Source organism: Brassica napus, chromosome C5, assembly GCF_020379485.1.
Source record: "Brassica napus cultivar Da-Ae chromosome C5, Da-Ae, whole genome shotgun sequence".
Taxonomy (NCBI): Eukaryota; Viridiplantae; Streptophyta; class Magnoliopsida; order Brassicales; family Brassicaceae; genus Brassica; species Brassica napus.
Window position 1 is genome coordinate 49,403,863 of NC_063448.1, and position 140,814 is coordinate 49,544,676.

The window sequence follows — 140,814 nt, forward strand, 5'->3', positions numbered from 1 at the left end:
TATTTCCTGGAAACAAATTATGATTGAAATCCAAAATGCAAAGAGTACCAAACCTACAGTAATATGCACTGTATGTTTGATAATCTGAAATGAAAAGAGTCGCAAATCTGCTATATACCAATAATACCATTTTATCATTTAATTTGTACCAATTATCAATTTATAGTAGCATGGTTTTTCATTATTGATAACGTAGCTATTAGCTAGCTAAAAATAAGGCTCGAGGTTTATATATACACAGCAAACTTAGCAAGTGGTGTCCAGATAAAATATAAAACCGGATATCTCTTGTGATTTGTTTTCTGCGTAGTTGTTCACTCTTCTGAATTGTCGATTGAGTAGTTTGCGGCGCTTTATTTGGCTCTTCGTCGATCGACCACAACAAATAGCTAGTGTTGGGAATAATTGTTGTTATGGACATTGTAGTCTTCTTTTTTTTGTTGGTAACGACATTGTAGACTATGTTGCTCTTTAACTAATGGAATGACGAATATTAAATATAGATGTAAATAAGTGATAAGAAATTTTAAGTAACTTTTTTTGTTTGCAGAAACAGAACGAAACACAAAACATAAAAACCATGCAGTTTTCCTGAAAAGCGAGAAGGATATGAATTGATGGAAGTTAAGTTAACAAACATAGCATTGTTTATTGTAAAACTTAAATTAAAACTCATGCAGTTTTCCTGAAAAGGGAGAAGGATATGAATTGATGGAAGTTAATTAACAAACATAGTATTGTTTATTGTAAATCTTAAATTTTACAAATTATTTTCGGTCAAATTTGTTTTTAAAAATTATTGTCAAATCATCAATAAAGCATCAAATGATTCGCATCAAATGGCATATGAGAGCAAACCACGTGGCAAATGGTAGTTATGACCAACCATCGAACCAAAACTACCAAATGATAGCTAAGTATGTTTTTCTTTTAAAAAGAATAGCTCAAGTATGTTGATTTGTCTGTGCTTTCTATTTGAAAGATTATTAATAATATACAGCACTCTTTTAGCAATCTGTTGTTTTATTCGGTGAATTTGACAAATGACCAAATTTAAAAAAAAAATTAATTGCAGAGTATTGATTTTGACATAATTAAGTCCATAACAATTATGTCAAGTTTTATTCGGTACTATTATTTTTTTTTGTTCAAGTTGCCAGTAATAGAGAGAGAAAATTAATAACATCAACAATTTGACACTCCACAATTAATTATCACACGTAATACAACCAATACCATACTTTTGTTTAACACATATAAATATGCATCTGATTTTTCTACCTTATCACTAAAATATAATAGGATTCAAAATTCACTCACATCTAGTACATACTAAATTTTACTCCAAACTTCAACTCATAAATACTAAACCTTAAACTTTAAACATCACCATTCCATCTAAATACTAAACCCTAAACTCTAATTACTGAACCATAAACCCAAATATATACCTTAAACCTAATTATCAAAATCTGAAAATAGTATATAATATTATGTAATATTAAACTAAATCCAAACCTAGTTTTTGAATAGTATATGACTCTAATCCAACACACAGCTCCTAAACTCAGATCTAACTTTTGAATACTAAATCCAAAAATGCTATCACTAAACCCAAACCTAAACTCCTACCTTCCAAATACTAAACCTTAAATCCTAATCACTAAACCCTAAACCCAAGTATAGACTCTAAACCTAAATAGAATGGAACAAAATACATAGTATAGTACAAATTGGTGAGCAAAATAGAACACTCTTTATTAATCGTTAAATGTAACATACATAATACGGTCACTAAACCCAAACCTCAACCTCCACATTCCAAATACTAAACCTTAAATATTAATCACTAAACCCTAAACCCAAGTATAAACTATAAATCCAAATAGTATAGAACAAAATACATAGTATAGTACATATAGTTGTAAACTAGAAATTGATAAATAATGAATTTATCCAACAATTGATGGTATAATAATACAACAACCATAGCATACTATTTAGTTTGGTACTTGCGAATGGTACAAAAATATAAGAATCGTACTAGACTATAATTTTCTTTCACTACATATAGTATAGTCGGCGAGTTCATCTTCTTCACATCTTCCTCTTTTTGCAGACATGGTGATACACGCATTCACTAGTCTAGAGTAATTATTCTTCACCATACCATATCAATATAGCATACTATAACAATTTAAATAACAACGAAAAAAATCAGGATCAACAACATTAAAGAAACTAAAAAAAAAAATCGTGACGTCACCTCGTCGTTCTCTACGGTGCCATTTTCTCCTCCAAACTCAATTCCACGAGCCCATAATCCATGCTCTTTCTTCGTCTTGAGATGAAGTGGTTTGTGTTCGTATGTATGAAAAAGAAACATAGATTGGAGGAGAAGAGGAAGAAAAAGAGAAAGAGATGTGACTAATGATAACCACAATTTATTAAATCATTTATTTAATATTTTTTTTAATAAATAATTCTCAGCAGGTTACACATGTTGAATTGAAGGGTAATATAAGTACATTGCATGGAATCAGAAGCGGATACGTGGAAGCAGAAGCGTTTGGAAACGTAGAAGCGAATTTTTAAAAATATTTAGGAAGCGGATACGTTTTGGAAGCGTTTATATATATATAAAATTTATTTATAGTTTTTAAAATCATGTAAAATATTAATATTGAATAACTTAATAAAAAGATGAATTTATTATGTTCAAGATCAAATATTTATTATGTTCAAGAGCAAATATATAAATTTTTATCTTCATGTTTATATTCACAAACTCCATCAATGATATTCATAATTAATTAACTATGTTTTTTATTAAACTAAGTTTTCAGTACGTACCTAATATTCTAAAAATTTAAATGTGTGACCTCTTATGTTCTTTAAACTATATTAACAAGCTTTCTAAGAAACTATATTTGCAAGCATAATTCTTTATTATTAAGATCTTTCAAATTAAAGCCTTTTTAAAAAAAAAAGATCTTCCAAACTAAAAATAGACTATTAGTTTTTTTTTTTTTTTTTTTTTTTTTTTTTGAACATTTTTGTAAAAAAAAATAGACTATTAGTGACTCAAAGTTATTTAATAAATAATATTGTGCATAACATTAAATATATTTTATCTAATGTTTTGTTTATATAATTTTACAATATTAGTTCTAGTTCTAATACTGTGTGAGAAATAAAACCAAATTGAACCTAGATGACTAAAAGAAATTGGTTAAGCCTCAAAAATTAAAACCAAAAGAACAAATACGTGGACACGTAAGCTTCTTCATTGTGGATGTTGTTGTTTTATAAACCATCGGCCATTAAAAATACAGATCATGTTTCCGATTAACATGTTGCCGCTTCCAAATCAGAAACGTACGTTTCCTCCACGTTTCCAATCATCGTTTTTTGAGAACCGCATTTCCGTTGCGATTCCAAGCGCTTCCCACCGCTTCCGGTTCGGAGTCGGGAATCAGAGCCTGAGTGGCGATTCCATGCAACACATAATATAACATTATTACTTAAAATACATATACTGTAGGTGAAAGTTAGGGGTTTTACTTATCTAATGAATTATAATTTGTTTTAAAGTTATACAGCCTAATTCCCCTAGTTTTTTTTTTTTTGAGAAAGAGCTTTATCAATCTGTTTTTTTTTTGGGTAAATGTTAAATCAATCTGTTGTTTATTGAGAATGGGCTTTGTCAGTCGGTTGTTTTTTGAGCTTTTACATGTGTTGCTATATCGGGAAGTCAAAACAGTTCCATGATTCATGAAAGGAATATATAATATACTTTCATGTTTCAGAAAGATGTATGTTTTAGGTTTTTCACACTTATTAAGAAAACATATCAAATTTGCTGTGAAACTTAGGAGAATAGTTTATTATTCTTATTAATCTTAAACATAAGTGACTCTTTATATATATAGGAAATTACAAGAGAGATAAACCGTCATAGAATAATGGAAAGACTAGAAAAGAAAATATAAATATGGAAAGAGTACAAATCATAAAACAAGAGATAAAAGGAAAACCAACCGACTATAGGAAAAGGTAAAAGCTGGCCGACTCTCTCTCTCTCTCTAACGGATGGGCCGGTTATGGACGGGCCGGTTATGGATATCCACAATATGGTTTATAACACTCCCCCTTGGATGTCATAAACATACAGAGATTGTAATACGCTTTGGATGTTGTCTCATTAAAACCTTACCAGGAAAACCCAATGGGACAAAACCATGGTGAAGGAAAAAGAGTACAACACGTATTACTCCCCCTGTTCTGTACCTCACTGAAGGTCTTTCAGTCTACACATCCCAATCTGATGCGTGAGCTTCCTGAACGTTGATGTTGGAAGCGAGTTGGTGAATAGATCAGCTGAGTTGTCACTTGAACGCACTTGTACCACTTGGACCGCACTGGCTTTCTGCAACTCGTGCGTGAAAAAGAACTTAGGCAGGATGTGTTTCGTCCTGTCTCCTTTGATGTAGCCGTCCTTAAGCAGAGCTATGCATGCGGCATTGTCCTCGTACATGATGGTCGGTGCGTCTTTCCCTTCGGACATCCCACAATCAACTCGAATGTGTTGGGTCATGGACCGCAACCAGACACACTCGCGGCTGGCCTCATGAATGGCCAATATCTTCGAATGGTTGGATGATGTGGCCGCGATCATTTGCTTCATGGAACGCCATGATATGGCTGTACCACCGTGTGTAAAGACATAGCATGTCTGTGATCGAGCATTGTGTGGATCCGAGAGATAACCTGCATCAGCAAAGCCAACTAATCATTCTTTGTGTTGGTTAGTATAAAATAAATCCAAGTCTTTCGTTCCTTGTAGGTAACGAAGAATATGTTTAATCCCGTTCCAATGCCTTTGGGTCGGACAAGAGCTAAAACTAGACAGTACGTTCACAGAAAAACATATATCTGGCCGAGTGTGGCTGGCCAGATACATTAAAACTCCTATGGCACTGAGATATGGCACTTCGGGACCAAGGACTTCTTCATCGTCCTTCTTAGGGCCGAATGGATCTGTGTCCAGACCAAGAGACCTCACGACCATGGGGCTAGACAATGGGTGAGACTCGGCCATATTAAAACGTTTGAGTACTTTTTCTGTATATGCCATTTGATGCACAAGGATTCCATCTCTAATGTACTCAAGCTGTAATCCGAAACAAAACTTTGTTTTTCCTAAATCTTTCATCTCAAATTCTTTCTTAAGATATTAAACTGTTTGGGAGATTTCTCCAGAGGTTCATAGGATATTCAGGTCATCAACATACACTGCTATGATCACAAAGCCTTTGTCGAATTTCTTTATGAATATACATGGGCTGATCAGATCATTCTTATAGCCTTCTTTCACTAGGTACTCACTTAGTCTATTGTACCACATTCGACTTGATTGTTTCAATCCATAAAGTGATTTGTTCAACTTTATACAATGTTGTTCTCGAGAACTCGTTTTGTTTTTCAATTCAATACCCTGTGGTAACTTCATGTATATCTCATTATCCAGTGGACCATATAAGTATGCAGTTACTACATCCATTAACCGCGAGTCTAATTTCTCTCTTATAGCCAGACTTATTAGGAATCTAAAAGTAGTAGCATCCTCCACAGGGGAGTATATCTCCTTATAGTTTATTCCTGGTCTCTGTGAGAATCCTTGTGCAACAAGCCGTGCTTTATATCTCACGATTTCACCATGTTCGTTTCTTTTCCTCACAAAGACCCATTTGTATCCAACTGGTTTGATATCATAAGGTGTCTGGATTATTGGACCAAAGACATCTCTTTTCTTATAAGAATTTAACTCCACGTTTATAGCTTCTTTCCATTTAATCCAATCTGATCGTTGAGTGCACTCTAAGATAGACGTGGGTTCATGATCCTCGTTTATATCCATGATTTCAAGTGCTACCTTGTATGCAAATATATCATCAATGTCGGCATTCTTTCTGTTCCATTGTATCCCAGACAAGACATAATTGATTGAGATCTCATTATTATCAGGACCTTCAGTACCTTGAAGCTTGGCGTCCCAAGCATCATTATTAGGTACATCAGGGCCGGCCGCGTCTAGGGCCTTAGGTTCGGCCGTGGCTATGTCTCGGGTTTTAGGTTCGGCCGCGGTCATGTCTAGGGTTTCGACCTCGGATTCAGCACCTTTCTTTGTTTTCCGAGGGTTCTTATCTTTGGAACCTATTGGTCTACCACGTTTCAAACGTGTCCTAGACTCTGTAGTAACTTGATTGTGTCCTTCTTGAACATCAATACGAATTGGTGCATTAGGAGCTGGTATATATGACTTTGTTACTCTCTTCGGGCCAGCAAAGGAATCTGGCAATTGATTAGCTAGATTTTGTAAATGTATTATCTTTTGGACTTCTAAATCACATTCTTGAGTCCGAGGATCTTGCCAAGATAAGGATGTTTGATTCCATGTAATTTCTTTTACCAGATTATTATTGTCTCCCCCTAATGTCGGATGGTCGGATTCATCAAAGTGACAATCCGCATACCTGGCCTTAAATAAATCACCCGTAGTTGGCTCAAGGTACTTAATTATTGTGGGAGAATCATATCCAACATATATCCACATCCTCCTTTGAGGACCCATCTTAGTTCTCTGTAGTGGTGCAATTGGTACATAGACGGCACATCCAAATTTCCTAAGATGGGATATGTCTGGCTCGTGACCCGTGAGCAATTGTGATGGGGAATATCTACATTCACTGGATGGCTTGATGCGAATCAGTTCGGCCGCATGTAGAACCGTATGTCCCCAAGCTGAGACCGGGAGTTTTGATCTCATAAGTAACGGTCTAGCAATTAGCTGTATGCGTTTGATAAATGATTCGGCCAAGCCGTTCTGTGTATGTACATGTGCCACAGAGTGTTCTACATTTACCCCCATGGACATACAATAATCATTAAACGCTTGGGACGTGAATTCACCAGCATTATCAAGACGTATAGTCTTTATAGGAAAGTCTGGAAAGTGAGCTCTTAAACGAATTATCTGAGCAAGTAACCTCGCAAACGCCAAGTTGCGGGTTGATAATAGACATACATGCGACCATCTTGTGGACGCATCAATGAGGACCATAAAATATCTGAACGTCCCACAAGGTGGGTGTATTGGTCCACAAATGTCTCCTTGTATTCTTTCCATAAAGTTTATTGTTTCCTTAGTCACTTTAACTGGTGATGGCCTAACAATGAGTTTCCCTTGTGAACATGCTACACACGTGAGATTCTTAGGGATAAATCTTCTTTCTTTCAATGTGTGCCCATTTGTATTCAATATTAATTTTCGAATCATGTTCGAACCGGGATGGCCAAGCCGGTCGTGCCAAAGAGTGAAATTTTCGGTGAACACTTTGTTTACCATGGCATTAGCCTTTATCATACTGACCTTGGCATAGTAAAGGCCAGTAGAGAGTGCATGTATAGTCTCTAAGACTTTCTTATGGCCTTGGGCGATTTCAATGATCTAAAGGAACTCTTTGTTTCCTTCGCCCTTAGTCTCAATATGGAAGTCATTCATTCGGATATCTTTAAAAATCAATAGGCTTCTCTTTGAGCTGGGTGTATATAATGCATCAGATATCTCTAGATGCGTACCCTTAGGCAACAAGATGTTAGCCTGGCCGTAGCCTTCTATTAGGCCGGCTATACCTGCTATGGTACTTATGTTGGCGTTCTTAAGTGTTAGGTTAATGAAGTATCTTTTGTCTCTTAAAATCGTGTGGCTTGACCCACTGTCCACCACGAATATATCCATGTTATCTTTAATTCTTCAAAACAAGATTATAGAATGATACTTTAGAGACTTCATATCAAAATCATTCATTCATTAAGTTTTAATAAAAACAAGTTCAAAGAATTAACAAAAACATAGAAAGCACAAAAACAAAGAACACAAAAGTTTTAGATGGCCGAAATCAACTTGATTCTTTTAGACAATCTGAAGTTTCATAATCCATAAGATCATCTCGTTCATGATTAAAATCATTTTCACCATCTTGATAGATCATGTGGGCTTCAGGATTCTTCCCTTTCAAACTTTCTTGGTAGAAGTCAACAAGATGTTTGGGAGTCCTACACGTCTTAGCCCAATGGTTACCCATTCCACACCTATGGCACACAGATTTGGTCGAGTTTTGTGATTTAAAAGAGGTGCCATGGTCTCGGCCATGACCACAGCCAAACGAGTTTCCTTGGCCACAGCCATAAGAGTTATAGTGGCCACGACCACGACCAAAAGAGTTTCGGCCACGACGACGTCCTTGCCATCTTGTGTTGGCCATTTCTCTGGACGTGGTTAGACACTTTCTTTGCCTCTGCGACCGCATGTGCTTCAGGTAATGAGGTTGATCCAGGAGGTCTCAATTCACTATTTCCCATCAACAATTCATTGTTTTGCTCAGCGAGCAATAGACAAGAGATCAGATTAGCATAAGTCGTGAAGCCTTTTTCACGGTAATGTTGTTGTAACAACACATTGCTTGTGTGGAAGGTGGAAAAGGTTTTCTCTAGCATATCCTTATCCGTTATATCCTCACCACACAGTTTCAATTTAGAAACTATCTTAAATAGCGCTGAGTTATACTCATCCACGGACTTATAGTCCTGGATTCTGAGATTTCTCTAATCATACATAGCCTTTGGTAATATCACCGTGCTTTGGTGATCATGTCTTGCTTTCAATTCTGTCCAAATGTCTAAAGGTTCTCAATAGTCAAATACTGATCTTTGAGACTCTCAGTTAGATGATGGCGAATAATCAAGATAGCTCGGTATCTATCTTTTTCACGAGCATTATTGTCCTCGGTGATATATTCACCGAGTCCCTTTGATTTCAGGATGATCTTAGCATCCAATGCCCATTGTAAGTAATTATATCCCGAGAGATTTAGGGTAGCAAAATCCAAGTTGTTGATTTTCGACATCTGAAATTATATATTTCATTCTTTATATCTTTAAAATTTATAATGTTCATGCGATTATACTTAGATGATGTAAGCAAGAAAATCGGATATGTAATGTTCAAACAAGCCTCACGGCCAAACAAGATATGTTCAAGCTTAGCATTCGGTTTCTATATGTTATATTATGCAATCAATTTATATGGTAATGATGCAAACAATCCATTCAGTTATACATGTATGGTGCAATCCTAGCAAACGGTTTCTAAGTGTTCAAACGAATGCAAACATGTAACCGCAATCAAACAATCAAGCAAGCATCATGGTGTTCATTACTATCAACCTATCGAATCATATTCAATCAATCAATGTGATTAGGGTTTTAATATAAACATGTTGGTCGAATATTAATCAAGTCGAGAACGTATGAAAACAAGCAACCTATCATGCGATTTCTATCTCAAGAGCATTCAATCGGTTTTATCAATCATCCTAGCATACCGATTCTATGTGATAATATTCAATACGGTTTTAATTAAGCAATCAATCAAGCATATGGTTTCAATTTCAAACATTCAATCAGTTTTATCAGCTAATCAATCAATCGATTTCAAGTTAGGGTTTTCTTGATTTCATGCATGATATGCAATATGCATATATGCGGCTAGGTTTTAAGGTATTAGGGTATCATTAGGTTTTGATTTAATCATTAGGGTTTTGATCTATTACCATAAGGTTTCGATTAAGGTTTTGTTTTTAACATTGTTTCGGTTTGAAACATGTAAAACACGATTAAGGTTTGTCGATTAGATCATTAGGGTTTAAGGTCTTATGGTTTCGATCTTGTTCATTATGGTTTCGACTATTACTCTTTAGGGTTTTGATTCGATACCTTAACCTCCGATTGGGTTGAATGGACCACGAACAAGAGAAAGCCGCGAACTGAACGTTGCTGAGATCGTCGGTCGCGAGCTGGAACGGATCGTCTATCGCGAGCTGGAACGGGTCGCGAACCGTATCGGGATTGTCTATCGGCTGAGCTGAGATCGTCGATCAAATTGGAACAGGCTGAGATCGGGTTGCGTTCAAGCTGAGACCGGGAACGCCTTGAATATGAGATGAAGGTTCACAATCGGGTTTGGGGTTCGCGATCGGGATGGAGGTTCACGCCGGGATGAGTTTAGGGTTTTTTGAGTCGGGACCTTTAGCTTAGGGTTTTAGAGAATCGTGTTGATAACGTGTTGTGAAACTTAGGAGAATAGTTTCTTATTCTTATTAATCTTAAACATAAGGGGCCCTTTATATATATAGGGAATTACAAGTAGGAATGTCAAACAGGTTGATCCGTCTCATCCCATCCCGTACCGCAGCAGGCTCGTTTTTGAGCGGGTCACGGCGGGCCAGGCCCGTGCGGGCTGCGGTCCTTAAAATGGCTGACCATACCCGTACCGCAAAACATGTGGGCCTTTGCGGATCGGTCCGCGGGACATAGAATTACAAACGGACATATGGCTCCTGAAGGCTTCAAGATATGATTCAAGACGCTTTATCAGTTTCATCACGAGTGATTTTAGTCGATGATTGAACTGGTAAAGGCAATACACTTGTTAGTTGAAGATTTTAGTTGGATCAAAACACTAGTTTATTTACTTTTGTTAGACTCCAAACATTTCAAAAATAAACAATACTTTAGTTGCTGAATCCAAATATTATAACTCATAAGTTCATAACAAATGCTTTAGTTTTCTGAATCCAAAATTAAATAAAACCAACACCAAATCAAAGATGCTAATCCCAAAAATAAATAAAAAGAAAACACCAATCACACTTCTTATTCTTCATCTTTATCACCAACAAGCGACAAAAAGATAGAAATTTATCTTCTTCACCATCAACTTCATCTTCTGCAAATAAGAATAATAGAAATCAGTTAAAGATATATTGAAACCTAAAACTCCAAAATGTATGATAATGTGAACAAATACATATAGGCAAAACGATGAAGAATCCATGGCGGGAACTAGATCTTCTTCTTCGGTAGAGAGTGAGTTTTCAAACTTCTTATGATGACTCGAAGAAGCTCCACAAGTGCAGATCGAAGGCGCTTGGGAGACCGGAAGCATCAACGACCCTGAAACCACCATCACCGGAGCTACATAACGTCGAATCGCCTTCTCTCTCTCTCTCTCTCTCTCAATGTTTTAGGCGAAAGCAGAAATGGGGACTTAGGGTTTCGGGTCTTTAAAATCCCGCAGGTTAAGCCCATCCTGCTTTCGACCCCTCCCGTGAGGCCCGCAAAAATTGCGGGCTTACCAAAATAGAGGCCCAATCCAGCCCCGCAGCAAGCCTTTTCGGGCCAGGCCCGCGGTCCAGGTCCTTGATTGCCATCCCTAATTACAAGAGAGATAAACCGTCATAGAATAATGGAAAGACTAGAAAAGAAAATTCAAATATGGAAATAGTGCAAATCATAAACCAAGAGATAAAAGGAAAACCAGCCGACTATAGGAAAAGGTAAAAGCCGGCCGACTCTCTCTCTAGCCGACTCTATCTCTCTCTAACGGATGGGCCGGTTATGGACGGGCCGGTTATGGACATCCACAATATGGTTTATAACAAAATTGTAGTTACCAATGCATTATTTTCCGTTATCAACTATTTCCCACAACTCTAACTCAATAAACTCTTTTTAAACACTATTATGTTTTTTAAAGTTTACAATTTACAATTAATTTATATATTAAAAATGTAGAACATATATATTTTTGAAACAATTTTTTTTTCTAAATATGAATATTTTTGAAACGGAGGGAGTACATTTTTTTTTATTATCCGGAGGTTCTGGGCTAATGACCGTAATTCCCCAGACTCTGGATCCGGCCAAGACTGATACCGTTTTGGCGTAAAGCATCCCTTCCACGGTGAATCGAACCCAGGAGCTCAACATCACAAACGTATGCGTTTAAATCAACTGGGATGTCATATCCGTGGTTAATATATAATATACATTCACATCATTGAAGGGTTATATATGCACAATATTCACATATATGTCCTTTGTACGTATAACTTTGTAAATTGTTGAACTACGCATGGTTTATATAATAAACACATACATGTCTATTAACACTTGGTCATTTTCTAAAGTTGGACCCCCTCTCAAATGGAAACTCCAACAAGTATGTGGGCCATGCAAAACCGAATTAATTATCTAAATGTTTACTACTGCTGCAGTTCTCGTCGATCAAACTAAGAACTAAAACCATAATTATCGGTCTCTTAGTGAGTTTTTAAAGTACATATCTGAATTAATTAAATGAAAACAAAATAAAGGAGGAGATTACCGATCCTTATTTTGAGATTTTCGAAACCGTTTTTAAAAGTGGTTTGCAAACACATGTCGTTTTCAAAGCCTCTTCTTTTTTTTTTTCTTTCTTTTTTCTCATTTGTCTCTTCTTCTCGTTTTCTCTGTCTCCAAAAGACGATCGCGACGACGACTCTCTTCACGGTGTGTTCCCGCGGCTTCTGTCGTCTGCTCCGTCGGAAGACCGATCGAAACCGCCACGGACGACCACAGTTTCGGTCGTCACGGGGTCTCTCTCGTTTTCTCCGTCAGAAGACAGATCCAAACCCACCATGGACGACGATTTTGTCGGTCCTCACGGCGTCTCCTCCGGATTGGAGATTCTCTCAGGTTTCTGGTGATCGCTGCGGTGGTGAAGAAGTTCATGAAGGTAAGCCCCATCCATCGTCGATTCTTATTCCATGCATATCTGATTATGTATGATTTGGGCGCGTAGAGCGATTAGGTATCTTGGACTATAGGCGATTACGGTTTTTAGGTTTGTGGTCATTGTAAAGCTTTGGTTTTTCATCAAAATTTGGTAGGCTTCTTGGTGGGTTTGTCTGATCGTTTAGTTAAAAAGTTACATGTTTAGTGGGTTTTGTCTGTTCGTTTTATTACGATCAGAGTCGAGTCGAGTAAGATTCATTACAGTTTCTATTGATGGCTAAGAGCTTACGTTGTAACATCACTTGTCGAAATGCGAGATGAGATTGTTATGTTTTAATTGATATTTTGCTTCTAAGTAAAGACCAGTGTTGACTGTGTTGTTAATTATGGCAGGGACCGAAGCTCCTCCTCCTGTGTTTTCGAGAAGAGTTTGGAGATAGGAAGATCACAGTCTTTCAGCTCTCGCCTGAAGCTCCTGATCCTGTCGGTGAAGCAACTACTACTTCCGACTGGCGGTGAGGTAACTTCCCACAAAACTTCTTGTAATTTGTTTTTCTTAATTGCACAAACTGGATAGTAGTTAGGTTAATAAATGTGTGTAAGAGTTAGGTTGTTGTTAGTATGAATGCTTTCGATGAATGATTGTGATGAATGGTTGGATAAAATGCGTGTTTGATTGTAACTCTAGGACTTGTGGTAGTAATAAATATGTTTAGGTACTTGTCTACTCAACTCAACTCAAATTAAGTGAGAGTAAATACTATTACAAAACCCGTATCTAACTAGATATTCTTCTTCTCTTCTCTATTAATCCTCCTGCATTCTCTCTTTCTTTAAATCTTCATACACAATCTTCTTCTTCCCTTTGATATGTCCTTCAATCTGTCCTCCAATTTAGTTAATCTTCTAACTAGATATTCTTCTTCTCTTCTCTATTCTCTGACATTTTAGGATATGGATTCCACAAATCCATATAGTATGTCAGCAAATTTTGTTGACCTCTTGAACAGTCAACAAGAGAGTGTCGTTCCTGAACCCTGTCCCTATGCGAGTTTTCAACATGTCGGATCATCACATCTCCCTGAAACGGCAAGTTTCTGTGAAGACTCAACTACAGAGCGTAGAGAAAGGAAGAAGTGGACAGTCATAGACGATCTTGTGCTCATTAGCGCCTGGTTAAACACCAGCAAGGACCCGGTGGTGGGCAATGAGCAGAAAGCATGTGCGTTTTGGAGCCGCATTGCGGCTTACTTCGCAGCCAGTCCAAAGGTGGAAAGAGGTGCAAAGCGAGAGGCTATTCAGTGTAAGCAACGATGGCAGAAGATGAACGATCTAGTATGTAAGTTTTGTGGATCCTATGCGGCTGCAACTAGATAGAAAACAAGTGGTCAGAATGAGGTTGGCACTGTGAAACTAGCACACGAGATCTTCTACAACGATCACAAGATCAAATTTAACCTCCACTATGCTTGGGAGGAGCTGAGGAATGACCAAAAATGGTGTGAAGTTGCTAGTAGGAAGATTGATGGAACCAGCAAGAAGAGAAAGTTTGATGATGAAGCTCAATCAGAGAGCTCTCAAGCAACGTCCGCCCTCGGTGATCAACCCACCAAACGCCCTCCTGGTGTTAAGGCGGCGAAAGCAGCCTCTGATAAGAGAAGCATCGCAGTTGACCAGGCTGCCTCTGAGTTTCAGACCATGTGGACAATTAAAGAGAAAGACATGGCTGAGAAAGAGAGGCTTAAGAAGATGGGGTTTCTTGAGAGTCTCATATGCAAGAAAGAGCCACTTTCTGAATACGAGGAAGAGCTAAAGAAGAAGCTAATTAGTGAGATGTTGGGTAATTAGTGTATGTAACAAATTTGTATGTCGCATGCTAAATCTTCGGTTGTCAAGTTATGTTTCTAGTAGCAAAATCATGTTAAGTGTTTTATGTGTTTCTGTTTCAATGTTATGTGTGTTTCTGTTTTTATGTGACATATGATAAGTTCAATGTGATATGTTTATGCTGAATATGATATGTGTTTCACGGTTTTAGCTCATATGTGACATGTTCAATAATTGTGTGTGCTGTGTTTCTGTTTCTGTGTGCAGAGATATGAAGAGAGTGTCACGAGAGTGGAAGAGAGTGTCACGAGATGTCTGTAAGTGGACACAAGATGCCACGTTCAGTCACAAGAGCATGCACAAGAAGTCACATGTTCTGTTACTTTCGGTGGAAGAGAAGTTTGTTTGTTTGTGTCACGTTCAGTCACAGGAGTTTGTTTTTTTGTGTCACGAGTTGTGTGTATGTGGGCTTCTCAGAGTCGCGAGTTTGTCTCATTATGTAAATAATGAGTTTGATGTTTCTAGTTTGTTGTTTTCCTATAGTCACGAGTGTAATATGATATGTCTTTTGTTATATAAACGGTTCATTCACCAAGCATTTGAATCACAAATTCTTCTTCTCTTCCTCTCACCAACTACCAAAGAATCAATCGTTGCTTTCTCCTTCTCTCCAAAAGTTTCATTCTCTCCACTACAAGAAATATGTACATTGTTAGCGCGAGAAATATGCTATATTAGATGTTTGATAGCGAATTCATAAATGCTATGTATACGACAGCCATCATAGATACCCCATCTATGATAACGTTTGTTGAACGCTACAAAATGTGAAGATATGATAGTAATACTTGAATGATATTATTAACTTAACTATAACGCTTGATTTGTGCTATGATGTATTATAATGACATCGATATAATTCTATAATTAATTAAAATTAAATATTAATTTGATTATTTAATTAAAATTAATTAATTACAAATTAAATAATTAGAAATTAAATAAAAAATTAAATATAATTAGAATGAAAATTTATTTATTAATTAAAATCAGTTTACAAATAAAATCAGTTTTACAAAACTAAATCAAAAAGTAAAAAAAAAAAAAAAAACCAGAACAAATTAAACCAAACACTAAGTAAACACACATTAAACCGAAACCTAATTAACCAATCCTAAACCTAATCCGCCGCCTTCCTCAAGCACCACCGCATCTGCTACGTCTTGCTTCCGCGTCTTCGTGCTTGGCCCCCTCGTGCTTCATGCCTCAAGCTCAAAACACCGTTCTCTGAACCGCATCTACCTCTGCCTCCGTGTCTGGTTCGTCAGTACCACCATCTCCGCCGCCTCGTCTTCTTCCTCTGTCATCTCTGCGCCACCTCCGCTGCATCTTCTTCTTCCTTCTTCATGACATCGTCTCCTTCACGCCTTCATCTTCGCCACCGAACCAGAGGACGAGGCTTCACGGAGAAGGCGGCCGGAGGAGTAGCACAGAGGAAGCTTCACGGAGTAGGCATCAGGGAGGAGAAGGAGCCATCCCGATAGGAGGAGAGGAGGAGCGTATAGGAGTGATGTGTATTTTGATCTCATGTGTATTTGCAGATTGAAGTGGACAAGAAAGACTTTGTGGTGGTGAATTCTGGATGGAAAAGAGAGAAGAATATAAGAGTTGGCCAACTAGAAAAGAGAAAGAAATCACAAATGTTAGTGATTAGTTTTAGAATATAAAATTTATGTTTTGGAGTTTATAATTAATTAAATTTAGTGTTATGATGTAAGGTTTGGAGTATGTGGTTTGGGATTTAGATGAAATTTGAGAATAAAATTTGAAAATTAGCTAGATTTGTAATTTATGTGTTAAGTTTGGTGTTTAATTTGGAAATATTATTTTTCCTGAGTAGATTTATAATTTATGGCACATTACATATATATTTTGGGTTTGAAGAATAGGGTTTGGAATTTAGATAATTTAGGGGTTATAAATGTTAAAATAAAGTATTAAATATAAATGTTAAGACTTAGTTATAAAGTTAAAGTTATAAAATTAAAGAATTTTAGAAATTACAAATTAGGTTTAGATATAAGAAGAGTTTATGAATTGGTATTTAGTTTAAGTTTAGAGTTTTAGTGTTTGAAATATAATGTTTGAAAATGGTTTTTCTTAGCGTTAGAAAAATTAGAAAAATGCTATTATATGCTTTTGATATCATTACTGAAGCCGGTAAATAATGTTTTTGACGCTTAAGTATAATTTCCCGCTAAGTATTGGTGGGTTCAATAACTTTATCTTCTGCTCACTTAATTTTTATAAGAACATTAGTTAAGTGCTATTTTAGGTTTTACTCTATCATAGTGTTTATCTAATGCTATAATAGAGTATATAAATTTCAAACTCATCTACGATAGCAGTTCAGTAAAACGTGTTATAACAATGTGCTATCAATGTGAACTTTTTTTGTAGTGCTCCGAACTTTCTTTCTCTCCAAGATTCATTCTCTTCATTATATTTTTGTTTCGGTCTCTCCTCGAAACTTAAATATTACTCAGTCTCTCCTCAAAACTTAAATAATTTCAATAACTTTCCATATCTTGATCACAAATATGGCTTCTTCATCTCATAACACTTTTGAGGGAGAGGGACTTGATGATGAAATGTTTGATCAATATTTCGATCAATATTTCGAACAAACGTTTGAAAATTTATCCATTGGTTGTGATCGAGAAGTCGAAAGAAAAAAAAGAAAAAAATGACTTCATATCGAACGGAATCGTGAAGAAGGCGACGTACGTTTATGGAATGATTATTTTAGTGAAACTCCGACATATCCTGAAAATCTCTTCCGACGACGATTTAGAATGAACAAGTGATTGTTCATGCGTATTGTTCATCGACTCTCCAATGAAGTTGAATACTTTCGACAAAAGAAAGATGCTCTCGAAAGGCTTAGTCTCTCTGCACTTCAAAAGTGTACAGCCGCCATTCATATCTTGGCCTATGGTTCTGCGGCTGATGCTGTTTACGAATACCTCCGCCTCGGTGAAACTACCACTCGGGCATGTGTGGAACATTTCGTAGAAGGAGTATGTAGAAATCCGTTAAAAAAAAGAGAATGGTCGAGTATCTTTATGGTGGTCGAGTCGCGGGAAATAAGGATCGATCGAGAAGTTTTAAAGTACGAGGCGGGCGAAGAAGTGATCGTGGGTGAACTATGAGTCGAATAAGTTGCTCGACCATAGTTAGAAGATGTCTTAGATTGATCAGACGGACGTTTTGGAAGCACAACATTTTTGGAAGCACGACGTTTCAGAAGCTCGACGTTTTTGAAGACCGACGTTTCTTCATCACGAAGTTTTCTCGGAAAATCTTCGTATCAGTAAAATATTATTCTGGAGACATAATATGTTGGGAGCAGGACGGGAATTAAGCAGGACGGGAAGCAAGCACGACGGGATCAAAGCACGACGGGAAAACCCGAAGTTGGGCGAAAACCCTAATTTAGGTATTATGGAATTCTTCGAAGAAGCCGGAGGCTCGGGAAATATTTTTACAAGATATCAGAATTCATCTGGAGTCTATTACAAATATTTAGAGCATCAGAACGGGAGCGGAAAAATATTCGGGATTGATCGCGAGTCAGAAATTTGCCGGAAGGGTCAAAAATCGCGTAAACCGACCAAGAAGCTCGAGGTGTCTCTACGTATATGGCCAGGACGTGATAACTACCATCTAAGCAGCTGAGTGTCTACAGAAGCTCAAGGTGTCGCCGTGTATGGAAGCAGTACATGCAGCCTGACATGTAGAAGCACGAGGTGGATCGACCAAGCACGAGGTGTCTCCGCGCATGCAACCGAAGCATGCTGATCGACATGTGTGTACTGGTGTGGCTTCTTGCATGCACTTCAGGCATGCATCCTGACATGTGGGAGGAGTGGTGGCGTCCTGCATGTGTCCTGGACATGCAGCCTGACATGTGGAGCACGAGGTGCCGCCGCGCATGCGTCCGGAGCCATGCGAAACGACACACGGGCTGCCACCAACTTGAAGCTGATTGGATGGTGTCTCCTATAAATACCCCAAGACCCCATGTCATTTCTTCACATCCAGACCTGTCCAAACCAAGTTAAAAACGTGAGAGATAAGTAGAAAAAGAAAGCAAGTGATTCCGAGCTATTTCGATAGTTTTAGAGAGTTTTCGAGATCAGTTCTCTACTGATTTCGAGTTAGCGCCTAGCGAAGGTTCTGTCCAACTGAAGATCAATCAAGGGAAGATCAGTTCAGATGGGAAGTCAACGTGGCTAGAGAGAGAGAGAGAGATAAAGAGAGAGAAAGAAAGTGGTCGATTCTGAAGACCGATACTCCACCGAGAAGGCCAGTTCCGTACAATCGTCGATTCTTTACGATTGTGATGCGGAAGCTCTGTCCAGATCAATCCGTCCAAGGAAGTCAGTTTCTTTGATGATCAAGTGGAGATGCTGTCCGGAGCTAGTTCAGTTCTACGGGTTCAGATCAGTCGAAGTTCTGCTCGATACTCCGTCGGGAAGTCCGAAGAACTGTCCAGAAGCTAGAGGAGGTTCTGTCCGAGTCCAGATCAGCCTGTCCAGGCCTGTCAGTTTCTTCATGGTGAAGCCGAGGTTCTGTCCAAGTCAAGTCCAGTCAAGGCGTCCCTTGGGTTTTGGCCAAGTTTTCTCCGATCAACCAGCTGCTTCTCGCCTAGAACACTGTGAGTTGGTTTTGTGTGAATTCCATTTGGAATTTAGGGTAGATCGAGTAGCATATAGATTGGAATGATCACTATATTGAATGGTAGAGTCCTTAGGGTTCTTTTATTTATGGAACTGGACTCAGTTTAGCAAGGGTTAAGCTGAGATGAATGGAATTAAGACTGAGTTGATAACCTGACTAGGACTAGGGCTAGGATGCATCATGTTTTCTATTCATGCGTGTTGATATGGTTGAGTGCAGGTTCCCGTTATCTTTAAAGATAGTGTCGTAGCAGGAGGCCGAACTATCTGGGTAACGGTTTGATTGAGTAGATTGATTGAGTAGATTTAATTAAATGCTTGCTCGTTTAATTAATCTTGTTGATTGAGGTTAGTCATCTCTTGGTAAGGGAGTGACTAACTGGTTGAGTTGTTGTATGATATTGTTGTTAGTGTTGTAGTGTTAGAGTGTGATGCCATATAGCTTGTGTGTACCCCACCTTGCTAGGCATGTTTAGGGGTTGATTAGTGTTTCCTCGACCTCGTACCCAGCGGGTTCAAGGAAACCCCTTATTCGCTGGATCGAGAGCACTCAGAGAGACGGAGTCATGGCCTATGGCTGAGTGGTTGCACGACGAGGTAATAACCGGCAGTGATCCGAAGGACTGTGGGCTGTCTCACGGTGACCCGAACGTACTGTGGGCCGCGATCATCGTGTAACAACTGGTAGTGGCCCGACTGTACTGGGGCTGTCACGCGGTGACCCGACTGTACTGTGGGCCGCGTTCGGTTGAAAGTTCCTTCTCCTAGTCTTTGTGATAGGGAGATAGGATATTGCCGAGGAGGAGGAGGAGGAACACGAAGTCACCAGGGCCCAGGTTAGAGTGTTGTGTTAGTGTGTCGTACATGGTTATGGAACCCTCGAGTTAGTGTAGCATCGATATACGGTGTTACGAGATAGATCAAGTCGTAGTTACTCATAGTATCTTATTATTATGGTTGTGTTTGGTTGTTGACTGATTTGTTTGCAGGTTTTGACATTAAGTCCTAAGTCTGGTTTAGGTACCGGACTAGGCTTGGTGTGTATTTGGTTAGTGTAGGCCTGACGTTGGCATGTATGTGTTCGAGGGATTGCTTGTGAAGGGTGGTGGATATTAAAGCTATGCGGTATCATTGGTTGGCCGATCATGTTCTTGTTTGATTGTTGGTCGACCGGCTCATGATACTTGTATAGTCTAAGTGTCTAACACTACATGAGTATTGAACTCAGACGTATATATGGTTAACTAGGGATTGGTTGTTGACTTGTTTAAATGCAGGTTCCCCTTACTTGAAGCTAGATCATGGTAGGAGGCCAAGTCTAACTTAGTAACGGTTTGCTTAGCCTTAGCTTTTATTGCATGCTAGGGCTAGATTGATTGTTATTTTGGGTTGTCTGGGTTAGAGTCTAAGTTGTGGGTAGAGGCCGCCAGCCCACTGAGTAATACTAGATTACTCATCCAACTCCGTTGTCCTTTTTGCAGGTCGCTTTAGGTAATGATGATTGGATAGCATGGTGCAGGACGTTAGGACCGCCGGTATAGATTTTCATGCCTTTTGTAAACGGTATTGTGAATTGTGTTATGTTGACTCGATTTGGTATTAGGCCGGGCCCAGTCTTGAATTATTCAATGTATGAATATTTCTTAAATCAATAAAAGTAATTGTTTTATATGCGCTTCATGAGTACTCTGATATTTGACTAGTCCGGTCTAACACAACGTTAGGTCGTGGTACGGGTTGAAAAGCCTTTGGCCTCGATCTAATGGAAAATGCTAACTCTAGGTACAGGTTGCAAAGCCTTGTGCCTTGACGCAGCGGGACGTGTTAGTGGACGAACGAGGTCGTGGAGTAAATTTTGTGACTCTGGCCGGATCGTCCCTAACCCGTCACGTAGCGCTTCCGGACCATGGTGTTGGGTTGGACGGTAAGTCATGTTCTTGTTTGATTGTTGGCTGGCCGGTTGGCCTTTCATCTCCAACTCTTGGTGTGGGTCGTCCGTCGGTCATGTTCTTGTTTGATTGTTGGCCGGTGGGTTGACCTATGCCTAGGACGGTTCGGGGGTGTTACAGAGTAATAAATTTATTCGGCGATGAGTACCTAAGAAGACCAACACCGGCTGATCTTCAACGTCTACTTTATATTGCTGAGCAATGTGGATTTCCCGGGATGATAGGAAGCATCGATTGTATGCATTGGGAGTGGAATAATTGTCCCACCACTTGGAAAGGGCAATATTCACGTGGTTCGGGAAAACCCACAATCGTTTTAGAGGCGGTCGCTTCGTATGATCTTTGGATATGACATGCGTTTTTTGGACCTCCGGGTACCTTAAATGATATCAATGTTCTTGATCGCTCACCTTTTTTTGATGACATTATAAAAGGTCAAGCTCTGCAAGTTACTTACTCTGTCAATGAAAGGGAGTATCATTTGGCTTACTATCTCACCGATGGTATTTATCCGAAATGAACTACTTTTATCCAATATTCCAATACCACAATGTTCGAAAGCGACTTTATTTGCTCAACATCAAGAAGCTGTCCGAAAAGATGTCGAGCGTGCTTTTGGAGTCTTGCAAGCTCGTTTTGCCATTGTTAAAAATCCAGCACTTTTTTGGGATAAAGCCAAAATTGGGAGGATTATGAGAGCATGTATCATACTCCATAATATGATAGTAGAAGACGAACGAGATGGATACACTCATTTTGATGTTTCAGAGTTCCAACCGGGAGAAGACACCGGAACTTCACATGTCAATCTCACGTATTCTACAGATATACCTTCAAATATCGCCAATATGATGGGTGTTCGAACTAGAATTCGTGATAGACAAATGCATCAACAGCTCAAAGCTGATTTGGTTGAACATTTGTGGAGTAAATTTGGACGTGATGAAGGCAACAACTGAGTTTGGAATGTTTCTTTCAAAATATTCTCGATTATTGTACTAGTCTTTATTTTTATTTTTTTTTAAATCTATGTTTTAAATGTTATCTTTTAATATGTTTTTTTAATAAATAAATTTTATCTTTAAAAAAATTATTATTTTTTTAGAACCCCTAATTAAGAAACTCCCATTAGACCGCTCAAAAAGATAGTTTCTTAACTATAATCCTTAACCCCACTTAAGTACAGTTAAAATATTAAATAATCATTAAAAAAATCCCTTTAAGGATCATCAGATAGATTAGAAATTAGCCTTAAAATAGAATAAATGGAAAGAGATAATTGCTTGATATTGTCTTGGGCACGTGTTCACACATTGTACGTCGGGCATAAGATCGTTGTTGTGGATAAAAGAAAAATGTCTACTGCAACAAACAGAAAATAAAATTTCAAATTAATTATTTTCCTTTTCAAATGAAAAGTTTGGGAAGAGTGACGAACAAGATGATGTATACCACCACTATAATCGTGCCTCATATATTCTATAAAAGATAAATGCCAATAATGCACGCCACATTACTTATACTTACAAAACTTTATCATACATGTATCCACACACTATCCTAATTCCTAACTAACTAGAAACTACCGTGTATTAGTGGCATGGGTCCAAAAATATAGATTCAGATTTTACTTGGATATCATCAACCTTCACTATATATAAACTAATCGATTCATTTGATTATTTAATGCTACATTTATTTATAGATTCTTGAGTGTAAAGCTCCCCATAAAGAAACCAACAGCATCAAAACATCTGGGGGATTTTTTGTTGTGTGGAGGTCGACCTTTCAGCGTTAAGATAGGCCAATCATGTTTTTCCTTGATCGTTGTTGTGGATAAAAGAAAAATGCCTACTGCAACAAACAGAATAAGCATTAGATATATGTTTACAGTTATATATTATTAACTAGTTTTCATCTTTTACAATATACAATAAAAATCTGTCTGCATGCAAGCTGCAATGAACGGCTTAAGATGATATGAAAACTTCGCACATGATTGAAAGCCACCAAATGGATAACGGGACCAATTTTGTTTCTTTGTTTCTCCAAATTTCTTGGATTTAACGAACTGAAATCATTCAATCATCATCGTCATATTCCGGGAAATCGGCTAATTTATACGTCAATAGGGGCTAACGGTCCCGATCAGTACATAAACATAGTACATAAACATGTTACCTGTGCGAAAACATACATCAACTAGTATAAAATTCAATTTTCCATACATGAACTTACAAAATTGGGTTTTAACATACACTGACTTAATTTCCGTTAGTCAAACGTTACGGAATAAGAGTTTTCATTAACCGGTAACATGAAATTGGCCAATTCCTACATCAACAGGGGTCAACGGTCCCGATCAATACATAAACACTTTACATGTGTGAAAACATACATCAACTAATACAAAATTTAAATTCAATACATGAACTTTTGAAATTTGGTGTAACATACATTGACCTAATTTACACTAGTCCGACATTACCGAAGATAAATTGTATGTCACGTGTTGATTAAGTGAGGTTTTTATTGTATTATATGGTAAATAAACCGTATTACGTGATAATTGATCGAGAAAAATAAATCATTTAGGCCAAATGATTTTGTTCTAACTAAACTGTATTACGTGGTAATTGACTGAGAAAAAATAAATCATTTAAACCAAACGATTTTGTTTTCGTGTAACTCATTAGTTAGTTTTTTTTCTTTAACTTTTTGTTCTTCGACTTTTTTGGCAAAAAACTTAATACATAAAAAAAAAACAAAATCGAATAGAAAAAAAACGAGAATGTCTAGCTTATCCAATCATAATTCCTCTTTTGTTCGATAAGTTAGATATTCCCGTTTCCTTATGTTCGAATTTTTTCTCTGTTGTCTTCTCTGTGTTAGGTTTTTTGCCGAAAAAGACGAAAAACAAAAAGTTAAAGAGAATCTAACTAATGATTTACACGAGAACGAAATCGTTTGGCCTAAATGATTTATTTTTCTTAGTCAATTATTATGTAATACGGTTTAACTAGCACATAATTTAATAAAAATCTCACTTAATCAACATGTGACAGACAATTTATCTTCGGTAATATTTGACTAGTGGAAATTATGTCCATGTATGTTAAAACCAGATTTCAAAAGTTTATATATTGAATTTAAATTTTGTATTAGTTGACGTATGTTTTCCCACATGTAAATTGTTTATGTATTGATCGAGAACATTGACCCATGTTGATGTAGGAATTGGCCAATTTCATGTTACCGGTTAACGAAAACTCTTATTCCGTAACGTTTGACTAACGGAAATCATGTCAACGTATGTTAAAACCCAATTTTGTAAGTTCATGTATGGAAAATTGAATTTTATACTAGTTGAGGTATGTTTTCGCACAGGTAACGTGTTTATGTACTGATCGGGATCGTTAGCCTCCGTTGACGCATGAATCTGCTGGTTTCCCATCATATTCCCATAAGAGATAAAGAAAAGTCACAATCAGCCACGCGCAAAAACCTCTGGACGTATTAGAGGTTTAGAGGGTCGAGAAGGACACAACCACGTGACCGTCAACGTAACCACAGACCCAGTCTCATAGGGCATTAACTGATTAAAAAGCAGAACATAGCATTCTCTCCACATCTCTTTAATGACATGAAAACAATGCTTCTTATATGCCGCCAAAATCAGTCCGCCGCCATATTGGAACTACAAGAGTTCTAATCAGGGATTAGTGACACAAATAATTATCTGTTAATCAAACAACAATGCTACCAAAATCAATATACTGCCTAGTGACCTTTGACCAAATAGCGTAACACAGAGGGCATGCTGAACAACACAGATAAGCTCAAAGCCAGTTAGGAACTCCGGCATGGAGAAGCATCATTGTCCGGAAAGAAGACGTTACATATCCAGCAATAAAAGCAATACAGCCAAAGACTAAGAATAGAATCTGCATTATAAATCACGAAGAACGCGTTTGTTGTTTCTATGTTCCTCTCTATAAAACGCGCAGTCCGTGCTATACCATAATAAACACCTTGTCGTGATATAAGGCCCATTTCTGTCCAGGTTCGGCCCATTTTACGATAACGGCCTATATTGTAATAAGTTGTAGAAGGCTTTAGTGATATAAGGCCCATATATGGCCCATGAGAGACTTAGAATAGTATGATTATTTTCTTATTACAAACTTGGAATATATGGCCCATATATGGCCCATATACGGCCCATTCCGAACTCACCGGGGAGACTTGAGAGAGAACAAAACGAGGAGGGAGCGACGGTGATCTGAGATCAAAGCCGAAGGGAAGATTTTCGAGGATGATCGGACGGCGTGCTGGAACGATTCGGGTCGGCATGAGGAGGGACGACTCCATCCTGACTCGGTTCGTCGACTCAGTGTTTTCTCTATTCCGATTAGCTGAGTTTGAGATCCTGTTTGTGCTATTCTTCGTTATAGCCTACGTCATCTTCAAAGATCTGGTAAATTTCACCTAACGATCGGTAGCAAATTGCTTTTATTCATCTCGCGTTTTTTTTTTCTCAATTTGATTGGAGTTTTTTTTGTTAATTTTTTGCAGACGGCGAGGCCGGAGTACAATCGGATTCTTGTTGAGAAGCCCCGCGGATATGACATATGGCCGTTCTAGCTGAAAAAAATAAATAAAGAATTTGTATTGAATGGTTAGTACAACTCGTACATGGTTTGTGTAGAACGCATTTGCTTGTACACGGCAATGAACTGCTTAGCTTTCTTCAATTGCTCAATGTGATTCTCCTTTCATAGTTCTAATGTATCCGTCAAGTTCGTTTGGGTTTTGAGTGATATAGCCGTCACGCTTGGCTTATTGGCATGCCCAGTTTAGCGTATTTGTTTCATATGAGGTGATGATATATAATCTCATGGTTTGGTAGTTTTATAATGTGTGTTTTAGTTTTATATGATCTAATAGATACTTGTCGATGTTGTTTACGCAAGAAGAAAAGAATGTAAGTAGAAGAAGCAAAATAATATTACAAGAATCACTAGGCATAGTTTGCGATTCGACATAGGGAGAAACAAGTCTTTAGATAGGGTAGCAAAGTAGACCCAATCAGAATATGAGAAAGTGTAGCCATCACATTACATGTTCGCTGGTTGTTTTGGTCTCTCTATAACCTGGCCGAAGGGTGTGGAGGGCGTGGAGTGTCCCATTCGGTGGTGATGTGGTTACGGGTGATTTCCTTGAGAGACCTGCAGCCACTTAGTGCCATTGTCAGCTCGAACTCATCACGTAGCATCTGAAGCACCTTTCTGACTCCAGCCTCTCCTTCAGCAGCAAGTGAGAATACCACTGGTCTTCCAATCTGTGATTAAGAGGGCATAAAGATAGTGTATTACTATCAACAGGTTCAAGCAGCTTTCTGGTAGATTAAAGATGCAATGCTTACAAATATCCCCGAGGCTCCAAGAGCAAGTGCCTTGAAAACATCAGTGCCACGGCGAACACCACCATCTAAGAAGACAGGGATTCGTCCTTGTGTCGCTTTGACAACCTGTACACAGACAACAAAGCTGAAGTTGTTGCTGTACATGAGCACACCAATTTGATATTTATAGGCGAGAATGATGTACCTCTTCAAGGGCTGAGATTGTTGCTGGGACATAGTCAAGCTGGCGAGCTCCATGGTTTGACACTATTATCCCTGCTGCCCCAGCTTGAACCGCTATCCTTGCTGTACGGAGGATAACAATAGTTGACTTAGGTATTTTTACTACACTTAAGTGAAGAAGACACAGTTGTTTGCCAGATGGTAAACTCACCATCCTCTCCGGTGATAACACCCTTGACAAGAATCGGCATTTTGGTGATTGTCTGGAGCCACTGGACATCCTGTTTGTGTAAATGAAAGTTAAGAGTTGTCCTAAATCAAGTGTCTGTTCGATCTACTCTGTTTGGTGTTTTTATTGTATTCACTTACCTTCCAGCTCAAGGTACGGTCAATTTGACCAGCAACATATGAAGCTAAGCCAGAGTCATTGGCCTGCAGGTTGAAACATAACAAAAGAATCTTTAACACAACAGGAGAAGCATATTCAGACTATAATGATTGGTATCTGATGGATGCTTACCTCGTCCATCTTTCCAAGGTCGAGACCTTCAAAGTTCTTCAATGTCAGGTTTGGAGGCAAAGTGAATCTGTAAAAGAAGACCACACAACACTTTATGCTTTCTAGCTCTGTATCTGCATATTAAAATCCAATCAACTATGATCACATTTTAACTGACTTGGCGTTACCTGTTCTTGATGTCAGACTCTCTGCGACCTAGCCTTGGGGTGTCTACTGTGAGAGCAATGGCTTTGAACCCTGCCCTCTCGGCTCTTCTCACCAGCTGCTCAACGACATTCCTGTTCTTGTATACCTACTCAGAACAATCATAACGTGTCAAAAAATCAAGTGTGGCCAGGTCTTAAGACAAGTAACTGAGATTACTTACATAGAGCTGGAAAAAACGAATCCCTGGCCCTGTGGAAGCAACTTCCTCGACACTTGAAGTAGCCCATGAAGATAGTGTCTGAAAGCATCATGAAACAAAAACTCAAACCAGAGACATGAGTATGCATGTTTTTTGAATTAAGAAGCTCCAAACACCGATAAGTTTAGATAAAATGTTGACATAATAACATACCATGATGGTTCCAGCAGCAGAGGCAGCTCTAGCCGTAGCATATTCTCCTGTTTTATTTTCCATCATACTCGTTAGAGCAAAGCCTTAGTCTCTAGTGAAGCTAACACTAATTTCCACTCTACGTTATTTTTTTCTACAGAATGTTTTACCTTCAGGGTGAGCCATCTTCTGCATGGCAGTAGGAGCAACCATGATGGGCATGGAGATCTTGAAACCCAAGATGGTTGTTGTCATATCAATCTTGCTCACATCAATCAGAATCCGAGGTCGAAAGCTGTTTAAACATCCAAAAGTACGTATATCAAATTCACATCTCTTGTGTAACCAATAACATGAAGTGTTACTCTTGCCGTAAGAAAAAGAAAAACTCACAGGATTCTTGCGAAAGCGTTTCTGTTCTCTTGAAGAGTCCATTGGTCTTCTGCACCAGAGGCATAGTAGTCGTATACCATCTTAGGCAACTTCTCCTTTGCAATCGCTTCATACTCGGTTACGTTTGTGATCTCCATTTTCAGATGCTAATCTGTCAAAAGAGCAAAAAAAAAAGGCTTGAGTTAGTTTATCTGTTGTAATATTCAGACAAAGTCTTATCCAAACAAGTCCATGAACGCTGTTTGGTATTAAAAACAGAATCTCTCACTCACTTCTAACGGGAACTAAGCTCTCCGGAGAGAATGAAGATTGTGTGTAGCAAAGAAACCTTATATAATTTTATATATGTCAACGACTCAACGTTTATATGTTGATTATGTTGTGATGGGTTAACTTAGCTTGTGGATTCTGTAAACAGATGAAAAATTGTTAGAAACTGATATGGATGAGATTCTAAAGGTGTAGAATGGATAATGAGATACGGACAAATATCAGATGGAATGTGTGTGTGTCTAATTCATTAACCAACTTTGTGTGCTCCTTAGATTTTCTTTCCTATTATCGTTCCTAATAATTTGTAAGCCATTTGTTTTTATTTATCTTTCAAGGACATAATAAATCCAAAATTTGATGAAAGTAAAAAAGCATGCAGAGGAAGAACTTGATTCACGAGCCTAAGAGCATGATTATCCGGGATCTTTAGTGGGTTTCTTAGTGCGTGGGCCTCCACAAAATCCTTAAGGATCGGTTACAAAAACTACTAATTAAGAACCGATCTTAGTGAGTTTCTTACACTGTTCGCGGGCCCCACTGACTCGTGGCGGCCCGCGATTGGTTTGCTTTTAATTTTTTTTTTTTTTTTTTTAAAAAACTAAGAAACCTATTGGATCATTGGATTTCTTAGGGATAATCATGGTCTAATAATGATATAAAACAATAGGCCTAGTTATAATATTCAAGCCCAAAACTTGTCACACCTCTCTGACCCTCTTTACTATTGATTGAGCAGAGGCTTTCTGAGAGGTAAGTTTGGGACCTATGTTTACATTGCATTCTTCTCTATCTATATGACCCTTTGTAATGATCAAACTCTTCAAAATAAGGTTTATCTCAGAACTTAATTATATCTATGTTGTTGTTGCATTGTATTGTTTTGTGCTCTTTTGATTTGTGAACCGATCTCTAGTAATTGTCTCTATTGTATAAGGAACGAGAATGTGACTGAAGGTAGAAGTAGCCAAATATCATTACAGAGAATCTTCTGGCCATTGTTTTGTGATTTTGACACAGCCAGAAACAAGTTTTTCTTTGAGATAAACAGCAGAGTAGAAGCCAAAGTGACCAATCAGAAGAATATCACACTGGGTTTAGCCATATTACATAGCTCTGTGTTGTTGTTGTTTTGGGTTTTGGTTTCTATAACTTAGGCAAATGGCGTGGAGTGTCCCACTCGGTGACAATGTGGTTCCGAGTGATCTCACTGAGAGACCTGCACCCACTTAGTGCCATGGTTAGCTCGAACTCATCACGTAGCATCTGAAGCACTTTTCTGACTCCAGCTTCTCCTTCAGCAGCAAGTGAGAACAACACTGGTCTTCCAATCTGTGATTTGAGCATACAGATAATGTGTCAATGGTTTCAAGCAGATTTGTGGTAAATAGGTCAATATGATGCTTACAAATATCCCGGAAGCTCCAAGTGCAAGTGCCTTGAATTGAAGACATCAGTGCCACGTCGAACACCACCGTCTAAGAAGACAGGAACTCGTCCTTGTGTCGCTTTAACAACCTGAACACATGATGTACATTGATGAAATGTTTTAGTACATAAAACACTTATTGACAACACAAGTTGATGTTTGTAGAATGATGTACCTCTTCAAGGGCTGAGATTGTTGCTGGAACATAGTCAAGCTGGCGTCCTCCATGGTTTGATACAATGATCCCTGCTGCTCCAGCTTGAATCGCTATCCTTGCTGCACGGATGATAATAACAGTTGACCTAGTTAGGTATTTTTACTAAATTTTAGTGAAGAAGTCATTTGTCTTGTCTGATTGTAGCTTACCATCTTCTCCTGTGAGAACACCCTTGACAAGAATCGGCATTTTGGTGATTGTCTGGAGCCATTGGACGTCCTGTTTGTGTACATGAAAGTTAGTGGAATATGAATCAAGTTTCTGTTTCCATCTACTCTGCTTAGCTAATCTCTCAATATTTGTTGTACTCTCTTACCTTCCAGCTCAAGGTACGGTCTATTTGACCATCAACATATGAAGCCAAGCCAGAGTCATTGGCCTTCATGTGGAAACATAACAAGTTTAAGAACATAATAGATAGACTGGATACTATTTGATAGATGCTCACCTCGCCCATCTTTCCAAGGTCAAGACCTTCGAAGTTTTTCAATGCAAGGTTTGGAGGCAACGTGAACCTGCATTAGAAGACCACATGTCGTTACTCAGCTACATGTTTGCTTGCGTGTTCAAATCTAATCAACTATGATCACATTTTAACTGACTTGGCTTTTACCTGTTCTTAATATCAGACTCTCTGCGACCTAACCTTGGGGCGTCTGCAGTGAGAACAATGGCTTTGAACCCTGCCCTCTCAGCTCTTCTCACCAGCTGCTCAACCACTTTCCTGTTCTTGTATACCTACTCGGAACAATCATAATGTGTCAACCAACAAGCGTGACCACCTTTGTAATAACAAGTGACATAAATTGCTTACTTGTAACTGGAAAAACCGGATCTGGAAAAACCGGATCCCTGGTCCTGTGGAAGCAACTTCTTCAACGCTCGAAGTAGTCCATGAAGATAGTGTCTGAAACCATCATGGAAGAAAAGAACACAAACCAGAGGCACGGTTATGCATAGATGGTGGATTAAGAAACTTCAAAGACCAAAAACGTTAATAGTCTTGCTTTGTTTGAAACCATTCGTGATAACATAGTAACATACCATGATGGTACCAGCAGCAGATGCAGCTTTAGCCGTAGCATATTCCCCTGCATTAGTTTTTATTAAAACAAGCCTCAGTCTTTACCTCCAGTTAATACAATAAAGCAAGTTTTCACTCTCTACATAACTTGGTTTCTACAAATGTTTCAGAAATAGGTAGGGCTACAAATGTTTCAGAAATAGGTAGGGCTGGTCATTTTACCCAGTACCCGAACCCATATCCAAACCCGACCCAACAAACTCAAACCAAAATCTGAACCGGAGTAGCAACATACTCAGACGGATATTGAGTTAGGAGAGATTGGATACCTGAACCGAATGGATATCCGAAGATAAATATATGTATACTTAATCCTATATTCCTAGTTTGCCTCTCTCATTTTATTCAAAGTGTTTATATTGATACTACACATAGCTCGAGATAAAATAATATACATATAATTGCGGGAAAAAATAATTGTTACTCGTTTAAAATACATGTCAAGCTTCTTGTTTCATGCATTAACAAAAACTGAATCCAAAATCTCAAAACAACAACAAGATTAGTATCGTTCTATTTTCAAAATTTTGTCTTCAGACCTATTAATTGTCTAACCTGTGAAAAGTTAGAAATTCAATTAAGTTAATCGTAAAAATTTAAGTACAAGGAACTTGAACAATGAATAATTTGATTTTTTCAAAATCTAAATATGCAAACCCGATCCGAAATAACCAAATCTGAACTAAAAACATCCGAATCCGATCCGATATGTAAAAATATACAAACGGATTCTAGACTCCAATATCGAAAACCCAAAATACCCGATCCAAACGGGTATCCAAACTCCAGTGCCTAGAAATAGGGCAGACCTTCTGGGTGAGCCATCTTTTGCATGGCGGTAGGAGCAACCATGATAGGCATGGAGATCTTGAAACCCAAGATGGTTGTTGTCATATCAATCTTGCTCACATCAATCAGAATCCGAGGCCGAAAGCTGTTTAAACATCCCAAAGGTATATATACATATCAAATCACATCTCTTGTGAAAACTATAGAAAAAGTATATTGTCTTAAAGACAGAAGAAAACTAACAGGATCCTTGCAAAAGCGTTTCTGTTCTCTTGAAGAGTCCATTCGTCCTATGCACCAGAAGCATAGTAGTCGTATACCATCTTAGGCAGCTTCTCCTTCGCGATCGCTTCATACTCAGTAACGTTCGTGATCTCCATTTTTAGATGTTAATCTGTCAAAAGAGTAAAAAAAAACAGGGCGGATTTAGTTATAGCTGCGGCACCAAACTCCAGAATTTTCAAACACAAGTGTCTCTATGTTTGGACTTAGACACATAGCAATCTCACACACCTTGATGGGAATGGAGGTCTCGGGAGAGATGAAGTGTTACTGAAATAAAAGCTTATGTTATATATTTAGTGAGATCATGTTAAATATTTGTCATGTACTAATTGGGTAACAGTGTAAAAATATGGATGAGAAGCTGGAGGTGAAGAATGGATTAGATGGGATTTGTAGTGTTTAATCCAAAAGATCAAATGGGTCGTGTCTAATCCAAAAGCAACTTGTGTGTGTTTAGAGCATGATTATTTATTGGAGGTTCTTAGAATAGAGTTCTTAGAATAGAGTTCTTAGAATGAGTTCTTATATTTCGTTAAAAACTTCCACCCCAAGAATCTTTCAATAATCATGCTCTGAGCCTTTTCTTTCATGTTATCGTTCATGGTGAAAAAAATTATTTCCATAAACCAAATTGCTTTTTTCTAAATGACATAAAAATCATGAAACCTCTATACAAATACGGGGAAGAACATCAATGGGCCTTATAATAAGAGCATAAAACTATTGGGCTTACGAAAAGCCCATAACACGTGATCCGTCGATAAGTGGGACCCACTTCTTCGCACCGTCGTTCCTCTATATAGACGGTGTTGTTTGAGAAGACGGAAAAGTGAAATGCTTTCAGTGAAGGAAGGAGAAGAGAGAAGACGAAAAAGGTAAAAGAAAGCAACCGAGTTGAAACACAGAGGCGACAACTCTTTCTTTTCCCGTGATCGAATCGAAAGATCATTTAGTAATCGATTACAATGGCGGATCGGAGCAGAGGATTCATGAGAGATGAATTCGTGACCTACGCTTACATTCTTCTCTACATCGCTCTTTCTAGCGGTCAAATCTTCTTCAACAAGGTTTAACCTTAAACCTCACTACCTCTCTTTCCATGGATCTGTGTTCTCCACATCGTATTGTATTCGATTTTGTGAAGGATTGAGTTGCCGGCACTATTTACTTACTGCTTGTCCACCATTGTCTCTAATTTTAGCAACTAATGATTCACATGAAAAGGTTTGCTTCAGTGAATAACATTCTTGTATCTGACTTGCTCTTCCTGTGCAGTGGGTTTTGTCATCTAAGGAAATAAACTTTCCTTATCCGCTTGGGTTGACTTTACTCCATATGATCTTCTCCTCTGTCTTGTGCTTTCTTCTTACCAAAGTTCTCAAGGTAATGCATCTTCCTTTATTGGTTCATGAGTAAGTAAGAATGCATAAAGTTCTAACTTTTTGGTCTCTGTTTGTTTATTTCTCCATGAAGATCGTGAAGGTTGAGGAAGGGATGACATTAGAAATGTAAGGAAGAAAGCGAATTTGATTTTCAAATGTAGTACTCGGTCTTTGGTTTAGTTAATGAACAACTCGCTTTTATGTACTCAGATATGTTACATCAGTTATTCCAATAGGTGCCATGTTTGCGATGACCCTCTGGTTAGGAAACACTGCCTACCTCTACATCTCAGTTGCCTTTGCCCAGATGTTGAAGGCTATAAGTAAGTGCATTTTGTCTACTTACACCTTAGTAGTGAGCTGGATTGTTGGATACCAATACATTCTTGAATCATATACTTGCAGTGCCTGTTGCTGTGTTTATCCTTGGAGTAGCTGCTGGGCTTGAAATGATGAGCTGCAGGATGCTTTTGATTATGTCTATCATAAGTTTCGGCGTTTTAGTAGCCTCGTACGGGGAGTTAAACATCAACTGGATCGGAGTTGTTTACCAAATGGGTGGCGTCGTTGGAGAAGCACTGAGGCTGATCTTCATGGAGATTCTTGTCAAGAGGAAAGGCATCAAGCTAAACCCAATCTCCCTTATGTACTATGTGAGCCCCTGCAGGTAAGTGAAACCCATCTTCTTCAGTCCTCTCATTATGTAAAAGCCTATGGTGTACTTTATCTTTATGTGCCTCCTCCTTTTTGCAGTGCTGTTTGCTTGTTTGTGCCGTGGATCTTTCTAGAGAAGTCGAAGATGGATGGGAATGGCCCGTGGAACTTCCATTTCGTAGTGTTGACGCTTAACTCCCTCTGTACGTTTGCTCTCAACTTGTCGGTTTTCTTGGTGATCTCTCATACGAGCGCTCTCACTATCCGAGTCGCGGGCGTTGTCAAGGATTGGGTGGTTGTTTTGGTCTCAGCTCTTCTCTTTGCCGACACAAAACTCACTGTCATCAATCTTTTTGGTTACGCCATTGGTAAGTCAAAAAGCTCCTTACATAACCAATTGGCTTTAGAATCAACGAGTTCCTTATATTATTACTTTGTGGTTCTTACACGCAGCCATTGCCGGTGTAGCAGCTTATAACAACCATAAGCTGAAGAAGGAAGCATCTCGAGTTACCTCCGAAACTCCAGGAGATGGTGAGTCGATACCGTTGGTGTCACTGCCCAATACAGAGAGAGGATGATGTAGTTCCTCTCAGTCTTGAGGTAATCTTTTATTGTTTTTAATGAAATGTACCTTCCGAATTATATAAACAACTCATACAAACAATCTGAAAGGAAAAAGAAATCAATCAATCAATCTGTCCAGTTCTCATGATTTTTACTCAAAACAATGTAATTTGTATGTAGTTGATGATATATGAAAGCCGAACGAATATTTATCACACACATAAAAGTCAGTAAAAAGTATATTTTGTCTGATTTTTTTCCTCGAGTAAAATTTTAATAATTTATTTCATAGTTCAGCTAAAAAATCCACTCGCCACAAGTCGTAAGATTATGCTTTGACCTCCTTATTCGCTTTAAATGGGCCTAAAAGCCCAGTAACAGGATTTCCTTTTTTTAGTCGAATTTCCCTTTCCGTTAATCTACCTGGAATTTATATTTAAAAATGAAAAGAGGAAAGCTGGATAGAGATTTATCGGGTTGCTGGGTGGGTCTCTTCCTCGGCAGTTACCACCATCGAATCGATCTCTTCTTCTTCCTCCCGAATCAATAAATCTCCCAGAAATCTCGAGCGCGAGGAGCCCCAATCGTCCGAATCATATAGAAATAGAAACCGGAGAAGCCTTTATCGCGGAGGCAGGAGCGGCGGCGATAGATGCGATCGCAGCTAGCGATTCAGCCATGAGCGGTTGCGTCGGTCCTTTTCTCCGGCGGAGAAGAACCGATTTAGATGGGATATAAGCTGCAGATGAGCTGGATGCCGAGTCTACTCAGTCAGAAGCGACGTAACGGTCCGCCTCTAGGGTTACGGAACCTCGGCAACACGTGCTACCTCAATAGCGTTCTCCAATGTCTCACCTACACTCCTCCTCTCGCCAATTTTTGCCTCAATCACAAACACTCCTCTCACTGTAAGTCTCTCCTTCTCCAAGAAATTAGGTTAACGAGTTAGTTCTATTGCTTTAAGAGGTTTCAATTTGATAGGTGATTCATTTGTTGATGGCGAGAGGAAACGAGATTGTCCTTTCTGCATAGTTGAGAAACGAATAGCGAGGTCTCTCAGCGTCGATCACGCCATCGATGCGCCTAACAAGATCTCGAGCTGTCTCAAGATTTTCGCCGACCATTTTAAGTTTGGGCGTCAAGAGGACGCTCATGAGTTCTTGCGGTATGTGATCGATGCGTGCCACAATACGTCTCTTCGTCTGAAGAAGCTGAGGACGAAGGGGGGCGGCGGCGCTGAGTCTGTTAACGGGAGTAGTAGTACTGAGGTGAAGGAGATTTTCGGTGGTGCTATGCAGAGCCAGGTGAAGTGTTTGCCTTGCGGCGCGGAGTCTAATAAAGCGGATGAGATTATGGATATCAGTCTTGAGATTTCGAATAGTAGCTCGGTGAAGGAGTCGTTGCAGAAGTTCTTTCAGCCTGAGATTTTGGATGGGAACAATAAGTACAAATGCGAGAGGTAAATGATTTGTCTTTCTCTCTGAGTGTTTCATTTTTTTTTAACTTATTAACATAAATGTTTTATTTGTTTAGTTGTAAGAAATTGGTGACGGCGAGGAAGCAAATGTCAGTACTCCAAGCACCTAATATACTTGTCATCCAATTGAAAGTAAGTAGTTTTTGTTTGCAAAGTTTGGGTTCTGTTTTGAGTTGAAGATATACTAAATGTTTGCTTTGAAATTTTTCTTTAACAGAGGTTTGAGGGTATTTATGGTGGGAAGATTGATAAGCCCATTACATTTGGTGAGATTCTGCTTCTCTCCACATTCATGAGTAAATCAAGCAAGGTACAAGATTCTAACACTTTCAGCTCAAATTTTAAAGTTTGTTGTCGGTGTCTCTGTTATTTCGAATTGATGTTTCGTAGTTCTTTTATAGGAACTCAATATGATTGATTCCTTGTGCCTGGATTTACCTTTGAAATCATCATAGTGCTGCTCTAGCTTGTGGTTTTTTTTCATTCCAATGTAATTGTACTTCTCAGTACTTGCTTTTCTTAATCTTTTTACTCTGTCAAACTAACTGCAGGACCCTCAACCAGAATACAAGCTTTTTGGGATAATTGTGCATTCTGGATATTCTCCTGAATCTGGACACTATTATGCATATGTTAAGGTTCGTTTTCTGTCCCTTTTCAGTTTTCAATGTGAAGCAAACTCTCCAACTTGCTTACTGACTGTTTTAACTTCTGTCTGCGTAGGATTCTTTGAACCGATGGTTTTGCTGCAACGATGCGTCTGTCACACACTCCACCTTGCAAGAGGTTTTGTCAGAAAAAGCCTACATTCTCTTTTTCAGCCGTATCAACCAAAGGCCGGCTTCTGCTAAAAATTTGGTGACAACATCCAACGGGACTACATCTCACGAAGTTAATGGCTCTGAGACACCAAGGCCCAAGAAGTTTATTGGCCCCCTTAATAATGTCAGCATGCAACAACCACGAGCTGAGCAGTCCTTCAAGAAGGATAATAATAACCTGGCTTCTTCAAAGCCCCATCAGTTTATTCGTCCTCTTAAAGATGCTAACATGAAACCACGAGAAGAGCAGCCTTTCCACAAGAAGAACGCTGATTCTCCCCAAGTCGAAAAGGCTCCTCTCAAGCCACATGCAAAGATCAGTATATCTGTCAACCTTGGTGCCAAAAGGGTATCTCCTACTGTCAACGGCAGACTTTCTTTCGACCAAGATCAGGACTTAGCTCCAGAGGCGGACAAAGAGAATATTGGATCTGTTTCGGCAAAGAGGGTATACACTTGTTCGGAGAAAAAGTTTGGTACTGAAAATGGTGGTAATGGAGTTAAAGAAAACGGCAGTGCACAAGCTAGTAGTAGTAGTAGTAACAATAATGAAGTGAGCTTACATCCCCATGAGCGTAGTAATGGGGGTGATCATCACCACAAAGATAGCTTATATTCATGCAAGAGTAATGGTTCACAAAATGGAACTGATCAGGAGGAAATTGAGAAGGACGGTGTTAGCAAACCCCAACCCAAAGCCTTGGAGTCTTCAACAAATGGAGATGATCGCTGTATTTTTCTTAGGAAAGACAAATCATCTCGTGATCAACTTGAAGCAATCAAAGAGAGGTAACTTTAGTTTGTGCCTTTGTTTCAAAACTCAAATGTGTATCTGATGACATGGCTAACGTTGAATGATTGTGTTTGCCTATTATCTCAGCCTGCAGGAAGACGTGTCATCATATTTGCGGTCATGCGGATGGTATGATGAAGTACACAAATCGATGCGCGCCAAGAAGAGATTGCTTGGAGAGCTGTCAGGGGGAGATTGTGAAGATGGTAACGACTTAAAGTAAGTGAAACCCGACTTAACTCATCATGTTTTCTCATACTTGAGTCGAGCATAATAGCTAGAACTTGCTCAGATTGGATTTTGACCTCGTATAGCTTCGTGCGTTATTATGTTAAATTCATTCCCGTGACTCAACGGTTGGACCTTGTGGTTTGTGCAGGAGGAGGTTGATAGCAGATGTAGAGTCAAGTTTATCTCAGATCCCAGATGAGTTGAAAGCTGATCTGGTAAACTGTCTCTCGCGAATTGGCAAGAAGAAATACTCGTGAATTTGCTCAACTCTTAAAAGTCTTCTACTTGGTCCAGCTACAGTCTTCCTCAGTCCTCAGTGTCATCACATACGCACATATTGCTTGTTCCATCCCGTCGGTTGTGATCCAGCGAGAAGGGATCGAGATTTTTCCAGTGAGTGTGAAGTGAAGTTTTGCGACATTTTTTGGAAGAGAGTTGAAAGTAAATTAACGGTAAAAAAAAAAAGAAGCAGCAGATCTCATACTTTGTACAATATTGATCCTTTCTGAACTTTCTCCCCCCTTATCGATGAACTTTCACACTTTGCATACTTTAGTTGCACTGAAAATTAATATAAGAGCGTTCTTGGGTTTACTTTTGTTACAGGTTTTGTGTGTTATATATTCTTTAAACATTCACGTGGGTACAAAATAAAATGGATTGTTGGTTGGCAGTGCATAAAGATCGACCAAAGATGTAACAAAAGAATGTTTGATGAGCAGTGAAAATTGAAAATGAAGAAAGACTCAACGAGTAGATGAAAAACTAACAAACAACTCTTAATGCTGAGAGATTACAAATAGATTCTCATTGGAAAAGTTGATGAACGATTTGGCCAAGAAACGTATGGTTTCTTTGGTCTTTCGTCTTATTGAAAAAAAAAGAAGAAAAATGCAATTGTGGGATTGCAAAGATTAAATAGCCTAAGAAGCAGAGAGACTATTGGTCTTGGCGTAGTGACCAAGAGACCAGGAGGAGAAGCCTGGACAAGATGAAGAGAGTCTCTCTGCAGTGGCTCTGACTAATTCGTCAAAGTCCAACTCTTCCTCGAAGATTGTGGTCAACATGTTCTTAAATGGTTCTCTCGTCGTTGCGGATATCAACTTAGAGGGAGCCACCTCGGTGATGAACCTGGTGGTCTTAACTGCTTCCATTGGTGATTGAGATTTTCTTGGTTGGGCATGGAAGGAATAGAAATGAGGAGATTGCAGGGAAGATATTTGTGAACGATTTGGGTGAGGAGTGAAGTAAATTTATGCAGAGTGTGAAGTGCTTATGAGGTACTTTAATCTTGACTACAAAGGACAACTTATGTGGAATAGTACTTACTTACACTCCCTCACGTCATTAGACAAAACCAAACTTAAGAGCATCTTTATCCCTAAAATTCTATTTGGGTTTTTTTTTTTCTTTTTTTCCTGTTTTAAAAAAAATAAAAAATTTAAATCGAACCAATCTTGAGCCGCCACGTGTTAGTGGGATCCGCGAACAGTTCAAGAGCCGTCCCTTATTTCGTGACTTTTGATAACGTTTCTTGTTGTTTCATGGAACTCACATCCATTTTTTTGGTTAAAAACACTCCCTAAAGACCGGGGATAAAGTTTTTTTTTGTCATCATGTGAACTTTTGTTTAACCACCAATTTTTACAAAATAAAAAGAATCTTGTAGCTCAGGTTAAATAATCTTGCAATCTTCAGTTCAAGTAACAGTGTACCAAATAATTAAGAGCCAATGGAGGCCGAATCCTAACTAATAATATGTACAGTGATAGGCAAGTTCGTTGGTTCATTCGGGCTAAAGTGCATAGTCAACTGGTCTAATAATGGTGAATATCAACAGTAAATTACCACCCGACCATTAATGATGGGTTCCATTGTTTACTTTGAACATAAAGTTAAAACAAGTTGGTTTCACATTTTAATTTGAAAAGTTCAAACACCAGCAAAAAATATCAAATCGAAATCATTTACAAACACAGTGTTACGGATGCGAAATCAAGTGATAGGTAAGACGTTCCTTTCAAGAAGACTACGATGTGGGGGATCTTCATTTATAATCAAAAGCCAAATTAAATTAGGAACAATAATCGCCTTTTTATCCCCTATTTTTCAAACGTTAATTTTAATATATAGCTGTAAAATATTCTTTTTAAGAGACTATGAAAGAACAAAAAATTGACAGCAACATAACGGTAACACATCACAGGATTTGTCAAACTTTTAGCAGTTAATATCGAGACATATACGTTACGTACTGTCTCCTGACTAACCTCAAAAGCCAGAATTCAGGGCTGGCCTTTTTTTTTTGATGTAAAAAAAAAAATGATTTCATCTTTTTGCCGGAAACCCAAACATTATAAATAATTCAGGTGGCAATAGTTACAGCCGCAACATTTTTACCACTAGGCCAACTCAACGTTGATAATTAAGGATGAACATTTATAAAGGTAGGTTTGTTCGAATCTAAGAGTAAAATTTATATTTATTCTGAAAGGTTTGGGAACATCCAGTTCAAAACAAGTTCAATATGAATAGAATTATCTTTGTCATATAATGTATTGTTTTATATACTATTTTTATTTTTAATATGAAAAATTATAGTGTAAGAAGTTTAAAATTAGACATGACTTTTTGGATTCGGTTCATTCCTTTGAAGTCAGTCGTTTAAATATTATCAAATCTATTTAACTTGAATCTTAGTTTCTATATTTGGTTTTATTCGGTTGGATGAAGTGAAATTAATCTGATGGGGTTTTGAAAGCCGCTTCTAACAAATTTGATTTAGTTTTGATTCGGTTCTAACTCTGTCAAGATAGGTACGTATGTTTTGATCATAGATCGGTTTAAAAGTCTTGTATTATAAATAGAAGTGTAAAGCACTAATACAAATCCACAGAGCATAAGCCTGATATTGATGAATCAAATTATAGCCAGACGTTATAAATACTGTTAAAAACATATAACACATCTTACATCGTCTTAACTTTGTTAATTTTGTTTTGATCATATGATGAATCACATATTAAACTATACAATTAGATGAGTCTACGAAAAATCTATGGAGATGTATTACTAAACACGAGGCTACAGAACTACTCATTAGAAGAAAACAACAAAAGTCGACCACGTATTTAATGGCAAGATGGGACAATTCATGTAACATAGATGCTATAGACGTCGTACGTACCATATCAAGCATTTTCTTTTGATACGCTTATTACAGAACAGAAACCACAGAATCAAAACAGACTAATGGACCCACCTTTTATTCTACGGCGGAGAAATGTAACTTCTCCAATACGGCGTCGCATGGGACCATTTGCCTCTTCAATTGAAGCTTCCCGCCACCGTCTCATTGACATATAAAAAGGTTTATATTGGACTTTTCATATAAACTGAACCCTCTAATGCCTTTAGAGAGTATCGTTGACATAAGAGCATGATTATCGGTGGTTGGAAGAGGGTTCTTACACGCGGATCCCACCACCTTTTTGCAAAAACCGTGCTTCAATGTCGCCAAATAAAAAACGTTTCGTTGGGGTTTGTTGTACTGTTTGCGGGCCCAACAGACACGTGGCGGTACGCGATTGATTTATTTTTAATTTTTAAAAAAAAAAAAATCAGAAAAAAAAAAATTAAGAATCCCAAAAACGTTTTTACCTATAATCATGCTCTAAGGGAAGAATTATCACAGGTTTTTAAGGGGGTTTTTAAAGGGGTTTTTGAGAAAAAGTATTGTGTGGGCCCCATAGAAACATAAGATTCGGTCATAGAAAACACCAAATAAGGACCGACTTTGGTATGTTTCTTACACTGTTCGCGGATCCTACCGACACATGGCGACCCGCGATTGGTGCGCTTTTTAAATTTTTTTTTTAATCAGACAAGAAAAAAATGAAAAAATAAAATTCTTTTTTTAAGAAATCCTTAGTGGGTTTCAGGGATAATTATGGTGTAAGCTCCTCCACTCCTGCGGACGTTAATTAACAGACTTTTGAACTTGTAAATCTTCTTATTTTATTTTATACTAGGGCCGATCCGCACTACGGGCGGAAAGTTATAATAAAAATGATTTTATAGTAATTTATGAAGTAATTTAAAATTATGATAGATTAAAAAATATTATGAACGAAAAAATAATGAAAGACTTATGAGATCATTATAATTTTTTTTTTGAATTATAATGACAATAAATTCCACTATTCTCTGATAAATTACATTATATTTTTAATATGTATTTTAATTCAAATGTTTTGTTTTATAATATTCTTAATTAAACTAACTTATTTAAGGTTTTTTTTTGCGAATATGACTCAAAACTTGAAGTCATTCCAAAAGTAATTCATGTTTTTTTTTTTTGTGATGTAATTGTATATTCCGCTTGTATGTATGTTTTGTAAAATTTTGTTAAGAGAAGTATATAATAATGTTTATGGTTTTGAGAATTGTAGGGTGTCGAAGGATTATTTATGTTAAGATTAGTTATATTTGAGTTAAAATGTTTTAATGAGGGAGTTCATTGAATGATTTAATGTGATAGTCAATGAGGATGCATGAATCCAACCGACTTCCATAACGGTTCCAAAATTCAACCAAGGGTAGAAGAAGTGGAATCGAACAGCCAAATACGACGCCTTCCAACTGACCTTGATCGGAATTCAGCGTGGCCGGTGCAGCAAATCTTCATTGGCCGTAGGTTTGAACCGGAGTTGTTAAAACACAGCAGATCTGTCTTTCGTTCGTCAACATTATTTTTGGAGAAGAAACCGTCTCATGTGGGACCCCCTCATGTGTTACCTTAGAGCCCTTAAACCCAATTATGGTAAGCCCAAAACACTGATCTGAAATATTTATTAACAAAAAGAGGAAAACCCATTAATAATTGCGATTAAGTGAAACGGTGAGTATCATCCAACCCGGACACGTGTCGGCCTGTCAGGTACCGACTTTATGACGTGGCGCAACAGGAGTGAGGCGAACATATTTTTATATATATATATAGATAGCATATACAATCATAAATACTCCTGTACTTAATTATCCACAGAAAATGAAAATCTTCAATTGGATCTGCAGCCATCTACACATATATCATTGTATTATTTAGTTAAATATATTTATATGCGATAAAGTAATGGAACGAGTTTAAACTAATCGAATAAAATTGGTATTTGAAAATTTTGGTCAGCCCATCCTCTAGATTATGTTCTTTGATCCCCAACATTTAGATTTTATTCTTAAATTAGGGTTTTTGTCAAAATTCCCTACCATGCATATGGGAAATGGAATCGAGAATAAAATAATGTGCATATATCTATCGCATCAGTCTGCCCATATATACCAATGCATATAAACTAGATTTTACTACAACACAAGGGTAAAAGAGCGAGGCAACACATTTGAAATAAGCAGCTCGAGATCGAGAGACAACAACGGGAGTCTCTGGTTGTATAAGAAGGTCTTGCATGAAGGATGGCTTGCGGATTAAAACAGAACCGGTTTATGACTATTGATTTGGTCACATACTTAATCCGTTGTTGATTTGTGTCCGGCAAGTTGTCCTTGGCTCTGTTTCGTTCTCTATTTCTCCATGTTAGATTCCATATAAACGCATACTCATTTAGTCATATAGAAATATCTATATAGTTGGTCATAAGAATGGAAGTGACCAATCGTATGAAACTTATAATCTAATAACGTCACTTTATAAAATAGCATATTTGTCCCTTTCTTTCTTAATTATCCTTCAATTAATCATCCAGAAAAGAAGAAGAAAATTCTAATAGTGAATATATTTTTCTTGGTGATGTTAGTTCAACAATCACTACAAGAAAACACAATTATAACGACTACGGTTTTCGTAGTAATTTCATCGTAAAATTGAGTTTACGAGGAATTGACTACGAAATCCATTTCGTCGTTAAACGTTTGTCGTAACGCATATTTTCTCGCTAATTCGTCGTAACTTTACCAGAAAACGTTTCGTCGTAAAGTGGAGTCAAAAGTTTCCTCGTAAAAGCCATGTAACACATTTCCTCGTAAAAGACACGTTAATTGTTTCCTCGTAAAAGACACGTTAACTGTTTCCTTGTAAAAGACACGCAAACTTATTCGTCGTAAATGACACGTAAATAATTTCCTCGTAAAAAACACGAAAATAGTTCCTCGTAAAGAACACATAAATTGTATTCTCATAAAGTACACGTAAACTATTTCCTCGTAAAGAAGACGCTAAGGTTCGTCGTCGTTTTCTCGGTAAAAATTTTCAGTTTCGTCGTAAATTAGCTACGAATTTGCTTCGATTCTTTATTTTTTACAAAAACAAAAATATATTTGATTTATTTCAAAATTCTTAAAAATATAAATAATATAAAAATGAAAATATTTTATAAATATTTAAGTTTCAAATTTTTAATACAAATTAAAAGAAGAAAAAAAAAGCTTCGTAGAACTCCTGACTCCTCATCTGCACATCTTCTTCATTGTGAGATGGCTTTGGAATGGGATTTTGTGTCCGCATCTGTGCCACCATGGCCTCCACCTGAGGATTTCTAGAGGCCAGAACGTCTAAAATGCCCTAGAATGAATACGAGCTGCAAACGCAAACCGCCTCAAGTTCAACTCGGAACGCAGTTCAGTGATTTCATCAGTCCGTCTCTGACCATAAGACGATGTCGCTCTTGGGACATCGTTGACGGAACCAATCCCCAATGTACGTCTCTTTTTCTTAGGGACAACCTTTAAAAAAAAATAACGCTAGTAATTAAAAATTATATTAAATGAATAATAATAATAATTAAAGTTTTGAAAAAATTTACCTCCTCGTAAATCTGATCCACTTTAAGTGTGGATAGTGTGACCGGTATTCCATCGGGAGACTGCTGAGTCAACTGGGTTTGGCGGTCTTCAATTCGAGCAACCACCTCGTTGTAGATTTGCTCGGACCTAGGATCAACAAATTGCCCAGCCTTGTTCTTGTGGGTCCTCTCGTAATGATCCTTAAGAGACGGGAGTTCTCCCGTCTCTTTGGCCTAAAAACATTTAAGAAGTTAGAATATATATATATATATATATATATAAAGTAATTAAAATATTTATTATCTTAGTACGGACACCGGCGTGAAGTTTTTGATCCGTGGTGTGAAGCATCGGCTCATTGCCATGCTCATCTTTCGTCAGACGGGAGGCGGATAAACTGTTGGAGACTTTAATGGACGATGACAAGTTCCAATAATGGATGAGGCCATCCCACACATCTTTGGTGAGTTCAACGGGTTTTCCCTGCTCATAACCCTTCAAGATCCAATCATCCTTCCAGTTGGATACCGTCAATGGCGGATCTAGGAATCCATTTAACAGGGGTCCAAAAAGTTAATAGGTGTCATTGGTAGGGTTTGAACTGTGGTTTAGGGGTGTCAAGAGGTGAATTTTTCCAACAGAACTACAGATTTTTTGCTGCTTTTGAACAAAAAAAAAAAGGAATTTAAGGGGTGTCCGTTGCCTCAAGTGGATCCGCCTCTGGATACCGTCCAACAATCGTTAATTGTTATGGTTTTAACATTATAACAAGTGTACTGCTAACAAAGTTTTGATACTCCTTTGTATGATGCTCGGAAAATGCGACGTGTGGATAATGCAACGGTCTATACTACAGATTTGATGCAAAAACTAGTGCTCGAAATTGAATACTACTCACATTTCAGCTATTCTTTGGATTCTATACGATCTGTCTTTTAGGCTGGTCAAAATTCTTTTGGTCTCTTGGAGCATTACAACATCGTTTTGTAATCACGTGTCATCATTATAATGATTTTTAGAATCTTTAGAAAAATAAGGTTGTTCATATAAATATATATTATACTTTTTATTAAATTAACAAACAAATTAATTAGTAGTGTACAAAGGAATATTATCAATTATTTCCTTAAATAAAATTTACGAAATTAATTAATATGATTAACATATATATGACAATTAATTATTATGAATAATACATATTTGATAACAATTTTTGTATTCTTTCTATTTTTTTTTAATTTTATATTGTTAAAAGAAATTAAAAACCACATTAATCATATAATTAAAAAAATAGATTTTTTTTTCTTAATTGCTATTTTTTGAAAATTTTAAAATAATTATAAATGACTAAAAATAGTAAAAGTCCCACATTGGAAATTTTGATCAATGGTTTAACTTTTTTTTGTTTAAGAAAAACACAAGATCATAAATCGTATGAATAGGAAGTCTTATTAATATATATATATATATATATTAATATAATTTAAATTAAATTATATACTGTATAAAAGTATATAAAAATTTTAATTATAAAATTTGCATTGAAAAATTATTGAGATCTTAATATTTTAATTTTGAAATTTGTATTGAAAATCTCACATTAAAAATTTTGTGGTTAACGATTTAAATTTTTGTTCCAGTAAATATACAAATGTTAATAAACTCATATGAGTGTGAAGTATAAATGATAAATATTTATATTAAAATATAATCTATATATCTAAGTCAATATCACAAAAAATTAATTATATACCATATAAAGTAAATAAAATGATTTTTTTTATTTATTTACCAAATACATGATTGTAAAGAAAAAAAATGTATTGGTTTTGATTTATGTGCTTACTCTAACGTATATACTTTTATGTATACAAATATTTTTAAATAGGTGGTTTCTAATATGTTATTTGATCTGGTTTTGGTGATTTGTGTCAGCCGCAAAATTTAATTTTCTTTTGTGTATATGAAATCTTAAAAATAATTAAAATGAGTTATAATACGTTAACTCTTCAATAACGATGATACATTTAAGAGACCAACATTTGTGTTCGTCATTTTACAATCGATAAAGATCGTAATATTGCAAAATGTTAAAATCATTTAATGAACAAATATTAATATAAAAGACGTGATTAAAGATGTGATTAATGATTATGGAAAAATATGCCAAACCATACATGTGAATGAATTTTCTTAGTTAGGAAATGAAAATTAATAAAGTTAGATGTTACAAAAGATCTGTTTGAAGAGGGGACGGCCTAAGAGCATCTCCAAAAAGACACTCTATTTTTAAGTTTCCAAAACCCTATATTTGAACTTTAAAAGTGTTCTTCTCCAAAAGCAAAACTTCGAACTTAACTTCCAAATTATTTGTATTTTATCTTATGGTCCTTATATTTGTCATAATTAATTTAAATTCATAATTTTTTTTGTAAATAACTAAGCACATATATAAAAGTATTACAACAGTATTAACTAATAAAATGTTATATTAAAATACAAATTATAAATAGATATAACATAATTAATATTAAACTTCAATAAAAATACAATATTATTCCATAAAACTATTTTTCTAATAAATATATGATCAACTAGTATATTTCGAAGTAAAAAATAACTCTCTTTATTTTTAATTTGTAGATCACAAACTAAAAATTGTTGAAATCAAGTGATTTTAAACTTGTAAATACATTAGATCTGAACAAGAAAATAAAAGAGAAAAAAAAATATTGCTAAAAGACTTAACTTCTATCAATGATATTAAAACTCAGTGAATACATTCAATCTAATAAAAAAAGAATCCTACGAAATAAACATCAAAACAAAAACCATCTTCGATTACACAAAATTTGTTTGACCAATATTTTGGAGATTTTGGAGGATCTGGATCAAATTTACATGACTATTAGTCTTGTAATATTTAAATTTGTAAAACAGTTATGTCTTCATGTAATTTTTAAAAATATTTTTTGTTGTTAAGTTTCTTTTGTATTGTTGTTGTCTAAATCTAGTTTTAAAATATTTTAAATCTTATTTAAAGTTGTGTTTAATTTTATGTGTAAAGCTTAAATTTATAAAAAAAAAGATTGAAATTTTTATGAGATATGAAATTTTTAGGATTAATATAATAAACGAGAAAATATATAAGAATTATAAATGTGATGTGTAATTGTAGGGACCAAAATGTAATTAAAAATATGAAACTTCAAATTTGAAGTTTTAAAGTGAAACTTCAAATATAGAGTTTCACTCCTCAAAAATTCAAATTTGAAGTTTTGAAATTTCTTTTTGGAGAGTTAAAAACTTCATATTTGAAGTTATATAGTGTCTTTTGGAGATGCTCTAAACCGGAAAAAAATCATTAATGAACGTAGACAACTCAATTTAATAAACAGTTTATATGTCATTATTCATTAATTACTTAAGTCTAATCAAATATCTAACTTTAACTCATTTCTGGTACGTACTACTAGATTTGGATAAAATGAAATAGAACAAGACAGTTACCTAAAACTGAGACTGGTGGCATCATAATCATCACATGAGAATATTGAATGATTGAGCGGCTGTTTTGTATGTTATTATGAATTGAAACACTTCACATTATAAGAGGCAAAGATCTCTATTTCCGCAACACAGAAACAAAGAAAATGGACAAGACTGATCAAAATGTTAACCGAACGGAGAGAACGGTAGAGACGGTCCTGCGAGTCGCATCAATGGCTCTAAGTATTTCAAGTCTCGTGATCATGATCAAAAACTCTATCGCCAATGACTTTGGCTCTCTTTCTTACTCAACTCTTGGAGCTTTCAAGTGCACACTCTTTCACTCTCTCTCTCTCTCTGTAGAAAGTAATCTATTGTTGAAACTTAATTTGCTTTTGTTGTTCTCTTATTTTAGGTATTTGGTGACTGCTAATGGAGTTTGTGCGGCATATTCTGTTCTTTCTGCTATCTTTGTAATAGTCATTCCGTGTCCTATAAGTAAGCCCATACTCTGGACATTGTTCTTGCTTGATCAAGTGGTCACGTATGCGGTTTTAGCGGCGGCGGCTGTATCTGCAGAGACGGTATACTTAGCATATAAAGGAAACTTAAACATCACTTGGAGCTCTGCTTGTGATTATTATGGAATCTTCTGTCACAAGGCACTAGTCTCAGTTATATTAACATTCCTTGTTTCTGTTCATTACGTGTCACTTTCATTCATCTCTTCCTATAGACTCTTTAGCAGATTCGAAGCACCTAAGCATTGAAAGCAAAGAACACATAAGTAGGAAGGTACATGCATATGAGAAACCTGGTTGAGAAAAGTGAAAGTGAATGTTGAATAAAAGAGTAACTGATATAAATTAAGGTTTTGTTTCGCTAATGTTTACTCCATGTCGTAAAAGAATGGAGAAACTGTGTCTTTATTTCTGAATAATAAGTTCCCTTTATATAGGGGTTATAAAGAAGAGATAGATGGAAAGAGTACAAAACCTAATCCAAGATGAAATAAGAAAACTAAAGATAACAAGAAAAGGAAAACGTCCTAATCCTAAGTCGGTCCAAAACCGACCGACTCTCTCTCCTCTTGGTCGCGGCCGCGGCTGGGCCTGGTCGTGGCTGATGGGCCTTCTCTTTTGGTCTTGGTTAATAGCAATCCACTCCATGATTTATAACACTCCCCCTTGGATGTTATAACCATATGGGTTTGTATCATGCACGACGTTGCCTCATTAAAACCTCTCTAGGAAAACCAAAAACCCAAGGTGGGAAAAATGGAAACCGTAGACAGGAAAAAGAGTACAACACATGACACTCTCCCTGATGAAGGCATCACTGAAGATCCTTCAGCTGGCGCATTCCTATCTGATGAACCAGCTTCTTGAACGTTGAGGTTAGCAGAGACTTGGTGAAAAGATCGGCTGAATTGTCACTGAACCGAACTTGAACCACTTGAACTTCTTTAGCCTTCTGCAGGTCATGGGTGAAGAAGAATTTGGGCAAGATATGTTTTGTTCTATCTCCCTTAATGTGTCCATCTTTGAGCTGAGCTATACAAGCTGCATTGTCCTCATAGATGATCGTTGGCTCTTCTTTTTCTTTTCCCACGGCCAGGCCACTCTCTTTTAGGATATGGCCGGTCATGTTCCTCAACCACACAAGCTCTCGGCTTGCTTCAAACATGGCTATGATCTCGGCATGATTAGATGATGTGGCTACTAAGGATTGTTTTGTGGACCGCCAACATACTGCAGCCCCACTGTGTATAAACACATATCCTGTCTGAGATCTAGCATTGTGTGGGTCAGATAAGTACCCAGCATCTGCATATCCGGCCAAGCTATCTCCTGGTCGGCTCATATAGAACAATCCGAGGTCCTTTGTTCCTTGCAGATATCTGAACAGATGTTTTATTCCGTTCCAGTGCCTAAATGTCGGACATGAACTGAATCTAGACAGTAAACTCACGGCAAAACTGATGTCTGGTCTAGTATGACTAGCCAAGTACATTAAGGCTCCAATGGCACTTAGGTAAGGCACTTCCGGTCCGAGTGTCTCCTCGTCTGGCTTCTTTGGTCCGAATGGGTCCTTCTCTAGGTCTAAGGACCTTACGACCATAGGACTTGACAAGGAATGAGCCTTGTCCATATTAAACTGCTTGAGTATCTTTTCTGTATATGTCTTTTGATGCACAAGGATTCCTTTGTCTACATACTCAAATTGCAGTCCCGAACAGAACTTAGTTTTTCCTAAGTCTTTCATTTCGAATTTTTTCTTTAGACATTCGACTGTTTGGGAAATCTCTCCAGGGGTTTCTATTATATTCAGGTCGTCCACATAAACCGACATGATCACGAAGTCCTTGTTGTCGAATCTCTTTATAAAAACACATGGACTTATTGGATCGTTCTTATAACCCTATTTCATTAGGTACTCTGATAATCTGTTGTACCACATTCGACCTGATTGTTTCAAACCATATAAGGCTTTATTCAGCTTAATACAATGCTGTTCTCGAGAACCTTTCTTATCTTTGAGCTCAATACCCTCTGGAACTCTCATATGAATTTCATTACCCAGTGGACCGTACAGGTATGCAGTTACTACATCCATTAGGCGTAAATCAAGTTTCTCTTTTACGGCCAGACTGATTAAATATCGTAATGTAGTTGCATCCACCACAGGGGAGTAAGTCTCCTCATAATCTATTTGCTGGTCTCTGTGAGAATCCTTGTGCTACAAGCCGTGCTTTGTAGCTCACTACTTCTCATTTCTCATTTCTCTTTCTCACAAAGACCCATTTGTATCCCACTGGTTTGACATCTCTTGGTGTCACGGTTATAGGGCCAAAAACGTCTCTTTTCTTTAATGATTCTAACTCCATGTTTATAGCTTCTTTCCATTTGATCCAATCTGATCTTTGCATGCATTCATATATGGACGTGGGTTCTAGATCCTCATCTTTTTCCATGATCTCAAGTGCTACTTTATACGCAAATATATCATCGACGTCGATATCTTTTCTGTTCCATTTCGTTCCAGACATTATATAGTTTATAGAGATCTCTTGACTGTCCGGCCCTTGTGTCCCATGAAGTTCGGCGTCCCGAACCCCATCATTTGGAACGGTCGGATCATTTGGTTCGGCCGGCTCACTTGGCTCGACCGTTCTGGTCGGCTCGGCCGGTTCATCAATGTTCTGGACGGTTTCCTTGATGCTCTCGGATCCAACACCTCTCTTGGACTTCCGAGGCTGTTTATCTTTGGAACCAATAGGTCTACCACGTTTGAGACGTAGTTTAGACTCTGTAGCCACTTGACCTTGTCCCTTCTGGACGTCTATTCTTATTGGTGCATTACAAGCCGGTATGTATGACTTTGTCACTCTATTTGGGTCAGCAAATGAATTTGGCAGTTGATTAGCTAGCTTTTGAAGATGTATAATCTTTTGGACTTCCATATCACATTCTTTAGTCCGAGGATCTTGCCAAGATATTGATGGTCGAGACCATTCGATTTCATTGCTCAACCGGCCGTTATCTCCCCCTAAGGTCGGATAAGTGGACTCATCAAACTGTGAGTTTGCGTATTTGGCCTTAAAAAAATCACCGGTTGTTGGCTCAAGATACTTTATAATGGTTGGGGAGCCATATCCAATATATATTCTCATCCTTCTTTGTGGTCCCATTTTTGTTCTCTGTGGTGGAGCAATTGGAACGTAGACGGCACATCCAAATGCTTTGATGTGGGACACGTCTGGCTCATGACCCGTGATTAACTGGGATGGTGAATATCTATGCTCACTAGATGGCCAGATGCGAATCAGTTCTGTTGCATGTAATACTGCATGTCCCCATGCTGATACCGAGAGTTGAGACCGCATTAGTAATGGTCGGGCGATCAGCTGGATACGTTTAATGAAGGATTCGACCAAGCCGTTCTGTGTATGTACATGTGCCACGGAGTGTTCTACACTTACCCCCATGGACATACAATACTCATTAAACGCCTGGGACGTAAACTCACCAGCATTGTCAAGACGTATAGTCTTTAGAGGGAAATCTGGAAAGTGTGCCTTCAGTCTTATTATCTGAGAAACAGGCGTGCAAATGCCAGGTTTCGTGTGTATAGTAGACAAACATGTGACCATCTGGTTGATGCATCAATCAGAACCATAAAGTATCTGAACGTCCCACTAGGTGGGTGTATTGGTCCACATATGTCTCCCTGAATCCTTTCCAGAAAGTTTATGATCTCTTTATTAACTTTGGCTGGTGATGGCCTAGTTATTAGTTTCCCTTGTGCACATGCTGCACATGTGAGATTGTATGGGACAACTCCTTTAATTGTGTGCCCTTGTGAATTCATTATCAACTTTCGCATCATGTTATTACCGGGATGGCCAAGCCGGTTATGCCATAGAGTGAAAATTTCGCAGGCATTAGCCTCGATCATACTGATCTTTGCATAGTATAGACCAGTAGACATTGCAGGTATGGTTTCTAGGATCTTTCTATTGCCTTTGGTGATCGAAATTATCTTAAGGAATTCTTTATTTCCTTCTTCCCATGTTTCAAGATGGAAACCATTCAATCTTATGTCTTTAAAACTCAATAAGCTTCTTTTAGAGCTTGGGGAATACAAGGCAGTTTTGATCTCTAGATGAGTGCCCTTAGGCATCAGTACATATGCCTGGCTGTGACCTTCAATCAGGCCGGCTACACCTGCAATGGTGTGTACGTTTGCACTTTGCATTGTGAGATTTACAAAATATCTTTTGTCTCTAAGTATTGTGTGACTTGTGCCACTATCCACCACGAGTATGCTCATATCATCTTTCATTTCTATAAGTAATAAGATTTCTAATCTCAGAGACTTTATAAAACTTTAAAACTTTCTTTATTAAAATTTCAGAACACCAACAATGAAATTTAAAACACCAAAGCAATCATAAAGCAATCATAAAGCAATAAAACAAGTCGTATCGAAAATTTTAGTCTTTGAGACAATCAGAAGTCTCAAAATCCATTTGGTCATCTTTGGCAATGTCGGAATCATCATCAGCCTCATATCCGGAATCGTGAACCATGTGAGCCTCCGGGTTCTTGTTCTTAAGAATTTCTTGGTAGAGCTCACACAAGTGCTTAGGGGTTCTACAATTATTGGCCCAATGGTTGCCCATCCCACATCTGTGACAAACGGATTTGGTCGAGTAAGACGGTTTGGATATGCCGCCTCGACCTCGGCCATAACTACCTCGGCCACGGCCGGGATTGGAACCACGACCACGGTTATTGTGGTTTCCTTTCCGGCCGGCCAAGTATTTGTCTCGGCTGTTCGAGTAATTGTCACGATCACGGTTCATGTATCCACCTCGGCCTTTGCCGTGTGATCTCTTATCATTCTGGATGTAATTGTACTCGTTGGGATCTTTCTTTTCAACCTCATTGGCCTCTGGTAATGCTGCTGTTCCAACAGGTCTAGCTTCACTGTTCTTCATCAGGAGCTCATTGTTTACCTCGACCAGTAGCAGGCACGAGATCCAATCAGTGTATGTGGCGAAGCCTTTCATTCGGTACTGCTGCTGCAGTATTATGTTTGATGAATGGAATGTAGAGAATGTTTTCTCAAGTAACTCTTCTTCGGTTACAACTTCACCACAAAGTCTCTGCATCGAGACCGTCTTAAATAGACTGAATTGTACTCATCCACTGACTTATAATCCATGAATCTTAGATTCTTCCAGTCATTTCTAGCCTTTGGGAGTAACACCGTTTTCTAGTGATCATATCTATGCTGTAAAGCATCACAAAGCTCTAGTGGATTTTCCATCGTGATGTACTGATCTTTTAGACCTTCAATGAGATGATGGCGTATAATACTTATAGCCATGTACCGATTCTTATCGGCCTCATTGTTGTCCTTGATGATTGTATCACCAAGTCCCTTTGACCTTAAGCTGATCTTTGTATCTAGCGCCCACTCCAAGTAGTTATCTCCAGAGAGATTAAGGGCTGCATAGTCTATGGTTGAGATTTTTGACATCTGAATCACAATATCATTCACAATTTAGGTTCATAATGTGATCATGTGGCCGCAGGGTAATTAACAAGCTCGACCACAAACCTGTCTTACGCATTTATGAAAATCAAGCAATCTAATCGCCCATGGTGCGAATCAATCATCAAGCCACACGGCCATGTAGTTCTATATAATGCAACCGGTTTCAAGATTGTATAAACTACATGCTGGTCGATTCTTATTTAAACAGTATGAATGCAATCCATATTCAGATTCATATGTATGCAAGTAATCTAAATCAATTCTAGGGTTTCCGATTTAAACACTAGTAGGATTCGATTTCAAGATTAAGGTTTCAAGGCCTTTAGGATTTAAATTCTAGATCAGATTACTTTAATCAATTTAACAATCCTAAACCTCAGATTTATCAAATCAATCAATCAAGCAAGAACAAATAAAATCGGATTCAAGCTTTAGGTTTAGGGTTTTCGACTCCAAAATTAGGGTTTCTCAAATTCAGATCAGAAACAAATAATCAATCAATTATGTTCTAATGGAATCGATCCTTGTTACTAGTTATAAAATTTGTAGATTTTAGTTATGTAATTTCTAGGGTTTCATCAAGAACAAAGTTTCCATAATAATGGATTAGGGTTTTGATCTTTCTAGGTTCGCAGATCAAGATATACCTTTGCTTTGTAGAGGTTTAGAACCGGACCACCAAAGAAAAGAGAGAGAACGGATGGAGCTTCAAGACGAGATGATCGGACGCTTGCAGGCTCCTATCGGGTCGCGGAACCGGGACGGACGCGAGCTGCCGGCTTGTCTCGGGTGCGAGGTGCCTCGGACGCGAGCCGTGTGCTGATCGGGTTTCGTCTGAGCTGGAGCGTGAGCTGGGGACGTCGGATCCGAACGGACAGAGGACGTTTAGGGGTTTAGATGATCGTCTGAGTTTTGGAACAAACGAAGAACGTCTCTAGGGTTTATGAGTCGCCGGTTTTAGGCTTTTAGGTTTTGATTTTGTCTCAGGGTTCTGGAGGCTATCGTGTTGATAACGTGTTGTAAAAGAATGGGGAAACTGTGTGTTTATTTCTGAATAATAAGTTCCCTTTATATAGGGGTTACAAAGAAGAGATAAATGGAAAGAATACAAAACCTCATCCAGGAGGAAATAGGAAAACTAAATATAACAAGAAAAGGAAAACGTCCTAATCCTAAGTCGGTCCAAAACCGACCGACTCTCTCTCCACTTGGTCGCGGCCGCGGCTGGGCCTGGTCGTGGCTGATGGGCCTTCTCTTCTGGTCTTGGTTAATAGCAATCCACTCCATGATTTATAACACTCCATAGTTTTTTCTTTAACAAAATTATACAACCAAAATGGTGATCAAAACCAAATATGAGCAACCTTAACGGTGAGGAATGAGAATACTCACTTGAACATCTTAATAATAATATATTATTATCTTTATTATCTATTATTTATGTATTTCACTACAAGAAAACATATTTTTTACGAGGGCAATATTCGTTGTAAATTAGTCGTAAACGGGGTGTTACGACGAATTAACCTCGAAAGACGTTTTGTTGTTAAACTTCCGTCATAACGGAGGTTTTTTTCGTTAATGACTCGTTACGTTTACGACGAAATATATTCCTCGTAAAGCGCAGGGAAAGAATTCGTCGTAAACGACACGTAAGATTTCGTGGTAAAGCTCACGTAATGATTTCGATGTAAAGCATACGTAAATACTTTCGTTGTAAATCACTCGTAAACATTTCGATGTCAAACCCTCGTAAATCTTTCGATGTTAATCACTCGTAAACATTCGATGTAAACTCCATGTAATGTTTACGAGGAGTTTACATCGATTCTTATTATATTATTATTAATTAATATATAATAAATTTTAATTTATATTTAATATTCGGAATTTAAATATTTTTAATTTTAAAACGAAATATGAAATTGAAAAACATATTTTAAAAAGGCATTTAAAAGTCATACAACAATATTTAAATTCATAATACAAACAGAAATATAAAAAAAACTACATATCCTCGAAGTAGTTGGTGGGGTTGCTCGGCTATTGACGGTTTGGATCGGACTCTTCGGGATCTCGTACTGGCAACCCAAGAGCGGCTCGTCTCTCACTCAACATTCTCTGCATAGTCGGGTTTCCCACCGGCATCACGTCTAGCAGATCCTCAAGAGAATCTAAACGAACCTGCTGGCTATCCATTCGAGCTTTCATCTGAGAATTCACTTCATCCCGTCTCGAAGTGTATGACGAAGTTGCCCTTGCAACTTCGTTAACAGAGCCTATGCCGACTGTCCGTCCCTTCTTTTTAGGAGCCACCTATAAAATTAAAACATATATTAATATAGTTAATTATGTTAAAATATTAAAAATAACGTAAACAAAAATTTTAAGTTGTACCTTTACGAAGATTCTGTCGGCCTCTTCGGTGGTCAATGTGACGGGTAATCCATCGGGAGACTGCTAGGTTAGTTGCGTCTCCCGTTCTTCAATCCGAGTAGCCACTGCATGGAAGAGTTTCTCAGATGCAGGATCCACAAAAACTCCGTCGAATGTGGCGTGAGTCATCTTGAATAGCTCAGACAGAGATGGTAAGACTCCCGTCTTCTCTAACTACAAAAAAAAATTAAATTAAATATTAAAATTTAAGTTAATTGAAAATTTTAAAATAAATATTAAAAACAAAACTTACAGCTTCTAGACGGACTCATGCATGAGGTTTTTGTCCGGTTCTGCGAAGCATGGGCAAATGACCATCTTAATCATTCGTCCTTCGAGAAGCCGAGCACGAATTGGCCTTTTTGATCGAAGAGGGGTGCTCCCAATAGGCGATGAGGCCATCCCACACATCCTTCGTGAGCTCAGTGGGCTTTCCCTCATACCCGTAGATCTCCCACTTGTCCTTCCAATCGGAGACTGTGTAGCAGAGGCGGATCTTTGCCTTTGCAACGAATTACGCCTTCACCCTCTCGGTGATTCCCAAAGACCAACGACACTTTTGCTGAAACACAAAAATTTTGAAAAAATTACAATTAATAGTAAATATTAATATATATATATATATATATATATATATATTTAAAAGCGAAAATTTAATTAAATTTAAAAATCTTTCTGCAAAACATTTAAACCAAGTGATCTTAACGTGATTTGGTGTCTTGCTCCAGTTCGGATATGACCCGTCGTAGTAACCCTTAATCGTCGCCGAAACGCTCCGGCTAACACGGTTGTTAGCCCCAAACCTGAAAAAAAAAACAATTTAACCGTTAGAAAAGAAAAATAATTTAAATTTTAATGTAATAAAAATTAATAACTTACCAATAAGTTCCTCGGGGTCTATCGCGGTCTAGAACATCCAAACCCTCCCGTCCAGACTGGGCAAGTAAATCCTCCGCCGTATATCTCGCGAATGGAGCATATGAAGGCAAACGCAAATCCGGATGAACTGCACCTTCTGGGACAGGCTGAGGTGCAGCCGCTGGAGGAGGAGGTGGAGGCATCTGCGGTGGAAGGGGAGGACTCGAAGAAACTCTCTGAGAAGTCTGAAAGTCTGGAACTGCATCGGAAGACAATAGACCGGAAGAAGATGTACCGAAACCATCGCCAAACAACTGGGCATAAGTAGGTGCTGCTGGTTTCCTCTTAGGAGCCATCTAAAAAAAATTAAAATAAATTTAATCAATTACGACATAATTAAAAAATTATTCTGTTACCTAACTAATCACCTAAACTAATTACCTAACTAATCACCTAAACTAATTACCTAACTAATTAATCACCTAAACTAACTTTAAAAAAAATAGAAGAGGAAAGAGAGTGTACCTTAGAGGGAGAGCAAAGGAATTTGGGAGGAATGAACGAGGCAGCCTCGCTCTCGGTGTCTCAATAAATAGAAAACGTTTCGTCGTAAACGCGACGTAATATTACGACGAAGTTACCAGGCCCGCGTTTTTCCATTTACGACGAAGTTACCAGGCCCGCGTATGTTTACGACGAAATTACCAGGCCCGCGTTTTTCCGTTTACGACGAAGTTACGAGACCCGATTTTTTCCGTTTACGACGAAGTTACCAGACCCTTCTTTTCCCGTTTACGACGAAGTTACCAGACCCGTCTTTTTCCATTTACGACGAAATTACGTGGAATCGATTTAACCATTTACGACGAAGTTACCATGCCCATGTTATTTTTACAACGATTTTACAACGCTTAACCCTAAACACCGAGAATGAAATCCCTAAACCCCAAAGTCACATATCATCGAACATCATATCTTCTTCTCTACTACTTCTTGCTCTTTCTCCCACTTAAACTCTAAAACCCTAAAACTCCAAATAAATTTTTAAAAACTAAAGAAAAACATATTATATAAAACAACATTTGTTACACATACATTAAGATGGTAAAAAAACAATATTTCTTTAAACATACGTTACAATAGAGAAATACAACATTTGTTACATATATTACATCACTCTAAATCATTTTCGTTCTCATCAATATTACATCACTCTAAATCGTTTTCGTTCTCATCACTATCATTACAATCATCATCGTCGCTTCTCTCGAACTCATCTTCACTTGCTTCATCTGTCGCATCTTCGGGAATATCTTCAGTTGGTTGTTCTGGTACCTCAACTTCATTGATAGCGTCTTCTTCTTGCAAGGGTGGTTCTTCTCTAGCGACAATGTGTCCACGAGGTGTAATTTTGATAGCAGTTAACCAGTTTATCCCAGAAGTTCGAAGCCGAGGATAAGGAAGGCAGCTAACTTGCTCAGCTTGTGAAGCTAAAATGAAAGGCTCAAATTTGTTGTATCTTCTCCCAAAATTGACATCCACATCACCAAATTTGTTATACCGAATCCCTCGGTTCACAACAGGATCGAGCCATTCACATTTGAAGAGGACGCATTTTAGCTTCAATAACCCCAGAAATTCCACTTCAATAATCTCATGCAAGATCCCGTAAAAGTATGTTTCACCTTTCACACATATTCCGTAGTTACTCGTTGTCCGATGTCTCCCATACTCGTATGTGTGAAAGGTAAATCCTCGTGTGAAATACATAGGTGATGTGGTGACCTTTGCAACTGGACCTTGAACCAATTCGTGAAACCATACGGGATAATAAGGATCGTCATAATCAACCTGCAAAAAGGAGATATTCTTAATTGATATTGAAGTATCAAAACACTTACTTAATTAATCAATGTATGAGATATATTACGTACCTGTGATTTTAACCACTTGACAAAGTGCTTATCTTTACGTGTGTCCACATCAGTTGCAGATATTCCTGGTATTGCTTCTTCAACTTGAGATACAAACATGCTGCAAATTAAACAAATAATCAAGTCATACATAATTAACTTCAATTCATATAATTAACATTCACAAAATATTTACTTTTCAAAGTAACGGATCACTGCATCCTCGCAGTTGAGTAGAATATAAGTGTGGGCACTATGTTTATCCTCTTCACATGACCACCATACTTCTTTCGTTTTACCACCAAACCGTGCAATTTCGCAGAAAATGTCAGGAACACCATCAATTGGATATGATGTCGGTACTCCACCATCATCATATCTTTTTCTCGTACGAACAGTTGGAGCAAAGTAGTATGATGTGAAGTTAGATGTTTCGGCTGTCAAAATCCCCGCAACTATTGAACCTTCCACCTTTGCAAGATTTCTTGCTTTCCCCTTCAAATGTTTCATCTGTCGCTCATACGGATACATCCATCCGTTGTGAACAGGCCCACGAAGCAATGCTTCATACGGTAGGTGGACAACTAGATGCTCAATGACGTCAAAAAATGAAGAAGGAAATATCTTCTCCAGGTTACACAATATGATCGGAATGTTCTGATGATGTTGTTCGATGACTTCTTCCTTGAACGTACGTGTGCTAAGATCTCTGAAAAATGCTCTGATGGCTGTATATTGCCAAAGTAATCAAATTAATAACATTTCATAACATATGTATATATATTATAAAATTATAATTACCTGCAACTGCTTCATGGACATTTGCTGGAAGGAGCTCGGCAAAAGCAAATGGAAGTAGTCGTTGCATAAACACATGACAATCATGACTCTTCATTCTGGAGAACTTTTGACCTTGTTCAACACATCTTGACAGATTTGAAACGTAACCATGAGGAAACTTAACTTCTGATGCAACCCAGTCAAACAAGGTTGTTTTGGCTTCTGATGACAACCGGAAGATGAGAACATGAACGTTTCCATTGCTCTTGATATGTAACTTACTTCTTGAGCAAATATCAGGTAAATCCATCCTTGACTTTTTGTTATCTTTTGTCTTTCCAGAGACGTTAAGTAATGTATTCATGATGTTCTCAAAAAAAAATTTCTCAATATGCATGACATCCAGATTGTGGCGTAAGAGAAGATCCTTCCAATAGGGTAGCTCCCATAATATACTCTTCTTATGCCAATTGTAAGAGACACCATACCCATCAGGCATATTTCCAGGAACATGCCAATTTCCTCCAACCTTAACTGTTTCCTGAGCTCCGTAATAATCAATGTCTGCTTCGATCTGCTGGCCGGTTAGATATGGAGGAGGACTGTCTCTGACAATTTTTTTGTGCCGAAACAATGTTTTATTTCTTCTGTACGGATGGGCAAGTGGAAGAAAGCGACGATGACAATCAAACCAACAACTCTTCCTACCATTCTTCAGTTGAAAAGGATCCATCGATCCAAGACAATATGGACAAGATAATCTTCCATGAGTTGTCCAGCCAGACAACATCCCATAAGCAGGGAAATCACTTATCGTCCACAGCAGAACTGCTCGCATCGTAAAATTGTTTTTCAAGGAACAATCGTACGTCCTCACCCCTTCTGACCACAATTGCTTTAGCTCTTCTATCAACGGTTGAAGAAAAACATCAAGAGACCGTTTTGGATGCTTCGGCCCAGGGATTAATATGGTCAAAAATAGAAATTCTTGTTCCATGCACATATCCGGCGGTAAATTGTACGGCGTAAGAATGACTGGCCACAAAGAATATTGTCTACCAGACATTCCAAATGGACTAAATCCATCGGTGCATAACCCAAGATAGACATTCCGAATATTTGTAGCAAAATCTGCGTGTACCTTGTTGAAATGTTTCCATGCTCTTGCGTCTGATGGATGTGCAACCTCACCATCTCTCTGGACATGTTCTGCATGCCACCTCATCGACGCAGCAGTCCTCTCAGATTGATATAATCTTTTCAATCTGTCTGTAATTGGTAGGTACCACATCCTTTGGTACGGTACCCTATTCCTCCCACGGCCTTGCGGTTTGAATCGTGGTTTTTTGCAGAAGCGACACTCTTCTAACTTGTCATCTTCTTTCCAGTAGATCATGCAGTTGTCGATGCAAGCATCAATCATCTCCGAAGGCAACCCAAGACTATAAACCAATTTCTGAATCTCATAATAAGATTCAGCAGACACGTTGTCTTATGGCAAATACTCTTTAAACAACTCCGCCCATGTATCCATGCAATGCTCAGGTAAATTATGATCCATTTTAATATTCATCATCCTAGCTGCTAGAGACAATTTAGAGAGACCTTCTCTACAACCAGTGTAGATTGGTTGATTTGCAGCATCTAGCATTTCATAAAACCTTTTTGCATCCAAATTAGGTTCTTCTACATTTCCAGTTCCATCAGCTATTGTTGTAGTTGTTTCTAAAAATGCATCACTAATCATATCTTGAACCCTATCATGATCTACCATCTGCTCCTCTTGATTATAATTATATTCATTATGCAAATGATTCGGTTCTTCACTATGATGAGCATCCTCAAAATTATTATTACTACTACTAGCTTCATTTCCCCCATAACCATCTCCATGTTGATACCAAATGTAGTACTGTGGTGTAAATCATTTGTTTACTAAATGCTTCCATACAGTTTCACTACGTGCAAATTTTGAATTCTTGCATTTCTGACAGGGGCAGAACATCTTACCGCTTTCCTGCGTGATCGGTGTACAGCCCGCCTGGTGCATGAATGTCTCTAGCCCGCTCAGAAATGCGTTCGTCACCCTCCCGTTGGAATCTTTGTGCAAATACATCCAACTCCGTAACTCGTAAATACTACCGCCACCGGCCATTTTTCTTAGATTTTTTTTTGAAATTTTTTTTCTGATTTTTTTTTCCGTTTGTGTGTTGTGAGGAAGAGAGTTGTGGGAAATGACATATATATAGAGAAATGTTTGAGTTAGGTAGTTGAAATATAACAACGATTTTACAAGGAATGTTTTACATGGATTTTACATGGTTTTAACATAATATTTACAACGACTTTACGACGAAATTAGGTAAGTTAAAGCACATTGAATACACGTTTTCACCTAAATATAACGGTAACATGTTTCGTTGTAATGTCGATGTAACGATTACGATGTATTTCTCATTCCACGTACTTTCGTCGTAAACTTACATGGACTTTACGACGAAAATATTTCCTCGTAAATTTACATGGAGTTTACGACGAAATTTGGTCTCCTCGAAACTGCGTTGTAAACACCATGTAAATTTACGAGGAAATATTTTCGTCGTAAATCTTCGTTGTTATGGAGACGTTTTCTTGTAGTGTTTATATTTAATTCTTAAAACAAAATTAACCTTCAAAACTTGACATGTGTCTTTATAGTATCTAAAGAAGTTTTAGAGTATGGTGTTTGATACATGTTCTCGTATTTTTGTCTTTCTCTCCTATTTTCGATTTTCTAATTATTTATTTGTTGAGATGCTTTGGTTAAGAAATCTCCATTAGAAGTGTTCTAGATTCTAACAATACTATAAACATGAGTATAATTTTAAAGGAAAAAAAAAAAGAATAATAGAGTGACCGGCGGCCCCTTGAGAAAGAAGAATTGGAAGCGAGTTCGAAAGCAAACCATCACATAAAGCCCATTTACAAGTATTGGACCGCGACTGAATTAGTCAACCACAAACGTTGACTATTTGACCTCTAGAGTGCAATCGTAGGTTACGATAAGTTCACTACTAGCCTTATATAATTAGTCTTTTACCCAAAAATAATAATTGTCGTCTAATAATTTATAGACGTTTCAGGATGTACATGTCCCTTTGTGTGTTGGTTATGTCAATAATTGATTCGTAAGTTACGTTATTTACATTTATTTGAGGCTTAGTTAGGTTTTTATTAAGTTATTTAAATATTTGTAACTAATAAGTGGGCGTAGTTCAATGTATTTGAAAACCCATATGGTATGCTGTTTTATCCTTTTAATAAATTATTATTGTGGGCTCCAAGGTGATGATTAGGAGCTTCTGTCATGTTTTGAACTCAATGAACATGATATGATATGACCATGTTAAACTTGTTAAAATTCAAGTGCTTTTGTACTAACCAGTGAGCTTGATCAGGACACAATAATTATAATAAAGTAACAAATTAATCATCGTATTAACAAAACTAAGCTAAGGTGCAGTGCACCTCAAAAGGAACGTAACTAACTATATGGTTTACACTCCAATGCGTATTTTGGGGGCATCAACATGACTATGCATTTATAGTATAGTCTTGGAAATAAGAATTGCTGAAAATCGTTGAAATGTTGTTAAATCTGGTCAATATTTTATGCAACTCCTTTAAATTCCTCACTAAACAACATGATAAAAGTACCTCTAATGTATTTTTTTCAAAATTTATTTCACCATAAAAATAGAATAATAAACAAAAATAAAATGATTATTCCGTTTATAGAATCAATCTACTATAATAAAAAATGAAGTGAAATTGAAACTGTAAACTTCATTTTATAATAAATTATAGAATTGGATTGGAGATGTTTTAACAGTTTTGTTAAGCTAAAGTGTTTAAGGGTATATGTTAGTTGCTTATAGTAACCCCGCATATAGCCTATGTTGTTTTGATGTGTATTATAAGAGCAATAATAAGATAACTTATATATGAAGGGGTTACTATAAGCAACTAACATCTACTCACCTAACCACTTTAGCTTAACAAAACTGTTAACTATATACAGAACTATAAGTGACAAATAATTTTGTTTTCTTTCGACCAAGGTTTTTTATATCTATATATTTCATGTAAGGCACGGATTAGATTGGTCTCAAAATTAATGTGACCAATGTATGTGTCATACTACACATAGTTATATATATATATACAAACAGACTTCATATAGACGAGTTGATTTTTTCTCTTTCTGTCAGAAGTAGTTGTGACAAAATGCAACTATTCATTGCATTATTATTATTTTTTTTTTGAAAAAGGCTTAAGGTTAAGCATTATTTCGTCTTCAAATAATAGTTTCTCTTAATAATTAATACAGGTTGGATTCTTCGCCCCCATCAATTATTTCTCTAAAATTGTTCTTTTTTTCGTTAGCAGTATATTATGCATAGCATTTAAAATTAAAAATTAAGTAATCGTTACTGAGGGTTAATTCATTCGATAATCATATACTAGTAAAATAAAATAACTAAGATGTGCATATAAACACACATACATAATTACACTATTACTCTAAATCCCAATAGTCGATCGTAAACGTAAAGCTAGTTAATTATGAAAAAGCTATAAATTATGTTATTATCACGTTCGTCGACCAGAGAATAAATGGATCGATGATCATTATGCCAAAGCACGTGGTTAATCAACAAAATATCATTACTTCTAATGCAAATTCTTGAAGATTCATTGACAATTTGAAATTACTGTGTGTTAATTACAAGATAAAACATATACTTAGGGTAAGATCCTCGTGTTTTCCTTTTCCTGACATCTTGGGTTTTAACAGTTCTTGTTTGGCGAATTTGTTTTGCAACTTGCATCATGCAATTAGGTACCGGTTTGCTCTGGCATATACACATAGTTTATAACAATGATTACATAAAATACTACTACCTCCGTTCCTGAAAGTAAGATGTTTTAGATTTTTTCCTTGTTACACAAAGATAGATTTTCTATATTGTTAAGATACTTTTTTATACTTTTGAGGAACATTAATTAAGAATATTTGAATTGATTAAATTTCATTGGTGAAAAGTTATTGGAAAGTGTATAATCAAGTAAAAAATAAATTAAATTATAAATATTTATTAAATTCTTAATAAGCGTGCATACTCTTGAAAATCTTACTTTCAGGAACAGAAAGAGTATCATATAGACGGGCTCTGAAGAAAACAAATATGTTGATGAAACTACACTTAAACCAATCATTAATCTATGTCACTTCTCTAGATGGCCGGTTAAGTCATATAACCGTCAAATCTCTCCAATTAGCTTTAATAAGAAGACATGTTATCAGTGACTCCATGTATCAACTTAATTAACGAGCAATCCACGAGCTTATAATGTGACAACTTCAATAATTGACTAAAAAAACAAGATGATAGTATTTTATATAAATGTATAATAATTTAGGTAGGAAGTAAATGAGAATTATTGAAAGAATTATTAACCTAATTATATACTGATAGAAGCGACAAAGATGGGTCTTATGTTGGCCACGTGCCAGACAAAGTAAGACTTTTGAGTCGACGTGAGTCCCGCAACGGTAAGAAGCTTTAGTAATGGCCCATCACATGGATCCAGTTCCCATATTCTCTTCAACATGCGAATCCCTCTTAAATTTATGACCAACGACCCAACAAAAAATAGCGATGAAATTTTATATTTTAATTGTATTCAGATTGTATCGTTTTAAGAAAATATATTCTTGCCTCCATTATCAAATTGTTCTTGTTGTTCTTAGTATCTTTAACAGAAACAAAGACCTGCATAAAACTAGTTATGTTTTAAAACGGTAAGAACCCTTAGCGATAATATTTATTTGTTAGAAACTTGGAAAAAGTGAAATTCCTAATAATATTATAGCTGGTGATAAAGTAGTTATATTGATATACTCTTATCTGTTTCGTACTACGTACCAAGTGTCATTCTATGTTTTCAAATTTGTTTCATTATAAGTATCGTTTTGTATTTTTAATGCAAACATTAAATAAAATTTATAGTTTTTGATTTTGGTTTTAATTCAGTAATTAATAAAATAAAATAAAATAATATATTAAACAGAGATAAAAACAGAAAATTGTTAATTTTTTTAATTTGCGTGCAGAAACCTTAAATAACAACGTTATTTTACGCGAAAGAGAGACAGAGTAAAAACTATTGCGCACAACTAGTATTAGACTTGCTACGAAAATGAAAGCCTAGCAAACAAAATTATTACTGTATTTTAGCATTAAACATGTGTTGTTGACTCCTTAATCGATAGATAAGATCGTTAGCGTAGTTTCAGCATACGTAAGAGCGAGGAAGCTAATTTTAAGGAACGTTACTGCCGACAAACTGTTACTGCTTAATTAATGCATATATATGGGCATTTGCTCTCACTGACATGGAGTTTCTTCATATTCACGCACCTATTAAAAATTAGGGTTAAACCACTTGCAAGTTTCGTGAAAGTAAAATATGACTTATATTTATTTTCCTTCTTAAATATGTATTTTTGTTCTCTAGTTCAATGACTTAATTTTTTTTCTAGAGATAGTGCTAAAAGGAATCGTAAATATCATGCATGTATTATCATGGAACAAGCATGTGATTGCAAACCCAAAATTAATCATAATTTCAATCCATGTTATAATAAATTATTTAGAAAACCAAACAAGAAAAATAAATGATCCGTTTTTTTTTGACATAAATGATCCGTTAATGTCGAAAGAATTACATTCTCTTGTCTTTTCGACAGGTTCCTCAAGTCAAGCCTTCATCAACCAAACATAACTTTTTTTTTCTTTTAATTAATTATTACTTAATTAAACTAATTAATCACTTTTTTCTCAACTATCCTCTTTATAAATAACTCAGAATTCCCCGCCCTTGAAACACACAAAAAAAATCAAGAACCAACAAGAAAATGGAAGAAGAAATATATTTCCCGGACACCGATCTTGATCTCAGCTTCACATCCACCGTCACCGACCGCACATTCGCCTCCTCAAGCGGTCGGTCCAGCCTAACCCTAAGCTTCAACGACAGGCTCTCCACTTCCTCAGCCGTTACAACCTCATCCACATCCTCCTCAACCATCAACCACCGTCGCCAAGATCCTCACTGGTCGGCAATCAAATCAGCTAAGCTCCTCTCCTCCGACGGAAACATCCACCTTCGCCACCTGAAACTAATACGCCACCTCGGCACTGGAAACCTCGGCCGCGTCTTCCTATGCAACCTCCGTGACTCCTCCGCAAGATTCGCCCTAAAAGTCATCGACCGTAACAACCTAACCACGGCCAAGAAGCTATCTCAGGTCGAGACGGAGGCAGGGATCCTCTCTTTGCTAGACCACCCTTTCCTCCCTACACTCCACGCTCGTATCGATGAGTCTCACTACACGTGCCTCCTCATCGATTACGCTCCCAACGGAGACTTGCATTCCTTGCTACGCAAGCAACCTGGTAACCGTTTACCGCTTCAGCCGGTTAGATTCTTCGCCGCCGAAGTTCTCGTCGCCTTAGAGTACCTCCACGCGATGGGAATCGTGTACCGAGATCTTAAACCGGAAAACGTTTTGCTCCGAGAGGACGGACACGTCATGCTATCGGACTTCGACCTATGTTTCAAATCCGACGTTTTCCCCACTTTTAAATCTCGCCGCTACCGGAGAACATCCTCTTCGCCATCGCTTCGCCGGCGGCGAAGCGGTTGCTTCTCTGCCGCACCGGCCGAGGAGAAGTACGAGAGGGAGGAGATCGTTTCAGAGTTTACTGCGGAGCCAGTGACGGCGTTTTCACGTTCTTGCGTCGGAACACATGAGTATCTTGCGCCGGAGCTAGTCTCCGGCAACGGACACGGAAGCGGAGTAGACTGGTGGGCGTTCGGAATATTCCTTTACGAGCTATTATACGGAACGACGCCGTTTAAAGGAGATAGTAAAGAGCAAACACTGCGCAACATAGTGTCGACCACTAAGACCGTGAAGTTCCACGTGGACAGTGACTTGGATGAAGCTAGGGACTTGATTGAGAAGCTTTTGGTTAAGGACCCGAAGAAGAGGCTAGGATGCGCCAGGGGTGCGCAAGATATCAAACGGCATCCATTCTTCGACGGGATCAAGTGGCCGTTGGTTAGGCATTATAAGCCACCGGAGGAAGTTAGAGGGCTTGTGATCAAGAAGTCGACGAGAGCACATGCTGGTCACGTGACTGCCGTTACGCCGCGACGGAGGAAGTCGTTTTTGTGGAGGGCGTTGTCTTATTTACTGCGCGGTAAAAGCTCTAGTGGTGGGAGTAAAAATCAGAGCAATAGTAATTATTATCATTATGTAGGGAAAAGCTACGCGAGTCGCAAACGCGTTTAAGGCTGTCTCACGTTTTATGTTTGCTTTCTTCAATTTTCTTATACGAGTTTAGAGGTAAATCAATACAAACATAGAGGGTGTATATGTGTGTGTATACAATAGGATGTTCAACGATTTTGTATATGGAAATTATACCAGACTGAATACTATTTTGTCATTATTAAAAAAAAATTGTCATATCTTTGTCTATTATATATATATACTTGAATGCAGTAGATATGGTGTTTTATCGATTCCAAGGGCTAAAATTATTTTTGCATGTTGATATAGAGACTAAAACAAACACTCTCTTACATATTTTGAGATTTTAGTACTAATTTCATGGCAAGCTATAATAAATATACGGCTTAAAGGAAAAATGGAGTTCTCTAAAAACGATTGGTAGATGAGTTTACTGAGAAAGAATGAGAGGAAACATGCAAGATTGTTTTTCAGTTGGATTGCACATTTGCACCTTTGCCACCTTGAAAACATCCATAAAATCCCTTCTATATTAAAAGAAAAGCAGAGTAATAAATGCATTCACACTATAATAGACACGTGACAGTTTCACAATGATTTGATAATAAGTATGCTAACGCATTCACACTATATTCATAAATGCGTTCATACTATTTACTTTACGTTTTTTTAATATAAAACTTACATACATGATTTCAATAAAACTCTGGATTTTTTCGGTTCGAATAAAAATAGATAACGAATCAAAAACCAAACTATATATATATTATTTTTATTGTTTACAGATAAAGCTGAGCAAAATATTCATAAATTTTTATTCGATTCGTTATCCGTTTTGACACTACAAGAAAACAGCGGTATTCTGACGGACATTCCGACGGAAAATGAAATCCTCGGAATATCTCGAAGAATTTCCGAGGATATTCCGAGGAAACACAAAATTTGGTTACCTCAGAATTTCCTCGGAATATACCAACGGAATTCCGAGGAAATATAATTCCGTCGGAATATTCTTATGGAATACCGAGGAAAAATGTATTCCTCGGAAAAAACCGATGAATTCCGAGGATATATTATAGCCGTTAGAGAGCCATTGGAGAGACGTTGGAGGATTTTTAAAATTCCGAGGAAATTCCGACGAACTAGCCGTTGGCGTCGGAATTCCGTCGGAATTTCCTCGGTCTGTCGGCAGGATTTCAACTATAAATATAAGCACCCCTCTTCCTCTTCATTCACTCCATATCTTCGTCCTCCCTCTTACTCTCTTTACACACGAATTTGATTCATAAAAAAACATGTCTTCTTCAAATTATTTTCATTCTTGGATTGATCGACCTCATTTGGATCCGAACACGAGATTGCTTACGGAAGAATACCAACGAGGTATAACCGAATTCATGGGGTTAGTTCACCGACAACCGGAAGCAAAAACAGGTATGTTAAGATGTTCTTGCTCTAATTGTAAAAATAGAAAGGTTATTAAAGAGTGGGATGTTTGGACTCATCTATATTTGAGTGGGTTTACACGAAGTTACAAAATTTGGTATCATCATGGGAAAATTGATTATGAACATGGTAGTACTAGCGAACCTCAGCCAGCGATTAGATTAGAAGAACCAATTAGAACAGATGTAGATTATGGTGTAGGTACTGAGCAGATGGTAAATGATCATTTTAGAGGGGAAGATTTACCCAATGCACAAGCTAAGAGATTTTATGATATGTTGGATGCTGGAAAGCAACCATTGTACGAAGGTTGCAGAGATAGTCATTCAGCTTTCTCATCTGCTACAAGATTGATGGGCATTAAAACAGATTATAATTTGGCTGTAGACTGTGTGGATGCGATTGCTGATTTTGTATAAGGTATTCTACCCGAGGATAATGTAGCTCCTGGTTCATACTACGAGGTTCATAAACTCGTAGCTGGTCTTGGTTTATCGTATCAGGTAATAGATGTATGCAGCGACAACTGCATGATTTATTGGAGGGCGGATGAACAGCAGGTTACATGCAAATTTTGTGGGAAGCCTCGTTATAAAGATACGAGTGGAAGAGTTCCAGTGCCATATAAAAGGATGTGGTATTTACCTTTGACGGAAATGTTGCAGAGGTTGTATCTGTCTGAACGCACAACGCAACCAATGAGATGGTATGCGGAGCACTCAACAGATGGTGAGATCAGACATCCTTCAGATGCAAAAGCGTGGAAGCATTTCCAATCAAAGTATCCTGACTTTGCGTATGAGAGAAGCAATGTCTACCTTGGATTATGTACTGATGGTTTCAGCCCGTATGGCAAGAGTGGAAGACAGTATTCTCTATGGCCAGTCATTCTTACACCATACAACCTACCCCCAAACTTGTGCTTGCGACGAAAGTTTTTGTTTCTCTCGATTCTCGTTCCCGGACCTGAGCATCCTAAGAGATCACTTGATGTGTTTCTTCAGCCATTAATATATGAGTTGCAACAACTATGGGCTCAAGGTGCTGAAACATACGATGTTTCGTGTAAAGAAAAATTTCAAATGCGGGCAGTACTAATGTGGACAATAAGTGATTTTCCAGCATATGGTATGTTATCTAGATGGACAACGCATGGAAGGCTATCATGTCCATATTTTCAAGATAACACTGATGTTTTCCAACTAAAACAAGGAAGGAAAACGTGTTGGTTTGACTGTCACAGGAGATTCCTACCACCTGATCATTCATATCGTAGGAGTAGAAATTTGTTTACGAAGAACAAGAGGGTGTTTGACAGTCCACCTCCGGAAATTTGTGGGAAAGATTTGAAGACACAACTAAGAGATTTTGGTGCAGAAAGGACGCCAGACGTCGGTGGACATGAGCGTTTTCCGGTAGATGCTGTTGGAGACCTACATAACTTGCACAAAAAAAGTATTTTCTGGGATCTGCCATACTGGGAGGATCATCTGCTAAGGCACAATTTAGATGTCATGCATATTGAGAAGAACTTTTTTGACAATCTCATAAACACGATCCTTAATGTTCAAGGTAAAACAACGGATAATTTGAAGTCAAGACTGGATTTAGTTGATATATGTGCTCGTTCAGAACTTCATGTTGATGAGAATGGTAGGGCTCCTTTTCCCATATACCGACTTGATGCTGAGGGAAAAGATGCGTTCTTTGATTGGATTTCAAACGATGTGGAATTTCCAGACGGTTACGCATCTAATTTGCGTAACTGTATCGACAGAAAGGAAGGAAAGTTTACTGGCTTGAAAAGCCACGATTGCCATGTAATGATGTAGCGCCTCCTTCCGTTTGCCTTCAAGGAACTATTACCACGAAATGTTCATGAAGCAATTGCAGGGATAAGTGGTTTCTTCCGCGATTTATGCACGAGATCAGTGACTCTTGAAGGTATTGAAAATTTGAAGACTAACATAGCCGTGATTCAGTGCAACCTTGAGAAGATATTTCCTCCCTCATTTTTTGATGTTATGGAGCATCTTGTTATTCACCTGGCAAGAGAATTGGAACTTGGTGGTCCTGTGTAGTATAGATGGATGTATCTGTATGAGCGGTATATGTTCCATTTGAAGAAGATGGTGAAAAATTTAAGTAGGGTGGAAGGTTCTATAGTCACACAGATGATCAATGAAGAAACTTCAAACTTTGCCGAGTACTACTTTCCAGCAGAAGTTTAGACCAAAAACAGAAGACCTGTTCGACATGATGATAGAGGCGAACGGGCAACATATCATGTTACGGTTCCAGACATTTTCAGAGATGTTGGATGACTTAGCGGAAAACCAAAGGACCATTGACTTACTGAGCAGAAGCGTAGTAATTTGCAAACATATTTGCTCACCAACTGCGAAGATGTTCTTCAATATGAGAGGTAAATAAATTAGCTTACAAATTTTTATTTTAACAAGTTGAAATTTAAATCTTAATTAATTACATTATTGTCATCATATGTACAGGATTTTCATGACAGAAAAGTGGTTCGAATATAGATACGCCACAGAGGACGAACTAGAAGAAATGAAGCAGAGAGAATTTGCTGGATGGATGTTTACTTATGTGAGTGCTTTAAACAAATTAAAATATCATTTATCACATATTTATACTAATTCACATTTATTGATATAACATATATATGTGCTATTAATAGATGTCTGCTGGTTTGGCCAGAAGTGAAATATTTGACGATTGGATACGCGAGATGGTCGTTGGACCAAACTTTGTTGTGAAGTCATATCCGAGATTTTTTACTCGAGGATATGCATTCACAACTCAGAAGAGGAGACATTCGAGTACGACTTATGATGCTGGCGTTTGTTCTGCATCAGGAGATGATGTATACTACGGACACATACATGAGATTTTGGAAATCAAGTATTTGGGCATAGTTGGATTGCGCTGTACTGTTTTCTATTGTGATTGGCACGACAACACTCTAGATCGAGGTGTGAGAACAGATGCATTTGGTGTTACATCAGTAAATTCGAGGCGAAAGCTGCAATATTATGATCCTTTCATTCTTGCTTCTCAGGCCGATCAGGTAATTAAATGTTAATTATTCAGAATGATTCATCATCATGTGTATTAATTTATAATTTTACTAATAATTTTTTTAATGTTACAGGTTTGTTATATCAAGTACCCCCGGGTAAGGAACAGAGATGATCCATGGGTTACTGTTACAAGACTAAACCCGAGAGGCCGAGTTCAGGGAAGTTTTAAGCTGGAAAACCCACTACAACCAAGCACATCCGACAACTTAAGTGCAGCAGAAGATTTAGTTGGAGTTGGCCTTGTAGTCGATTTAACCGACTTCGGAGAGGAAGCCGTCGTTCACGTAGAGGATGAACCAGTGATTGGAGAGTTTCACCAAGATCCAGATTCAGATTCATCTGGTGATGATGACTCGGAAACAGACTAGCATCGACTTTTTTTTTTTAATAGAAATACCGAGGAAATTCCGAGGGAAGATAGGTTTTCCTCGGAATTTCCTCGAAATAGACCTTGTCGATTTAGGGATTTGATTATAGAGTCTTTTTCCTTGGAATTTCCTCGGAATATTCCGACGGAATTCCGAGGAAGATAAGGGTTTCCTCGGAATTCCCTCGGAATTCCCTCGGAATATTCCGAGGAAATTCCGAGGAACTAGGGATTTTTAACCGAAAACAACGTTTTGCGGATTGAATAACACGTATATAACCTTCATTAAGTGTCTTAACCAGATTATGAAGTCAAACTTTGGTGTTTTACCCAATAACAAACACTTTTACGATTGCATGAACAAAAACCACACAACATAAAAGAAACACTTATACACTTTAATAAACGGTAAAAGGAATACGTACAATTATTTTTGAAATTTTGTTATTTCATGGTTTATGATCATCTATAGAAAGAATCCTCAATGGTATGCATTACAATTGTATAAGAAATGAAATACGACAAAAAAAAATCGATGTTTTGAAACCCCAAACCCTTTTTCCTCGGAATTTCCTCGGTAATTACCGAGGGTATTCCGAGGAAACATGGTTCCTCGGAATATTTTCATTTAACCGGGTAAACCAAGCCGCCAAATATTTCGCGTAAATTGAATTTATGATTTCCGAGGAAATTTCGACCGAAATATTTAATCATTCCGAGGAAATTCCGACGGACATTTTCCGTCGAACGCCTCATTTTATTAGGTCGAACCAGATCTTCTTCCCCATTTCTCTCTTCCTCTCCGCCGAAGCTCTCTTCCTATCCGCCGATTCCTCCCTTCTCTCTCCACGATTTCCGGCGAATCCACCCTAATCCTCTTCAATTTCTGTCACTGATCATGTATGAACCCTATCACATTCTCTTAGGTTAGATTTGTTAGGTTTTTAAGTAGATTTGATGATTTTGCAATGATATATATAGATTTTTGTTAGGGTGAATGGTAGGATTGTGTAAAATCGAGTTTGATTATGGTATTCACTTGATTTGGAATTTTTTTTTTAGTTTTTATTAGTTTTGTGGTTATAAAAATCTAATTGATAATTATGTATATATAATATGAAAACGTTTTTTGTATATAAAATCTATTTTTTGCATTATAAAATCATTTATATATTTATTAAACATTTTTAATATCTATAAAACTTTTTTTGTGATTAAAAACAATTATTTGGGATTTAAAAAAAATGTATATATATAATATAAATTTCTATATTTATTAAACATTTTTAATATTATTAAAACTATTTTTTGTAATTATTAAACAATTTTTTATTTATTAAAAATATTTTTTGTAATTATTAAACTATTTTTTATTTATTAAAACTATTTTTTGTAATTATTAAACTATTTATATTTTTGTGATTAAAAATATTTTTTAAATATGTTTTTTTATTTATTAAAATTATTAGAACTAATTCTTATATATGTTTTTTTTAATTTACAGGTCTAATGATTATCAGACCTGGCCTCGACTGCGTCGTGGTCGTGGTGGTACGGGGAGCCAGTCTCGGATTCCAGCCAGATTCAGGATTCCGCTTCGCCCCACAGCTCCTACCATTCAGCTCCCTCTCTATTTCCCGCTCCAGCTCCTCTCGCTCCCGCTCCTGCACCCGCTCCAGCTCCTCCGGGTCCTCCGGGAGTGGTGAGTGTTGCGGAGTTGGTTCGACAGCCCGGTCGTGACCATCTTCCATATCTCACTCCGTATCCACATGGACGGGGTCAAACATGGTAATTAAACGTATTTTTTTTTCATTAAAATTTGATTCATTATTAATAATTTGTTCTTTTTATTAGGTTCAACCGATCCGGAAACGAGATCAACGCATGGATCAACCGTATGATGTACTCAGCCCTCGACAAGGGACATCTGACTTTCACTGACTTCCCTACCGACAAGCAGCATCTGTGGTTTCGTCAGTTTGCGGTAAGTATTCTAATTTTTTACTTATATTTTTAATCTTTAATATAAATTTTCTACTATTTGTGTTTTTTTTCAGCAACTTCAACTCGAATTCCGATGATACGCTCTTTATCTATCACCACTTCGTCCATAAAGTTATAGACAACAATGGGAAGCAGATCCACGAGTGGAAGAAGAAGTGAGAAATAAACAAGGTTGTTTTTAATTTATTAAACAATTTTTTAATTTATTAAACTATTTTTTTATTATTATTAAAAGGTCCCAAAGTCGATGAACAACACGGCCTGGACGGAGTTGTGTGTGCATTGGGATAAGGAAGAGACGAAAGAAACTTCTTCCAACCGCAGGAGCGAGCGTAAAGGGAAAGGCGTCTTCAAGCATAACTTGGGTGCTCAATCTATTGCCACTCTGGGGGACCGCATGGTAAGTTCAGCCGCTTTTTCTTCAATTATTTAAGTTTTGAAATTTTATTTTTTGTGCATTTCTTCTAATTTCTAATGTTTTTTAATTTATGTTTTTTTCAAGGCGGAAGAAAATGATGGTGAGCCGGTTGATGATCCCGCCCTAATGAAGAGGGCGTATACCAACAAGAAGACCGGCCAGAGTGATGATGGTGTTTTGAGGGAAGTGGTCACCCTGGTCCAAACTCAGGTGCAAGACGAAGTGTCTTAGCTTCAAACTGAGGATGACGATTCGACGGCTTCGACCAACTTGTCCGGGGTTCGAATCAACGAAATCGTTCAATCGGTAAGTTCTTTTTTTTAAAGTTCAATTCATTTATTTCTTGATTTTTTATTTTATCATCTTTTTATATTATTTAAATTTGGCTATTTTCTATTTCAGTTGGTTTCAAAGAATAAGGGACGTTTGGTCGGTTTGGGTCGTCCTTCCCAGTCGGTTCCTCCTTCTTCTGCACCACCGCCCTTTGTTGATCCAGAAGTACTTACGGCTTAGTTGAAGGACAAGGATGATCGCATATCTTTGTTGGAGACCTAAATGGCGGCTCAACAGGCTGGCTATGAGACACAGAAGAGGCTGAACCAGCAAATGATGGAGAAGATGCAGAGGATGTACCCGAACGAGGTGTTCCCGAACGTGCAAGACCCGTAGTTTTTTTTTTTTTCAAAAACTCGGAATGTTTTATTTTTATTTGTACAACTTTGAATATTAGCTAATATGTTTTCAATTTTAATTTTAATTTTATATTTTTGAACTTAAATTTCAAAAATTTTATTTTTTTAAAAAAAAATAATTTTTTTTGAAATTCCGAGGAAATGAACCCTCGGAAATTTCGGACGAACATTTCCTCGGAATAAGTCGTCGGAATATACCGAGGGACTCCTTCCTCGGAATTTTCCGAGGGCTCCGTTCCTCGGAAATTTCCGATGAAAATCCCGAGGAACATTTCGTCGGAACTTCCGAGTATTGGACCATCGGAAAGTCCATCGAAATATCCCGAGGAAGTTCTCCCTCGGTATATTCCGAGGACCTTTCCGACGAACTGGTGGTCCTCGGAGTTTCCTCGGAAATTAATTTCCGAGTAGTTATTTCCGAGGACTTGTTTCGTCGGTATGTCGTCGGAATAACGCTATTCCGACGACATGCCGACGATTTTTTCCCTCGGTATGCCACTGTTTTCTTGTAGTGTGATTTGAATTAAAAAATATGGATATCCGTAACTCTACGAAACAAATAAATAAAATACAATATCCAAAAAAAAAGCAAATCACAAATACCAATATTTCTAGGACACAAATATCTAATTCGATCTGTTATATACATATATGTAAAGAATTATATATATATGTTATATATATTATAATTTATGACAGTTTTACAATATTTTATGAATTAAATTTATTATATTAGGTACTAGAATTCAAAAAGTTAAATAATGTTTTCTTTTTGTAATAAAATATTATTAAAATTTTCAATTTTTTTTAAATTTTAATTTTATTTACGGATCAAATCGGATATTCTTTAAAATTCTATAAACATTTCGGATATCCGAGTCATCGAATATCTAGGTGGCTAAAGATCGAATCGACATGAATGCTTCCAAATACCCATATATTCGATATGTGTCCACCCCTATTTACGGATACAAATTTATTTATTTTTTTATGAAAAATTGACTAATGTCAAGGTCTTTTTTATTTTAAATTAATTTTAATTTTATCTTTCATGTATTATTTTGAACAAAAATGTCATTTAATATTAATTAACAATATCTTTATATATTTGTCAACTATTTTTATATACTTTTTACATACACATACATGTGTACCTTGTAACTAAGTATTCACCACAACTGAAGTATCTAATTTTTTTGAAAGTTGAAATATTTTTTCTTAATGCTTCTTTAACTACCGATCAAATTGTAGTGAAATGATTTGTCTTAATAATTTTATCTTCTTTTTATTAAACTATTATCTATTTAGAAACTATAATACGAAACTATTGTTTCGACATGACGACTATCTAAAATTGGTGGGCATATCGGTTTAGTTTCGGGTTCGGTTTGGGTTCGGTTTGGTTTGGTTAATTTGGGTTTTATGAAACTCAACCCAATTAAAACCAAAGTAGCTTTGGTTTGGGTTCGGTTTGGGTTTAGTTTGGTTCGGTTTAGTTCGGTTTGGTTTAGATTTAGTTTAGTTTTCTTTAAAAAACTATGAAACAAAAAACAATTTAAAGCTCGATGACAAAACTCTTAACCACGTCAAAGGAAGAAATACATAATAAGCAAAGAACTGACTATTTCTAATCTAATTGGCGTAACAAAGACTTGTAAGCATTCCAAAACCTATTAACTAAAATACTATTTGCATCTACTTTTTTGTTTTTATTGATCCTATAATAACTTTGTTACATAATTTAGAGAATGAAAATTGGAGAAGATGAACGAAACGACATGGCTACGATTTAGATGCTTATAGTTTTTAGGTTTTATTTTCAGTACAATCTCTAGGTATTAGGATTATTTGAATCATATTTGGATTTTTTTAAAAATATATGGAAGTTAAGAAAAAATGGAAAACAAAACTTTAACTAAAATTTACAATATGTTAACATATATATATATATATATTTATAGATAAAAATATATTGGATTCTTGATTTGGTTCGGTTTGGTTCGGTTTGAACCCAAACAAAACCAAACCATTCGGGTTGAGTAAAACATGAACCAATTGGGTTATGTAAAGAATACGGTTTGGTTTGGATCGGTTTAACTTCGGTTGGTTTGGTTTGGATTGGTTCGGTTTGGATTTTTTGCCCACCCCTAATGAAAATAAACAAATAATATTAATTTTTAGTTTTTACTAGAAAATTAATAGAAAATTAAGTTGGTCCATATAAACATATACTATACTTTTTGTTAAACTAATCATAAAATAATTATTAATATACAAAATGATAGTTTCTTTTTTTCCTTAAATGAAAGCTACGGAATTATCAAATATAATTAAAATATATATGATCAAATATAGTTAAAATATCCAAGGGACACACTTAAAATATCAGAATTCGAATCAACATTTTGGGCTGAGGCACATGTTGTAAATGATCAAACGAGGGGGCATCAGGTACATACCAGACCCACACTTGCGACTCCAGGACGATGGTGTTTCATAGATGGTTCATGGAAAGATAAGGATTTATTTTCAGGGCAAGGCTGACATAACACTTTACCGGGTTTTGATGGTTTATTAGGGGCAAGGAATGTAAGGGCTTGTCTTTCACCTCTTCATTCGGAGGTGGGGGACATTAATTTGGGCAATGTAATGTATGAATAATTTAAGACAGTTTCAGGTTACGTTTGCAACAGATTGTTCTCAATTGGTGAAGATGGTTTCAGAAACAGAAGAATGACCAGCATTTGAAAGTTACCTTGAAGAAATTAAGCTTTTAAAAAGAAGCTTTCTCAACTCAGATATCGTTCATCTACCCCAGACGGAGAACCTACGGGCGGATAGCTTAGCATGCAGTGCTAGGAAACAACCGTCTTTCGTCGTTCACATAGATGCAAAGTTACCGATTTGGTTTACAGAGTCAAGATGAGTCTGTAAATGTTTGTTGTCAATATATATATATATATATATTGCAATTAATTATTTCGAATAGTAAAGATTTTGTAACAATTTTTATATCCTTCATCATTATTGTTTAATATATATTAATAATATAAAATTAAACAATCATATTCACCATATAATAAAATTTATAATATTTCTTATATGTTACATTTTGAATTTTTTAAAAAAATTTAAATTACTTAAGTTTTTTAAAGTCTCACATTTAAAATTTTGTGATCAATAGTTTAAAAAAATCAAGTCGACAATAGATCTGACGAACCGTTCCCACAAAATTTAGTTTCCTTTTCATTTTTCTTTTATTGGTGACTATTTTCTTCCCTAAAAAAATAAAATACTTGACAGATTTGAACAAGATCATTTTTAACAAATTAAATTTTTAAACAATCATTTAGTCTATTTAATATTTTGCTTAAGCTTAGCATAAAACCCAACACATATGTTATATATATTTCACAAAGCCAATAATTTCATTTCTACTATTAATATACAAAAAAAATATTAAAAACACCTAAATATATTATTATGTTTGATGTCATTACAATACATGTGGTATAATATATTGTACGTGTAACAAATACGTAATGTAAATCTTAAAAACATATTTAACATATTTAATCTCGCGCAAGACTCGGATTATTTGCTAGTATCAAGTTAAAAGATGTTAAACACACAATAATCACACAATAATGGTTGGATACAGATGGGTCTACGTGGTAAGACCGATCATATTAAAAAAATATCGAGGCGGTAGTTAAGATTGGGCTTTACTGTCAGGACTTTTATATCTCCGCTGACTCTGAAGGATGCTAGTAGCCCACATCGCATCCTTCAATTGATTGGAATGTGGTCGTATTGGTTAGGTTATTCAAAATAACATAATAAAATTTTCTGATTCTTGTTGGGCTTAGAATCCTTAGACACACCATCTTATACAATAAAGGAGAGTTATCTCTCTCCTTAGGCTATCCTGCTCAGCAAAGAGGGATGGGCGTTATTCGACACGTGTCGGCACACCAAACACTCGACGAAATCAACTTTTTTCGTTTCCTCTACGTTTTTTCATTAGGGCTTTTTGTATTTATTTACAAGCCCATGTTCTATGTGCTGTAGCAGAAAATAAAGCTCAAGTTATGTAAAGCTGTCGTCTTAGACTCTTGGCGATCTCTGTCGCACCTGCTTTGGTAAACAAATCGTTACGACCTTTACACATCTTCAGCCCTCTACAATTAAGGAGAAAGTATTCAACTCTCTTCAATTTATTCCCTTTCCCAATTTTTTTTATCTCTTTCAGATAACTTACAGTGGTTAGTATCTATGGCCTCAGTTAATTGAAGAATACTGAACGTTCTAGATTCCCCTGGTTCAACATTCTCTGAAAGCAGAAGTTAAGATCTCCTTGCGCGGGGGAGGTTGCAGCGCGGCGGTCTTGCCTTTCTGTCTATGCTGATGAAATGGAAAACTCTTCGATGTGTTGTTCCAAGCTCCCCAACGCCTATGGTGGTAATTTAAGATTAAGATTAAGATTTTTTAAAATATGAATGGAATCAGTGTGATTGATGTTCTTATTGGATTGATCATCATCTACTCCGATGTTAGATCGGTCTTTTTGGAATTTGTAATTGATTATTATTGCAAGAGGGTAATTAATAATATAATGAGATTCCAGAAAATGCAGACTTCAAAAACACCCAGAGTACATCCCTAGAAAGGCTGATCAAAAAGGCTGATGGATTTGCAGAAGTCTTTCCAGGTACATACACTTAAGCAAAAGGCTATATATCTTTTACCACACATTCTATGTCTATATCGTATGGTTCATTTGCAGAGCATAAGTACGAGAATGTTAGTAGGCTGCAACAAAGGAACCATATGTGGTATGACAAGAGATGGTGTGAATGATACCCCAGCTCTCAAAAAGGCGGATATTTGGTATAGCTGTTGCTGGTCCTAATGATGCTGCAAGAGGCGTTTTTGATATTGTTCTCACAGAACCTGGACTGAGCGTTATCATCAGTGCAGTTCTTACCAGTAGAGCCAAAACTTTCATAAAGTTTTACACAGAGACACTAATTCAAATCTTGACATCGTCTTTCTGTGTCGATTTATGCGGTTTCAAACACGATACATATTGTGGTAAGTATACTTAGTAGATAGCACAAGATTTCATTTGGTTTTGATGGTTGCAATCCTAATCTAAAGCTATTGTAACATGGTGCAGTTTGGCTTCATGTTCATTGCTCTCCTATGGGAGTTTGATTTCACGCCTTTCATAGCAATCTTAAACAATGGTGAGGTTACATTATAGAGTATTTACTGCATTTAGTAGTGATTTTTTTTTTTAATAAAAGCTAACAAAATCATTGCGCCTTATAGGAGCAATCATGACAATATCAAAGGACAACGTGAAGCCATCTCCACAGCCAGATAGCTGGAAACTCATAGAAATATTCTCGACCGGAGTCATGTTTAGAGGCTACCAGGCCTTGATGACAGTAGTTTTCTTCTGGGCGATGATAGACACTGATATTTTCTCGGTACATACTCTTATTCACAGTTTCTAATTCTAGGCCAGTTCAAAAAGCTAACTCTTTTGAGGGTTTACTTAGAACATGTTTGGTGTGAGACCATTGAGTCAAAGTCCTGAACAAATCATGGCTGCTCTGTATCTACAAGTTAGCATCTCAGGTCAGGCTCTCATCTTCGTCACCAGGTCCCGTAGCTGGTCCTACGTCGAATCCCCTGGTCTTCTCTTACTTGGTGCATTTTTCATAGCTCAATTGGTATGTATGTATATATATAGTATAACAAATGCTTCCACTTAAATTATTTTCATGAAAACATAACAACAAGTATCATAGCCGTGTATTCTGTATACACTCTCAGGTGGCGACATTGATAGCTGTTTACGCGAACTGGAGTTTTGCGCGTATAGAAGGAGCCGATTGGGGATGGGCTGGAGTGATATGGCTATACAGTCTCGCAATGTACATCCCTCTCGACTTGCTCAAGTTTTTGATTCGCTACGTTTTGAGTGGAAAAGCGTGGTTAAAATTTCTTGAAAACAAGGTATCCAATCAACATTAATCATATTCCGTAAGTGCTTAATCTGTGTAAAAGCTTGACTTCTGTTTACGACAGCTCCTTCATTAATGTTGAAGTAGATGTTACAGATTTTGGCCTCTACAAATACTGAGAATTTTTTTCCTAACCTGCTTGCTTTTACTTCATTGATGCTTATCTTTCTCCAGTGATATGTGTGGTTCCTAATGTTTTTCCTGCATTTTTTATTTGTCGTCCAGAGGCAATATTAGCTTTGTTCAGACAGCGAAGCCAAAGAACCTTGCCATTGCTTATAACTTCGCCAGAAGATTCTTTGGCACTAACCCAAATCTAGAGAGCTAGGCCAAGATGGCTACAGCGACACAAGTTGTGCAAGCCGCTAAACGCAACATGACTGATGAAACCAAGCTTAACTGCGACTTAAGACGGAACTGACGTAGTCATTGGCGTAGACGGAACTGGTCTGCTCGCTCTGCTCTACGTTTCAAGTCCGGTGATTAATTCAGATCGGTAACTTTGAGAGTATGTGGTTTTCTACCTCTGTGGATGAGGTCAAGTAAAAGTGACTTTAAACATAGAAAAAAATTGATTTGTCAGAGTTATATACATATTCCGCAATTTGTAAATTGTGAATGATGTAGCTAGGACTATAATCTACCACCTTAACTAGAACTATTAACTCTATTAATCTATTATATATTTTGAAAATAAAAACAGTTTTGAAATGAATTCATTACGGTAGAGTAGAGGAACGTGCATACATATAAATATATATACACACACTTGGTATTGCATAAATAAAATATACAGATATTAGCTTCCTCTTCATCTTTTTTAAAGCGTAACATATATAGATCATAGATTTATGAGTATTGTATAACTATGGTAGACAGAGGGGCATCAGTGTGATGCACTACTTGACTTCTAGACTGCTAATTGTTTCCTTAAGATTTGGCTTATTTATTTTTGTAAGATTGTTTTAATTCGACCGCAAAAATCAGTTACAATCAAACCCAATTAATTATAATGTTTTAAAAGACATTTTAAAATGGAAAGATGGCAGACTTGAGAAGTCTCATGATTAGTCCTAAGCATTCGCTTCTCGGTCCTAAGCATTTAGGATATGTTAGGGTATTAAGAAAATTTCGTTCGTTTCTGGTTTGATTTTTTTTTGTCCTCGATTCGTTCAGGTAACAAAGTTATGAACCGGATAATATCCGAGATAATTAAGTTCCCGTTTGGTTCCGGATTTTTGGTTAATTCGGGTTAAAAAGTCATAAAATTCGAGTTTTGGATTAAATATCAGATTTTCAGGTTTTCGAATAAAAATTTAGATAATTCAGATTAATTTAAAATTGGTATGGTTTAGCAAAATTATTCTGGTAATTCAGTTTTCAGGTATTTCAGATTTTTAATAGTCTTTTGGATTATTTTATTATTTTAAAACAAAATATAGTTGATATTTATAAGTCTATAAATTTTATTTTAGAAATTTGGGTTCCAGTTAGGTTCTGGTTCCTTGGTTCTAGAAATATAGGATCGCTTCGATTATTGGTAGGATCCAAACCCGAACTGAACTTTTTTTTGGTTCGGTTCTGTTCTTCGGTTTCGGATAAATGTGCACATACCTATTCATTAACATATGTTCGCTTCATTGGTTTTGTATTTGATTTCCGCTATGAACCAATTATTCTCTAATCAATGACGTTTAACATATTTATATAAATTCTACGTAATATCCAGTGAAAAACCTAAATATCAAATTCATATAAAAATTAAAATTATAATTAATCCGTCGACTTTAAAACATAACTAATATTAGAAAACCGGCGCGTAGCGCCGGAAAACCCCTAGTAACATATATATACTGAAGTCTTCATATCTTAACATGTATGGTTTGATGGGGATTTGAATGTGATACAGATCTGTTGTTATCCCGAAATTGATACACGAAGTAACGAAGAATTGATTAGAAAAATGAGGAAGAAATCAAGAGGGGTGATTTTGTTATACCAGCTGTAAAACTGCAAGGAATGATAGGGATGATTTTGTTTTGAGTAAATATAGTTATATGACAATGGTTAAAGATTATGTTTATAAACACAAGCTGATATATGGGTTGACCGACCACAATGTAGTTCATATTTGTATTTGTGATTTATACTTAAAGTAGCTAAGTACTTAAGAGCATGATTATCGGGATTGCTTAGGTAGGTTGCTTAAATTAATTTTGATTAAAAAAAAGAAAATCACCTTTTAATCCAAGAACCGACGTTTAATTAAGAACAATATAAGAGATCATTATCCAGGATTTCTTAGTGCGGGGTTCTTAGGGAAATATAAGAAACTGTTTCTTAATTTTCAACTAAAAAGTTAACAAACTGTTTTTTAAAATAGTACTTAAGAACTGAGCCTTCACATAGAGGTAGAGGGAGAAGATGAGTTCAGGGAAGTGTATGCTTGCCCCTTCTGCTCAGACTATTTTGATATCGTTTCTCTCTGCTGCCACATAGACGAAGATCATCCCATGGACACTCTCAATGGGGTAAACATCTTTTCAGTATTATTCTGCAATATCAAAAATCTAATAAATGTCTCATCACATGGTTCTTAGTAGATTAGGCAAACAACTAGAGAAAATCAAATTGTAATTAAATCCATCCTGTCCGAAAATCATTGACATAGAGAACCAAGAATGGAGAAAAGTTTCTGTCTTTGAGGCATTTGAGTCTCATGGTGGGGCTTTATTTGATCAAGCGTGTGTGTGCTAGTTTGTGTAAGAGTTTTGGTTTTTGGTTTAGGTATGATCAACTTTGTCAAAAGTTGGAATCTTTGATTCTTGATTTACCACAAGACATACAAAAAACTTGTTTTTGGTGAAACATTGTTTATTACATATCTCCAACTTTTATTACATATCTCCATGTTCCTTCTGATCCCATTTATGTTTGTCGTGTAACCACAAGAATGGAACACACTTTTAGTAGTCCTATCTTTTTTTCAAGTCTCTGTTTTTTTTTTTTTTTTGTAGTTGTACCATCTCTGATTGTTTGCTTTTTGTTTATGATGGAAATGCAGATAACTTCTTGGAGTTTGAGGAGGTGGTCTTCTTATTCCCTGGAGGATGGCCGGAGTCTCGAGAGATTGCCGGATTCTAACAAGTGAATACTCTTCTTCTCTTCTCCTCTCTTGCCGTATGTTTTGTGTATTGAATGGTCTCCTTTAAAGAACATAATATTGGTAAAAGTCTAAATCTTTTGTTATCAATTGAATACTAGTTTTACATTAATATGAAGAATAATGAAACTACTTTTAGATACCAAATTTGGAAATGGAGTTTTTACTTATACCCAATTAAGAACCTTGCAATAGACCACTTAAATGTTTGGGGTTTTTAACCTTGTCTCTTAATTCACTTTTTGTGCTTAAAAACATTAAAAAAGTAATAAGAACCTCTAATATGAGTATTTGCAATAATCATGCTCTTACCAAAGTTTACGAAGCCGAACAAAATTCAAATATAAATGTAAGTTTGGTAGTCTTTAACTAAACTTCAATTATACATAAGCCATGTTTCATCAAGTTTACTTCTCGTTTTCTTTATAAACTTCATAACGTTGCAACCTAATAATCGAAATTAGGTTGGAACACTCGTCCGTAGCAATACGAATACAGTCGTTGAGATTAAAATCAAAGTGATTCTTTTCATTTCAATTAGATGGTTTAACAATATAATTTCTTGATCCGGTTTGATTCGATCATTTGATATGCTCTTAGCGAACCAAACAAACCTGCTCAAGTGGAGAAGGAAAAGATAAGGTTGCCGGCTGCATGTTCCCCTAAACTCAAATCTCAATGTTTTGTAATCTTTCAACATCTTCCTCTTTCCATGCCCACCTTTCTCCCCTTTCTACTCTTTCTTAGATCTTGTTGAAGCCTATATTAAACACTGTTTTGAAGTTAAATAATTTCCTTAGGGTTAAAACAAAAAATTATTACTGAACAGCTGTGTGTTGCCGCTTTTCTTACATATAAATAAAGGTCGATAAAATAAGTTCTTTGTTGAATCTCAAGACAATTAGATTATTTATTTGTCTGAAGAAGTTCATTTTAAGAAGAGCAAATCTCGAACATTTACATACGTGTGCATGTGCATCTTGTTCCTTTCCCTATACAATACAATATCGCATTCGGAATGTTTCTATATATGTTTTGCTTCATTATGTTATTTCAATACATATATATAGAGACAAACATAAAATGTACGGATTGTTATTTCGAAACCCATAATATAATAGATTTGACAATGACAATAAAATATTTATGATGTCATGAAAGTGTAGTTCATTGGAGAATTCAAAGCGAGCCATGCAAATCTCAATGTCAATAAACCAAGAAAATCAAGACCATATTCATCTCCTCTTGATTCGCTTCCTTTTTATTTACAGCACCTCTTTCTTCTTTTTACTCTCTATATAAACTCTTCAAGTCCTGTTCTCCTTCATCACAAGTCTTTCAGTTGCTCTCCTTCTCTCTCTTTTCCATCACCCACAAGGGTTTTTTTTTCTGGTACCCAAATTCTCAACCTTAAATAACAAAAAAAGGTCTCGAAATAGAAACCCTAATTATCATGGCAGGATTCAAGAGAAAGTTCAACAAAGGTCATGCCTTCACAAGCAAATGTGTTTCCTTGGTGAAGGAACAACGGGCTCGTCTCTATATTCTCGGCCGCTGCGCCACCATGCTTTGCTGCTGGTACATCCATGGCGATGAATAGAGAGAGCTCTTTGAGTTCTCATTCAAATGAAACCCCTACATATAACTCTAGATATGTATATATATTCCGCTCCTCCCCATCTCTTCTTCTCGAAGCTCCGTTATAATGCTGAAGATCTTTGTTGGTGTTGTTGGCTTGCATGGCAGGATCCTTCTCCACGAAACTTTTGATTATCTCTCTTCTATTGGTGCAAAACCCTGCAAACTTTGTTTTTTTTTGTAACCTAAAGAATCAATCTTCTGGTTATTTTTTTTGTTATTTTGCATCAACCAAAAGAGAGACACTTTATCCGCCGACTGAGGTGGCGGAGTTATGTTTTTTGAAACATATGGAGAGAGAGACGCCATGAATACTATGAAATCTTCTGGATGTTATGGGTTTAGTTTCATTTTAAACAAAGAAGTCTCTTTTGGTTTCATCTTATATACGAGTAATAAAAACTTTATTTTGGAAATTTACTCTTTTATTGGTTCAAGCTCAAAAACTAATTAAAAACAAAAACACAACTCATCTTATTCTATTTACAAACCTACATCTTAACCGAGTCCTGGTTCAGTCAAGATTTATTCCAGGAACCAAGTTCCGGTTCAAAAAAAACAGAGCACTCTTCAAAGAGGAGACATCTGAAGGTCATAATCTGGTCCAAGCCTAACCGAGTTAACATAATCAGTCGGGCAATGATCCGAGAGGCCTGGAATCATCAGTCCTATGAGCCTAAACAAGATCCTAAACCATCCTTCTCTATAACCCGGTCCATAAATGAACCCCATCATCAAACCTCTAACCAACTCCCAAACCGCGTTTACATGAGCAAGAACCGCATAACGCATACCGTAAGGGTTCGGATCCGGTTCATCCTCTGCTCTCTGTCAAACATGCAAGAAGAACCAATCATTAGTTTAAGTCCAAACCTAAAACATGTAAAGATTGTTTTTTAGTGATGAGAACATTACTGTCTCGTTGTAGAAACTGTCGTAGTAAAGACAGACTCCGAAATGCTTGTAGAGGAACGTTGTGTCGTCGTAAGGCAATCTCGGGACAAGATCGTTGCAGTACACAACACGAAAGTATCTATCTACAGGGTGATTCAGTTTAGCTTTCATGAAACTACCAATCTCTCTGTTCCCGATCCTAGGCTGTCCGAAAGTGTAAACCCCAAGCAGCCTCCTCATCATCTCCGTCTCCTCTTTCAACACCAGCAACGTGGGAAACAGAATCGCTAACGCGCCTCCTAAGCTGTGACCAGTGACTACAAACTTGGCGTTTGCGTGCTCCGCAAGCAAACGTCTCAGAGTTTCTCTAACTGCGTAATAAGCGCTTCTCTCTACCATCTCTGGGAGATTCTTTTGGTTATTCTCTTTCTCAGAGGAGTTCAGCTCGACGAGATGGTAGTCGAAAGTAGGAGTGTAGTCTCTGGTACCTAAACCCATTGCTTCGATGAAACCCATGTGAAGCTTACCCACATTGGGGATCTCATACCAAGAATAGTCAAAGTCTGTTCCCCAGTCATCTGCATCAAACGGCTCAGTGCCTCTGAAGCTGATCAGTATCAAGTCTGCATCTTTCTCCTTATCAGTGAGTATAAACACTTGTGTAGACATCTGCTTCTGATAATCTACAAAAATAGACAAAGCACACATCCACAAAAGTGTTCATGTATAAAAGTAAACACAAGTGTTGAGAATATAATCCTCACCATTCCAACAATCCAAGAACTCAACCAGATTCATCTGCAGTCATTAAAAGATCAAAACTTTAGTAAAGTTGGAAACTTTATCCTCATGAAGTTTCTATTTTTAGACTAACTTGCCTTCCAATGGAGATTCACAACGTTTTCAACAACTTTAGCGTTCTCATACGCAAGCTTCGACGCCATCACACACAAATCCATAAGCCCACGACTCCCCGGTTCGATTCCAACTCTCCCAGAAGAACCGGAATAAACCGAATCCTCCATGCACACCAACTGTTCGACGAAACTCCAACCTTTGTAAAGATCAATCCTCCCATCAAGCTGACCAATCGTACTAACAAAATCCACAGAGCCTCTCTCTGGTACCACTATCTTCGCTGCAAACACAATCAACCCACATCAAAAAAAACCAATCTTTATTCCGTTTCTATCTCAAAGTTCGTACCTTTAATCAGCCCAAGAACCAAACCGAAGAAGCCACCGTTCGCAGACAAGAGATTGAGCACAAAGTCAACGACCAAGCCCGTGTATTCCATTGGTGTGCGGAGAAGCCCGATGATCTTACGGACGAGGATCGAGACGACGATGACCCATCGGTGATCATCGGCTTGTACATTGATCGCGGATGTGGTCCTGTCGGAGTGATCATCAGGTCGTTCGAGGAACTTGTTTTTGCTAGTTTCGTCTCCTCTCACACCGTATCGAAAAAGGTCTCTGTAGCCACCTCGGTGAGGCCGAACGATCAAGTAGTTTGACCTGGGGCCCGGATTCGAACCCGAATTGGATTCGCTGTCTTGGTGCATGTCTCTTGTTTCTTTGTATCGATCAGATGGAGGGTAGCTTGTAACTCTTTATAAAGATACTTGCATGCACATATGACATATGTATATATATCTCTGTTTGTGTTTATGATTTTTATGTGTCGCAGAGGCACAATGTTGCTTGTCTAGGCTAAAGTTTTTTTGTAGATTAATTTCGTCAATTTTTACACTTTTTTATTCTTTTGTTGTATGTTATAACTTATAACAGTCATTTATAACAAAAAAAATTATGCTAAAGAGTTGGGAAAATTAATATAAACAAAAAAAAACTAGTTTTGGAAAGTTTGATTCGTGTCCAGAACAAAAACTGCACTACTTAATGCATTTTAAGGGTCACAGAACAAAAACTGCACTACTTAATGCATTTTAAGGGTCACATCATGACCAAAAAAGAGAAGCTTATTGTTTACCTACCATTTCAACTTTCAGTTGAGTCTCTGTTAAGGTATGTATATGTTTCAGTGCGTCGTAATAACTCTCTGTTGTTACTTGCTAAGCTTTTATATACTTCGAACTTGAAATATACTTTAACAACTTTTTTTTTGAAATATATAGTTTTCTTTTTTGTTAATTAGGAGTTCAGGCATGCACCCAAGTCTTCTTCTTCTGAGTCAGAACCAACATGTGCTTAGTACCTTAAATACGGCGCGAAGCATTCTCCCACTACGAAGTATTCTTCACAACCATTTCTTTATAGTCTTGATTTAGGCCGTATCTCTGCTGCAGTTATCATCTATTAGATCCCACGCTACTTCTTTGTTACTCTAAATCGCTTGATACATATATAATTTCAAGTTTTAACGCTATTTGTTTGTGTTCTTTCCAATAAACTATACAAAGTCTCCTCATGAATCATTAATAACAGTTTGCTTTCTTCACGTTTAGTATAAAGAACACTTACTGGATAAACAATTATTTTGCGGAAATAACATGAGCAAAATATTACCTGTTGGTTACATATCATAAATCCATCTGCTTCCTTTTTGTCCATGATGTAAAATGGACAAAGGCAAGAAAATGAAATGTTCTGATAAAATGTAGACACGTGTAGGTGTTCAGAAAGTGGGCCTTGATCACAATGGCCCAACAGCTTGTACGTGGCTACGTGTATAAGTGTCCAGAAAGTGAGCCGCCCCTGTCATCAACGGGCCAACAATCAAACACATGTCGCGGAGTTCACGTGTCCTCTCTTCTCTTACCATATTTTGACAAATGTTCATTGCTCTCTTTACACCTTACCTTAAAAACAAGCTTTCTAAGCCAAGTCTTGAGTAAATACTGAATCCCGTGTGTTACATGTATCACTATGATCAAGGATTTAGGGATGATTGGGAATCTGCCTTGTTATGTTGTACTTATTATAGGACTGTATTAGTTTTTGCAAGTAGATACATGATTAATATTATCTTTGTACTCTAAAGCTGTAAAGCGGTTCTCTCTTGACTCTCGCTATAGATAAAGATAGATCATAGATTTATATTAGAAAGAACGATTTATGTCATTTAATGTGCAAGTCTTGTGACTTTTTTGGGACATATACATTTTTCTACTCTTGACATGCACGCAATACGTCGGTTCTGTATGTTATCAGTTCACAATATTAATTATTCCGAAAGAGTAAACTCTCCAACAAGCAAAGCATTTTTTTCTTGTGTGCTTCTCTTTTCTCAGACGAGTACATACTATATGTTACAGTTTCATTTAGCTATTTGATTCTAGAATCTTAGTTGTGAATTTGTGATATATTTAGCAGAATATGGTACTTTCAATTTATAAAAAATATAGCGAGCTAGTTTGGCGAAAGACATATATCTATGAATATGATATATGAATTTTTTTTTTTTTAAACTTTTTATATGTAACTAAATACTATTTTCTCTGTGAGAATTTTTGGTAGACTATTTTTTTTTTTTTAACAAGTGGCTTATTTTGATATTTCAAGAAATTAGTGTTGGAATAACTTTCAGTGCTTTATATATTTAAATTAAAAGGAAACTATATTATTCGGTCTGTACATCACACCAAAACTAGGCCTGGGCAAAATAACCGGAACCGAAGAACCGAACCGAAATACCCGAAACCGGAACCGGACCAATATCCTCAAATACCCTAACGGTTCCTATATTTTTATATCTGAAATAACCGAACCGAACCGGAACCGAACCGAGAACCGAACGGGTACCCGAATATATAAAAATATTAATTATATATACATATAACATCATTAAATATATATTTTAAATTTAAAATTCTATTAAAAGTATCTGAAAATAGTTTATGATAACTAAATTATTATAAAGTATCCAAACTACCCGAAAGTATCCGGATAGTTTTATCCGAAATATCCAAAGTAATCCAAAATATCCAAAATTTTTATGTAAATCATCTTAATTATTTGATATTTTACCTTAAATAACCGATATTTTATCCAAATTATCCGAACTACCCGAACTATCCGAACCCGAACCGGATCCAAATGAGAACCGAACTTTTTCCGGATATTTTCCGGTTCCTACATTTACTATCCGAACCGAACCGAACCGAAAATAGGTCAAGTACTAAATGGATCCTCTAGCCCCTATCCGAACTACCCGAAACCCGAAATACCCGAACCGAACCGAACCGATACCCGAAATGCCCATGCCTAACCAAAACCATATACAATACAGACTCCTGGATTCCAAAGGAATAAACGATAAAAGGCATAAAATTATGTATGAATAGTAATAACGACCAAGTTTGTGAACGTTACGAACTAAGGAATACTTTATAAGATCCAGTCTATAAAAGGCGTTTGTAGTGGGGGTGATCTATACATATTATGTTATTTTAAATTTCGTGGGTGGAAAATATCTCAACGTAAACCATAGAAGCATATATACACCATCAATTATATATTGTAAAATAGATAAATAGAAAAAAAAACGTACAAAATACACACTAACATGCACGCACCGACCGTTTTAGTATAGAAGCAAATAGTTTTCCTCCGTCCTTGCGTATGGACCTACCAAAATAACGTAGTTAGGTCGCCTAGCTTTTATAGAAATCAGAAATTAAAACGACGCGTAGTTTGTCGGCAAGCATATAAACGGCAGCTATTACGTGTGGACTAGTCAGATATCATCATGTGACATGGCTTAGTAGTTTAACGGCTTCATTGGTTTTTTCTGAAAGATGTCTTGTTAATAGCTACTAAACGTAACTCGTTTTGTGTATATTGATTCGAACTTCTTCTTTTGCTTATTTATGTCTTAAAACTTTGTATTTATCAAACTTAATAGTCCGGGTCAAGTGTCAATAGAAACGAGAATATACCTAATACCTACTCCACCATACAATCCTACGAACAAAAACGAGAACGATAATAAATAATAAACACTAGCATGATGAGAGTGTTTTTGTCACCCGACGAATATTTGTAGGTAAACGTCAAGTTTCACAGAAGCTAACCTGATTGTGTTTCGTGTTTATCTAATGTTTTTTTGACATCTGTTTTCAAAAATATATAAGTACTTGTTAAGTTTCAATGAATGGATCTTGAACATAAAACAAAAATTGGTGGAGAGATACATCATATCTTTCCTTATTTAATATATATTGTCCCTTCTTGCTGGCACACGGTTGGATATTGAAATCTATTTATCTGTAAGCATGTATAACAATTTCATATTAAATTACATGTATGATGTATCCAACGTATGCAAGAATATAAACATTATATTTACGAGAAGTTAAGTATATTTCTAGCTTTATAAATACCTAATTAGTAATTACTAATCTACTATTTAATATAGTATATTTTTTCCTTTCAGAAAATAGATAGATATCACCAATGGTTTCTGCAAATTGTATCAATACATAGTTTTCCAATTCTATTTCTCCAGAATGCTAAAATACGAACATCGTATATATTTGTCTCGTCGGTGCATTTAAAAGTTAATATCCCAAACACGTATTTCTGTTGGCCGGTCAAATACTAAGAGCAAGTTAGAAATTTTCAACGAAGACATTGCTATAGGGAATGAGAGGCAAACCACGTAGAGGGACCGATTAACACGTTATTACCAAACAATTATTTCATTTTCATTGGGATAATCTAAACTACATGATTGATTATCCTGGTGTATAACTTTTTGTTTGACATTAAGTTCAAAAGTTAACGAAATGATTGGCATAGAGTATACAAATGCTGAACGAGGATGCACCATAATTTAAGTACTTAATTAACCGCTGATGTTAAACTTAATAATTAGTGGAGTAGTAAATAATTATTCTCTTTTCGCATACACTCAAACAAGAATCTCGTGAATTTATTTAAGATGAATTTATTAAATACATTGCATACCCATAATTGCGCGTGTTTTAACTCATACTTATTCACTAATCAATCAATCACATGATATTCACTAACAGAACAGAACACACTTACCTTTTTCACAACAATTAAACTCATTACTTTGGTAAAAAATGTTAACATTTTAACACTATTTCCTTTTAAAATTCCACTTTAGATGTGAAGGGAAAGTAATCAAATCTTCAAAGCAATGATGGAAAGACCCAATCATGACCAATCTTCAAAGTAAATCTATACTGTATGAAAGCTTCGGTTTATTCACAGAAACAAAAAAAAAATGTTAGAAGCTAAAAGAATGAAAATACCGACTAGAAAAGACGACCTTTAAAAGCGCGTAGGGCTTATGAAAACTACAGGTAGTTATTATTTTATTTGTGGGAATGAGAGGACTGCATAAAACCCCAAAAAAGGACATGCGTCAGACCATAACCATGAATACACCAACCAATATCAATTGTTTTTTAATAAACCTCATTCATGAACATACTTCAAAGTAAAATTAGCATCTCTTAAGTGTTTATTTAATTAATCAATAATAAATTAAAATTAGGAATAATAAAAAAAATTGCTAAGCTAAGCGCCGAAGGCTATTTTTCAATGGCTCTTGGATTCTTACTTATAGCAAATCGTGCCCGCCAGCTTTACTCGATTAACTCGTCTTATGGCTGAAACAGTATAAAATCTAGCTAACACAAAATAATAATAATAAAATAAAATCTCAGAACACACAAAAAGTCTGAAAAATCTACATATTCCAAGTCTTTTTCCTTTTTTGGGGATTTTGCCATTTGGGTTTTCTTCTGTCTCATCTGGGTTCTCTAGAGAGAGAGGAGGAAGAGGAAGAGGATGAAGAAGAAGATGAGTGAGAATCACCATGTGGGTTTGGCTCTGTTCATACTCTGCATTGTAGGGTTGAAGCCAAGTTTCATCCTTGGAGACACAAATGCATCTGATGGTGAGTTTACTCTCTTCCTTCTCTGTTTCTCCCCTAAAAATCTCGATCTTTTCATGTTTTTCTAATCCTTTATTTGTGTAAGTTTGATCGGTGATTCTGGGTTTTTATGTTGAAGTTTTGGTTTCTTTATCCCCAAAGCTCAAAACTTTCTGTTAGTTCATAAAACCCCAATGATCTCTAACGTTGGATCTGCTTCAGAGAACCGACAGAAAAAAAAAGATTAAAGATTCAGTTTATGGTTTGGATAGTTTGCTCATGGTCTTCTGATTCTCAATATGTGCAGCTGCGGCGTTAAACAACCTGTTCAGCTCCATGAATTCACCAGGACAGCTATCACAGTGGACAGCATCAGGAGGTGATCCTTGTGGACAAAACTGGAAAGGCATCACGTGTTCTGTCTCACGAGTTATTCAAATGTAAATTATACTATTTTGTTATCATTAATCATTATTTCTAATCACTGTGTTTTTTATCTTGTATTCTATGCTTAATACATTAGTTTTTTTTTTTATCTACTTGCAGAAAGTTATCAGGACTTGGACTCTCTGGATCACTAGGATTCATGCTTGATAAATTGACTTCTGTTACTGAGTTGTAAGCATTCACTCATCCTCTGTGATACAATGCTCCAAAGTTTTTTTTTTCTTAATTGGCAATAGCTTATAATCTCAAGGATTGTTTTTGTGGAACCTGCAGGGATTTAAGCAACAATAACCTTGGAGGAGATTTGCCTTATCAGCTTCCTCCAAATCTGGAGAGATTGTATGTTTGATGATTCTCTCTATATATGTTTGACAACTTTCTTTCTGTATGTGTTTCTATGTTGATGAAGTTTCTGAATTTGGTTTTAGGAATCTTGCTAATAACCAGTTCACTGGATCTGCTCAGTATTCCATTTCTCTGATGACACCTCTCAAGTACCTGTAAGTTCTTAGTTTAAATATATTATCTATCTTCAGACATATCTTAGAGAAGTTTGGTTACTTAATGCTCCATTTTGGCTTTGCACAGCAATCTTGCTCACAACCAGCTTAAGCAATTAGCTATTGACTTCACGAAACTCACCTCTCTATCTATCTTGTAAGATCATTATTCATTATTTCAAATCACTGTTAGTTAATGAACAAATGTTTTTGACAAATTCATGTGTGTGTGTTTCAGGGACCTCTCTTCCAATACTATCACAGGTTCTCTTCCCAACACAATGACCTCTCTTACAAGTGCAAAATCAATGTAAGTAGCCTCCATGAGTGTGAAAGAACTTACGTAAGCGAACCAGTTAACACTAACGTTTATGTTTACTGAATGAACTTACACAGATATCTTCAGAACAATCAGTTCACAGGCACCATTGATGTCCTAGCCACACTTCCCCTCGAAAATTTGTGGGTTAACTTAAAACTTTATCCGGTTTACAAATTTTATCATATATAAAAACATCACTTGATGTTGTTAATGCTTCCTCAGGAACATTGCAAACAATCGTTTCACTGGTTGGATCCCTGATTCTTTGAGAGGCATTAACTTGCAGTAAGTTTTTTTCATCAGATTCTTCAACTTTCTTGAAACTTTTTTTCTTATCATAAATGATCTTGAAAACAGAAAAGATGGTAACTCATTCAACACCGGGCCTGCACCTCCACCGCCTCCTGGCACACCTCCGGTCCATAGATCACCTACTCCTAAATCCGGTAACAGAGGATCACCATCAAATGGTGATGATTCCGGCAGTAGCAGTGACTCCAAGAGCTCAGGGCTTGGAGCTGGAGGAATAGCAGGAATAGTCATTTCATTGTTGGTTGTAACAGCAGTGATAGCTTTCTTCTTGATCAAGAGAAAAAGATCAAAGCGGACATCGTCATCCACTGACATTGAAAGGAGTGATAACGTTAACCAGCCCTTCACACTCGCTTCAAATGATATTCATCAAGGTAATAACGCAGTTAAAAGAATCTGTAGTAATTATATACATTTAATCATGGTTCTAAAAATCGGTCTAGGCGGTACTAACCGAAACAATTATCTTAAAATCCGGTTTATACGACTCAAATTGGTTTAAACTGTTTTAAATTGGTTAAAATTAGTTTAAATTGATAGAAATTAGTCTAAATCTGTTAAATAAAGCAAATAGTCTTACGTGTTTTCTAACTTTTGTATTTATGTTGGTTACAGAGAACAAGTCTATGCAGACACCACCAGTAGTCGAGACGAAGAAGCTGGATACTTCATTGTCAATGAATCTACGTCCTCCACCATCTGAGAGACACAAGTCGTTTGATGAAGAGGATTCAACACCGAGGAAGCCTATTGTTGCAAAGAAACATGCAGTCGTGGTCCCTTCAAATGTGAATGTGTATACGGTTGCAGATCTTCAAATAGCTACCAATAGTTTCAGCGTCGATAATCTTCTCGGTGAAGGCACTTTTGGAAGAGTGTACAAAGCTCAGTTTGATGACGGAAAGGTATTATAAATCTTTACATGTAACAGCACAGTTTCATTAATATTCTGCTGCTGAGATAATGTGTTGGTGTGATAGGTACTTGCTGTGAAGAAAATAGACTCGTCTGCGCTTCCCACTGACACGGCTGAAGATTTTACCGAGATTGTATCGAAAATTGCGCATTTGGATCATGAAAACGTCACAAAGCTTGATGGTTACTGTTCTGAACACGGGCAACACTTGGTGATCTATGAGTTTCATAGAAACGGCTCGTTGCATGACTTTTTACATCTTTCGGAAGAGGAAAGCAAACCTTTGATATGGAATCCTCGTGTCAAGATCGCTCTTGGCACTGCACGTGCATTGGAGTAAGTCTTCTAAACATTGCAGCCAGATCATTTGCTTATTATATGGCAAGAGAGGCTCATGGAAAGTGTTTGTTATCGTTGTAGGTACTTGCATGAAGTTTGTTCACCATCTATAGTCCATAAGAACATCAAATCAGCAAATATTTTACTTGACTCAGAGCTGAATCCGCACCTCTCAGACTGTGGTCTTGCTAGCTTCCTCCCTACTGCGAATGAGGTATGTACACCTCCAACGGTGGCTGGGCATCCAGCTTTCTGTTTCGGTTCGGTTATTTTGGTCTTTGATTTTTTTTTTTAAGTTAAATATCGGATAATTCGGATTTTTGAAGTTAAAAATGTCGAGAAATTAAGATAATTTTAAATATTTCGGGTATTTGGGTTTATAAATAGTATTTTTAGGATATTTGGTCATTTAGAAACTAAATATATTGATATTTTTTGGTATATAATTTGCATTTTAAAATTCTGTGTCCATTCGGTTTTCGGTTTTTCGGTTTCAGATATAACGATCTGTGCAGTTATTTATAAAATTCGGTTCTTTGGTTAGGTACAGTTCGGTTCTTTGGTTATTGATAAATGTGCTCAGGCCTAGGTGTCATGTTGCTTCTAGTCTCTCTCTTGTTTCTCTAATACTTATTATTTTGATGGAATGTGCAGTTACTGAACCAGAACGATGAAGGATACAGCGCACCTGAAGTTTCAATGTCAGGCCAGTACTCTTTGCAGAGTGATGTCTACAGCTTTGGAGTAGTTATGCTTGAGCTTTTGACCGGAAGAAAACCATTCGACAGGTATTATTACAATCCAATATTATCCGTCTTGAGAGTGTGAAATGTGTTCTGAAGTAGTAAGTCATTTGTGATTACAGCACAAGGTCAAGATCTGAGCAGTCATTGGTGAGATGGGCAACACCTCAGCTTCATGACATTGATGCATTGAGCAAAATGGTTGATCCAGCTCTCAAAGGGCTTTACCCCGTTAAATCTCTCTCTCGATTCGCAGATGTTATCGCACTTTGCGTTCAGGTAACGTAGATAGATACATATAAATGTGTGTCTATGCACATGGAAAGAATGAGATCTGAATGTTGTTTTTGTAATTTTTTTGTAACAGCCGGAGCCAGAGTTCAGACCACCGATGTCTGAAGTGGTGCAGGCGTTGGTTGTGTTGGTGCAGAGAGCTAACATGAGCAAGAGAACTGTTGGAGTTGGATCTGGTAGCTCTGGAGCCAATGATTACATGTAAATTCTTTACCTGAGAGACTAAAAACAACAAACAAAAGCTTTACTCTTTTATTGCGCTGGTCTGCTTGGATTCCGAGTCTGACGAGTACAAGTTACAGAGACAACAAAATATCAACAAAACCCAAAGTTTTCTTCTTTTTCTTTTTCATAAAACTGAGAGAATAACAATAACAACAACCTTTACCCATTGTACAATCTCATGTTTCTTTGTAATATCTTCCCAAGCTGTAGCACCTTTTTTAGATTCCGACAACATGAACAAAACCATGTCCTTTTGTGAGTTCCGAGCTAATACGGTCTTTTTCCGTTTGTATTGCTATTATTATTATTATTTTTGAATAATTTTCGTCTTAATAAAGAAATATTATAGTACTGTCGTCTTTTATTAACCGGATCGGCTTTTGTTCAAAAAAAAATAAAAATAAAAATTAACCGGAACGGCTGATACTAACCGGAACCGTTTCGTAATTTGAACCGGAATATAAGTGGCACGTGGTTCTATTAGACTTTTTCAGAGAAAGTACACACGAGACACCACGTGGACTTTTTAATGACACGTGACAAGCTGTCAACTATAGTAAGGCACAACTCACGTTATGAACCAAAGTGCAAAAACCAAAAACCATAGTATAAGGTCAAGCTTAGGAAACAATAGGGTCGAACTAGAAAAATGATGATCGGAAAGTGGTTGGGATCTGTCAGAACCACCGGGAAGTGTGAAGGTATGTACTACGGCGTGAGGACGATGGTTGGAAAAGCCTCAAACCGATCGGGTGTTCATGGTTCCAGGCCTCCTGACGCTAAATCACTTGACAATGTAATTACACATATTACTAATTAACTGAGATTACAAGATTTCAACCTTTTCTTTGTTATTAATTTTTTTTTTTTGTCAATTATGAATTTTTTTTCTTGTAATGCATAGAAGGAAGAGATTAGAGAGAGGATTAATAAAGGGAAAGAAGACAACGAACAGAGAAGAAGAAAGACAGAGAAACAAGTTGAAGGCTCGCAAAGAGAATCCACCGGAGACGATGATGCATCCTCCTCCGCGCGGTGATCACTGATGCTTCATGGTCTTCTTCTTCTTTTTTATTTTATATAACTATTAGCTCAAAATGTACGAAAAGAGAACATAAACCCCCTATAAATTACAGTATCATATGATAATAGTTACTGAAATCAATATTCCAAGGTCATGTTTTTTCCAAGAAAAGCAAGTTTGAAGGTTAGTTTTAAATTTCGATTAGGATCAAAATGTGAGTTGCTAACAAGCAAAAATAATAATAATAAAAATAAGCTAAGTTAAAAAAAAATAATAATAATAATAATAAAACGGCTACTAGAGTTTTGAGACACTTTATATCCTCAAATTCCTTAATTCACCTTAAAACTTATAACAATTTTGCAGTCTTTGGTAATTCTCAAATCTTTTAAGAATATTCTTAAATTTAATATATATCCAAATAAATCTTACTCATTGATTCAATATTGTGTTTTAACTTTCTAATAAAGGAAAACGAGATCATTGCGGATACACTTAAAAGAGAAAAGTAATGATTCTTAAAAGATAAACAACAAAAATAATATCTATGTATTCGATTATCTAAAATATTATTATTTAAGTAATCATATATAGGCGTGAATATTAAAGAGAAACCTCTCCTTAGGAGCTTTGAGAGATTGATCAATCAAAACGTTTTCGAAGATGAACGAAGATCAAGAAATTTCCTTAAATTCATGGCGACTATGGCTACGTTTGGTTGTGTAGTGCTATTGTGTTTATGTTGTATGGAGTCTCGTAGGGTCAACAATAATCATCCGACTCAACCCCCTCGTAGGTTCCATGAGTTAATCCAAGACATCAAACCCACCATCAAGTATAAACCACGCGCTCCTCCACCCATCCCCGTGGTGACGTTCAACTCTCATAACTTCAAAAACGTGCCGAGTGCGTTGTAAACACTGCTTTCACGTGGATTGCATCGACAAGTGGCTTAAATGTAATTCCATTTGTCCTGTCTGCAGAATGAACGTTGTTGGTCGTTTGGCCCTAAATGACGGCTCGATTTTTCAATCTCTTCCGAGTATAGGCTAACTCTGTGATGGATAGTTCGGCGGAACCGGAAACTCGAGATGGCCAATAACCGTATCTTACTTAAACCACTTTGTTTGCAGTGTATATAAATGGCACATTCAAGAAAGTTTCCCTAGTCCGGGTTTTTTTTATGCGTCTTATTTCAATTTTTCATTAGTTTAGTTGGTCAGACATTACATCAAATATTAAGAAACTGGTACAGCAATGAAACAAACTCCATTGAATGTCAGATCGCACCGCCCTCTTTGCTAAAACATCAGCACAACTATTAGAGGATCTATTAACAAACCTAAATTTCTATAGAATGAAATGAATTTCGCCAAACCTAGATAGTGTTTACATAGTTCTGCAGTCGTAGAAACCCTGCAAAGGTAAATGTCCGTATTTTTTAATGGAGATTTACCAAATATGACTCAAAATTTGATTTTGATTGCAAAAGTAACCCCAAACTTGAATCAAAGGCAAAAATAACTTAAAAGTTTTGTAAAATTACAGCCAGCTCTTTGTGACCAAACAAAAAACTGAATTCGTTTTTACGAATATAGTACCGCTAAGTCTTTTGTGTCTTCTAGACGACGTCTACGGAAGTCGTCTGGTATAGTTGATCTTAAAAATAATTTATAAATTTTGTAAAAAAAATATTTTGATAAGCGAAAAATTAAAATCATGTAATTATAAACAGTTTTAAATGATATAAATTAGAGAAATTACCTACACTAACTCACATTCATCTTAAAATTACTACAATAACTCATATTAAATTTAAATTACTAGACTAAAATGAGAGATAAGCAAAAGTACTAAAAACCCATTACTAATTTGATTAACTACAAAATTGCCACATAAATAAATAAAAAAATTAGAAAATATATGTTAAACTTCCCACAAAAAAAATCGACAAAAAAAAAGAAATAGAAACAAACTTTTTGTCGGGTCTCTTTCACGACGACATCTACTTCTCCGTCGTCTAAGTCCTTTGTCACAGCCATCGTCGTCAAGTCCTCAGTCACAGCCGCCGTCGACAACTCCTCCTTCACAGCCGCCGTCGACACCTCTTCCTTCACAGCCGCAATCGTCTTTGATTTGTGTAGGAGATGAATCCCAATTTCATCTGTAAGTGCTAAATCAATTCAATTCCCACTAGTTATTACACTTTTTTAACATATTTTTTGATTGAGATGTTTGATTTCGAAAACCCTAAATCCCAATTTCAACATTCTTTCACTTTGAAATTTCAAGACTTTTTTTTCTGTAATTAAAGTTTGGTTATGACAGTCTGTTGATCGGAGATTGTTTCTAGAGAAGAAACTAACTTGTTAAGTGCTTTATTTTTCAGGTACGGTTTCTTCTTCGGGTATGAGAAAGTATTCTCGTCGTTTGTATGAGGTTGGGAAAACCCCAGTTCAGAGTAGGAGCATGAACCATAGTTGTTATCTCTCCAACATTCAAACCGTGAGAGAAGAACTTGGGGAAGATGTTTGGTCTGAGTTGAGGGAATCAGCTATTGGAGTTATTGTGAAGCTGAAAGGGCTGCCTTATATTTGGTCTGCGAAAGTTGTTCACCATTTCCTTGCCAATCAATTGGCAATCGAGAGCAGTCATGAGATTTGGTCTTTGATAGATGATTCTATTCCATTGCGTTTCTCTTTGTATGAGTTTGGAGAGTTTACAGGTCTGAATTGTGATCCTTTCGACAAGCATGACGTTTGGGATGTTGACCATCAAGAGTTTTGGCTGGAGATGAACGTTCCGACATCAGATGGACCTACATTGCTAGAGTTGCAAGCCATATTCCCGATTTACAGAAACTGACCTCGAGAGAAGCGAGTGATGATTGGTTTGTTGTGTCTGCTATCCATTGGCATATTTGGCATTTCAAGCAACAGCAGAATTCCTTTGCATTGTGCTAAAAGGGTGATGGACACTGCAGCTTTCCAGCGATATCCATGGGGCCGTATTGGATTTAGCGGCCTTGTCGATTCCATTAAAGTACTCACATATGAAGCAAAGAAGAGTTACAGACTTCACGGCTGTGTTCATGCGCTGTTAACATAAACAAAAAGTCTGCCACTTCATAAACAAAAAGTCTGTCAACAATTTTAAATCGGCTATATAAATCTACCTTAAGAAAATAATTCGATCACAAAAAGTAAATCTACCCAGAAGAAAATAAGTTGACCACATAAATCTACCATTTAGAAATAATCTGCTACCATATTCGATAGACATATTCTTAAAAATCTGTTTTTTAATCAAATCTGACAATTAAATCTGCCATGTGAACGAATCTGACTCTTTCTAAAAAGTCTGACACCACTTTAATAGTAGTTTTTTTTCTATACAGATTTTATAAACAGACTTATTGGTCGATAGATTTATTTTTTTGAAAACAAATCGGCCGTCGATTAAATAATAAGGGCATTTGGGTAATGTTTTTTTTTTTGTTATAACTATGTGTAAGGGCAATTTCGACCAAAAAATATTTTAATAAATTTCAAAAAATATGAGTCGTTCTAGTAATAACATAACTAATTTGTGTCATTTTAGTAAACTTCCCTATAAATTAAGATATAATAAAATTAAATTGTTTTCAACATTGATGAGTGAAAGTAGTGAATCATGATATTCTTTGGTCTAGGGTTTGGCAACATATGTTTTAGTATTGTATGTATTCTTAGGGTTAGATTTTGGAAAGCTTTAATGTTTTTTCGAAAAAATAAATTTTTACCTACATGTGATTATTTCTGTGTGTAGTAAACATTTTTAAGTTTAATTTGATTTTATGAAGTGTTTAGTTAGTTAATTTAGTTTAGGAGTTATGTTTAGGGTCTAGACGTAAGTCGTCTGGCGATTAGAAGACTTCTCTAAAAGTCTTCTAACTCCCGCTAAAAATATTTTAGTTTTCCACTAAAAATATTTTAGTTTCCTGTTAAAAATACTGAAGTCTTCTGGGCGACTTACAAGTAAGTCGTCTAGTAAGTCTTCTGATCGAAAATATTTAACCTTATTGGAATTTTTGTCTCCATATATAAAGAAAAATTTACACCTTCTCTCTCCTCCTCTCAAATGGCTGCAACAGAAATGGTATGTTCCTCATTCTAAAACTCTCCAACCCCACTCAATTCTCTTTGACTTGAAAACACCAAACTTTATATGAATTTTTTATTTTTGTCTCATGTCTTTCTCACTAATCTATATTTTTGTTGCAGATTCTAATCAGATGGTTCTCATCTTCCACTTGGATATGTACTTTGTGTGTTCTATAAAAGTATGTCTAATTTTCAACTCATTTTCTCTGTTTTAAGCCATTTGAACGTTTTTTGATATGATATGCAGGTTTTTCAGATCTGAGTTTGATATACATGTTTTTTAGATCTGGATCAGGCTTTGGAAGACCTATGGAAAGTCTTCTCGGAAGTCTTCTAACATATAATGCGCTAGAAGACTTCCAGGAAGTCTTCCAGACGACTTCAAAGAAGTCTTCCATACGACTTCCAGGAAGTCTTCTGACGGGGTATTCTTTCATATTAAGTGGAGTCTAAGCTTGTCTTTATAGAGGAATAATCTATAATAGTTTTGTTTGTGGTCTGTTTTGTGATTTGCATGTGTACTCCTTTAGTTGTGATTTTTTTTTGTAAATTTGAAGAGATATTAATGAAAAAGTTAGGTAAATATGTTCATTTTCCACAATATTATCTTGCCAAAATTACTTGATATAATTGAAGTTATTAATACAACTTCAATAGCAAAACACAATAGCACAAAAAACTAATCAAATTTATCACAACTAAGGGAGAAGAATTTTCAAGAAAACTTAGTCAAATTCACAAAAGATAAAACATTACATAAGTTCAAAGCTAGAACACTTTCATTAGATACATAACTAAAAGTTTATCTTATGATATAAGAAGACACATTAAACCATGTTATTTGATATTCTTGAAGTTACTTAACACTTTTGAAAATTAAATAAACTAACGTGGAAGTCTTCTCAATTAGTTAGAAACTTTACTAATATTGGTAACCTCATAAATATCACCAATTAGGTTATAAATTTCATTCAGTAGCCCCAATATTGACTAATATACATGAAATAAAAAAAAATTAAAAAGTCTTTATAGTTTAAGAGAAAATGAAAGTTTATCAAACATTGACGCAGACGACTTCCACAGAGGTCATCTGGTAGATTTCTAGGAAGTCGTCCATTTAGGTTAGTTTTGCAATTGATTTTTAACCTAGACGACTTACATGAAAGTCGTTCATCTTTGTTAGTTAAAAAAAATTCGAGACGACTGACTTCCATGTAAGTCGTCTAGGGAAAACAAGTTAGTTTTGCATTTGACCGGATTGTGTGAGAAATTTGACTTTTCCTTGACGACTTACATGTAAGTTGTACAGTAGAAAATTAAAAAAATCAATATTTTGTTATACCTAGACAACTTCAATGTAAGTCGTCTCAGGTTAGTTTTGCAATTGAAAAATAAAACAAAAAAATATTATTTTTTCTAGGCGACGTACAAGGAAGTCATCCAAGATAAGCAAGGTTTGACCAGAATCTCGAAATAAAATCATGGATGACTTTCATGTAAGTCGTCTGATGGACGACTTCCGTGTAAGTCGTCTAGACAAAAATAATTTTTTTTGTTTTATTTTTCAATTGTAAAACTAACCTGAGACGACTTACATGTAAGTTGACCAGGAAAAATCAAATTTCTGACACAATCCGATCAAATACAAAACAAACCCGTTGACTTTAGACGACTTACATGGAAGTCGTCTTGATTTTTTTAACAAACAAAGATGGACAACTTCCATGCAAGTCGTCTAGAAACACACATTTAAAAGTCAAATGCAAAACCAACCTCTGCATTGACCAGAAGACTTTCATGTAGGTCGTCTACAGATGAACAGATCTGGAAAAAAAAACTAATTTCATAGTTTCAACCAGTGAGATAACTTGTTTAGCAAACAAAAGTCTTTTCCAAGCACCTAGAATCTCAAACAAAAGTGACCCACCAAGAATCGTAAGCTTCAATGGCTCTATGAACCATAAAAAAATTATAATCAAAATCTTGGGTTTTTTTTTGGATGAATATGAAAAGAAAGTAAAGAGATGTTGTTTTTAGTTCATAAGAATTGAGAAAGAAAGAGTGTAAATCGATTTTTAGGTGCATTAAGAGTTTCAAATTGGTTGTTGATGTTTGGAGTTTTCAAGGCTCCTAAAACAAATGTTGTAGTATAAGTGAATGCCGAACCAATTCTAAGGGATTTCGAAGCAATGAGAATGCAAGTACTCACTCAATCTAAGTGCAACCAGTGTTTTTAAATGATTTCTAAGCTAATGAATAAAGCTAATTCAGAATAATAAAGCGATTACTAAATGATACTTTCTTAACTAAGGAAAAGTGAACTCATGGGCATAGGGATTAGACCTTGGGTGATCAAGTTTCGAACTAAGGATGGCAAATGATCAATCAAACTATCAACCTTAAGCTTAGACACAATCTTAAACAAACTCTATGTCTAGATGAATGTTCATTTACTAACATATTTCAAACATCAAATGTCTTTGGTTGAATAATATGAAAGCAATCATTATTAACAAGTCTATTGACTATCTTAACACCTTTAACAACAAATGTCTTTGGTAAAGTATGTCAAAAGCTTAGGAGAGTTGTCTCAGGCATTTCATCAAACACCTTGTGGGTGGGAAATGTCTAAAGATCAACTTTTGAGAGGCCAACTCAGAAGATGCATTATAAATACTCTACTAGCAAGGAATAAGAAAGATCTACACTATAACATCCTAGATCTAGCCTAATCACCCTTAATCTCCCTAACCCATGAATTCAAAAGGTGATTACTCACTACTCCTCATGATTCCTCTTAAACCCATAATGGATTTCAGATTAATCATTTAGAGAAAATACAGATAATAGAATAGAAATCAACAGTAGAACACGTGATCAATGAATCAAAGAGATCCCCTTTCCAAAGGTTTTTGGTGGTTTTTCTTCAGAACAAAAGATAATCAGCCACTGATGGCTTACAAAAGATACTTAAACATAGGTTTAGAAAGTAAAAAAAAACGTGCATAATGAAATGATCAAAAGGCCCTTGAGTGAACATGAATTCGAGCAAACAATAGGCGCGCAGCGACCTCCAGTAGTCGCTCCCGAGAGGTCGCTCCAGGCTTCGGGAGCGACCTAGAGGGGTCGATGCGAGACGTCGCTCCGGGCCCGTTTTCGTGCCTCCGAGCGATGAAAACGCGAGCGACTTCTCCACGTCGCTCTGGTAAGGTCGATCCAGGCTTCGGGAACGACCTCAGTGGGTCGCTCTGAGAGGTCGCTCCGGCTTCATTGTGTTGTCGTCACGCAATAGAAACGCGAGCGACCTCGGGGTGTCACTCTGGCCAAGTCGCTCCGGGCTTCGGGAGCGACCTGGAGTGGTCGCTCTGATAGGTCGCTCCGGGTCAGTTTTCGGCTTCCACCGGGATGAAATGGCGAGTGACTTCTCTGCATCGCTCTGGTAAGGTTGCTCTGATAAGGCAGGTCAGAGCGACTTAACGGTGTCCCTCCGGGAAGTCGCTCCCAACGCTCTGCTCGTCCAATGATCATCTTTACACCTCTTTCGAGCTCCAAATACACTCAAATGTCTCTGAGAACTCCATGTGGTACTTCAATACCTGATAAAGACTAATGTATGCAAAATGCAACCTAAACATGGCTAAATCCTAGTCTATATGATCAAAATGCACATGGGTGAATGGATAAAACAATGGAAATATGCAAGATATCAACTCCCCCAAACTTGTTCTTTTACTTGTCCACAAGTGAACTTTCTAGAACTCATAGGGAGAGAGGTTTGAAGGTGGGAGCTCATAGCCAAAAGAAACACAACTAGCACTCAATTCAACATCTAATCCAACATGAGCACACTCTCTTATCACACTCTAGCTTCTCTAGGCCTATCTCAACTCCTTTTGCCCTTATACTCATCATCAAGCATCCACACATTCAAATCAACCAACTGTCACATTCATTAAGCATAAAACATCAAGTGAATTCTTGCAAATGGTCAATTGGTCCAAATCATTTGGGTAAGGGGAAGCTTTTTAATCAAGTGAGTCAAGGGGTTCAAGATATATGATATTTAAGGTGGTATACTCTCAAGACAAGTAGCCTTGACATTGCACATAATATATCTAAGAAAGGGATCAACTCATGCGTACAATGCTCAATCTCCATTGTTCTACCATTTTCCCAAACATATATGATACACATTCATTTCCCCATTCCAAACCCAACTCACATCTCTCACCCAAGGACTTCAAAAGCATTTCCCAACATAAAACTCTTTTTTTTTACAAGGGATTTCTTATACTTTTTGAACACCTCTTAGCTCATACTAATTTTGCTAGCTCCCTTTCTTTATTCTTTCTCTTTTTTTTTATATATGTTTGGGGGCCAAGACTTTTCACAAATTGAGCTAGAAGTTTCTCTACTTATCCCATAAAGACTAGTCAATTAAGCACAAAAGTTCACTCTTTTCCTTCAACTTTCTCATACTCCCAAATCAAACTTTACAACACTCACCCCCCATCCTATGGCTAGACAATAATGTGCCTAATCTAGCAAGAATGAAGATCAAGCATTGTCGTTCCCGATACTCTAAACATTATGTGCATGTAAGACTTTCCGAAAAAGGTCTCACTCATCAATCAATGAAGGCTTAAAAGGAGGAAGGGATTTTGGGGAGAGGTCTACCACTAAAGGTTGTTAAAAAGATGGGCATAAAGGATGTGACAACTCAAGTGTGTATATCCATGATTCAGTACACAAAGGACCATGAGCAAGATGCATTAAGTTTGTTCAGTTCAAATAAGGTTGTAGTTGGCTTCAAAGACTGAGTTTTAGCAATCAACAAGTTTCAGGAAGAGTTTTCAAGGCTCGAAGCATACAAGTCTTTTTGAGAGGTGCATAAGCTACTCAGGTGCAAAGTAGTGTTCTTTACAAGGCATTTAAAATCATTGCTCCCAATGCAAGTGAATGCAACCTATATGCTCTAGACTCTCCTAGAAATGCAAATGATGCAAACTAAATGATTTTTTTATATGCAAATAGGTATGCAATGCATGACTCAATGAAACAACATCAAAGCAAACATGATCAAATACTTGGTACCTCCCCCAGACTTAAGTCACACAGTCTCTGTGTTGTCAAGTGTAGGAGAGATACCCAAAGATGAAGCTAAAATACAGAAAGGAAATGGTATATACAATGGAATGGTGGTGTAGTGGTACCTCAAGTGCAAAGTGGAGAAGGAGGATCCTTCCCACCTTCAAGAGTGATGGTGAGGACCTGAGAGAGAAGCTCTTGAAGCTTGATTGGATCATCTTGGAGCTGATGAGTCCTTGTGGCCTTCTTGTCATGAGCAGCCTTTGTGGCTCTACTCACCTCCTCCTTTTTAGCACCTTCCAAGTGCTCATCACACATCTCTTTAGAGGACTCTCCATCAAGACTTTCTTTTTCACTAACAACCACTGCATCCTTGATCTTCTCAATGGAGGGGTCTCCGCAAGTGATGGTTCCACAATACTCAACATCCAGTGGAGACTGAATTGGGTAAGAGTCAGCTTTGTTCACATTGAGGAGTGTGACCTTCTTGTTGGCAAAATCGATGCAAGCACCCACAGTAGTAAGGAATGGTGTGCCCAAGATCAATGGAACTCTCTTCTCAGTTGCCATCTTCAAGACAGTGAGGTCTATAGGGATGGTGCAAGATCCAATCTTCAAAGGGAAATCCTTGATGAGACCAATAGGGGTAGTAGAAGAAGAATCCCCAAACGTGAGAGAGGAAGTATCTGGCTCCATGTGTTCAATCTCAAGGCTCTTCACCATCTCCATTGAGATCACATTCACACTTGCACCAGAATCAACAAGAGCATCATCAAAGGTGAGCTTACCAAGGGAGCACGACAAGGTGAACTTCCCTTGGGATTCTAGTTTAGGGAGAGACTTTGGTGTGATGGCTGGATCAAGTTTCAAAGTTGAAATGTTGAGAAGCTCTACTACTTCTGCTTGGTGGTCTACAATGTCTTTGATGAGCATCATTTGGACATGAGCCTCACGCATACCCGAGATCTCTGGAAGCTTAACTCCAATATCACTTAGGTCTTTTCTGAACTTGGAAATCACCTTCTTTTAAGCTTTGGTGAGAACCCTTTGTGGAAATGGGAGCTTGTCATAGGGTGACTGCTCAACCTCAGTGGTGTCCTCTAGATTGACCTCTTTTAGCTTCTGGTCAGCTCTCTTCGCAACTGATTTCTCAGCCCTGGGTTCATCTCCCTTCAAAATCTTTGCTCCAACCATTTTGTCAGCTTCCTCCACAATCTTTGCTTCAGTTGTTGCTACAATCAGATGCTCAACATGTTCAATCTCAGTTCCAAACACCAATCTTTCAATTTCATCTACCTCTTTCTTGTGGTTACTCAATTCAATCCTTGAAGAAGTGGTAGAGAGGACAACATTGCAATACTCCTTGGGTTTTTGTCAGATTTTCCAGGTAGAGACCCTTGCTGGCGATTCTGGTGAGTGGTCATGGAAGTAAACTGGTTTTCCAAAGCCCTGAACTTGTTGCTGAGCTCATTGTAACTTCCATCAATCTTGGAGTGAAGGTTCTTCAACTCATATCCAACCTGCTTCTCACTTCTAGTCTGAGACTCCAAGATCTGTTTCAGTAGAACATCAGTGCTGCTTTCCTGAGGAGTAGAGGTAGAAGGATTAGCTTGTTGTTGAGAAGACTGGTTCCCTTTGTTGGAGAAACTAGGAGGAGGGTTTTGCTGAGGCTGATACTTGCCTTGCTGGTTGTTCCTAAGCTGATGACCACTCTGTTGGTTGTTAAGATAGGATTTCTGTTGGTAGTTGTTGTACTGAAAGTTGGGCTCTTTCTTGTACCAACTACCATAATTGTTGATGAAACACATCTCTTCTTGACCTTCCAAACCCTCAACCTCATTGACCCCAGGTGGTGCATCTTGGTTTGGGTTACCAACAAAGTTCAGCTGCTCTTGGGTGGATTTATCAGCAATGAGTATGTCTATCTTATCTTGTAGAGCCTTTAACTCCTTCCTCGTCTGCTTGTCATCTGTTCTACTGCTTCTGTCGTGGTCTCCACTGTAAAGTGCGTCACTCTTTACCATCTTGTCAACCAGCTCCTCTGCATCTTCCTCAGTTCTTCCCAAGAAGAACCCATTGCTAGTTGTATCCAATCTGGCTCTATACTTAGGAAGAGCTCCCCTGTAGAATGTGTTCAACAGGCTTTCTTTAGAGAAACCATGGTGAGGGCATTGAGCTTGGTAGCCTTTGAATCTCTCCCAGGCTTCACTGAATCCTTCCAAGCCCTTCTGTTGAAAGCTGGAGATCTCATTTCTCAGCTTAGCAGTTCTTGAAATAGAGAAGAACTTCTCTAAGAATGCTTTCTTGCAGTCATCCCAAGTGGTGATAGAGTCGCTGGGTTGAGACTTCTCCCACTGACGCGCCTTATCCCCCAAAGAGAAAGGGAATAACTTCAGCTTTAAGGCATCCTCTGACACACCATTGGTTTTTGACAACCCACAGTAGCTGTCGAACCTGTCCAAGTGATCAAATGAGTCTTCTAAAGCCAAGCCATGATATTTGTTGTTCTCGATCTCGTTGAGTAATCCTGACTTGACCTCAAAGTTGTTGGCTCCCACAGCCGGTGCTCGGATTCCCAGTCTATGACCATGAATGTTGGGCCGATCATAAGTACCAATGGGGTGAGCTGCCCGCGGTTGATGTTCTGCTCCTTGCGGTGGATCTGCCATATCAATATCCAATCTCTGCAAGTGGGCTTGTTTCTCTTCTTCTATTCTAGCTCTAGCACACTCTCTCTCTCTAAAGCTCTGATGTCTGCTACTATTGGAACTAGGTTTGATGGACCTCTGGTCCTCAAGTTCATACACCTGAAAGTTAAAGGTAGGTGAGGAAGAAGAATCAGTAACAAAAGAAAATAAAAATGACTTAGTCTCAAGTAAGTAACTAAATCTCAATGTTCAAATCTACTCAGAATTTGGCAACGACGCCAATTTGATGTTAGGAGTTTTCAAGTCTCCTAAAACAAATGTTGTAGTATAAGTGAATGTCGAACCAATTCTAAGGGATTTCGAAGCAATGAGAATGCAAGTACTCACTCAATTTAAGTGCAACCAGTGTTTTTAAATGATTTCTAAGCTAATGAATAAAGCTAATTCAGAATAATAAAAGCGATTACTAAATGATACTTTCTTAACTAAGGAAAAAAGAACTCATAGGCATAGAGATTAGACCTTGGATGATCAAGTTTCGAACTAAGGATGGCAAATAATCAATCAAACTATCAACTTTAAGCTTAGACACAATCTTAAACAAACTCTATGTCTAGATGAATGTTCATTTACTAACATATTTCAAACATCAAATGTCTTTGGTTGAATAATATGAAAGCAATCATTACTAACAAGTCTATTGACTATCTTAACACCTTTAACAACAAATGTCTTTGGTAAAGTATGTTAAAAGCTTAGGAGAGTTGTCCCAGACATTTCATCAAACACCTTGTGGGTGGGAAATGTCTAAAGATCAACTTTTGAGAGGCCAACTCAGAAGATGCATTATAAATACTCTACTAGCAATGAATAAGAAGGATCTACACTATAACATCCTAGATCTAGCCTAATCACCCTTAATCTCCCTAACCCATCAATTCAAAAGGTGATTACTCACTACTCCTCATGATTCCTCTTAAACCCATATTGGATTTCAGATTAATCATTTAGAGAAAATACAAATAATATAATAGAAATCAACTGTAGAACATGTGATCAATGAATCAAAGAGATCCCCTTTCCAAAGGTTTTTAGTAGTTTTTCTTCAGAACAAAAGATAATCAGCCACTGATGGCTTACAAAAGATACTTAAACATAGGTTTAGAAAGTAAAAAAAAAACGTGCATAATGAAATGACCAAAAGGTCCTTGAGTGAACATGAATTTGAGCAAACAATAGGCGCGCAGCGACCTCCAGTAGTCGCTCCGAGAGGTCGCTCCAGGCTTCGGGAGCGACCTGGAGGGGTCGCTGCGAGACGTCGCTCCGGGCCCGTTTTCGTGTCTCCAAGCGATGAAAACGCGAGCGACTTCTCCACGTCGCTCTGGTAAGGTCGCTCCAGGCTTCGGGAGCGACCTCAGTGGGTCGCTCTGAGAGGTCGCTCTGGCTCCATTGTGTTGTCGTCACGCGATAGAAACGCGAGCGACCTTGGGGTGTCACTCTGGCCAAGTCGCTCTGGGCTTCGGGAGCGACCTGGAGTGGTTACTCTGATAGGTCGCTCCGGGTCAGTTTTCGGCTTCCACCGGGATGAAATGGCGAGCGACTTCTCTGCATCGCTCTGGTAAGGTCGCTCTGATAAGGCAGGTCAGAGCGACTTGACGGTGTCGCTCCGGGAAGTCGCTCCCAACGCTCTGCTCGTCCAATGATCATCTTTACACCTCTTTCGAGCTCCAAATACACTCAAATGTCTCCGAGAACTCCATGTGGTACTCCAATACCTGATAAAGACTCATGTATGCAAAATGTAACCTAAACATGGCTAAATCCTAGTCTATATGATCAAAATGCACATGGGTGAATGGATAAAACAATGGAAATATGCAAGATATCAGTTGTTCATGGTGGTTGGTGTATTGATGGCAATGACAATAATGTGAATATTTGAGGAAGATGAGGGTGATAGAGTAAAATATGCATTTTACAAAAAAAAAATGATGATATTTTGTGAATAATCTAAACTTTGGGGGTAAAAGCGGAAAGTCAAAGTTCCAAAAAAACATGAGTTAGTTTTGTGTTTGACTTCAAGTTTTGACTCATATTTACAAAAAAAAACTATTTTTTAAATGCAAATGGTGTTAAAATTACTGCGGTTTTCTTGTCGGTTAAAATATTAATAAATATTTCAACCTTGTCTTTGTTATTTAAAAAATATTTGTCCTAGTAATTCTAAAATTTGTTTCTTGTAATGCATAAGAGGAAGAGATTAGGGAGAGGATTAATAAAGGGAAAGAAGACAAAGAACAGAAAAGAAGAGAGACGAGAAAAAAGTTGAAGGCTCGCAACATGGTCTACCCGGTGATGACTGATGCTGCATCCTTCGGCGACGATGATGCATCCTCCTCTGCCCGGTGATGGCTGATGCTTCATAACATGCTCTTCCAAGCCTTCTTTACTCTCTAGAATATATATTTATATACAAAAACAGATATTGAACAAAAAAACCCTATAAATTACAGTATCATATAATAATAACTAATGTAACCAAATATTCCACTGTCATGTTGTCCACGGAAGAAATTTTATCCAAGAAAAACAAATTTAAGGTTTAGTTTTAAATTTGGATTAGGAACAAAATGTAAGATGCTAACAAGTAAAAAAGAAAGGGTAATGATGTTAATAATCTGGAAACAATACAAATTATCAAACTTAGAATGACGACGTAATTTCTATGAAATAATGTCGCCATACTAGGAGCACGTTATAATTTGTAAAGTGTGTCATTGCACATCTAAGAAAAATGGGAAAAAGAAAAGAAAAAAAATGGAAATTTTATTAAAAAAAACATTAAACACGTTTGATCATTAGGTATGAGATATTTTTTTTTAAAAAATCTATCATACAATGTTTCTTTTCACTTATTTTCAATTATATTGAGAGATTTGATCGTCTTTAGGGGGTTGAACATGGACGAATTAATCAATCGTGGAATTGTTCTTGCTTTTGCCGTAATTTCTATTGGGATTTTTAGTTTGGTGGTGAGTTGTATTATATTAAATGTTACAATATTGGTTACAATGATCATGACTATGAAAGCAGCGATGATCAACATGTAACTATAACCATCAAAGAGTTGGCCAGTATCAATCCATCCATTCTTCGATCAATTCCCGTCGTAGACTTCAACACTCAAGGCTTCAAAGACGGCATCCAATGCGTCGTCTGTCTCTCAGAGCTTGCTGATGGAGACAAAGCTACGGTTTTTCCTACTTGTAATCATTGGTTTCATGCCCATTGCATCGATTCGTGGTTTCAATCTCATTCAACGTGTCCTGTCTGTAGAAACATAGTTGGTTTAGCCAAAAATCACTATTCAGGTTTCGAACCTGATGAGTCTCTGACCAATTCTCTTCCAACTACAAACACGGCAGTTATCGAAGACTCTGACGAAACAAACGAAGTTCAACCAGACCAGATATGCAGCCGTTGTGGCAGACATTCTTATTAGGGTATAATACAAACTAACATCAAATTATCATTATTATGTTCTTTTTATTGTTTTTGGTATTCTCTAGTTCCATTATAAAGATCCATACCACACAAACTTTTTAGACGTGGATGGATCTTCTATTAAAAATGTCATTGATCTTGGCTTAGTTTCCGGTCAAAGCGAGTTTTGAGACACTGCTCACAGATATTCTCAAATTTCTTGATCACCTCAAAACGTATATTAATTGTGCAATCTTTGTTAATTAAAATCTCTTTAAAATTTTCTTAAATATGTTTGCTAATAAATCGTACTCATTGATTCAATATTGTGTTTTAGCTTTCTAATTACAAGTATATGGCAATATGATCATAAGCCTATGGCAATTGGAAATGTCTGGATTCAGAATGCCGTGCGACTCATACCCTATCAGGGCCAGTTTCTATATTAGCATCCCGAAAAATGTCTACTGAAAACAACCCTGTCGAAAGAATTTAAGTCGGTTTTTTTTGAACAATTTTAAGTCAGTTTCCACCTATTAAAAGAACGGAAAATATTGGAAAAGTAGAAGCAAAGAGACGAGCGGTACTCCTTTGAGAATCTCAACAAAAAAATAGTAAGGTATTCTTCCTAGGACATAAATTACTTTTTTTAAAGATAAATTACTTTCTTAGTGGTTTACATTAGTTTATAATTTAACATTTAACTATTTACTAAATAATTTTAAAAAATATTAGTTGTACTAAATTTGTGAGAACCCCTTGGGAAGATTCCCGATGATGATGTCACGAAATACAAAATAACGGAAATCCTTATAATTACCTGTACATCGATTCCAAGTTTAAATATTCAAAATTTTAATATAAATTTCAGCTGTACATCGATTTTTCTTTTTTTAGTTCCGTTATAAATTAAATATAGAAAACCTAAAGAAAGTAAATGTATTTAAATGATATTCCTTCCGTTTAATTTTAGTTGGTACTTTAGACTTAGACACACATATTAAAAAATATTTAATTTTGTATATTTACTAAATAAAAATATTATTACCAATACATTTAGCCATATTTAAACAATCAGAAAAACATATTGAAATATAAAACCAATAAATTTTGCTTTGAAATTATAAAATGACATTTATTTGGAAATGAAAATTTTATTCTACAACGACAACTAAACTGAGAACGAAAGAAATATTAAATTGCTTATGTTTTTTGGTCGGTCATTTTGGTGCGGTTGGAACAACTCTACGGCTGGATAATACTCAGGCCCGTTATAGCCAGTGGTAGCGCAATATTTGTGAAGTAGAACTGCACACAGATCAGATATCCGGAGTTTTAGAGGTATTTGTGATTTGTTTTGTATATCACGGATATCTATTTTTTTTATTTGTTTTGCTTCGGAAAAATATTAATATCCGAAAAATCGGATATCCGGAAAATAAATAGATATTTGCAGATATTTACAAATACTTACGGATATTTCATCTGTTTTGATTAATACAAATAATCTTGAAAATTTGATACAAATTTGTTTCATAAAATATTTTTTGCATAATTTATAAATAAAAATTTTAAAATAGTGAAATTACATATTTTGTAAATTTTAAACTTAATTAACAATTATATAATATAAGACAAACTTAAGAAAAAGTTATAATTGTCATAAGTTTTTTTCTCTCTTTTTATGTAATACTTTAGTATAAGTAATAACGTGAACAAAATTTGTCAAATCACATGTTAGAATAATAATTATATAAATTTATACATTTAAACCGTAAATATAATCAAGATATATATGTATTTATGTATTGCCGGATCAGAGGGATATCCACTTCTCAAAATTTTAATATTTGTGTTTGCTTCTATTTTAACGGATATTGATTTTTATTATTTGCTTTGTTTCGAAAGTTTACGGATATCCAGAATTTTTGGATCGAATCAAAACAAATAACGAATCGAATCAAAATTAATGGATAAAATGCCCAGCTCATGTAAGATGCAGCCCATGCATATACTGGAAAGAAAAAATCTGAACAGACATAACTATTATATTTTTGGGAAATTGGAGCCTATAGCAACGAAAAAACGGTAATTGGCAGAGTAGCTATTTTACCTAATACACCAATACACCATGCATCTTTTATATAATAATACTACTATGCCCTCTTACACAACCGGTAAAACCTGTAAACAAAAAAAAACTAAAGTAATAATACTTACGTAACGCACATACATCGTGGCCTTTGAAGAATCACATACTGAGTTGTTTCTTCCCCATTTTTGATCCACAGTAACCACCAAAATCATTTTTGGAGTAGCTTTGCCTAGGAGATGCCCGTCTGCAATGGCTCGCTTGGCTACTGACAGAAAGCTTTGCGCATCTGAAATCTATGGAGTCGCCGACAATGTAAACGGCACCGCCGCGAGGTTCGTCAACTCTTCCTTCAATCGCCTTAATCTCTTCGGTTTACGAGGCGGTTACATGTACTATTCCCATGGATGTCGTCAGTTACACATATCTTTTTTGCTGTGAATGTTCTTGAATTGATCGGAGAAGATGAACAGTTTTTGTAACATTGTATTCTATACTATTTTATGCGTATGGAATAGAAATGTAAAACAATATGTATTATGAATGTTATATTCATGTTATGTAATGTGAAATAGTATGTTACTATACTTATTTATCATGTATCGTTTCATTTGATGATTAATAAAGAAAGTGTTATTTTGTTCACCAATATGTACTTTACTATGTATTTTGTTTCATTCTATTTGAGTTTAGGGTTTATACTTGGGTTTAGGGTTTAGTGATTAAGATTTAGGGTTTAGTATTTGGAAAGTATGGTTGAGGTTTGATAGTGCCCCTGTTGTGTATCGTTCCATTTGATGATTAATAAAGAAAGTGGTATTTTGTTCACCAATATGTACTATACTATGTATTTTGTTCCATTCTATTTGGGTTTAGGGTTTATATTTAAATTTATGGTTTATATTTGGATTTAGGGTTTAGTAATTAGAGTTTAGTATTTATAAGGTGAGGGAATATGATTAGGGTCAACATTAAATTTTTCTTTGCAATCGTAGACATTCTATAAATTCACTAATATGTGCTATGTTCTTTTCTTTGTTTCATTCTATATAGATTTTTGGTTTATATTTGAGTTTATGGTTTATATTTGGATTTATGGTTTACTGATTAGAATTCAGGGTTTAGTATTTAAGGGTTGTGGTAAAATTGAGATTTGGATATGTTTAGTATTTTGTAGGTGGAGTTATAATCTTATACTACTTCATTGATATGGAATAAAACACTTATGCATATGTATGTGGTCAACAAAAGTATACGTGGATGGTTCCTCTTTCTTTTATTTGAAATAGTTTTAAAGTGCTTTTGATCTTATATTCTATTAGCCACGTTATCCACTCTAACACAATTATCTGATACCTACAAAGAAAAAAGACATAACCGGACATTTTATGGCATAAATGTCAGAATTTGTATTATGGCAAAATCAATGACATTCATCTAATCTATATTATTAAAACTGAAGTACCTTTCGGTACTGTTTGGAAATTTAGATACTAAATTAAATGAAATTTGTTTGGAAACAAGGATAGCAGATTAAATATTTTTTTTTATTTACATATTTAGTCACTGTATTTCTTTCTCATTTACAGGTTCTGGAAACACGTATAGCAGATTAAATATTTTTTTTATTTACACATTTAGCCATTGTATTTCTTTTTTATTTACAAATCTGCCACTTCACTTAAAATCAAAAATTTATATTAATTAATTAAAATGAATTGTTATTTCTTTTTGCTGAAAATAAAAACACAAATTGTAATATATAGTATATATTAATCTGCTACAATACAATTTTCAAGAAAACCAAATATCATAAAATTAATAATAATTCATAAAAACCTACTTTAAAAAAATTAAATCATTTTAAATAAATAAACAAAAAATCAATAGGTTAATATATGAATATTATAATTACATCAAATTGCATCAAGTTATAAAATTATAAATATAATATTACGTACAGATAAAAAAATATTATCAAACATCTATATTATAATATAATATATTCTACACTAAATATATTTTACAAATCATAAAAATATAAATAGACATTTTATAAAATCAATGATTTATAAATTTACATTGAACGTAAGTTAAATCTAACAACCGCGCCTCCGCGCGGATCAAGATCTAGTTTGTATTACGGCTGGTTCACAGATAAGTCCTATATTTTTCTTACAACTATTATTTTTTTCTTGCAAAATATACTGAATCTTGACTCAGTTTGTTATTAGTCAACAAGTCCAATTGTTATACTAGAGATACAGTAAAAGGTATTTATTGTAGTAGTTTATTTTGAAAAGTTACATCTCCCAACGCTCTTTACTGACATCAATGTTAGCTAGATAAACTGTGTGCGCAGAAAGACGTGTAAAGCGTGAACGGAGAGACAAATCTACCACCAACAAACCTGACCTTGCGAAGAATAATTGATAGCTCGTAATTGTAGGAAGATAGAATATTTGTACATGTATTTTACATATTAACTATGATTATTACGTTTGTTTATTCATAATTCATAAGTTATGATAGTATTAGTATAGGTTTGAATTAGTTTTGTTTTGTTCGACTTAAACTTGTAATCGACATTAGGATTCTCGAGGCTCGGGCTGAATGATAAAAGTAAAAAAAAAGTTATGATAGTATTTTTTTTTTTAAACAAAGCATGCGAAAATACAACTCAGATATTCGCTTATTACACACAAGTTGGACGCTACATCGGATGTCTTGTATTGTATCTGCAAATTGTTGTCGTAAAGGAGTGTGCAAGTTGTTTGTTTATTTTACCTTTTAATATCATAACCCACACTATTAATTGTTCTGCTTTCTTTTATACAATAATGAAAGATTGTTGAACAACAACAAAAGATTTATAGTAGATCACGATTTACATGATTCTTCTAACATAACCTTTTTATTTGAAAGAGAAAACGAAAATTTGCCGATAAATAAAGAAAATGAAAGACAAGCTGTACGTGATTGATAGCAATTTACAACGGTGCCTGCTTTTTAATGTCTAGTATCGCAGATAATTAATTTCTTAACTACTAACCTGAAGTGGAAATAATGGTACAAGAAATACGAAGGTGATATTTGAACCCAAAAAAATACGAAGGTGATAGATGGGATCTCTAAAAGACTGAAACTATTCTCAAAATTATACAAATACAAAGATTATATACGTAAAAATTATACTACGAAGGTCGAGTGCCTTTTTGGATACCCAGAATGGCCGAATCTCTACCTGTCAAATTGATGCATTATGGATCAATAATGACAGCGTAAGTGGCTTAGAATGGAGTCCGAAGGATCATATAGGTTATGAACATTTTGGATTACGGTCGTGCAACAGGAGCCTCTCAGCTCTGCATGCTAAGATGAAAAGTTTACTTTGGGCAACCTCATGTATGAGAGACATGAGGATAACTTCGATAGGGTTCGAGATAGATTGTTCGGATCTAGTGGATATGACTAATAACCCGATGGATTGGCCAACTTTTGCAACATAGATTGATGTGTTCCAGAGACTACAGGAGAACTTCGAGGATGTGAGTTTATCTCATATTTAGTATGAATGGTCGAGCGGACACACTTGCAAAAGAAGTCTGGAGCAGAAGATATATTTTTTTTTATATAGATCAGACCCGGACATACGGAGATGCTCCTCGGAGAATCGGCTCGTCTTCCACCATTTGATCTAGTTTACATAGATAGCCGAGAAAAAAAATAAGTAAAAAAATATTATATACGTTTAACACAAGCTGGTATAAGATTAGTCAAGTTATAAAAATACTTTTTTGATGTGTCATCTATAGTAATTTTTGTTTGTCAAGGCTATCATGCCCTCTCGAAATACAAACCAAGCATTTTTCTTTATACTGGTATGGTAAACAGCATGAATCAAAAGAGCAACAGCATATTACCGTTGTACATTTCACCATTCAGGCATTCATACATGTTTCCGTCAGTCAAATCTTTTTTTTTTTGCAGGTTGTTCTTGGAGAGATGCCTTTAGAACATGCAACCTTGAGGAATTTTTGTCATAATGAAAGTTATATAGTTGCTATATAACCAATCCGACAATAACATACCTTTATATAAAAATATATTGTTTCCTCTCTTACTATAGAAACAAAGTTATTACAACAGAACTAGGATTTGCGTTATACGTATCCGAGAAAAAACTTGGATATTAAAATATACTTTAATCGAATTAGTTATTACAACAAAACTAGGATTTGCGTTATACGTATCCGAGAAAAAACTTGTATTTTAAAATATACTTTAATCGAATTAGTGGAACTTTTTTTTTCCTTAAAGGTAATAAATGGACCCAGGACAGGCTTGCAGCCAGCAGCCTATTACAGCTCCACAGGCATCAGCCTAAATACTTTCTATTTATTATTTCATCGATTTATTCGGTGCCGCTTATCACGGCACAACTAATTAATTATTTTATACTTATATAGACCGAATCATAAACGTTAATACTTTATTTTATTTTTATATTTCTATTTGCAATTTTTTTATTTATGTATTGGAGCTGTTTCATGTTCTGTATGGATTTAATTTATAAAAGGTAGTAGGCAAAAAAAGAAAAGAAAAAGTAGTAGGCAGTTTTGTGATCATTTTAAGATATATTCCAAATGATTGTCATTAAAATATATTATTGAAATAAACTTCAATGATTCTATAATTCTCTACAAAGCATTGATAAATATCTTGCAACTGATGTTATATTTATAATATTAGTCATTTGATTAGATTAATTTTTACCATCCATTCTTAAGAATATTTTGTATAAATAATAGACTTTTCATTTGAAAATCTCCATTATTTTCAGACAATTTTACTACGCTAAAAATTCAAAGATGAGTTTCTATAAATTTAACACAGCAACATCATCGCTGTAAAAGAAAAAAAAACACAGCAACATCATCAGTGCAAACTACTACGCTACGTCGCTACATGTTTGATCAAATACAAAGATGTTTATAAGATTATATAAGTCAAAATCAAGCTATATTCAAATATCTTGTTTTGTAAAGTCCTGAAAATATCTTAAACATTAGTTTCAAACCACTAAATGTATCGTACTTGTTTCGGTCACTGATTAGTTAAAGACCTTGTTTGGTGTATAGGCTAAAACTAAGTGAGGTGAGTTCTTCACTAGTAAAGCAGTAACTTGGTAAGCATGACAAGGAATGATATTACTAGGCCTGGGCATCCGGAGTCCTAATCGGATTTCGGTTTTATCCAATCGGATTTTGGTTTTTCGGGTTTATCAGAATCAGTCCTATTCGGATTATATGAAAGTTCGGTTCGGGACCGGTTCGAATTCTATCGGGTTCGGGTCGGAGTTAGTAAATCTTCAAAGAACCGGTACAACCCAATATACTTTCGGGTTCGGGTCCCAATCGGTTTTTCGGTTTAAAAGTACCTGATTTTTACCTATTTTATAACCAAAACATGAGTAAAATGGTTTTTCAGTTTTAAAATACCTGATTTGTACTTATTTTGTAACCAAAACTTAAGTAAAATCGATTCAAAAATACGGAACATCAACCGTGATCATTCAAAATCAAACGAAAAGTAAACATATTTACTGATAAAAAGAAAACCAAAAAAATAGAAGCATAAAACGAAAACCAAGTTCTCATGAGAAACATTGTTTAACAAAAACAAAATCTAAATCTAAATACTTCAAGATTCAACGGCTATCTTCAACCATCAACCTTCATGTAATAGAACCACCAACCTTCATGTAATAGAACCATCAACCTTCATGTAATAGATAACTATTTTAGATGTTCAATATTTCTTAGTGTATTTTGGATATATATTAAGAATTGAGATCATGTTTGGTACAAGATCTTTTTTCGAGGTTTTGAATGTTTCAGGTTCTATCGGATATCCATTTAGATTCAGGTTCGGTTCGGATAATACCCATAACCCGAAATACCACAAAACAATATCCATTCGGTATTTACGTCGGGTTCGGATCAGTTCGGATTCGGTTTGGGTTTTCGGATTCGGGTTTTCGGATTCGGTTTATTTGTCCAGTCCTACATTCTATTGTTAGACTTGTCATCGGAGAAAATCAAAATCAAAATCAATTACATAAATCCAAATTTGGGAACACGACAATAGTATTTCTGTGGAACTCAAATAATCGGATTTTAAAACAGATCTTATCTTCTATTAGCGAGGCGGCTCGTAACATGTGTGTGTGTTTTCTGTTTAATCAAACTCCGCTCAAATAATAGAGTCAAGAAAAGTAAAAGGAAAGGGAAAAAGAAAAGTCATTAAAAAATCTCGTGCATGATTTTAATTTCATCAGTATAAACACCAACTCTTCAGGAGCACATTCACCACTACTCACTCATCAGTGTCAAACAATGGCACCATCCATCAAAGAAATCTTCTCAAAAGATAATTTCAAGAAAAATAAGAAAATTGTTTTACTATCTGCTGCCGTAGCCTTGCTCCTCGTAGCTTCCGTCGCCGGAATAGCCGCCGGAGCTTCAAAAGCCAACGAAAACGGTAAACGAACTCTATCACCGACTTCTCACGCCGTGCTAAGATCCGCATGCAGCTCCACGCTTTACCCTGAGCTATGCATATCGGCCGTGGCCACCGCCGGGGGCGTCAAACTCATGTCGCAGAAAGACGTCATTGAGGCTTCGCTTAACCTAACAACAACCGCCGTGGAACACAATTACTTCGGCGTCAAGAAACTGATCAAGAATACGAAAGGACTAACTCCTAGAGAGAAGACGGCGCTTCATGACTGTTTGGAGACTATTGATGAGACGCTCGATGAGCTTCACGAGGCGCTCGAAGATCTCCATATGTATCCTAACAAGAAATCTCTCCGGGAACACGCCGGTGATCTCAAAACCCTAATTAGCTCTGCCATTACCAACCAGGAGACTTGTCTCGACGGCTTCTCTCATGACGCCGCCGACAAGAAAGTCCGTAAGGCCTTGCTGAAGGGTCAGGTACGTAAAAACGTCAAATCTTTACCCATTGCGGTTCTCAAGTGGGATTGCATAACAATGGAAAATAAAAATAAAATATGAGAAACGTATAAATCATTATGAAAAATGAGTTAAAATAAAAAAATGTAAAAGTCGACAAATGCAAATGTTCTGGTTCCCTAAATTTATGGAATCTGAAATGGATCAACATAACACTACCACCACTCTGATATATTTCATAGTGGGGTTACAAATTGAGATTGACTATTATACGTATATATATGTAGTAGTAAAACTATAGATAGGGTAAAAAGGAAACTATCACATCACTTTGACGAATTTAGATTTGTTTTTGTATTTATGATTCTTACAATGAAAATGAAGTGTTGTTCGCTAGTGTTGGTCTATATGTGTGAATAGTTGCTATCAGTTGGTGTTCAAAAAAAAAAAAAGTTGTTGTCAGTTATTATATATAGAGTATACATTTAATTACATAAGCTTGCGGATAACACGATTTTTTTTAAAAAAATATAGCTTTACAACGAAATGATTATGTGTAGATGCACGTAGAGCACATGTGCAGCAACGCACTAGCAATGATCAAGAACATGACTGATACCGACATAGCCAATTTCGAGCTGAAAGCTAAACTCACCTCAAACAACCGTAAACTCAAGGAGGAACAGACTACGGTGGCCGTAGATATTGCCGGTGCCGGAGAATTAGGTGCTGATGGGTGGCCGACTTGGTTATCTGCGGGAGATAGGAGGCTTCTTCAAGGGTCTACGGTGAAAGCCGATGCCACCGTGGCGGCTGACGGTAGTGGTACATTCACGACTATTTCGGCTGCGGTTGCGGCGGCCCCGGAGAATAGTAATAAGAGGTATGTAATACATATAAAAGCAGGAGTTTATAGAGAGAATGTGGATGTGGCCAAGAAGAAAAAGAATATAATGTTTATGGGAGATGGTCGAACAACAACTATTATTACCGCAAGTAGAAACGTCGTCGACGGTAGCACTACCTTTCACTCCGCCACCGTTGGTAAGCAATTTTAGTTATTTTTTATTTTTTGAAATGCTTGAAGTAATTTTGCACGATGTGGCCCTTCTTTGTGGTGGAAAATCTTTAACTCTTTTCATGTACATTAATTACACACATGCAGAGTCTTAGTCTTAGTACTCACTACAACAGATATTCACACATGTAGCCTAGTAATTACACACATGCAGAGTCTTAGTCTTAGTACTCACTACAACAGATATTCACACATGTAGCCTAGTAGCGAGATGAAATTAAATTTGAATTTGAATTACCATAACCGAACAAAAAGTCTTGTAAACATCTTCATGTGCGAGTCTCTATCAATCATTTTTTTCTTGGCTTTATTCATATACTTTTCCAGGTCACTTAATGTGGATTGGGTTTATCCGTTTATGGCTCATCCACTCGTGAAGAGAGCCTTTAGTTTTCTTTTTTTGAAACAATTTTTTTTTGTAACTTTTGAAACATTTCTTTTAAACACTTTTTTTTAGAAACACTAAAAGAGAGCCTTTAGAGCGGGAATCCCTTAAGGCATCCCTTAGAGGACGGGGATGAGAACCGAGAAAAAAATAGAAGGGAAAAACTCCTAATTAAAGACTGTCCCTTACTCTTCAACGACCAAAAAAAAAAGACAAGGAATCCTTTTTCTCTCTCTTCGTCCCACCAATCCACCGATAATGTTGGCGTTAGTTGTATTACCTTTTTTCTTTCTTTTCTTTTGTTTTTTCTTTCTTGTGCCATTGTTATTGACTTTTCTCCCCGTTCTTGTCCTTTATTTAAATTTTTTTTTTTTTTTGAAAATTCCTTTATTTAAATTTGTTACATCATTTCATTACAGTACATCACATTTCAAAGTCTGCATTTCATTTCTTCTTTTTAAACGTTATAAAATATTTTACGCTAAAGCTAAAGTTATAAACCCGTTAAACTAAAGTGAGATTACAGCAAAACAAGTTCAACGTTATTATTCTTTTATAACTAATGATCCACTGAGTTAATTAATGTTTTCTTCTATGGGAACCAGCTGCTGTCGGCGAGAGATTCCTAGCGCGTGACATCACTTTCCAGAACACGGCGGGTCCGTCAAAGCACCAAGCGGTGGCTCTCCGTGTCGGTTCTGATTTCTCCGCTTTCTATCAATGCGACATGTTAGCGTACCAAGACACTCTCTATGTCCACTCCAATCGTCAGTTCTTTGTCAAGTGCCTCATAGCCGGAACCGTCGACTTCATTTTTGGAAACGCCGCCGTTGTTCTCCAAGATTGCGACATCCACGCTCGTCGACCAAACTCCGGCCAGAAAAACATGGTCACAGCCCAAGGACGAACGGACCCTAACCAGAACACTGGGATAGTTATCCAAAAATGCAGGATCGGTGCCACGTCGGATTTACAGTCAGTAAAAAGTAGTTTTCCAACATATCTTGGTCGGCCGTGGAAGGAGTACTCACAGACGGTGATAATGCAGTCGGCTATCTCCGATGTGATCCGACCCGAAGGATGGTCCGAGTGGACCGGGACATTCGCGTTGAGCACTTTGACTTATAGAGAGTATGCGAACACAGGAGCAGGGGCTGGAACTGCAAATAGAGTGACGTGGAAGGGCTTTAAGGTTATTACTGCTGCTGCTGAAGCTCAGCCATATACGGCTGGTCAGTTTATTGGTGGTGGTGGCTGGTTATCCTCGACCGGTTTTCCTTTCTCGCTCGGTCTTTGAGATATTATGGGTTGTGATTCTAGACATTGTTGGTTGAATAATCATTGATTTTATAAAGGGTTATAAATCAATCAAAATATGTATCCTTGGCGTTGTGTATTTTTCATTTTTCTAGATCGTAGTATTGGAAACGAGATAAAACAATTGCGAATTTTGGGTCTTCATAATATGATTTGTAAGAAAATTATGGATTTGTAAGAAAATAAATGTTGTCTATTGACAACGAATGATTACTATTGTCGTGGTATAATACAAAACATGTATTTCTCTTAAAACGTCTCTTCACTTTTTGTTGTCAATGAAACATATTTTCATATTTCCCACATATGCTACAAAAAAAAAAAAAAGATAAAACAATCTTGCTATGCTAATGCCTTCCATATGACGGGCCGGGATTCGGGAATATATATATATATATATCTGATAGACTGGGCCTCGTTTTTAATTTTGAATTGAATTGAATGTAAAACTAATTCAAGATCAAAAACATATTTTTGTCCAGCATCTTTTGCTTTCAGCTTAACTTGGCTTTTGCAAAAAGGATAATCAATTTATTCTAACCAAAATCAGAAAATTTAGAATTACAAAGCAGAGTATTCATCTATGCTTCGAACCAGGTCTGCATTCCATCGTTGATCTTTCAGCCCCCATGGTTTCTAACAGAAACGAGATGGTTTCGTTTCGGACTTGTTTATCAATATGTCGAACGGCCTTTAATTTTAAGATGAACATTAAATTTTTAACCTTGTTATTAAGCTTAAATATAAAAAATGTTACTCCAAAAGCCCATTCATGGAATTTGTACTCCTAGTAGTAGGTTTCCACTTTCGTACTTCTATATCATCGTATCAAAATTTTGTTATCACACACTTTTTTTTTTTTGAAAAAAGTTGTTATCACATACTTGCTCATATAAATTATGAAGATCGTACTATATTGATAAGTTAGGCCACCACTATGCGATGATATAAGTGGAAGACGATCTAGAAAAATGATATGCAAAAATAACTTTGCTGACGACGTATATAATCTCCCAACCTCCTGAATCAGAGACCACAAGTAGAGTACCGAATAATCAATTAGCATTAGTATTATCTAGTAGCTGCCAATACTATAATGTTAGTTTTGGTTTTAGCGAAATGATTGTGGAATCATTTTTTTTTTTTTTTTTTTGATGACCGTGGGTTCCCAGGCGGTAAGCCCAGACTAATTCCCACGAGGCCTTCCATCCGGGCACACACGGTTATAGGCGGAAAGGTGGCCAAGGCGACTCGAACCCAGGGCGGACACTCCAGACGGAGTTCCAATACCACTTGGCCAAGAGCTCTTGGTCGGAAGCATTTTTTTTTCTTGTATTGTTAATAGCCATTCTGGAAGTTGTTCTCCAGCGTTTTGTGACCTACCTTGATATAGATGATTAATACCACCATTTATAATTTTAATATATATTTTCTTGTTCAGAATGTCCAAAGTTGTTGATGACTCAGAAACTAGTGAACATTTGTGGTTTTCTTTTAAGAAAACAATAAAAAGATTAGTACTATAGCCTTATTTAATTTGATAATGAATATTCCATTGTCATATTGTTAATTGCCGTAGGTGTCCACGGCCGTATTTATTTCTACAACATTAAATTCAGAGCAATCAAACTTTAAATTTCTTTTTGAAACCACAGCTTTTGAAATAACCTACAGCTGTACAAGTGCTCTGCAGAACCAAATATCCAAAACAATTTTTTAGTGCTTTCCATAAAATTCTACAGCAATAAAATTTAAAGTCACAACAAAAAGTCTACAGATTTTTTTATACGGCAAAATTTTTAAACCTACGGCCATTACCAATCGGACCCATATTGTCTAGATAACACCCATTGGCCATGGGATAATACTACTCTAGAAAACACCTTACTGACGTTGGAAAGAGACAACCTTTTCCGAGCAACTGTGCGACGAAGTCTCCATGTTTAGCTAACATTTCGTCTAATCATATCATTAACTTTAACTATACACCAATTCTTGACATTTTTGAAATAAAACAAAAATTTACATGTCACTAAGATGGACACGTGCCACGATTTAGTTAAGTTAAATAAATAAATATTAAGAAGATGAATTACTGGGCGGCAGATAAACCATAAGTTACACTATTAAGTAGTCATCTCATAATCATATATGTGAAAGCATTCTATCACACTACGTAAACCACAAGTTAATATTATTTTTCTTTGTTGAACAAAATTTTTTTTTTTTTCTTTTGAACAACACCAATCAACACTCCTACCTGAGTAGACGTTAATGGACACATGCGCATAAAATCAACGATTACAGGAAAAATTTACTGGCCAACCTTTTCTCAAGTGTCAGTAGATGTAAGAAGAAATACGAACCATTAGAGAAAAGAAGCTTAATTTTACAATAATGTTTAAAAGGAATAATTTTACAAGTTAGTATAATATGAGAGTTGACACCACGATAAAGACAATATGAACTTGTTAATAAGATGACCACACTTATCGGCTATTAATTATAATATGTGCATCTTGTGTCTAAACTATAAAAATCTTTCAAAATAATTAAACGAAGATTCAACCAATCATAGGAATTTATAAGTTTGGGTTTCCCAATATCTTTTATTAAGTTATTGGGAACTATATACCAAACATGTGTCCCAAAAAGAAGAGAGATCAAAGTTTCATCTGAAAAATAAAACAAAAACACAGAGGCTATGGCATATTCAATTAAACTCTGTCTTCCTATTCAAACACCATGTTTTGCTCCAAAGACTGTAAGATCAAAGACTTTGATGCTTCAACAGAGTCAGGTTCAAGTTAAAGTCAATCAAGTAACAGTTTCACAGCCTCAACCGATAAGATACTCCACCAAGAAGAACACTGTACGATCCTTTCTTCTTTTTGTCTAGAAATTAGTCTTGATTTTCTTGAGAATTTAGACACAACCCATTTGGGAAAATCTGATTTTTGAAAATGTTTTTTTTTTCTTTCAAAGCAGGTGTTTGAAGATCCAATCCAAGGGATCATATGTTACACAGATGATAATGGAGAGGTTATATGTGAAGGGTACGATGAAGGCCCTCGTTGTCCACCAGACAGCTCAATGGTAGCTTCTTACTCAAGGTATTGCAAACTTCCTAACCGTAAATTAAAAATATAATCAGATCAACTTGTTTCAGTGCCTTAACTATTGAATTTGGTATATAAAAAAACAGAGAGGTGGAGATTCTTGATCTTCTGCAAATAAATTATCAGGAACTGAGAGTTGCATACAAGGGTGATGGTCGAAGACAGGAAATTGCTTCACAACAAGAGTTAGCAATGATCAAATGGAGCAACTATGACTTCCTCTAAATTCTCTCTCATAAATCAAAATCTGTTCACTTCACAAAGGCCTCTTGAATAAAGAATGTACAGAAAAAAGGCCGTGAAAGAAGCAGATATTTGCTTCTTTCTTGTTCTCTTTTGTAAAAACACAAACATGAATACATGTGTCCAGATTCTGATTTCATTGTTCTTGAATGTTAAGACGGAAGCCACAACAACAACAAAAACAACTGTGCGAGTATCAAACATACAAGAAAAGAATCTCATATACACAAGAAAAATGTCAAAAAAATTTGTACAGTCGAGATAAAAATTGAAGTGATCTCACATCTTTCTTATGAAAATTTAGACTACGTTTATTTTTTAAAAAATGTAAACTTATCATTCATAACGAAAGTTTTCCTACGTTGTACTCTCGGACTAGCTGGACCGAATCACTAAGGTAGTTATTTTCAAATACTATGTGACATTATACTCATAAATTAGTGAAATGTGAAAGGTTTCTTTGTTTTGTTTTTAGAGATAATCAAGAGGCGTTTGACTACAATAATTCAATTCAATTGCCTAAGAATTCATGTTCCAATGCGTAATTAAATACTTACTAGTAATAAGATTATCCTGTGCAATTAAGCAGAGAAGACCCTTCGAATACAACATCCAACGCCATTATTTAAAGCGCACGAGCCCAACCATAATTTCAAAACAAAAGAGAAAAAAAGAAACATAACAAACGATAAGATGAATGATGGATCGTCCTCATCATCATCAAATACAAAGATGGACCTGGATGTATTAGTAGATGAATCTTACTTCTCTGCTTTATTCGATTACGATGAAGTCTTCCCTATCTCCGACGTTAACTACGCGTCAGAGCTTCATTTCCAAGAAGCTCTCTTCTCTTCCTTGATCGCTTCAGCGGCTAAGATCAATAACCATCCCCAAATCCAAAGGAGTTTCACCACTGTTATCAAGCAGGAACCAGTGGTAAAAATCGAGAACGAACCCTTGGAACCATCCAGAAGGTTATGTATGATCTGCATGGACGAAAAGCCTTCCTCCGACATGTTCCGAGGATCAGTCACATGCACTCATGCATACTGCACTCAGTGCACCATCCGTTACGTGGCGAACAAGATCAAAGAAAACTCAGCGAAGATCAAATGCCCTGACGTGGACTGCACGCGTTCGATAGAGCCGTACATGTGTAGAGATCTGATCCCAAAGGACGTGTTTGAGCGTTGGGAGAAGATCTTGTGCGAGTCGTTGATTTCTTCATGGGACAAGTTATACTGCCCGTTCAAAGACTGTTCATCTGTGATGATTCTTGACGATGTTGGTGGTAATAATGCTAATGTGACGCAGACCGAGTGTCCATCTTGTCACAGAATGTTTTGCGCTCAATGTAAGGTGGCATGGCACGTCGGTGTTGGATGTGAGGAGTTCCAGATGTATGGGAACACTAAGAAGAAGAGTAGTGATGAAGAAGATGCTTTGTTGGTTCAAATGGCCACGAATAAGCAGTGGAGAAGGTGCCCTAGTTGCAAGTTCTACGTTGAGAAAGTCGATGGATGTATGCATATAAAGTGCAGGTATAAGTGTTTTATTATTATTATAAATCATTTTTTATTGTAAGATGTGCTAATTTTTTTTTCTTTTTGTATTATGTGATATGCTTCAGGTGTGGATTTCAGTTCTGTTATGGTTGTGGATCAGTGTGGGCTTCTAATCACGCGTGCCAAATTCGTACCTAAAGGCCAATCGATGAATAACTAATGTGCGTTTTTTTTTTAAACAATAGTTAATGTGTGTTTCTATGTGTTATTTTCCTATCAAAATAATTCTACCAATAATAATTCGTCACATTTGCTAAGTTAATCGACTTCATACCTTCTCGGCAATTTTACCGATGTCGAATTTATTGCTAAGGTTGTAAAATCCATTAACATGGATTTACAGTCGTCAAAACGTAATTGAATTATTTTTCTCTTTCCCTAAGAAAATAAAAGTAAGCTTTCAATGGGTTATAGAGTAAATCGCTGTTGACAAAAAAAAAATAGAGTAAATCGCTGGACGTTGATTGGACTTTTATTTAAAACTAAAAGCTGATGTGTAAAAAGAAACGAACAAAAGAAAGAGGTCTACTTTGTCCCGCTTTGGAAAATTTCCACTCATTACTAGACTTTCATTTGTCTTTTTTTTTTTTTTTTTTGCTAAAAAAGACTTTCATTTGTCACTAATGCATATGACTTTAAGGCTTTAACATTAGTCATTTTCTTTTATACTAAGTGACAGTGTCTATGTAATGCTCTGATTATAGTTTTAGTTATTCGTCTGAATAATTTATAAAATGAATAATACATTGGTCCGACTTACGTTTCACCGACCAACACAGTTGAATGGGTATATTATTTGTTAAATTAGTTTTCGTTTTATTATAGATTATGTTATAGTATGTTCAAGGTGAAAAAGAAAAGAAAAATAGCAGAAACGAACAAAAACACGTGAACACTGCTTTCGGCTTCTGTGTTTGTGAAAATGCTTTTAAAAAGTGTTTATGAAAATGCGTTATAATATACTCCATTTAGGGAACTTAACAATGGCGTTATTCTCAAACAATACACATCGACCTACTCAGGTGGATTTCCATGGAAACTTGGGCACATCGTAACTCGTATTTATTATGCTTCAAAAAATTCAAAATATGGTGTTGCAAACCATAAATCTTTTCTTTTTAATGAATGTTAAATGTAAACCAAAAATCTTACCAACAACAATAGTCACTACTCCCTTTACATTTAATAAATCGTTCCTAGCATATGATAAATGTTTTCTTTTAGAATCGTTGCAACGCTAGTGTGTTCAATACATTTTACATGTATCTAGATTTCTAGTCAGCCTTTGGCAAAAAAAAAAAGGAACATCATAATGCCCGATACTTGTTTTGATTAATCAAGTGAAAGCTACCCTGAGATTCAATACAAGCGACTCAAACAAGTGTCGTACAGGAATGAGACCCACATGGCATTTACCACATCACATGACGTGAACAAATCAGCTTTGTGTTTATAAGCTTTGAAGTTCGTAATTATTCAAACTTTAGTTACAAAGATTGGAATCATAATATCATTAAAAACTTCTAAGACTGTAATAATGGAGACAAATATCCCATTCCAATCTTCTACAAAGATAAATTCTAAATCCCGTGAATGGAACTTATGAATCTGTCACCTGAAACATAATTGCGGATATTATAAAGATTCTATGTTCATTCATAACTCTTAATTTTCTTTTACTTTTCTTCAAGTACATAGGGGTAATTGAGTAATACTGTAAACAAAGCAAAAAAGACAGTGCCTCCAGCTCACAGACACTAGATACAGTCTCACAACTTCTACTGCTTGCTCTTTGTTCACACTTGCACTAGGTTTCCTCTCTTTCTCCGCTTCCACCCAAAAATCAAAGAGCAATGTGGTACCCTCTACCTCCTTCTTCTTCCTCCTCCACTCACTAAACCAAATCTTGAATCAACAGTTAGAAATAAAAACCGTATCTTTCTCCGTCAATGGCTTTCATCTTCTTCCTCTTCCTCTTCCTCTTGACCCTTTTCTCTCCTTCCTCTTCAAACGACCTAAACTCCTTGACTTACATCGTCCACGTAGACCACGAAGCTAAACCCTCAATCTTCCCCACACACCGTCGCTGGTACACCTCCTCACTCACTTCCACTTCTTCCTCCATCATCCACACATACGACACCGTTTTCCACGGCTTCTCCGCTAGACTCACCGCTCAAGAAGCTACTCAGCTCCTAGACCATCCTAATGTCATCTCTGTTATCCCCGAGCAAGTCCGTCACTTGCACACCACTCGCTCCCCTGAGTTTCTCGGCCTTAGGTCCACCGACAAAGCGGGTCTCCTCGAGGAATCCGACTTCGGGTCGGATCTTGTCATCGGAGTCATCGACACGGGTATCTGGCCCGAGAGGCCGAGCTTCGACGACCGTGGCCTCGGCCCAGTCCCCACTAAATGGAAAGGCCAATGCGTCCCCTCACAAGATTTTCTGGAGACGGCGTGTAACCGGAAACTCGTCGGAGCAAAATTCTTCTGCGGCGGGTACGAAGCAACCAACGGGAAGATGAACGAAACGACGGAGTTTCGCTCCCCCCGCGACTCCGACGGCCATGGAACCCATACCGCCTCCATCTCCGCCGGGCGTTACGTTTTCCCCGCGTCGACTCTCGGCTACGCTCGGGGCGTCGCTTCCGGGATGGCTCCCAAAGCTAGGCTCGCCGCGTACAAAGTCTGCTGGAACTCCGGCTGCTACGACTCCGACATCTTAGCCGCGTTCGACGCAGCCGTCGCCGACGGGGTCGACGTCGTCTCCCTCTCCGTCGGCGGCGTCGTGGTTCCTTACTACCTCGACGCCATCGCCATCGGAGCCTTCGGAGCCATCGACCGAGGGATATTCGTCTCCGCCTCCGCCGGAAACGGAGGTCCCGGCGCTTTAACGGTGACGAACGTCGCGCCGTGGATGACGACGGTCGGCGCCGGAACTATCGACCGCGACTTCCCGGCGAACGTGAAGCTCGGGAACGGTAAAACGATTCCCGGCGTTAGCGTTTACGGTGGACCGGATCTGGATCCGAGTAAAATGTACCCGCTTGTCTACGGTGGTAGCTTGCTCGGCGGCGACGGTTACTCATCGTCTCTGTGTATAGAAGGCTCGTTGGATCCGAGTTTGGTGAAAGGTAAGATAGTTCTCTGCGACAGAGGTATCAACTCCAGAGCCACCAAAGGGGAGATCGTGAGGAAAAACGGTGGCGTGGGGATGATTATAGCGAACGGTGTATTCGACGGCGAAGGTCTAGTCGCTGACTGCCACGTGTTACCTGCCACATCGGTTGGTGCTTCGGGAGGTGATGAGATCAGGAGGTACATCTCTGAGACTGCGAAATCTCGCTCGTCGAAACAGCCAACGGCTACGATCGTTTTCAAAGGGACCCGGCTTGGGATCCGACCCGCGCCCGTTGTTGCGTCTTTCTCCGCTCGCGGGCCTAATCCCGAGACGCCGGATATTATTAAACCGGATGTTATCGCACCCGGTTTGAACATTCTCGCTGCTTGGCCTGACAAGATCGGTCCATCGGGGGTTCCTACCGATAACCGGAGGACGGCGTTTAACATTTTATCAGGTACTTCGATGGCGTGCCCGCACGTGTCGGGTCTTGCAGCTTTGCTCAAGGCGGCTCATCCTGATTGGAGCCCCGCGGCGATAAGGTCTGCGTTGATGACTACGGCTTACACGGTGGATAACCGAGATGTGCAAATGCTGGATGAGTCAACGGGGAACGCGTCTTCGGTTATGGATTACGGGTCGGGTCATGTTCACCCGACCAAAGCTATGGATCCAGGACTTGTCTACGATATAACATCTTACGATTACATTAACTTCTTGTGTAACTCCAACTACACAGGAACCAACATTGCGACTATAACACGGCGTAAAGCTGACTGCGATGGTGCTAGACGCGCGGGACACGTTGGGAATTTGAACTATCCGTCGTTCTCCGTCGTGTTTCAGCAGTATGGTGAGAGTAAACTGTCAACACATTTCATTAGGACAGTGACAAATGTTGGCGATTCAGACTCGGTTTATGAGGTTAAGATTAGGCCAACGAGGGGGACGACGGTGACGGTTGAGCCGAAGAAGCTATCGTTCAGACGGGTGGGGCAGAAACTGAGTTTTGTGGTTAGGGTGACGACGACGGAGGTTAAACTGTCACCTGGAGCGACAAGTGTCGAGACTGGTCATATAGTTTGGTCGGATGGGAAACGAAATGTGACAAGTCCCTTGGTGGTTACTCTTCAACAACCTTTGTGAAGGGGTTTTAGGGTTTTGAGACAGGAAAAATTGTGGTCTCTTTGTTTTTATAAAATGTAAAAGGAAGAGATCATAAGCTGTTGTTGTTGTCTAATGTCTACGATCTTTGTTGGATGTTCCTGTAATGTAAAATGTATCTTTTGCTGTTTAAGATACATAATCTTAGAATCCAATAAGACCATGGATTCTTAGAGTGGGGTTTTTAACAGAAGTTAAAAAACTGTTTTTAAAAACCGGTTCTTAGTTTTTTTTAGTTAAAAGTTAAGAAACAGTTAACTTCATTCTAAGAACTCCGGTTAATCATGCCCGTTGTCCAAAAAAAAAAAAACCAATAAGCCGTAGAGAAAATGTATATTTAGTGATGTGGGCTTCTAATGATGCTTGTAAAGCTTCAGGGTCTAAGCGAGGGTTATTGGTTGTAGTACTTTAATGAATTTATGATTATTTCTTGGATTTAAATTTTTTTGATAAATACATAGATTTTAAAGTCAAATAAGTAGATTTCAGAATCAATGATATAGATTTCAAAATCAAAATAACTGGATTATCATAAATCAGCCAAATAGTTAATTGAGAGGAGGTAGAATTCTTCTCTCCACTGTGAATTTGCTGAATAGACCATTACTATCACGTAAACCTGCAAAAATACAATCTAAAAGTAGATTTATCAAAGTTTTATTTTCTTGAGGACTCCATTGAACATAAGAACCTTTTCCATGTTATTGTGGTTCTTGTTGTGATTCTTCCATTGATGCTCTTTTAGGGTTTTAAAGTGTTTGTTTCTTGTGTTAATTTTCTAATGCATAGTCGAGATTATATATAACTATGATAAATCGACCATTACGATAGAAATAGAAAACTAGGAAAATGTAGAAATTGGACAATTGGAAAAATAGAAAACTTTCAAAAGTGTGATGAGTGCTCGATGTTTTTAAATGGCAAAGTTACAATTACACTACCATTTAACAAAATAATCATATCTTTGTGAGTTCTTGTTATAATTAACGTATGCAATACATATATACGAAACTTTGTGCCGAAAAGATATTAGGAAAACCAATAATACAGATTTGTCAAAATATCAAGGTTCAACTCAATATTTGCTCATTTGTATTTTTAACTTAAAATCATTCATAAATCCATTAAAATCTAATTGTAAATCAAATCTTTAAACAAATTATCATTATTGAATAACTCCTGATTAAAATCTACTTTAAAATCATAAAACCAATAACAATTGATTTGAATATAGATTTTAAAATCATATAACTAATAACAATGAATTTGAATATGGCTTTTAAAATCACAGAACCAATAGCACTAGATTTGATTTGTATTTTCAAATCGATTAAAATATATGAACCAATAACACATTCTAAAGTGATTTAATATATTATGATTTCATTATTCCTTTTACTACTTGGGTTGCTGATGAAGTTCTTTTGTATGGTCCATATAAAATTAAACAAAAATCAGTACGATTCTTTTGTTCCTTTTTTGTCGTTTCACTTGAATTCAAAGATGATGATTCGAGTGTCGAGTCGAATAAGAAACAAAACAAAATAGAATGATGATCTGATTATAGTCTAATTTAGAAGATACGTGCAGTGAGGTGTGTAGGTGTATGTAACCTACTGCTAGTAGTGGCAGACACCAAGATTATGCCTGAAACAAAGACTTGGATTTGAGTTTGAAATATTCGGTTTGGAGCATTTAGATTTTACAGCCATCGAAGGTACTGCAGATTTAGCTGCAAATCAAAAGATTTAAATAATTTCATCACTTTTTGAGTCTTTTTAGAAAAGAGAAAATAAAAATGAGTATATAATTCTTTTTACATACTACAAATTTTAATAATTTGTTATTTCAGTTCGTACAGTACATATTTAATAGTGAAACAAAAATAATTGCATGAGTACGGGTAGCTTTCGAAAGTTACATCATCTTCTGTATCTTGAGATCAGCTATTTTAGGAGCTTTGTCTCAATTCAACCGAGAGAAAATGGTCCTACCTCCTTTTGCAGTTTCTTTTCTTCTTGTTACAACTTTATCTTGTACATTCATTGCATATGTATATATTAATAATTTAATAGTATCCCCTTTAATTCTTCCAACTTAAATTTTGATAAAAACTCTTTTTTTTCTCTCTCCTCTCTTCTTCTCAAAAGCTCTCAACTTCTCTAAACTTTGGCCTGGCTTTTTGGCTCCGGCGGTCGCCTTCGGCGCGCGTGACCGTCGGGAGCCTCCTCTCCTCCTTTTCCTCTTTTCTCTTTGCTCCGTTTTGCCTCTTTGCGTCTCTTCGTCGATATGTGTGATGTTGTGGTCGGAGCTCTGTCAAGGATTCATCTAGATCCGCTCCGGGGAGGGGATTTAGATCCGAGGCTTGTGGCTCTTGACTGGAATATCAACGAGGTGGTGGGGGTCTGGGGCGATTCAGAGTTGGCGTTTTGGTGTTCAGATCCGGATCTCTGTTTTGCCTTTGTAGATCTGTGGTGTGAACGGAAGTTGCGGCGTGTGTTGTTGCGGCGGTCTGGCTTCGGGTCTTCTCATGGGGTTTTCCGAAGTGTATCTTGCTTCGTTGTGGAGTGGGGTTCCAAGCTTTCCCAAGACGGAGACTTGGCGTCTCGTCTCTGTCAAAGGTTATGTCTTGTGCTCAGGGGTGATGATGGCGGCTCTGCCATGTCAAAGCGTGCACGTTGGATATTGTGGCTGTGTGGTCGTTCTATCTTCGTGGTTTGCGCTTGCAATCGAAGTTTGGAGGTTCATGATCTGTCGTCTATGGCTCCTCTCTTCTCTCTCTGGTATTGTTCTCTCCTTGTTTCATCGTCGTCACTTGCAGGTTCGTGTTGCTCGGACCTTTGTGTCTCGAGCCTTTAGTATCGCATTGTTCGATGTTCTCCGTCTATATGGCGTGGTGGTTCAGCACAGTGCGCAAGAATGAGTGGGTCCATGTTCTGTGTACCCGGAGTGAGGGTTCAGTTCGAGTTCCCGATTGGGTCAATTGGATTTCTCGGATTGTTGTGGCGACTTAGTTGAGATCGGTCATCCCAGTGCGTGGTGGTTCTCTTGGACTCCTGCGTAGGCCGTTTCTTCTCTTTCTGCAGGTGCTGATGTTCGCGGTCTTTGGTTGCCTCTCTCTCAGCCGTTTTGGCCCGTGTCCTTTGGGTTCGCGGTCCGGTGTGGCGGTCTCCGGAGTCAAGTCGGGTCTATGGCTTGTTTGGCTCTTGGTTTCTTGTTACATGAATAAAAGTTCGACTTGCCTTGCGTTGTGGTTGGCCTCGAGTTCTTGATGTCTGACCGAGTTGTCCCAGCTTTGGAAGTCGCCCGTGAGCTGTTCTTGGTTGAACCTGATCATAAAGAGCAGATCATCGGGGAAGCCAAAATTATCGGGTTCTGTCTCTCGGTTTAACTGAGGTTTTTCCTTTTGCGGCAAGCGGGATGTTCTGACTCTGTCTAGTCCGGTGGTTAGCCGTCTTTCTTGTTGTGTCTTTCCTGCGTTAGGTTAAGCCGAGTATTGTTTAGTTCTTTTATTATTATTTTTTCCGCTTCTCGTTTTCTCTGTAATTCTGTCAAAAAAAAGAAAATTGGTAATAATATCTTAACATTTTTACAAAAAAAAAAAAACTTAAATTTTGAGAAAACATAATATCAAAAAGAAATTTGCTTTTAAGAGATGGTAAAATTCAGCATCAACTATGGGACTTGATTGACA

The 140,814-nt window shown here is 36.8% G+C and overlaps 17 protein-coding genes, 1 non-coding gene and 2 pseudogenes across 25 annotated transcripts; 14 read left to right on the plus strand and 6 right to left on the minus strand.

Moving 5' to 3' along the window:
* Positions 1–4,291: 4,291 nt before the first annotated feature.
* Positions 4,292–4,687, minus strand: LOC125587330. The gene has a single exon (XM_048757585.1). The coding sequence runs from the start codon at positions 4,685–4,687 to the stop codon at positions 4,292–4,294; it is 396 nt and encodes a 131-aa protein (XP_048613542.1).
* Positions 4,688–12,673: 7,986 nt separating this feature from the next.
* On the plus strand, positions 12,674–14,526 carry LOC125587331 (glutathione S-transferase T3-like). Its single transcript, XM_048757586.1, has 4 exons — positions 12,674–12,679; positions 13,072–13,193; positions 13,689–13,981; positions 14,096–14,526. The coding sequence occupies exons 1-4, from the start codon at positions 12,674–12,676 to the stop codon at positions 14,524–14,526; spliced, it is 852 nt and encodes a 283-aa protein (XP_048613543.1).
* A 10,912-nt stretch (positions 14,527–25,438) lies between these two features.
* On the plus strand, positions 25,439–25,976 carry BNAC05G39210D. Its single transcript, XM_013834797.3, has 2 exons — positions 25,439–25,673; positions 25,772–25,976. The coding sequence occupies exons 1-2, from the start codon at positions 25,512–25,514 to the stop codon at positions 25,838–25,840; spliced, it is 231 nt and encodes a 76-aa protein (XP_013690251.1). The 5' UTR covers positions 25,439–25,511; the 3' UTR covers positions 25,841–25,976.
* A 209-nt stretch (positions 25,977–26,185) lies between these two features.
* Positions 26,186–28,737, minus strand: LOC106394172 (glycolate oxidase 1-like). Of its 2 annotated transcripts, XM_013834775.3 has the most exons (13): positions 28,721–28,737; positions 28,507–28,642; positions 28,235–28,385; positions 28,012–28,136; positions 27,863–27,909; positions 27,671–27,748; positions 27,471–27,595; positions 27,304–27,370; positions 27,153–27,215; positions 26,995–27,064; positions 26,806–26,906; positions 26,622–26,726; positions 26,186–26,537 (listed from the first exon to the last, which is right to left on the minus strand). In XM_013834775.3, the coding sequence occupies exons 3-13, from the start codon at positions 28,369–28,371 to the stop codon at positions 26,343–26,345; spliced, it is 1,113 nt and encodes a 370-aa protein (XP_013690229.1). In that variant the 5' UTR covers positions 28,372–28,385; positions 28,507–28,642; positions 28,721–28,737; the 3' UTR covers positions 26,186–26,342. The 2 variants fall into 2 exon arrangements, with proteins under 2 accessions (XP_013690229.1, XP_013690219.1); XM_013834765.3 differs by lacking the exon at positions 28,721–28,737 and having other exon boundaries at positions 28,012–28,385; positions 28,507–28,660.
* Positions 28,738–29,456: 719 nt separating this feature from the next.
* On the minus strand, positions 29,457–32,403 carry LOC106394167 (annotated as a pseudogene).
* Positions 32,404–33,113: 710 nt separating this feature from the next.
* On the plus strand, positions 33,114–35,587 carry LOC106394195 (probable sugar phosphate/phosphate translocator At3g14410). Of its 2 annotated transcripts, XM_048756971.1 has the most exons (8): positions 33,114–33,375; positions 33,584–33,691; positions 33,782–33,816; positions 33,901–34,013; positions 34,096–34,357; positions 34,444–34,712; positions 34,798–34,947; positions 35,362–35,587. In XM_048756971.1, exons 1-7 carry the CDS (start codon positions 33,274–33,276, stop codon positions 34,923–34,925), a joined length of 1,017 nt encoding a protein of 338 aa, XP_048612928.1. In that variant the 5' UTR covers positions 33,114–33,273; the 3' UTR covers positions 34,926–34,947; positions 35,362–35,587. The 2 variants fall into 2 exon arrangements, with proteins under 2 accessions (XP_048612928.1, XP_013690245.1); XM_013834791.3 differs by lacking the exon at positions 35,362–35,587 and having other exon boundaries at positions 34,798–35,161.
* Positions 35,430–38,827, plus strand: LOC106394159 (ubiquitin carboxyl-terminal hydrolase 25-like). The gene is made up of 8 exons (XM_013834755.3): positions 35,430–35,819; positions 35,893–36,370; positions 36,445–36,520; positions 36,606–36,698; positions 36,940–37,026; positions 37,112–37,998; positions 38,090–38,221; positions 38,382–38,827. The coding sequence occupies exons 1-8, from the start codon at positions 35,639–35,641 to the stop codon at positions 38,488–38,490; spliced, it is 2,043 nt and encodes a 680-aa protein (XP_013690209.1). The 5' UTR covers positions 35,430–35,638; the 3' UTR covers positions 38,491–38,827.
* A 99-nt stretch (positions 38,828–38,926) lies between these two features.
* Positions 38,927–39,484, minus strand: LOC106394217. Its single transcript, XM_013834809.3, has one exon. The coding sequence runs from the start codon at positions 39,385–39,387 to the stop codon at positions 39,157–39,159; it is 231 nt and encodes a 76-aa protein (XP_013690263.1). The 5' UTR covers positions 39,388–39,484; the 3' UTR covers positions 38,927–39,156.
* A 9,104-nt stretch (positions 39,485–48,588) lies between these two features.
* Positions 48,589–49,406, plus strand: LOC106444088 (annotated as a pseudogene).
* Positions 49,407–50,941: 1,535 nt separating this feature from the next.
* LOC125587332 lies at positions 50,942–54,197 on the minus strand. Its single transcript, XM_048757588.1, has 2 exons — positions 53,531–54,197; positions 50,942–50,985 (listed from the first exon to the last, which is right to left on the minus strand). Exons 1-2 carry the CDS (start codon positions 54,195–54,197, stop codon positions 50,942–50,944), a joined length of 711 nt encoding a protein of 236 aa, XP_048613545.1.
* A 13,013-nt stretch (positions 54,198–67,210) lies between these two features.
* LOC106420834 (serine/threonine-protein kinase WAG2-like) lies at positions 67,211–69,154 on the plus strand. The gene has a single exon (XM_013861697.3). The coding sequence runs from the start codon at positions 67,535–67,537 to the stop codon at positions 68,975–68,977; it is 1,443 nt and encodes a 480-aa protein (XP_013717151.1). The 5' UTR covers positions 67,211–67,534; the 3' UTR covers positions 68,978–69,154.
* Positions 69,155–81,006: 11,852 nt separating this feature from the next.
* Positions 81,007–83,723, plus strand: LOC106439512 (ATPase 5, plasma membrane-type-like). Of its 5 annotated transcripts, none has more exons than XR_007323521.1 (9): positions 81,007–81,167; positions 81,255–81,430; positions 81,597–81,680; positions 81,756–82,063; positions 82,149–82,218; positions 82,304–82,464; positions 82,537–82,710; positions 82,814–83,023; positions 83,230–83,723. XR_007323521.1 is itself a non-coding variant. In XM_048756972.1 (9 exons), exons 5-9 carry the CDS (start codon positions 82,158–82,160, stop codon positions 83,239–83,241), a joined length of 591 nt encoding a protein of 196 aa, XP_048612929.1. In that variant the 5' UTR covers positions 81,008–81,167; positions 81,255–81,430; positions 81,597–81,680; positions 81,756–82,063; positions 82,149–82,157; the 3' UTR covers positions 83,242–83,723. The 5 variants fall into 5 exon arrangements, 1 of the variants encoding a protein (XP_048612929.1); XR_007323520.1 differs by having other exon boundaries at positions 81,606–81,680; positions 82,814–82,996; XM_048756972.1 differs by having other exon boundaries at positions 81,008–81,167; positions 82,814–82,996.
* Positions 83,724–85,528: 1,805 nt separating this feature from the next.
* LOC106444086 (small polypeptide DEVIL 19) lies at positions 85,529–88,150 on the plus strand. The gene has a single exon (XM_048756973.1). It carries the CDS (start codon positions 87,621–87,623, stop codon positions 87,765–87,767), a length of 147 nt encoding a protein of 48 aa, XP_048612930.1. The 5' UTR covers positions 85,529–87,620; the 3' UTR covers positions 87,768–88,150.
* A 45-nt stretch (positions 88,151–88,195) lies between these two features.
* On the minus strand, positions 88,196–90,412 carry LOC106442268 (triacylglycerol lipase OBL1-like). Its single transcript, XM_013883971.3, has 5 exons — positions 89,906–90,412; positions 89,578–89,837; positions 89,464–89,497; positions 88,721–89,382; positions 88,196–88,633 (listed from the first exon to the last, which is right to left on the minus strand). Exons 1-5 carry the CDS (start codon positions 90,261–90,263, stop codon positions 88,376–88,378), a joined length of 1,572 nt encoding a protein of 523 aa, XP_013739425.2. The 5' UTR covers positions 90,264–90,412; the 3' UTR covers positions 88,196–88,375.
* A 4,863-nt stretch (positions 90,413–95,275) lies between these two features.
* On the plus strand, positions 95,276–100,018 carry LOC106439509 (protein STRUBBELIG-RECEPTOR FAMILY 7). Its single transcript, XM_013880962.3, has 16 exons — positions 95,276–95,593; positions 95,877–96,009; positions 96,116–96,187; positions 96,290–96,355; positions 96,445–96,516; positions 96,605–96,673; positions 96,755–96,826; positions 96,913–96,978; positions 97,061–97,123; positions 97,196–97,524; positions 97,766–98,055; positions 98,131–98,402; positions 98,487–98,619; positions 99,060–99,193; positions 99,271–99,427; positions 99,516–100,018. The coding sequence occupies exons 1-16, from the start codon at positions 95,485–95,487 to the stop codon at positions 99,645–99,647; spliced, it is 2,169 nt and encodes a 722-aa protein (XP_013736416.1). The 5' UTR covers positions 95,276–95,484; the 3' UTR covers positions 99,648–100,018.
* Positions 100,019–112,075: 12,057 nt separating this feature from the next.
* On the plus strand, positions 112,076–112,182 carry LOC125588052. Its single transcript, XR_007324448.1, has one exon. It is a non-coding gene; the product is annotated as a small nucleolar RNA R71 (small nucleolar RNA).
* Positions 112,183–124,327: 12,145 nt separating this feature from the next.
* LOC106439508 (pectinesterase/pectinesterase inhibitor 3) lies at positions 124,328–128,120 on the plus strand. Its single transcript, XM_013880961.3, has 3 exons — positions 124,328–125,145; positions 125,685–126,168; positions 127,193–128,120. The coding sequence occupies exons 1-3, from the start codon at positions 124,543–124,545 to the stop codon at positions 127,882–127,884; spliced, it is 1,779 nt and encodes a 592-aa protein (XP_013736415.1). The 5' UTR covers positions 124,328–124,542; the 3' UTR covers positions 127,885–128,120.
* Positions 128,121–130,443: 2,323 nt separating this feature from the next.
* LOC106444084 lies at positions 130,444–131,405 on the plus strand. Of its 2 annotated transcripts, none has more exons than XM_013885605.3 (3): positions 130,444–130,776; positions 130,890–131,017; positions 131,110–131,405. In XM_013885605.3, exons 1-3 carry the CDS (start codon positions 130,609–130,611, stop codon positions 131,246–131,248), a joined length of 435 nt encoding a protein of 144 aa, XP_013741059.1. In that variant the 5' UTR covers positions 130,444–130,608; the 3' UTR covers positions 131,249–131,405. The 2 variants fall into 2 exon arrangements, with proteins under 2 accessions (XP_013741059.1, XP_013741060.1); XM_013885606.3 differs by having other exon boundaries at positions 130,461–130,776; positions 130,893–131,017.
* A 226-nt stretch (positions 131,406–131,631) lies between these two features.
* Positions 131,632–134,825, plus strand: LOC106444083 (E3 ubiquitin-protein ligase RSL1). Its single transcript, XM_013885604.3, has 2 exons — positions 131,632–132,810; positions 132,900–134,825. Exons 1-2 carry the CDS (start codon positions 131,960–131,962, stop codon positions 132,970–132,972), a joined length of 924 nt encoding a protein of 307 aa, XP_013741058.1. The 5' UTR covers positions 131,632–131,959; the 3' UTR covers positions 132,973–134,825.
* On the plus strand, positions 134,717–137,293 carry LOC106439507 (subtilisin-like protease SBT1.5). Its single transcript, XM_013880960.3, has one exon. It carries the CDS (start codon positions 134,784–134,786, stop codon positions 137,100–137,102), a length of 2,319 nt encoding a protein of 772 aa, XP_013736414.2. The 5' UTR covers positions 134,717–134,783; the 3' UTR covers positions 137,103–137,293.
* Positions 137,294–140,814: the final 3,521 nt, after the last annotated feature.

What these genes read in the sequence shown, in the direction of transcription:
- LOC106420834 (XM_013861697.3), top strand. Translation starts at nt 67,535, where the DNA reads ATGGAAGAAGAAATATATTTCCCGGACACCGATCTTGATCTCAGCTTC.
- LOC106442268 (XM_013883971.3), bottom strand. Translation starts at nt 90,263, where the DNA reads ATGCACCAAGACAGCGAATCCAATTCGGGTTCGAATCCGGGCCCCAGG. An exon ending in TTGTGAATCTCCATTGGAAG is followed by an intron (nt 89,498 to 89,577) that starts GCAAGTTAGTCT and finishes TAATGACTGCAG; the next exon opens with ATGAATCTGGTTGAGTTCTT. An exon ending in ACAGTTTCTACAACGAGACA is followed by an intron (nt 88,634 to 88,720) that starts GTAATGTTCTCA and finishes CATGTTTGACAG; the next exon opens with AGAGCAGAGGATGAACCGGA.
- LOC106439512 (XM_048756972.1), top strand. Translation starts at nt 82,158, where the DNA reads ATGTTCATTGCTCTCCTATGGGAGTTTGATTTCACGCCTTTCATAGCA. An exon ending in CATAGCAATCTTAAACAATG is followed by an intron (nt 82,219 to 82,303) that starts GTGAGGTTACAT and finishes TGCGCCTTATAG; the next exon opens with GAGCAATCATGACAATATCA. An exon ending in TAGACACTGATATTTTCTCG is followed by an intron (nt 82,465 to 82,536) that starts GTACATACTCTT and finishes GGGTTTACTTAG; the next exon opens with AACATGTTTGGTGTGAGACC.
- LOC106439509 (XM_013880962.3), top strand. Translation starts at nt 95,485, where the DNA reads ATGAAGAAGAAGATGAGTGAGAATCACCATGTGGGTTTGGCTCTGTTC. An exon ending in GGAAGAAAACCATTCGACAG is followed by an intron (nt 99,194 to 99,270) that starts GTATTATTACAA and finishes TTGTGATTACAG; the next exon opens with CACAAGGTCAAGATCTGAGC. An exon ending in TTATCGCACTTTGCGTTCAG is followed by an intron (nt 99,428 to 99,515) that starts GTAACGTAGATA and finishes TTTTTGTAACAG; the next exon opens with CCGGAGCCAGAGTTCAGACC.
- LOC125587331 (XM_048757586.1), top strand. An exon ending in ACTACTACTTCCGACTGGCG is followed by an intron (nt 13,194 to 13,688) that starts GTGAGGTAACTT and finishes CCTCTTGAACAG; the next exon opens with TCAACAAGAGAGTGTCGTTC. An exon ending in AAAGCGAGAGGCTATTCAGT is followed by an intron (nt 13,982 to 14,095) that starts GTAAGCAACGAT and finishes CTGTGAAACTAG; the next exon opens with CACACGAGATCTTCTACAAC.
- LOC106444084 (XM_013885605.3), top strand. Translation starts at nt 130,609, where the DNA reads ATGGCATATTCAATTAAACTCTGTCTTCCTATTCAAACACCATGTTTT. An exon ending in ACTCCACCAAGAAGAACACT is followed by an intron (nt 130,777 to 130,889) that starts GTACGATCCTTT and finishes TTTCTTTCAAAG; the next exon opens with CAGGTGTTTGAAGATCCAAT. An exon ending in ATGGTAGCTTCTTACTCAAG is followed by an intron (nt 131,018 to 131,109) that starts GTATTGCAAACT and finishes ATAAAAAAACAG; the next exon opens with AGAGGTGGAGATTCTTGATC.
- LOC106444083 (XM_013885604.3), top strand. Translation starts at nt 131,960, where the DNA reads ATGAATGATGGATCGTCCTCATCATCATCAAATACAAAGATGGACCTG. An exon ending in TGTATGCATATAAAGTGCAG is followed by an intron (nt 132,811 to 132,899) that starts GTATAAGTGTTT and finishes GATATGCTTCAG; the next exon opens with GTGTGGATTTCAGTTCTGTT.
- BNAC05G39210D (XM_013834797.3), top strand. Translation starts at nt 25,512, where the DNA reads ATGATCGGACGGCGTGCTGGAACGATTCGGGTCGGCATGAGGAGGGAC. An exon ending in ACGTCATCTTCAAAGATCTG is followed by an intron (nt 25,674 to 25,771) that starts GTAAATTTCACC and finishes AATTTTTTGCAG; the next exon opens with ACGGCGAGGCCGGAGTACAA.
- LOC106394217 (XM_013834809.3), bottom strand. Translation starts at nt 39,387, where the DNA reads ATGGAAGCAGTTAAGACCACCAGGTTCATCACCGAGGTGGCTCCCTCT.
- LOC106444086 (XM_048756973.1), top strand. Translation starts at nt 87,621, where the DNA reads ATGGCAGGATTCAAGAGAAAGTTCAACAAAGGTCATGCCTTCACAAGC.
- LOC125587330 (XM_048757585.1), bottom strand. Translation starts at nt 4,687, where the DNA reads ATGAAGCAAATGATCGCGGCCACATCATCCAACCATTCGAAGATATTG.
- LOC106394195 (XM_048756971.1), top strand. Translation starts at nt 33,274, where the DNA reads ATGGCGGATCGGAGCAGAGGATTCATGAGAGATGAATTCGTGACCTAC. An exon ending in GAAGGGATGACATTAGAAAT is followed by an intron (nt 33,817 to 33,900) that starts GTAAGGAAGAAA and finishes TTATGTACTCAG; the next exon opens with ATATGTTACATCAGTTATTC. An exon ending in TACTATGTGAGCCCCTGCAG is followed by an intron (nt 34,358 to 34,443) that starts GTAAGTGAAACC and finishes TCCTTTTTGCAG; the next exon opens with TGCTGTTTGCTTGTTTGTGC.
- LOC106439507 (XM_013880960.3), top strand. Translation starts at nt 134,784, where the DNA reads ATGGCTTTCATCTTCTTCCTCTTCCTCTTCCTCTTGACCCTTTTCTCT.
- LOC106394172 (XM_013834765.3), bottom strand. Translation starts at nt 28,276, where the DNA reads ATGGACTCTTCAAGAGAACAGAAACGCTTTCGCAAGAATCCTGTGAGT. An exon ending in GAGTCTGACATCAAGAACAG is followed by an intron (nt 27,371 to 27,470) that starts GTAACGCCAAGT and finishes CTTCTTTTACAG; the next exon opens with ATTCACTTTGCCTCCAAACC. An exon ending in TTGGAGCCTCGGGGATATTT is followed by an intron (nt 26,538 to 26,621) that starts GTAAGCATTGCA and finishes TCTTAATCACAG; the next exon opens with ATTGGAAGACCAGTGGTATT.
- LOC125587332 (XM_048757588.1), bottom strand. Translation starts at nt 54,197, where the DNA reads ATGCAGAGACTTTGTGGTGAAGTTGTAACCGAAGAAGAGTTACTTGAG. An exon ending in GGATTTTGAGACTTCTGATT is followed by an intron (nt 50,986 to 53,530) that starts GTCTCAAAGACT and finishes TGAAACAATCAG; the next exon opens with GTCGAATGTGGTACAACAGA.
- LOC106439508 (XM_013880961.3), top strand. Translation starts at nt 124,543, where the DNA reads ATGGCACCATCCATCAAAGAAATCTTCTCAAAAGATAATTTCAAGAAA. An exon ending in AGGCCTTGCTGAAGGGTCAG is followed by an intron (nt 125,146 to 125,684) that starts GTACGTAAAAAC and finishes GATTATGTGTAG; the next exon opens with ATGCACGTAGAGCACATGTG. An exon ending in CTTTCACTCCGCCACCGTTG is followed by an intron (nt 126,169 to 127,192) that starts GTAAGCAATTTT and finishes TATGGGAACCAG; the next exon opens with CTGCTGTCGGCGAGAGATTC.
- LOC106394159 (XM_013834755.3), top strand. Translation starts at nt 35,639, where the DNA reads ATGGGATATAAGCTGCAGATGAGCTGGATGCCGAGTCTACTCAGTCAG. An exon ending in AATAAGTACAAATGCGAGAG is followed by an intron (nt 36,371 to 36,444) that starts GTAAATGATTTG and finishes TTATTTGTTTAG; the next exon opens with TTGTAAGAAATTGGTGACGG. An exon ending in CTTGAAGCAATCAAAGAGAG is followed by an intron (nt 37,999 to 38,089) that starts GTAACTTTAGTT and finishes CTATTATCTCAG; the next exon opens with CCTGCAGGAAGACGTGTCAT.